Source organism: Nuphar pumila, chromosome 7, assembly GCF_984573655.1.
Source record: "Nuphar pumila chromosome 7, dmNupPumi1.hap1.1, whole genome shotgun sequence".
Taxonomy (NCBI): domain Eukaryota; kingdom Viridiplantae; phylum Streptophyta; class Magnoliopsida; order Nymphaeales; family Nymphaeaceae; genus Nuphar; species Nuphar pumila.
Genome location: NC_143255.1, coordinates 93,308,403 through 93,452,581, shown reverse-complemented (window position 1 = coordinate 93,452,581; position 144,179 = coordinate 93,308,403). Strand labels below are relative to the sequence as shown.

The following is a 144,179-nucleotide window of genomic DNA, read 5'->3' as shown; positions in this document are numbered from 1 at the left end:
TGCATGGTGATGTTGAGCTAGCAGAAGAGATGGCTAGGAAGCTGGGTGACTTGGGACTTGATCATGGTGGCGTTCATGTTCTTCTCTCTAACATGTATGCTTCTGCTCAGAGGTGGGAGGATGTGGCCAGAGTAAGGAAGGGGATGGAAGAGAAGAAGGTCAGGAAGACACCAGGATGCAGTTTGATTGAAGTGGATGGTGAAGTTATTGAGTTTGTTGCAGGGGATAAATCCCATGCATTCATGAAGGAGATAGAATCACTGTTGCATGGAATGGACAAGCAGTTGAAGTCACTAGGATACGTTGTGGACATGAACCAATTCATTGTTGATGTAGAATTTTTTATAGGAAGATGAGGAAAGTTGTAATTTATATTCTTGCAATGAGAGAGAGAGAGAGAGAGAGCATATGCTGTGTCACGAATAGCTCTAATATTTCAACAATATTGGAATATTTTCACTGATATTTTTCAAGATAAAATATCTCGATGTTGTTGCTTCGTTTAGTTTATCTTGTTTTTGTGGCGATGGTATCTTGAGATTATTGTAAAATTCTAAATTTGACATTTTCTTGGTTGCCCATATTTCATCTTTTTTTCTTCATAATTTTTTGTGGGATGTTTTTTCTGTTTCTAGAGAAACCCAAACCTTCTAAACATCTTCCAATATATTTGCTTCAGCGACTAGTATCATATGGCATTTTCTTAATCATCCAACTGAATCTATACTGGCCGTCCACATTCTCACTTATTACCCTATATGATTAGGGAGGATCAGATGTAATGTGATTGCACACTTTTAGTGTGCTGCTGCATCACCTTTCATCTTTGGGATACAGGGGTCCAAGAGCAGATGGTGGTGTAAAAATCTCTATAAAAAGAGATTTTGTGTATAAACACAATGCTAGAAGCACGAAGTGTGCACAAAGGTGAACTCTCACAAGTGCACAAAGGCACGGATACACATGCACAAAGGCATAAAAAATATCAACTTCAATATATTGAGTTTCAAAAGGGGCTTTACAAAAGCATAAAAAACACTAAAGGGGATCACCCCTATTTATAAGCATTGGAGACATGGAAGGGGGGGGGGGGGCTCCAATACATATGTTGGAGTCCCTCCAACGGTTAGAAATCTAACCGTTGGAGGGGGGTCCAACATGTGTATTGAGGGCCCCCTCATGTCACATCAAACAAAAAGCAAAAAAAGAAAAAAAGAAAAAAAGAAAGAAAATGAAAAAGAAAAAGTACAATCATATTCTCAAGTGAGAATATGCATAAAATATGTGAATTTACATAAATACTCTTATCAGGTTTGATATATATATATATATATATATATATATATATATATATATATATATATATATATATATATATATATATAAAGAGACTACATTTTAACACCCCCTCTCAAACTTAAGGTGTCACAACCAAAAGTTTGCCAATAAGGAAGTTAAATCTTGGAGAGCACCGCGCCTTGATGAAGAAGTCTGTCAGTTGGTATTATAATGTAACATAAGGAAGATCAATGGTTCTTCTTAAATATTCTTCACAAATATTGTAGCAGTCCATCTCGATATGCTTTGTAAGTTCATGAAATGTGTGATTTTTGACAATGTAGATTGCACTTTTATTATCACAACATAATTTTGTGGGCCCTAGAACTTGAATATTCATGTCTTTCAACAAGTTGCGAATCCAAACAATCTTCATAGTGGTAGATGTCATGACTCTATACTCAGCTTCGGTGGATGAAAGAGATACTTTTTGTTGCTTCTTGCATCTCCAAAAAATTAACGATTCCTCTAAAAAAATACAAAAACTAGTGGTGGAGTTACGATTATTTTGGTCATCTCCTCAATCAGAGTCAGTATAAGCAATTAAATTTAATTCAGAAGAAGAATATAGAAATACTCTCTCGTTTATTGTACCCTTTATGTATCTGATGATGCGAAGAATGACACTCAAATGAACTGTAGTATGTATATTTTGAAATTGACTGGCAACATGAACTACATGAGAAATATCAGGCCTAGAAATGCTGAGATACGTTAGAGATCCAACCAATTGCCTGTAAGGTGTAAGATCTTTTAGAATAATCTCATCATCAATCTTCATCTTCAAACCCATTATTTCAAGAGTTTCACAAACCTTGTCATCTGTGATTTCTAATCTGTCAAGAATCTCACAAGCAAGTTTAGTTTGAAACAAAAAATAGCCTTTGTGAGAATGGGCAACCTCAATTCCCAAAAAATATGTCAGAAAGCCTAAGTCTGATATTTCAAATTTTGAAGTCAAGATAGATTTAATGTTCTTGATTTCTTTGGTATCCTCACATGTCATTAACATATCATCAACATATAACAGTAATATAACAATCCCTGTATCAGATTTCTTAACAAATAATGCAGTGTCAGTATAGCATGAAGAGAAACCATGTTCAGTCATTACATTGTTAAACCTATCGTGCCAAGCTTTGGGAGCTTATTTTAAGTCATAAAGAGCTTTACAAAGATGAAGAACTTTATTTTTAGGAATTTTCATACCAGATGGAGCATCCATGTAGACTTCTTCATTAAGATCGTCATTTAAAAAGACATTTTTTGACATTCATTTGGTAAATATTCTATTTTTTAATGGAAGCAATGGTGATTAGACATCTAACAGTAACCATACGAGCTACTGGAGCAAATGTCTCTTCATAGTCAATCCCGTATTTTTTACTATACCCTTTAGCTACTAGACGAGCTTTATACCTCTCAAGAGATCTATCACTCTTAGTTTTGACTTTGAACACTTGCCGACATCCTATAGTTTTCTTTCCACTAGAAAGCATTTGTAATTCCCAAGTGTTGGTTTTCCTAAGCGCTTTGAATTCACTCTCCATGGTTTCTCTCTATTCAATACATTGTTTGGCATCTTCAAATTTTGTTGGTTCAAAATATGAGTGAATGGCACATAAGCAAGCCTAATATTTAGGAGAGAAAGAATCAAAGGAAACAAATCTAGAGGGAGTTCTTCTAGTTCTTTTGGTTCTTCTAGGGTTTGAATCATGTGAGGAGATAGATTAACTAGGTTCACTATATTGATCAATAACACTTCTAAAGGTGTGTCTATCTCTATGAGTATAGGTGATAGGGTCTCTAGTTATATTTTCTTCTTGAGAAGTAGTAGGGTTAGAATTATTGTTGATTTCAACCACTTCATTGTCACTATTATATGTTGATTCATCATCACTAGAGATATCATCATCTTTAGATAATAGATCAAAAAGAAAGGAATAGTCGACATTTTCTAAATGAGATTCATTCTTTTCAAAACCACTATCATTTTCCAAAAATGTTACATTCCTTGAGACATATAACTTATCATTCTTAGTATCATAACATCGAAACCCTTTTTTAGTTTCAGAATAGCCAAGAAAAGCACAAGTGTTAAGACAAAGAAGTTGTACATGATAATTCAAGTACAAGATTTTGATGATGAACAACTGAATTTCAGCTAAGACAATGAAGAAAGATGAAAAGAATTGAAGAAAGAGGAAAAGAATTGAAGAATTCGTTGAAGAATCTATAAAGACAAGTGTGCAAATGTCAATATCTTAAAAGCCTTAGATTTTTGTAAGAAGCTTACTTTGATTGCATATCTTACTTGCATTTCACCTAAAAATACTTAAGAAAAACTTTTCTAAAAGAACCCTTGGCGAAAATCATTTTAGAAAGCTCTTTACCCACATTTTCAGGTTTATCAATCGACCAATAGACTCATTAGTCGATTGATTTTTTATGCCAGTTTTTCAAAGCAAAATGTCAACTTTCTGATTAGTCGACTAATCGACTCTTAGTCGACCTGCCAAAATGTTCGATTTCTGAAAAATTTAGCAGGAGTCGACTGAAAGTTTTTTTAGTCTACTGATGATTTTCATCAGCCGACTAACTTTTCTTTAGTCGACTAAGTTTCAAAAACCAAAATTTAAATCTGTTTGGCTAGACACAGTAGTCGACTGACTTTAGCTTTCAGTCTGCTAATATTTGATTTCAGTCGACTAATAACTATTCTAGTTGACTAATATAGTCATTTTCTAAAACTTTTAAAAGGTACATTTTTTCAGTTTTTCAAATGATTTGACCATTTAAAACTGACTATTTTGACACCCTTTCGTACCACCAATGTATAAAACTTCTCAGCTATAAATAAGAGTGTGATCTACACTCAAAATGATCAAATTAAATCGAGTTACATTGATTTGAAAGATTGAATTCTTTATTTTTTCGCTCCTATTCATTCAAGTATTCATTTTCTCACTAAGTATTTTCACTTTAGTTTTTCACTACAATTCTTTTTGTGAGTTAGTGAAATTGTGAGTTGAGTATTTCAGCAACCTTAGAAGTCTATTTCACTCCATTTGTATTCATAAGAAAGGCTCGTAGGTTGATTGTAAGTTGGTTATTTCAATTTTATTGTAAAAGGACAGAGTCTTCTTGGTTTAAAGAAAAAGTTTGCTTTCAGTAGGGTTGTTGCTGAAAGTGGAACCAGTTTTGGTTTGTTTGATCTTGTGGTGACACAAGTGTGATAGTGAAAATCTCAAACGGGTTTTGCTTAGAGACTAGATATAGGTCTGGAAGACCGAACCAAGATAAAAATTTTGTATTCTTTGTGTGTGATTGCTTTGCAGTATTCAAATTCCTTCAAATTTTAAAGACGAAGATTAAAAGCACTATTCACCCCCCTCTAGTGCTCGTTGCATCGATTCTACAACACTCTTATTTGGTATCTGAGCAAGGTTTGCTATCTTTTGATCTTACCATCATTTAGCATGACAACAACATCGTCTTCTCAGCACAAAGAAGGATGCTCCTTAGTTCGTCCTCCCCTCTTTGATGAAACAAACTATGGTTATTGGAAGGTAAGAATGACGATATTCCTACAATCCATGGATCTTAAAATTTGGAGAGTCATTTCGGAAAAGTATCAAGCACCATCAACTGATTTCAGTCTATGGACCGATGAAGCAAAGACGATTGCTTCACTAAATGCCAAAGCTATGAATTCACTATATTGTGTTGTTGACAAAGTAGATTTCAATCATATCTCTCAATGTTTTACTGCAAATAAAATTTGGCATACTCTTCTTGTGACTCATGAAGGTACGTCAAGGTAAATAAATCTAAAATTGCCTCTTTAGTTTATAAATTTGAGTTATTTAAAATGAAGAAAAATGAGTCAATTTCTGACATGATAACTAGAATGACTGATATTGCTAATACTTTCAAATCCTCTGGGAAAGAATATTTGCAAGTGGATTTAGTTAGAAAAGTTCTAAGGTGTTTAACTCATGAATGAGAGAGAAAGACCATAACAATAGAGGAAGCCAATGATTTAAATACCCTTTCTCTTGAAGATTTAGTTGGTAATTTGATGGCATATGAAGTTCAACTTCAAGATAGACAAAAAAAAGAATCAAAGAATAAATCTTTTGCATTCAAAGTCACTTCAAACTCTGAAGATTCAAATGAAGATGAAGATATTTCCCTTATCACTTGGCATTTCAAAAGATTTATTAAAAATGAGAGATTCCAAAGAAAAATAAAGAAAATTGAACCATTAAATCTTGATGAAGTCAAGTGTTTGAACTGCAAAAATGCTAGACATATCAAAAGAGATTGTCATCTTCTCAAAATCAATCCTAAGGACCAATTCAAGAAGAAAAAAGGCATTTTAAGTAAGTTGGGATGAAAGTGACTCTTCTTCCGATGAAGAATCAAATAAAGAAGTTGCCAACATGTGCTTTGTAGCACAAGAAGTTTCGGTAAGTCAATTTGATTATGATGACTTATTAGAAGCTTTTAATGATTTATATGCTAAATTTAAGAGTCTAAGTTCTAAAAACAAAGAGTTGAAAACAGAAAATTTGACTTTTAACTCTAAGAACAATTTATTACTTCAAGAGATGAAAGATCTCAAGGAAAACTTTTCTCAAGCATCTAAGATAAAAGAAATTGGTATTAGAACCAATGTCTTACAAGAAGAGATATCTAGTTTGAAAGAAAAATCTAATGATCTTCTCTCTATAGTGACTAAGTTCACTAAAGGTTAAGAAAATCTAGAAAAACTTCTTGGTTCTTAAAGATGTTCGGTTAACAAAACTAGATTGGGATATAGTTTCTTTGATACTCAAAATAGACCAAACTATGTGGTAAAGAATCAAAGTCAAAATTCTCAATGATTGGTTCAAAGAACTCAGTTTTATAGACATGTATATCATGGTAGAAACATATCACATCATGGTACTTTCAATGCATATAAGCCTAGACATGATTATTCATCTTATCATTCTAAAAATGCTAAATCATTTTATGATAGAAAGAGTAATTATTCTCAAAGAAAACCAAAATTCAAATGGATTTGGGTTCCTAAGACTAACTCTCATGAACCCGAATATAAAAAGAGGTCAAATGCTTTGTCTTCCAATTTTGTTGTAGGTACACAAAATAAGAAACAAGTAGATCTTGGGACAACGACTGTTTCAAACATATAACTGGAAGACTGGAGTTATTTTCCACCCTTCAAAGTAAGGATGGAGGAACTGTCACCTTTGGTGATAATAGTAAGAAAAAAATAATCGATATTGGTAATATTGGTAATTCAAAATTTCCCTTGATAGAAAATGTTCTTTCAGTAGATGGATTAATGCATAATTTATTATCTATTAGTCAATTATGTGACAAAGGTTTTCTCATTTTTTTTGAACTTGATTTATGCTTAATTTCTTATTCTTGTTCTAAAAAGATCATCTTTAAAGGAAAAAGAAGGAACAATGTATATGAACTTTATCTTGATGAGTTACTCACCTTCAATGAAAAATATCTTATTGCTTCAAATGAAATTCAATGGTTATGGCACAAGAGACTTGGACATGTTAACTTCAAATTAATTTTTAAGTTATCCAAAAATGATCTTGTTAGAGGCCTACCTAAAATATCATATAAAAAAAATCATTTATGTAATGTTTGCCAAATGGGTAAACAAATCAAGAGTTCTTTCAAAGCAAAAGATATCATTTCAACAAATCGTCCTCTCAAACTTGTACATTTAGATCTATTTGGACCATCTAGAATTCAAAGTTTGAATGATAGTATATATGCTTTTGTTATAGTAGATGATTATTCTCATTTTACTTGGGTGATTTTTCTGAAAAGCAAAAATGATGTTTTTTCTGAATTTTCTAAACTCTGTAGAAGAATTACAAATGAAAAATCTACCTCTATTATTACTATTCGTAGTGATCATGGAGGAAAATTTGAAAATGAATCTTTTCTAAAGTTTTGTGATTTACATGGAATATCTCAAAACTTTTATTTTTCTGGAGCAGCTTCCCAAAATGGAGTTGTTGAAAGAAAGAATAGAATATTGCAAGAATGTACTAGAACCATACTTCAAGACAAAAATTTACCAAAATACTTTTGGGTTGAAGCAATAAATATAACATGTTATGTTTTAAACCACATTCTTATTTGACTATTTTTACATAAAACATGTTTTGAATTGTATTATGATCGTATACCAAAGATCTCATATTTTAAATTTTTTGGTAGTAAATGCTTCTTGTTAAATACCAAAAATAATCTTGATAAGTTTGATTCAAAATCAGACAAAGCAATATTTCTTGGATATTCTTCTAAAAGCAAAGCTTATCGTGTTTTTAATAAAAGAACTTATTGCATTGAAGAGTTTTTACATATTGTATTTGATGAGAATTGTGAGCAGGTTATACCTCTAAGCGAAGGAGAAGAAGTCATACTTAAAGGATAACCTTTGATAGAAAGCACTTCATAAGAAAACATTCCTCAATATCTTCCACCGGTTTGGAAAGAACTTCGTAATCATCCACATAAGCAGATTATTGAAGAAATAAAGAGTGGTGTCCAAACTAGAAGGCAATTGGAAGAATATATTGTAAAATTTTCTTTCATATAAAAAACAGAACCAAAGAATATCAATAAAGCTTATGATGATGAATTTTGGCTTTTGGCCATATCTAAAGAACTTAACCAAGTCACTCGGAATGATGTATGGGATCTAGTTGATAGACCAAAGTATCATCCGGTAATTGGAACGAGATGGGTCTTCTGGAATAAGCTGGACGAGAATGATAAAGTCATTTGAAACAAAGCAAGGCTAGTAGCACAAGGCTATAACCAAGAAGAAGGCATAGATTTTGATGAAACCTTTGCATCAGTGGCTCGATTGGAGTCAATTTGAATGATGCTTGCTTTTGCTAGCTACATGAATTTTAAGTTATACCAAATTGATGTTAAAAGTGTATTTTTGAATGGATACATCAATGAAGAAGTTTATGTAGAACAACCTCCAAGCTTTGAAGATGAGAAATATTCAGAAAGAGTCTATAAATTAAAAAAAACTTTGTACAGATTCAAATAAACACCAAGAGCATGATTTTGCTAAAGCTATGCAGAAAGAATTTGAAATGATCTTAATGGGTGAATTAAACTACTTCCTTGGACTTCAAATAAAGTAAACTAAAGACGGAATCTTCATCAACCAAGCCAAGTATACAAATAAACTTCTTAAAAGATTTGGCATGGACTCATCTAAATCAATAAAAAATCCTATGAGCACAACTATCTCTCTTGACAAAGACAAAAATGGTAAAACTGTAGATACTAAGCTCTACAGAGGTATGATTGGATCTCTATTATACTTAGCTGCTAGTCGACCTGATATAATGTTTAGTGTATGTATGTGTGATAGATTTCAATCTAATCCAAAGAAATCTCACTTAATTGCTATAAAACAAATTCTTCGATACTTAAAAGATACTTCAAACTTTGGATTGTTTTACCCGAAGTCATCTTTCTTCGATTTAGTTTCATATAGTGATGCAGATTTTGCTTAAAGCAAATCTGATTGCAAGAGTACTAATGGAACTTGTCACTTCTTAGGACATTCCTTAGTCTGTTGGTTTAGTAAAAAGCAAAATTCGGTATCACTATCAACTAATGAAGCAGAATATATAGTGGCTAGTTTAGCATGCTCACAAGTACTATGAATGAAGCAAACCTTAAGAGATTTTGGTTTGAATTACTTCAACAACGTATATTTCATGAAGATGTTACTCAACAACTTTCATCTATTCAGTCTGATATAGCTGAAATCAAGGAAATGATCAAGCAACACTTCTCTTAAACTTTGTTTACTGATATTTCTTTGATAAGATTTTTTTTTGGGTTGTAATATTTTGAACTTGTATATGTATTTTTTTTATACTCTGACTTCACCTACTCCTTTTGATCATGACAAAGGAGGAAAAGAAAAATAATATACATGAAAAAAAAATAATATGTTTTGACAATATTGATATTATGCTAACTTCTTATGTTTTGACAGTATATTGATAGGGAGAGTAAGTTTTCTATTTGTTTATCAATGCTCTATTTGTGACTAGTTTGTCATCATCAAAAAGAAGGAGAGTGTTCAGATAAGAAAGCTATACGCGATAATTCAAGTACAAGATTTTGATGATGAACAACTAACAGCTAAGGCAATAAATAAAGATGAAAAGAATTGAAGAATATGTGAAGACAAGTGTGCAAATGTAAATCTCTTTAAAAGTCTTAGATTTTTGTAAGAGCCTTACTTTGATTGCATATCTTACTTGCATTTCACTTAAAAATACTTAAGAAAAACTTTTCTAAAAGAACCCTTGGCGAAAATCATTTTAGAAAGTTCTTTACCCACATTTTCAAATTTATCAGTCGACCAATAGACTCATCAGTCGACTGATTTTTTGTGCTAGTTTTTCAAAGCAAAACGTCAACTTTCTGATTAGTCGACTAATCAGCTCTTAGTCGACCAGCCAGAATGTTCGATTTTTGAAAAATTTAGCAGGAGTGTCAAAACAGTCCATTTTGAACGATCAAAACGTTTGAAAAATGAAAAGACACGCCTTTTTGAAGTTTCAGGAAAAACGACAAAATTAGTCGACTGAAACAGTAGTTAGTCGACTAATAGTTAGTTATTAGTAGACTGACAGTTATCGTCGGTCGACTGATCTGTTTATCGAGTCGTTTGAAAATCTGAACTTTTGAAACTTAGTCGACTAGAGATAAAATTAGTCGACTGATAATATCATCAGTAGACTGAAAAACCTTTCAGTCGATTGCTGCTAAAATCTTCTGAAAAACATACATTTTGTCTAATCGACTGATAAAAGCATTAGTCGACTGCTGCTAAATTTCCAGAAAACACATGTTCTGTTCAGTCGACTGATAAAGTCATTAGTCGACTGCTGCTAAATTTTCCAGAAAACAGACATTCTGTCCAGTCGACTGATAAAACCTTCGGTCGACTAATTTGACAAAAATGACTTTAGAAAATATGGCACGAAAGGATTAGTCGACTGATGAGTCTATTAGTCGACTAATAAACACAAAAATTTAAGAAAATAGTTTTCTAAAAATATTTTCATGAAGGGTTCTTTTAGAAAAGTTTTTCTAAAGACTTTTTAGGCAAAATGCAACCTAAATATGCATTCTAAGTAAGGCTCTTACAAGAATCTAAGACTCTTAATGAATTTAACATTCGCACACTAGTCTTCAAAGATTCTTCATTGAATTTTTCAATTTCTTCATTGCCTTAGTTGAAATGCAGTTGATTTCACTTGCTCATAATCAAAACCTTGTACTTGAAGTATCATGTACGACTTCATTGTCGTAACAATCTCCCCCTTTTTGATGATGACAAACTTAATCAAAGATGAAACATTTAGATGCATAGATGGAGATTTTACTCCCCCTATCAATATGCTGCAAAACATTAAAAGTTAGTCCATTCAAAGCACATATATCACATGTTGATTGGTTTGCATTTCCATCATTACCTCATGCATTTTTAAATCTTTTTCATAAATGAAATTTTCAGTGCTTTCACATGATGTAATTTCCATGTCATAATGCAATGTGCAATTTCTATCTTTTTCTCTTAATTTCGCATTTCTCATGCAAAATGCTATCTTTTTCTACCCCTTTGTCATAATAAAAAAGAGTAATGGCAGAAATAGCATAAGCAAAATGTAAATACAAGTTTAAAATATTACAACCCATAAAATATTAAAGTTCAGTAAAGACAGAAAATAAAGATCAGAAAAGTGAGTTAAGCAAGTCCTTGATTGCAGTAACATCTTTCTGAATCGAAGAAAGTTGTTGAGTCACATCTTCACGAAAAGTGCGTTGATGCAGCTCCAAAGCTTCCAGTCGCTGCAAAACTTCATCATTGTCTTGACTTGTAGAAAATTTCTTTCTTTTTGCTTGAGATGAAGGTGTCGCAGAAGATGGTGAGGGTTCAGAAATTGATGGTTCAGTAGGATCAGATGGTTCAGTTTGATCAACATTTAAAGGCGGCAGATATTTGATTTTCATCCTTTTAAAAATAGTTTGATCAAAGAACTCCTTTTGCTCAATATATTTTTCATTAGTTAAGGGAACTTTGAAATGTCTCAAAATACGAGTTAGAAGACATCCATAAGAAAGAAATTGTTTTTGTTTCCATAAATTTGTAAAATACACATTGGCCCAATTTACAGAAATATTTCCAAATAAAACATAAAGAGCCGTAGATAGATCTGTGGAATAGTAATCAAAAGAATCAGTTTTAGGTAGAACATTGTGGGCAAGGATTCGTCCAGCAATGCGTGCATGAGTTTGAAGATTAATATTTTTGAAAGGCGGGCAATGAGGTGCACTGGGAAGAAGAATTTGTTCAAAAATTCTTTCATCATTTAGTTCAACAATATTGAAAAGAGTGTCTGAAGGTGGAATTTCTAGGATTTCTCCAAGTAGTTTAGAATCAAACTCAATTTCAACATCACGAACAAGAGAGGAAAGAACTCCAGTTTCATGATCAAAATGTAAATTCGTATAAAACAAGTGAATCAGAAAAGGATAGTGAAGGGTGTCTGCACAGGCACCAAAAAGATGTGAAATTCCTGAAAATAATTCTCTTATTTTGTAACGAGAAAACAGATAAAACAGTACATTTCGGCCTGGTAAAATAGGTAGTGCAGAAATCAATCCAAAAGTATCATATAAAAGAGGATTTTAGAGTAATCTGAGAGAAAATTCATGTCTTAAAGAAGGTGTAGGAGGAGGAGAATCTAAACCTTTTGTAGATGCAGTCTTCGAACGAGGCATGGTTAAAAAAAAAATAGATTCACCTCAAAAAATAGTTGCAGAGAATGATGTTGACTTCCAAATGGCGTTCAGCGGGAGGAAGATGTTGTCGTGCGTCGTGCAACAGAAATAGAGGAGGATACGGTGGCTGACGGCGGGTGAGAAGGCTGCCACAAGGGGATTCCAGCGAGGACTGAAGATACACCGTCACGGCAAGAGGATTCCGGCGAGATCTAAAGATGCGCCGGTTACTGCAAGAGGATTCCGGCGTTTCCCTGTCACGGTCAGAAAATTCCGACGATGATAGGTTCGAACGACACTCCGAGGGTTTTTCGGAAGAGAGAGAGGAAAGAGAGAAAAAAAGGGTTTTCGTTTTTCAAAGGGTTTCGTTTTTAATAAAAACGAAAAGGTGTGAAAATGAAATGAAACGATGCGTTAAAAATCAAGGGGTATCGGGTCCTTTTAAAAAAAATTTAAAAATATCAGTCGACTAGAATTTTATCAATCGACTAATAAGGTGCGATTCCTTCTGTAAAATTTTTAAAGCATCAGTCGACTAGAAATTTATCGGTCGACTAATATGGTGCGATTTTGAGATTTTGTTAAAAAAAAACATTCTATAAATCAAAAAACGAGCAAATGCCTAGTTCTCTCCTATTTTAGATATGAAAGCAATATTTACAATATATTGCAATTGCCTTCTAGTTTGGACACCACTCTTTATTTCTCCAATAACTTGTTCATGTGGATGATTGGGAACTTCTTTCCAAACCGGTTGAAGAGGAACATTTTCTTGAGAAGTACTCTCTATCAAGGGTTCTTCTTGAAGTACTTCTCCTTCGCTTAGAGGTATAACTTGCTCACAATTCTCATCAAATGCAACATGTAAAGATTCTTCAATGCAAGATGTTCTTTTATTAAAAATACGATAAGCTTTACTTCTAGAAGAATATCCAAGAAATATTGATTCATCTGATTTTGAATCAAACTTATCAAGATTATCTTTGGTATTTAACAAGAAGCATTTACTACCAAAAATTTTGAAATATGAGATCTTTGGTATACGATCATAATACAATTCAAAACATATTTTATGTAAAATTGGTCGAATAAGAACACAGTTTAAAACATAACATGCTTTAATTATTGCTTCAGCCCAAAAGTATTTTGGTAAATTTTTATCTTGAAGCATGGTTCTAGCACATTCTTGCAAAGTTCTATTCTTTCTTTCAACAACTCCATTTTGTGGAGCCGCTCTAGGAAAAGCAAAGTTGTGAGATATACCATGTAAATCACAATATATTAGAAAAGATTCATTTTCAAATTCACCACCATGATCACTACGAATTTTAATTATAAATGTAGATTTTTCATTTGTAATTCTTCTACAAAGTTTGAAAAATTCTGAAAAAGCATCATTTTTGCTTTTTAGAAAAATCACCCATGTAAATCGAGAATAATCATCTACTATAACAAAAGCATACTTGCTACCATTCAAACTTTGAATTCTAGATGGTCCAAATAGATCTAAATGTAAAAGTTCAAGAGGATGTTTTGTTGAAACTATATCTTTTACTTTAAAAGAACTCTTGATTTGTTTACCCCTTTGGCAAGCATCACATAAGTGATCTTTCTTATATGGTATTTTAGGTAGGCCTCTAACAAGATCATTCTTGGATAACTTGGAAATAATTTTAAAGTTAACATGTTCAAGTCTCTTGTGCCATAACCATTGAATTTCATTTGAAACAATAAGACATTTTTCATTGAAAGTGGGTAACTCATCTAGATAGAGTTCATACACATTGTTCCTTCTTTTACCTTTAAAAATGATCTTTTTAGATTGAAAATCAGAAATTAAGCATAAATCATTTTCAAAAGAAACATGAAAACCTTTATTACATAATTGACTAATAGATAATAAATTATGCCTTAAATCATCTACTAAAAGAACATTTTCTATCAAGGGAAATTTTGGATTACCAATATTACCAATACCTATTATTTTTCCCTTGTTATTGTCACCAAAGGTGGCGGTTCCTCCATTCTTACTTTGGAGGGTGGAAAATAACTCCGGCCTTCCAGTCATATGTTTGGAACAACCGTTGTCCAATATTCATTTGCTCCTTATTTTGTGTACCTACAACAAATTTAGAAGACAAAACATTTGACCCCTTTCTATTTTCGGGTCCATGAGAGTTAGTCTTAGGAACCCATATCCATTTGGATTTTGGTTTCCTTTGATAATAAATATTCTTTCTATAAAAAGATTTAGCATCTCTAGAATAATCATGTCTAGGCTTATAAGCATTATAAGTTTCATGATTAGATGCATTTCTATTAGAACTGAAAAATTTAGTTCTATGAATAAATGGTTGGGAATATTGTTTTTGATTCTTCACCACATAGTTTGGTCTATTTTGAGTATCAAAGAAGCTATATCCCAATCCGGTTTTATTAACCGAGCATCTTTGAGAACCAAGAAGTCTTTCTAGATTCTCTTGACCATTTGTGAATTTGGTCACTATAGAAAGAAGATCATTTGATTTTTATTTTAGACTAGTTATTCTTTTTGTAAGAGATTGGTTCTTGTTTCAATTTCTTTTATCTCAAATGCTTGACAGGAGTTTTCTTTCTTGAGATCTTCTATCTCTTAAAGTAACACTTTGTTTTGAGAGTCAAGAGTTAAATTTTCAGTTTTTAACTCTTTGTTTTTAGAACTTAGACTCTTAAATTTAGCATATAAATCATTGAATGCTTCTAATAAATCATCATAGTCAAATTGACTTACTGAATCTTCTTGTGCTACAAAACACATGTTGGCGACTTCTTCATTTGATTCTGCATCGGAAGAGGAGTCACTATCATCCCAACATCCTTGAAATGCCTTTTTCTTCTTGAATTGGTCCTTGGGCTTGATTTTGAGAAGAGGACAATCTTTCTTGATATGTCCTGCCTTTTTGCAGTTAAAGCACTTGACTTCATTGAGATTGGAAAAATCTGCTTTCTTTACCTTTCTTTGAAATCTTCCTTTTTTGATGAATCTTCTGAATTGCCTTGTAATGAGGGATATATTTTCATCTTCATCTTCTTCTGAATTTTCAGAGTCAGAAGTAGCCTTAAAAGCAAGAGATTTCTTCTTGGGTTTTTCTTGTTGTCTGTCTTTAAGTTGGACTTCATATGCCATTAGGTTACCAACCAAATCTTCAAGAGTGAGAGTGTTTAGATCATTTGCATCTTCAATAGTTGTGGTTTTTATCTCCTATTCAGGAGTTAAACACCTTAGGATCTTTCTGACTAAATTCACTTGTGAATATTCTTTTCCAAGGGATTTCAGAGTGTTAGTTATATTGGTCATTCTTGTTACCATGTCTGATATAGATTAATTTTGCTTCATTTTAAACAATTCAAATTTATGAACCAAAGAGGCGATTTTAAATTCATTTACCTTTGACGTACCTTCGTGAGTCACGAGAAGAGTATGCCAGATTTCATTTGCTGTAGAGCATTGAGAGATGTGATTGAACTCTACCTTGTCAACGGCATAATATAATGCATTCATTGCCTTGGCATTAAGTGAAGCAGTCTTCTTTTATTCATCGGTCCATCGACTGAAAACAGTTGATGAAGTTTGGTATTTATCTTAAACAACTCTCCAAATATCGAGATCCATGGATTACAAGAATATTGTCATTCTCACTTTTCAGTATTCATAGTTTGTTTCGTCAAAGATAGGAGGACGAACAGAGGAGCATCCTTCTTTGTGCTGAGATGTTGTAGTTGCCATACTAGATGATGATCAAATCAAAATAATAGCAAACCTGCTTTGATACCAAATGAAAGTGTAGTAGGATCGAGGCAACGAGCACTAGAGGGGGGGGTGAATAGTCTTTTAAAAATTGTCTGCGGAATATTGACGGATTCTGCAATTTGAAAATCAAACACACAAAGAACACAGAATTTATCTTGGTTCGGTCTTTCCCGACCTACATCCAATCCCCAAGCAAAACCCGCTTGAGATTTCCACTATCAACCTTGTGTAACTACAAGATCATATAGACCAAATCCGGTCCCACTTTCAATAACACACCTACTGAAAGCAAACAACTCCTTTAAACCAAGGAGTCTTTCCTTTTACAGAAAATAAGTAACAACTTACAATACAACCTATGAGCCCTTCCTTTGAATGCAAATGAGATGCAATAGGTTTTTGAGGTTGTTGAAATACTCTACTCACAAATTCACTATCTCTCAAAGGAATTTGAGTGAAAAACTGAAGTGAAAAATATCACGTGAGTGAGAAAATAAATATGAGTGAAAAGTAAAGAGTAATTGATTCAAATTGATTGAATTAAAGTTCTTTTGAGTGTAAAATGCACTTATATTTATAGTTGAAAGTTTCCATACGTTGAGGGTATGGAAGGGTATCAAAACAGTCCATTTTGAACGATCAAAACGTTTGAAAAATGAAAAGACACTCCTTTTTGATGTTTCAGGAAAAACGACAAAATTAGTCGACTAAAACAGTAGTTAGTCGACTAATAGTTAGTTATTAGTAGACTGACAGTTATCGTCGGTCGACTGATCTGTTTATCGAGCTGTTTGAAAATCTAAACTTTTAAAACTCAGTCGACTAGAGATAAAATTAGTCGACTGATAATATCATCAGTAGACTGAAAAACCTTTCAGTCGACTGCTGCTAAAATCTTCTGAAAAACATACATTCTGTCCGGTCGACTGATAAAAGCATTAGTCGACTGCTGCTAAATTTCTAGAAAACAATGTTCTGTTCAGTTGACTGATAAAGTCATTAGTCGACTGCTGCTAAATTTTCCAGAAAACAGACATTCTGTCCAGTCGACTGATAAACCTTTGGTCGACTCATTTGACAAAAATGACTTTTTAGAAAATATGGCGCGAAAGGATTAGTCGACTGGTGAGTCTATTAGTCGACTAATAAACACGAAAATTTAAGAAAATAGTTTTCTAAAAAGATTTTTATGAAGGGTTCTTTTAGAAAAGTTTTTCTAAAGACTTTTTAGGTAAAATGCAACCTAAATATGCACTCTAAGTAAGGCTCTTACAAGAATCTAAGACTTTTAATGAATTTAACATTTTCACACTAGTCTTCAAAGATTCTTCATCGAATTCTTCAATTTCTTCATTGCCTTAGCTGAAATGCAGTTGATTTCACTTGCTCATCATCAAAACCTTGTACTTGAAGTATCATGTACGGCTTCATTGTCGTAACATTTCATACCACCAACTTATGAAATTCTTCAGCTATAAATAAGAGTGTGATCTACACTCAAAATGATCGAATTACATTGATTTGAAAGATCGAATTCTTTGTTTTTCACTCATATTCATTTAAGTGTTTGTTTTCTTACTCACTGAGTATTTTCACTCTAGTTTTTCTCTCCAATTCTTTTTATGAGTTAGTGAAATTATGAGTTGAGTATTTCAGCAACCTTAGAAGTCTATTACACCCCATTTGCATTCATAAGAAAGGCTCATAAGTTGATTGTAAGTTGGTTATTTCAATTTTTCTATAAAAGGACAGTCTTTTTGGTTTAAAGAAAAAGTTTGCTTTCTGCAGGGTTGTTGCTGAAAGTGGAACCGGTTTTGGTCTGTTTGATCTTGTGGTGACAGATGTGTGATAGTGAAAATCTCAAGCAGGTTTTGCTTGGGGACTGGATGCAGTTCTAGAAGACCGAACCAAGATAAAATTCTTGTATTCTTTGTGTGTGATTGCTTTGCAGTATTCAAATTCCTTCAAATTTCAAAGACGATGATTAAAATCACTATTCACCCATCCTCTAGTGCTCGTTGCATCGATCCTACAACACTTTCAACAAGAAATGGCTTTGGGAGAGAGTTTATCATTTTTGTCTATAAGGACAAAGCACTTACAAAAAAAAACTCTCAATCTACTATAATTGGTTTTTTTTTTCATATAGAGCCTCAAAAGGAGAGATTTTATCTACATTTTTTAACGGAAGATGATTAATAAGATAAACGAAAGCAAGAGCCACCTCAGCCCAATTTTTTTTTTGAATACTTTGAGAAATAAGAAGGGTTCTAGTGGTTTCAATGATATGTGCATGCTTCCTTTCGTTCAAACCATTTTGTTGTGGGGTCTTAGGACACGATCTTTGATGGACAATACCATAGTCTTCAAGATATTTTTTAAATTCATTAAAGGGATATTCACCTCTGAAATCGGTCCTAAATATCTTTAAATTACTATTAAATTGATTTTTTATCATCATATGATATAATTTAAAATGTGAAAAAACTTCACGCTTATGTTTGAGAAAATATATCCAACAATATCATGAAAAATCATCTACAAAAATCACATAATAAGCAAAATCTTTCTTTGATATGACAGGTGTCGGTCTTCAAACATCCGAATGAATAATTTTAAAAGGTTTAGTGGTAAACATCGATCTTTGTTCAAAATGCATACTTATCATTTTTCTAAGAATGTAATCATTACAAGAGAAAGTATTTTTGCAAAGATTTTTAACAAAGTCTAAATAGGACAATTTGGTGATGTTGGGATGACCAAGTCTTTTGTGTCAAACATTTATATCTTTATGTTAGGCCACATTATAAAATGGGGTTTTAAGATTTTGAAGAGAGTCCACATAGTATAAGTCTATCTTCCTAGAGCCTTTCCGGATCGATGATCTTGTATTAAGCATTTATTAGTTGAGAATTTAATGTCACACCCAAGGTCCGAGAGTTAAGAGACGAAAAGTAAGTTTAAATTCAATTTTAGAATAAATCTAATTTTAGAAATAAAGAAAATATGGGTTTTAAAATTTCTAATTCCCTTGATTTTAAGAGAAGTGCCATCCGTGGTTGAAACAAAAGATTGTGACGAACTTTCAAGATATTCAGAAAGAGAGAAAATGTTTGGAGACATATGAAATGAAGCACCCGAATCTAAAAGCCAAGAGGTTTTACCTAGAGGAGAAGTAGACACAGCGGCAACGAAAATAACTCCCTTGAGAAGAGGTTGAAGAAATTCCATAATTTGATTGAGAGAGAGAGCTCCATTTTTAGATTCCTCTTTTTTGTGGTTGAGATGTGGTGGCCATTGCTAGTAATTTCTTCCATTTAGGACAAACCAGTTTGATATGATCCGGCTCTTTGCAAAAGTGACACACAATTTTGCCATAGTCCCTTCTTCCGCCTTGACCACCATTAGTTCCTTGATTTTGGCTTTTAAAATGAGGAGGTTTATATGACCTCAAGTTGTTCTCGGGCCTAGAAACAACATTTGCTCCATCACAATCTTCTTGATTTGTGGGTATTGTAAGAACACTTGGATTTTGCTTGCAAATGCCTATACGAGTTTTCTCTCCACTTAATTTATGTAATGATGTCTTCAAAAGAGGGAGAGGTGAAAAAGGATAGGGGAGAGGATCTAATTTGCTCAAACTCGGGTCTTATCCCATTACAACAACAAACAACAACAACTACGCCTTCATCCCAAAACAATTGGGGTCGGCGATATGAACCAAAAAAGAAAATCATTCTGGGTCTTTCACATGAATCCTTCTCCTCCAATCATTTCTATCCAATGCCATGTCCTTGGTGAGGTTCAAAGCATTCATATCCTTTCCTATCACCTCCATCCATGTCTTCCTAGGCCTACCCCGACCACTTTTAACTAATATATTTTCCCATTTCTCCATCCTTCTAACTGGAGCATCATTAGGCCTTCGCCGAATATGTCCAAACCACCGTAAACGATTCTCTCTCATCTTATTTTCAATGGGTGCAACGCCTACCTTCTTACATATCTCCTCGTTCCGAATCTTATCTTTTATTGTATTTCCACACATCCATCTCAGCATACGCATCTCAGCTACACTCATTTTTTGAATATGATGTCTTTTGGCAGCCCAACATTCCGTACCATATAGTAAAGCGGGCCTAATAGTCGTCCTATAAAACTTTCCCTTTAACTGCAATGGCATTCTACGATCGCACAACACTCCAGTTGCACTCTTTCATTTCATCCACCCAACCTTTATCCTATGATTTACATCTCCATCAATTTCTCCATACTTTTGAATGATAGATCCCAAATATTTGAAACAATCATCCACTGGTATTTCTTGCTCACCAAGCTTCACTACACTCCCATCACTACTTCGTTGCTTACTAAACCGACATTCCATGTATACTGTCTTACTCTTACTCAACTTAAAACCTCTTGCTTCTAATGTCTGCCTCCATAATTCTAACTTAGCATTAACCCCAGCTCTAGACTCATCAATCAAAACAATATCATCAGCAAACAACATACACCACGACACATTTTCTTAAATTGTTCTCGTAAGCTCATCCATCACTATAGCAAATAGGAAAGGGCTTAAAGCAGATCCTTGATGTAACCTAACCGTTATAGGAAAATTGGTTGTCACCCCTCCACAAGTGCGGACATTGGTTACTACTCCTTCATACATATCTTTAATTATACTAATGTACTTGAGAGAAACACCTTTCTTCATCATTGTCCACCAGAGAACGTCCCTAGGTACTCTATCGTATGCCTTCTCCAAATCAATAAAAACCATATGCAAATCTTTGTTTCTCTCTCTATTTCTCTCAATAAGTTGTCTAAGAAGATGTATAGTTTTCATAGTTGATCTTCCAAGCATAAAACCAAATTGATTCTCTGATATCATGACAACCTTCCTCAACCTATACTCAATCACCCTCTCCCAAAGTTTCATAGTATGACTCATGAGTTTTATACCAGGATAGTTTGTGCAATCTTGTATATCACCCTTATTCTTATATAGAGGCACCAAAGTACTCTTCCTCCACTCATTAGGCATCTTATTTGTCCGCCAAATCTTGTTAAAAAGATTTGTCAACCATTCTAAACCTTTCTCTCCCAAGCATTTTCAAGCCTCGATAGGTATACCATCTGGGCCAACTGCCCTTAATGATTTGATTTTTTTCAAAGCCTCTGCAATTTCTTTCTTTTGAATCTTGTGCATGAAGTCACGATTCATCTCATGAAAAGGAATGGAGAAGTCTCCAAGATCCTGAGCATGACTTTCATTAAATAGCTTATCAAAATCAGTTTTCCATCTCTTCTTAATCTCCTCATCTTTGACTAAAACCCTTTGTGTTTCATCTTTGATACATCTAACCATACCCAGATCCCTCGATTTCCTATCTCTCATCTTTGCAAGCCTATAAATATCCTTCTCGCCCTCTTTGTTATCCAACTTATCATAAACCTCCTTATATACCTTATCTCTCGCGTTCCGAACTACTTTTTTAGCTTCCTTCTTTGCTATCATATACTTCTCCAAATTCTCATTATCACGACTCTTACTTATATTTCTATAACACTCTCTTTTAACCTTAATAGCTAATTTGACATCCTCGTTCTACCACGATGTATCCTTACTTAGCGGTGCACCGCCTTTAGACTCACTCAATACCTCTTTAGCCACCTTTCTCATGCCACCCGCTATCTTATTCCACATTGATTCTGAATCCTCCTCGAGACACCAATCAACTTCCTTAACTACCTGCTCTACAAACATTCCTTGTTTAGCTTCTTTCAGTGCCCACCACTTAATTCTAGGATCTATCTTATGTCTATCCCTTTTGCAGCATTGTCTAATTCTAAGATCTAAAATTAAGACTCTATGTTGTGTAGCTACACTTTCTCCCAGTATAACCTTACAATCGATGCAACAACCCCTATCTCTCTTTCTAAGTAGGAAAAAATCTATCTGACTCGTATTAACCCCACTTTTAAATGTTACTAGGTGAGACTCCCTCTTCCTAAACCAAGTGTTTGCTAAGAAAGAGAGACTTTCGTTTCTTTCTCCTATACTATAGCCTCCATGGATACTCTCAAATCCATCCCTACTAATGCCCACATGCCCATTAAGGTTACCGCCGATGAAAAGCCTTTCTCTATAAGATATCCCTTGTACTACTCCATCTAAATCTTCCTAAAATTGACGCTTAATGGAATCATCTAAACCTACTTGAGGTGCATAAACACTAATAATATTAATAATATTCGTACCTAAAACTAATTTGATAAATAAAATCCTATCACCCTTCCTATGGACCTCAACTACATTATCTATAAACTCACGACTCATAGCAATCCCTACTCCATTCCTATTCATATTTATTCCTGTATACCAAATCTTATATCCCCAAGGTTCTATCACTTTTGCTTTCTCACCTACCCATTTGGTCTCTTGTAGACATAAAAAATCAATCTTTCTCCTACACATAACATCTACTAACTCTACCAACTTACCAGTTAAAGACCCTATGTTCCAAGTGACTAACCTAATTTTATGGTCTTAGACTAACTTTTTTACACCCACCCGTCCAACAAAGTGAGAGAACCCTTGCCTATTTGACACCACACCCGGGCGCCGGTGTGACGCGTCGCTTCCGGGCGACAACCTAGCAACCCTTGCCCATTTATCACTCCCTCTGGGCCTATAGAGTACAGCGCATCGCTCAGTAGGGAACGCCCCAACGAAATTCTCATATTGGTTCGTATTCATAGGGTATGACTAAGTTTTTATGCTGGCTGTCACAGGCCTACCGCAACCCTCCTTTTTTATTCGGGCTTGGGACTGGCAGTGTATAACTAAATAGTTATCCGGTCTTAGCCCATTTAAAAAGTTAAAAAATTGATCTTCTTCTAGTTGTTTATGATGAAGCTCTATGGCTTCTCCACTCCACTTGGGTTCGATCATAGCAAGTTCATCTCAAATGGAAGAGAGTTCGGCAAAATACTCTCCTATAGTCATCTCCCCTTGAAGAAGCGTAAGCGCCCTCTTTTAGAAGTAATACTTATGAGACAAATTCCTAGAAGTGTGCATCTTCTCAAGGTACACCCACACTTGAGAAGCCTTTTTAAACTTTATAATATTGGAGTTGATTTTTGTCTCAATGAAAAAAAAATCATGACAAGATCTTGAAGTTCTTCATTTTCCACTCCTCGTGTTTTCTATTATACTCTTCACGAGCCTTAGTTCTTTCATCTCCCTCAAGAATTTTGATTTTACCTTCTTTAATCAACGTAGTTTTAGGTTCTGATTCTGGAATCGAGTCTTGAACGTAACCCCAAAGCCCTTTTCCTTTAATGTGGGCTTCCATATTTCTAGCCCATACGTGATAATTGGCGTCATTTAGCTTGAAACCAAGAGAAAAATTGGAGTTTTTTTCACCCATTAGAGCGGTAAGATGAGAGAAAAGGAGACGTACCACAATAAGATTTTAAATCTTGTTGTAGTAACTTTCTAAAATATTGGATGAAGAGGAGTCTTTACGCTAATCACTGATCATGCATAATATTTGCATTTTATTAATCGTTATTTATGCATGATCCATGTTAAAATCGCTTCAAAAACCCATTTTTATCGTTAGTTTTGAGAAACCGCATTGAATTGAATTTTATCAGAAAATCGAGTTTTTTAAAGCTTTTCCTACAGTTTTAGTATTTTTATTAGATTTAGATTTTCTTAATTACAGTTCAATTAGTTTAGGCTTGTATTAGCTAAATTTTAGTTAGTTTAGTAAGTTTGGATTTTTAGAAAAACATGTTTTTCATAAGAGACCTTGTTTTGAAAATTAGCGAAAATCTTTGGACTCTTTTTGAAAAAACTTGTTTTAACCTAATTAGGGATTATAAATAAGGTTAATAGGGCTGGAGAAGATGTTTTTCCAGCAGCTCTCACAACCCCTCCATCTTGCCTCTCTCTTTTCTCTCTCCCTTGCTCTCTCTCCCTCTATTGCCGATTTCTCCTCCTCTCTTCTTCTCCCCTTCTTCTTTTTCCCCCTCCGTTGCATCAAGCCTCGAACCCCTTCTTCATCGGCAGCCTCTTCCTCTTCATCGGGATCGTGTGCACGCAGCTGGAATCACCACCCTCTTCTTCCCAATCCCTCCATCGGAAGCAAATCACGGTTTGCCTCTTTGTCCTTTCTCTTTTCTTTTTATATATATTGCATTGCAGCTTAGTGGTTCATGATTTTATTATTGTTTTATTTGCATCTTGCATGTAGATTTGCATAGCATAACATTCTCTTATGTGAAGACAAAAATAAAAAATAGAAAATTAAAAGAAACAAAAATATGTGTCGTTTTTATAGATGAATCAATCTCTTGATTTCTGATCAGCGTTTTCTTGAAGAGTCAATTAATAAGTGTTTTGCTGTTTTAAAATAACCATAGTTTTGATAGCTGAATGCTAGTTCTGGATACAACTATGTAGTCTAGATTCACGTTATTTGGTTGCAGTTCAGATTTTTTTTTCCTTTGATTTTTGTTTTACATTATCGTTAATTAGTGCATAGGAGTCGATTGTTTGTATTGTTTCTTGGTAAACCGTTTACATTTGGTATGCAGCCGTGTTCAGCCATAAGTGTAAATCAGTTGGCATCCCTAATAGTTAGTAGTTGTTTTAACGTTATTGTGTTTCACGTTTTTGAATGTTGCTTGTTTGATTTCTTTCTAGTCAGTTTATTAAATAGGTTAGGTTATTTGATTTTTACATAGGTTAGTTATTTGATTTTTACATAGGCTAGTGTGTTCAATTTTTATATAGGTTAGCGAATAATGGTTTAAGTTATGTTAGCATCAACATTTTTCTTTTAGTAACAGTCATTGTTTGTTTTGTTTTGTTTAGGTTTTTCATTAGGTTATCTTATTTCATTAGCATTCAGTCATTACCCATTAGTTAAACTTATTTTATTGTTATCTGTGATTAGAATTAACGGTTTCAGCAGATTAGTTGATTAATTTTTTTTTTTCACTTAGTTGTTTTGTTTACACGTTCTTTCATCAACAAGTTAGTGTGTTTTATGTTATGTGTTCTTACAGTAGTTCAGTCCATTAACATTTTATATGAATATTTTATAGTATACAATGTTGTAGCTCAATAGCTAGGTATTTTATTAGTTATTCATTGTTCTTTCTTTTAATGTTAAGTTTCATTAATCGTATGTTTTTATAGTCAATTCCAGTTTTCATTTAGTAGTTGGATTTAGATTTAAATATTTACGTTAATTTAGTTAGTTCTTGAAGTGGTTTATAATTTGTTAGTTTGTTTGGATATTCTGTCTTTTAGCATAGTTTAGATTTTTTTTTTTCTGATTTTTAATTCGTTAACTAGCATATTTAGTTTAGATAGCTTTGTACTGCTGCGTTTGTGTTTTTGTGTTTCGCAGGGAGGCATTGGAACGTGCGGTGGAGCCTTTTCGTGCCTAAAAGTACCATCTCAGGTCCCCTCAAGCCCTCAAAAGTGCCCTCAGAAAAGCAAAAGTTCAAGAAAATATACATTACCTCAAAAAGGGACAAGAAGACTCGAAGCACTAAAGCCTTTTCTTTTCTTTTTAGATTAGGATTTTATTTTATTTTATTAATTGGGTTTGTAATAAAACCATTTATTTATTTTGTTTAAGCCCTCTGCGTAGGGCCGTACTCTCTTAGTTAGTTAGTTATTTAATTAATTTTATTTTGGCAATAAAGAGTAGTTTAGCTTGTGTGTTTGAATACAAGGTATTTTCCGTTCCCTGAGATCGACCCGGACTCCACCACTAGTGCGAGCCGGTTTTATATTTTTGGTGTCTGGCTTTCACTGAATTTTAATTAAAAATATTATTTGAAAAGGGTTTCATAAAACTCACACCAAATTTTGGCGCCGTTGCCGGGGAACGGCGTAATATTAGTATTCACTTTATTGCCTAGTGTTTGTGTTGCATTTAGGTTTAGAACCACGTATGTACATATCTTAGAGACGAGCTTACTTTTCTGCACAGCCCACCTATTAGGATTCCCTTAGAGGTGACTGTGTACGATTGGTACCGTACACATAGATTTCATATTTCTTATGCATAATCTCTGTTATGTGTAACTGCGTGGTTTTTGTTTAGTTTTTGTTGTTTTTAGTTTACTCGCTTTGTGGTTTACGTGGTTTGGCCGCTTAGTGCGTTAGTTAGGTAGAAAACCCAAAGTTAGGACGTGTGCTACACCGGTCTACTCTAAGGTGTAAGCAATGGCTGACGATCATCAATTGATCCGTCCTTTGAGGGAGTACTTCATGCCAAATACGTATACTCCCGCCTCCTGCATCACGAGACCTGATGTAGGAGCGAGCCATTTTGAGATTAAGGCCAGTGTGATTCAAATGTTACCTTCGTTTTATGGCCTTAGCAATGAGGACCCATATAGTCATCTCGACGAATTCCTTGAGATTTGCTCGACTGTGCGAATCAATAACTTTGGAGATGATGTTATGCGGTTGACTTTGTTTCCGTTCTCTCTCAAAGATAAAGCCAAGCACTGGCTAAAATCTCTTGAGACGGTTCGTATTACTACTTGGGAAGGAATGCAAAAAGAATTTTTAAAAAAATATTTCCCAATTGGTAAGACGAATCAGTTTCGTAAAGCTATAACCAGTTTTTCTCAAATTGAGGGAGAACAATTTCACGAGTCTTGGGAGAGATTGAAAGATCTTCTCCGCAAGTGTCCCCATCACCAGGTGCCTCATTGGCAGTTGGTGCAGTATTTTTATGACGGGCTTACTGAGAAGCATCGTCAAATGGTTGATTCGTCTTGTGGGGGCACTTTTATGCTCAAGAGTGAGGACGAGGCATGGTCTCTATTCGAGACCTTGAGTGAAAACACGATGCATCATACCTTGTCTTCACGGCTCGATAGGACTACACCTGTGTCTAGTGGTCCTAGGAAAGTTGGGATTTCCGAAGTTAGGTCCGAGTTAGAATTGCGTACCAGGGTTGACCAGTTGACTAGGAAGTTAGATCAATTCCTAGCCAATTCTTTGAGAAATCCAGTAGAAAGAGTGTGCGAGCTATGTGCTAGCCCTGCACACTGTGTTTCAGATTGTCCGGCAGCGCCATTATATCCTGAATTCGTTCAGGAGCATGTGAATGCTGACCAAGGTTTCGCTAGACCCATGCATGATTTATTTACACCATCATATAACCCAGGTTGGCGAAACCAGTCCATTTCTCCATCCCATCAGCCCTCCCAGACACAGTATAGACACAGTAACCCTTCACAAGGCTACTCGCAGCCCATTTTTCCACAGGTTCATCCCCAGTCTAGTCTACCTTCTCTTCAGGAGCCCATTTCAAGTTCATCATTCCAGGAGAAGATGTTAGAGGCCTTTTCTGATATCAAGGCCACTCTTTGCTCCCATACGCAGTCAATAGCCAAGCTAGAGACTCAAATGGGACAGTTAGCTCAGACATTGAGTAGGCAAAGCGAAGGGAACCCATCTAGTAGGCCTGTTGTCTCAAAAGAAGAGGATTCCATGTCATTCGACTTGCAACCCACTACTTCACATCATGAGCAAGTCAAATCTGTTACATCCCTTCAGAGCGGGAAGGTATGTCCCCCCACTCGGGAATCGACTCATGAGCCTCATATCATTTCTACTGACGAGTCGATTTCCATCATACCTCAACAGAATGGGCCAGGCACACAACATGCATTATCATCACATATTCATAAAGCCCCATTCTCTCAGCCTTTAGGATCACTGATTGCTTTTAGTAAGCAAGAAGTGCAGATGCATAAGGTGCTTGACCAAGTCAAGCCTGATCATATTCACCACTTGTTTGAAGTTGCATTCATTGATACTCGGTCAGTCCTAAACTCTCATTTCTTGACCAGTCTCTCAGATGAGACTAATCTCTGTTCTTCATGTCGAGAGAGTTATGATCCTACAGTTAGAGGTAGACGGGATGGAAACACAGTGCGTAGTGTCACAGATGACACTCTTTTCTTCATTGAGCCCGATTGAGCGAGACTTCATGTCCATTGATCTCATGGACGATGAAGGTTTTTTCCAGAGATCCGCCTGGCTGGGGACGTAAAACTTAGCGCTTTATGGGAGGCAACCCATATTTTTGATGTACCATTAGTAGCTTTAATAGTTTTTGTTTTTAGGTAGTTTTTCTTCATAAGCGTCAAGCCTAGATCATGTATGCATTGCATTCTTTTGCATATCTCTATGAGTTGTAAACTGTGAGACAGGTGGAACCTATGCAGAGCCATTCGCATGTCGTATCTGGTAAGGTTTCACAATAAGATCAGGTGACTTCTACTCCTTTTTCTCTCAGTTTTTTTTTGGTTTCATATGCATTCCCTTAGTTTCATACAAGCATGGGGGAGTGCCACTGAGGACAGTTTCATTCAAGCATGGGGGAGGGTGTAGTTTGCACACCCAATTTTTTTTCATGTCTTTGTACTTGCATTTTTATGTCAACTCATAAAGATTAGGCTTTTAGGGAATGCGTTTGAACTTATATGACTGCTTTGCAACATCTAACGTTTTTAGAGAATTTTTAGGCCCCACAAAAAACTTTTTCTAACACGAATCTAGAAAACCATGGTTGTTTATGTGGATTTCAAAGAAATGATTATGGATGCATGTTAGAGTTTATTTTGAATCACAAGTATGAATATGCACAGTTTTATTTTTGAAAACTAAGCAAATGAACAACGTTGCAAAAGAGCTCAAAAAGTGAAACGAGCATACGTTTAGTTGTTTGATATCTTCGTACTCCCTAGTAGCTGGGCTTAGACACAAGTTGAAGTGTTTGAGTCCATGTTGAAAAGGATAACGAAGGAAGTCAATTATTTGTCTACGTTGATATCTGTGGCCTATTTTGTTCGAGCAAGTAGAGCCTGAGGGGTGTTTACACCTGGTGCCCTAAAGCCATCTGGTTTGGGAGCCATCGGCCCGAAAGCTCGTTACATGGACTTTATAGAGAGCCTAATAGATATTGACATTGCACATGACAGAGAAGTAGACTATACGTAAACTATAGAAAATTAAAGGTCTAGTGACTCGAGCAATTAAGTCTGAGAGATACTTTGTATCTGGTGCCCTAAGGTCGTCTGGCCTGGGAGTCACTGACCCAAAGCTCGTTACACGGGTCACGAAACTAGAAATTGGGTATAGTGCTCAGAAAAAATTGAAAAATGAGAAAAATTGAAAATCAAGAAAAAGAAAAGAGCGTAAAAGAGAAAAGTTCATTGCTTAAAAGCAAATATTGAGAAAACCTGTGTAGAACACATATGAGTGAGGAGAAGTAAATAATAATATGTATGTATTTGAATTTCTGAGGATGAAACATAAATGATTATGCTATTTAGAAAAGTGAAAGAAAATATTTTATTCTGTGGTGGTAGGTAGAAGACTCTAATCATGTTTTGATAATGCAATGGCATGAAATATTTGTGAAAACAAACTCCTTAATTGCCTAATGCCTTGTGTTTTTATGCATACTTGATAGAGATGTTTGTGGGTAGCATCACTGTAAACCCTCACGAGACCTTACTCGTCCACTGGGGTAACCCAGGGGTTGAAAGGGCTTGTGGCATATGCTAAATGCAACCGTGATTCCTACGAAAGTGAGTTAGGTTTTTATTTTGTCTAGTTTAGTATTTTTGTTTTTGCTTCAGTTTGCTCGAGGACTAGCAAACGATAAGCATGGGGGTATTTGATCATGCATAATATTTGCATTTTATTAATCGTTATTTATGCATGATCCATGTTAAAATCGCTTCAAAAACCCATTTTTATCGTTAGTTTTGAGAAACCGCATTGAATTGAATTTTATCAGAAAATCGAGTTTTTTAAAGCTTTTCCTACAGTTTTAGTATTTTTATTAGATTTAGATTTTCTTAATTATAGTTCAATTAGTTTAGGCTTGTATTAGCTAAATTTTAGTTAGTTTAGTAAGTTTGGATTTTTAGAAAAACATGTTTTTCATAAGAGACCTTGTTTTGGAAATTAGCGAAAATCTTTGGACTCTTTTTGAAAAAACTTGTTTTAACCTAATTAGGGATTATAAATAAGGTTAATAGGGCTGGAGAAGATGTTTTTCCAGCAGCTCTCACAACCCCTCCATCTTGCCTCTCTCTTTTCTCTCTCCCTTGCTCTCTCTCCCTCTATTGCCGATTTCTCCTCCTCTCTTCTTCCCCCCTTCTTCTTTTTCCCCCTCCGTTGCATCAAGCCTCGAACCCCTTCTTCATCGGCAGCCTCTTCCTCTTCATCGGGATCGTGTGCACGCAGCTGGAATCACCACCCTCTTCTTCCCAATCCCTCCATCGGAAGCAAATCACGGTTTGCCTCTTTGTCCTTTCTTTTTTCTTTTTATATATATTGCATTGCAGCTTAGTGGTTCATGATTTTATTATTGTTTTATTTGCATCTTGCATGTAGATTTGCATAGCATAACATTCTCTTATGTGAAGACAAAAATAAAAAAAATAGAAAATTAAAATAAACAAAAATATGTGTCATTTTTATAGATGAATCAATCTCTTGATTTCTGATCAGCGTTTTCTTGAAGAGTCAATTAATAAGTGTTTTGCTGTTTTAAAATAACCATAGTTTTGATAGCTGAATGTTAGTTCTGGATACAACTATGTAGTCTAGATTCACGTTATTTGGTTGCAGTTCAGATTTTTTTTTCCTTTGATTTTTGTTTTACATTATCGTTAATTAGTGCATAGGAGTCGATTGTTTGTATTGTTTCTTGGTAAACCGTTTACATTTGGTATGCAGCCGTGTTCAGCCATAAGTGTAAATCAGTTGGCATCCCTAATAGTTAGTAGTTGTTTTAACGTTATTGTGTTTCACGTTTTTGAATGTTGCTTGTTTGATTTCTTTCTAGTCAGTTTATTAAATAGGTTAGGTTATTTGATTTTTACATAGGTTAGTTATTTGATTTTTACATAGGCTAGTGTGTTCAATTTTTATATAGGTTAGCGAATAATGGTTTAAGTTATGTTAGCATCAACATTTTTCTTTTAGTAACAGTCATTGTTTGTTTTGTTTTGTTTAGGTTTTTCATTAGGTTATCTTATTTCATTAGCATTCAGTCATTACCCATTAGTTAAACTTATTTTATTGTTATCTGTGATTAGAATTAACGGTTTCAGCAGATTAGTTGATTAATTTTTTTTTTTCACTTAGTTGTTTTGTTTACACGTTCTTTCATCAACAAGTTAGTGTGTTTTATGTTATGTGTTCTTACAGTAGTTCAGTCCATTAACATTTTATATGAATATTTTATAGTATACAATGTTGTAGCTCAATAGCTAGGTATTTTATTAGTTATTCATTGTTCTTTCTTTTAATGTTAAGTTTCATTAATCGTATGTTTTTATAGTCAATTCCAGTTTTCATTTAGTAGTTGGATTTAGATTTAAATATTTACGTTAATTTAGTTAGTTCTTGAAGTGGTTTATAATTTGTTAGTTTGTTTGGATATTCTGTCTTTTAGCATAGTTTAGATTTTTTTTCTGATTTTTAATTCGTTAACTAGCATATTTAGTTTAGATAGCTTTGTACTGCTGCGTTTGTGTTTTTGTGTTTCGCAGGGAGGCATTGGAACGTGCGGTGGAGCCTTTTCGTGCCTAAAAGTACCCTCTCAGGTCCCCTCAAGCCCTCAAAAGTACCCTCAGAAAAGCAAAAGTTCAAGAAAACATACATTACCTCAAAAAGGGACAAGAAGACTCGAAGCACTAAAGCCTTTTCTTTTCTTTTTAGATTAGGATTTTATTTTATTTTATTAATTGGGTTTGTAATAAAACCATTTATTTATTTTGTTTAAGCCCTCTGCGTAGGGCCGTACTCTCTTAGTTAGTTAGTTATTTAATTAATTTTATTTTGGCAATAAAGAGTAGTTTAGCTTGTGTGTTTGAATACAAGGTATTTTTCGTTCCCTGAGATCGACCCGGACTCCACCACTAGTGCGAGCCGGTTTTATATTTTTGGTGTCTGGCTTTCACTGAATTTTAATTAAAAATATTATTTGAAAAGGGTTTCATAAAACTCACACCAATCACCAAAAAGTTGAAGGCATGCTTCACGAGGCACTTGATATTGTGAAGAATGAAACAAATTCCTTTCTCCAAGCGACCTTGCTCTTATACCATGTAAAAATATTTATAAAAAGAGATTTTATGTATAAACACAATGTTGAAGCACGAAGTGTGCACAAAGGCACAAAGGAGAATTCTCACAAGTGCACAAAGGCATGGATACACATGCACAAGGGCATAAAAAATATCAACTTTAATATATTGGGTACCAAAAATGGCTTTACAAAAGCATAAAAAATACTAAAGGGGACATAGGGGAGCTCCAATACATACGTTGGAGCCTCTCCAACGGTTAGAAATGTAACCGTTGGAGGGAGCTCCAACATGTGTATTGAGGGCCTCCTCATGTCACATCAAACAAAAAGCAAAAAAAAAAATACAAAAAGGAAAAAGAAAAAGAAAAGAAAAAATACAATCATATTCTCAAGTGAGAATATGCATAAAATATGTGAATTTACATAAATACCCTTATCGGGTTTGATATATATATATATATATATATATATATATATATATATATATATATATATATATATATATATATATATATATATATATATATATATATAAAGAGACTATATTTTAAGAGTGGGTGATCAGGTGCAGCAGCACACCAAACGTGTGCAATCATATTGTCCTAGCAGTCCAGGTATGATGTAGCGATTCAGGACAGGCGTTCCTAAAACTTACAGATTTGATACCCGAACGCAGATAGAAGATAAATAATTTAATAATATTTAGCAAAAACTGAAAATTGAACACAAAAGAAAGAAATAACTTGAAATAACAAAGAAATCCAGTTGAACTAAAAATTTCTCATATTCCAACTCTGATCTTGACTATGGCCCTCTCATCCTTATATAGATGAGGGATTACAATCTTGATGATTCAAGTTTCCTATCTTGATAAACATTCAAATAGGGAAGCATCCTAATTCTACCAAACTGCTAAAAGTAGATATGAATCTATTACATAGATCCAATATTTATTAAATAAAATCTAAAACAATCCAAACTGTAAAATGGATCTAAAATGATCCAATAACCCAATATAAAGACCCAAATAACAAAGGACTGTAATAACACTGAATGGATCGAAAATAGACCCAGGTTGCGACCCACTTGTGCTCTGTATCATTCTCCCCAGGTTGAAGACTCGACCTCGAGTCTGGATCATGCACTTTTGCTTCTTCTAATTTCTCTCCACCAACATGAATCATTGATCTAGTGCAAGCATCAATTGTTGATGCAGATATGTCACATGTGGAACTAACAAAGGTAGGATCCATTTCGCAAAAGGATTGATCATGAGGTGTATGTGGATCTTGCTGCCACACAGTCGATGTAGACAGATAGCAAACTGATCTATGAGTAATATCTGTGTCAAGTTGGAGAGATCCACACAAAAATCCACTTGGATCCAGTTATGACTATTTACATCCAAGTTAATCTTGATCGGATCTAAATGGGCTTGGGTTGCAAATGGGTCAAATGGATAGGATATATCTTGAATATAGGTTGATTCACCAGTACTAAGGGTTGAATGAATCAGTTTAGGTGGGTTTGGGTAGTATTTGGCCGTAATTGGGTCAGATTTGGTGATCTCTGGGATGAATCTAAGTTTAATAGGGTTAAGTTTGGGCTATTCGGATTGGGGTTCAGGTCCAATCTGAAGTGCTGAGGGTTACAAGGGGCTGGGAAACAGTTTTGCACATAAAAACGGGTCTCAAATGGGTTAGAAGGTAGAAGAACCGATGAATCGAACCAAAGCCCATTTAGTACTTGCAGTTAGGACCAGAATTGGATATGAGATTATTTCCTGATTTTTTTGTTATTCCAGATATTTCATGTTTTCTCTTTCAATTTCCTGCATTTTCTAGATATTCTTAGATAATTTAGTGTAGCTTCCGCTTCGGGTATCAATCTGTAGGGTTTTAGTGCATTCAGGAAGCCCAGTTCCATCACCTGACATGTTGCCATATGTACAAATCATGAATGCTTTAAGAACTAATAAACAAATTGAAGTAGATGCTGCAAAGAAAACTTCCTAAACTACAAGCAACCAGTATGACTTACTCTTTGAGCACATTACTTCGCTGTTTGAAGAAACATGTTTTTCTTTCTTTGCTGCTGTGTAAAGTGTGATTTTTATTTTCAGGATTTCTCTTTATCCTTCTATTAATTCTGTAGATGCACTTGATATTTTCCCACAAGCAGCACCATAATATTTGTTTCATTTTTAGACTTTAAGCAGCCAACTTAGCTCTACAGATATTACCATGAGCAGTAATACATGGAAAACTTAAAATTCAAATTCTATCATGTCATATTGTAAGTTGTATACACTCTAAGCCATTTTTTTTACTCGGAGAAACCGCTTCAGGCACAGAGATCTAGCCGCGCTGGCTCGGCCTGTCGTACTTACAGTCACTGTCCATGACAGCATAAAACTCTGACGGCTTACCCCTCAACCCCAGGGAATCGCCAAGCTTTGGCTTATGCAAGGGGTGACGCCCATGGGATTTGAATGTAGACTGCCCGTCAAACGGTCTAGGCCCCATCCCACTACGCCAAACCCCTTGGGTCTACTCAAAGGCATTTTTAGCAATTACAATAAAGGTGAGTGGCCCTTTGAAGCAAAATTGTCTCTTATATGAAGGGATGTGAACAGGTGAGATCAGGAACAACTAAATACATGGGGAAGTCGGATCCAAAACAGCCAAAGATTGCAAAACCTCCATCCTGGATCTGACCCATTTGCATCTCTACCTATTTGTTGGAGAAAAACAATGTTCAAGGTAGGGGTGGGCAACGGGCTGACTCTGCCCGATCTGGACCTGTTTATCTTTGGCCGTCAAGTTTCAAGACTGACCAAGCCGAGAAATGACTAGGTCCATTTATTAATGGGTCTGATTTTGACCTGGTTCTTGACGACTCCAAGTTTTCAAAAGCAGCCTATTTTAGCCGACAGGTCAGGTTATGCAGGTTGGAGAGGGCATTAAAAGGACCAGGTGGATCATTTGTAGGGTAATGATCATCTATAAAGGCTAATGTGGAGAGAAAAATTCTGTTATAAGGATGCACCTATATTCTAAGAAAATGTATAAAAACCAAAATATGCATTGTGATTAACCATCAAGAGTAAACATAGCATTTAGAAATTATAAGAATATACCATGACATGTAGAATACTAAAAGATCACCACTGGTGTTGATGGTCACTGGGGTGGAGCTGTGGAGGGTGTTGTGAAAAGAAGGTGAGTTGAAAAAGAAGAAAAGGAAATCCTATGTTGGCAATTTGTTTTGCTTAATTAAGGGCTGAATTTGGGCCATTTCCATTATACCTAAATGTTAATTAATGTTAATTAATCAGTAAAAAAAGTCAATTTTATACCTAAATGCTTCACATTGGTTCGAGGAAGAGTCTTTCCTCTTTCCTCCATCACCATGCAGATTATGCTTGAGCTCTACCAATTGTTTCAAGGTTAAGCATGAAGCCAACTACCATGTACAGAATTGTCTGGTTGTTAAATTTGTGAGAATAAGAACCTTCCATAACATAGTGGCTTGATATGTGGTGGTGAACTGTCAAAAAAATAAAACTAGAGCTGAAGATGAGTTGACTGGTTTGATGTTATGCATCGAATTCAAGCTTTATCAACTATATAACCAAGAAAGGAAAAAAATAAAACTAGTATTTGTGGTGTACTTTACATTTATTCTTCACTGCAGTTCTATTCACATCATTCTGTTGAAGCATTTGAGAGCTGTCTATATGCTGCTGTAGTTCAACCTCAAAGATCTTCTATTAGTGACAGTTATGTTAAAATGGCTAGCTACATCCGTGACTACTGTAGCTACTTGTGTACTGTTTATGTGATTATAATTTATAAGACCATAGTTGATGAGCAGAAGTTTCAAGAACTTCAGAATCCAGAAAAGCAGATGGAAACTACTATTTCTCTTCATACAATGTTGGGTTGGTTGAGAAATTTCCTTGTGACAATGCCATTGTTGCTTTCTTGTAGTTGTATCAGTTTTGCCGCAAGTGGTGACATCTATTACGGTTGATGAAGCCAAACAACTGTTCCTTCAGTCCCAGAGTTATGGCGAAGCTATTGTGACAGTTACTGTGAGGGTAAGCCCCTGTCAGAGCATTATGCCAGACTTATGCTATCTCATTGTTTTTGCACTGCACCTACTGTTGTGATTGGATTTAGACCAATCTCTCTCTCTCTCTCTCTCTCTCTCTCTCTCTCTCTCTCTCTCTCTCTCTCTCTCTCTCTCTCTCTCTCTCTCCAGTAGTTTGCCATGTTTTAGACTGCTAGCAGTAGCATACCTAAGTTCTTTGCTGGAACAGGGACATGCTCTCCGCTATGCCCGCTTGATGACTCGGCGAGGGTTGCATGTGGAAGTCAAGCCAGACATATCCCCCACGGTCAGAGAAGTGATTTTGATCTGATTTTTTGCAGTTACATACCATGTAACCAATTTTGAGTTTTGGGTGCTGAAAGAGAGCTGCTTTGGGGAGCTGAAGCCTATCAACATATATGATGATGGCCGTTGTGAAAATACAGTTCTGTAAATAGGGAAGTAGTTTAAAGAAACTCTGGAATTTGAATTTTTTGCAGGAAGAAAATGCTGTTACAGATTGACTTGCAAATTCTGAGCAAATGCTTTTCTCTTCCAAGTTGTTTTCTTCTTTCTACCTTTTTTCTGGAAAAAATGATCTAACACCTAATTTTCTGGTTCTGAATCATCTTATGTTTCTATAGGTCACGTGTGGAAGTATGAAAAAAGTTTGGGATAATTTTGTACAACATACGAAACAGGGAATCCCACTAGTCAGGTGGGTTGGCATATGTTGCTCCAAATTGATGGTCACGAATTCGATATCCGGGACAGACGTTCCCAATGCACAGGATCAGGGTAAAATGGTGGTTTCCTTAGTTATCTCCAAAAAAAAAATCATTTAATCTTGCTAACTGCCTTAGCATCTCTCACACGAACCTTCATGCATGTGGAGTCCTAAACCTTATAAGATGGGTGATAGTTTTGCAGACACCAAGGAAAAACAATTCTTCAATCAGATGGGAGTTTTAGAAATAAGCCTGGAAAGTTCTAGAAATTTCATTGACCTTTTCTCTTAATGCTAAATATACCCATGATACAAGTAGCAACATAACGTGATGGAACTTGACTTTTGGATTTCCCAAAGTCGCCGTACGAATCAATTTAAAAAGTGGTCCAAAGATACTTGGATCGTACCAATCCGTTAAAAAAATTAATTGGTGCATAAAACTAGTCAAGAACAGTACTTGTTGATAATCAGTCGAGAACTAACAAAAGTTACAGGGCATTTTTCCTATTTTTGTATAGGATACAGAATCTAAAGTTATAACACAATTTAAAGGTCAGCTCTTGTTGGCAACAGTCAAGAACAGTTACAGGATATTTTCCCATCATTGTATCCGATCAATAATCTGGAGTGGTAACAACGATTTGAAGGTCACTTATTCTAGTGGGCATCACAATTTTCATGCATAGCTATGCACGCACTATGAAACCAATAAAAGTTCGACTCGATTATGGGACCACAAAATTTTGAAAAACAAAAAGATCAATTGACCAGGATATGCTTTTTCTCTGGGACCAGAAAAAACTCAAAAAAAAAAAACAGTTGATTCATTGACCAAGACATGCATGTTCTTCGACTTCCTCCTATGAGGTCGCCATTGAGTACTTGCACTAGGCAGAGATGGTTGTGGCGTCTTGAGGACTCTCATCTTGTCCGCCTTGAACATCATTATTAGTGAGTTCTGGAGAAGCCTCAACTTCAGCTTCTTCTCCTTCCTCCTCAGCCTCCATCACCTCCTGAGCCATTTCCAAGTCAGATCCTTGCCTCTGACTTTCATCAGGCGTTGGGGCCCCACTTTGTGTTGCAGTTCCGGCAGCATCAGCATCAGCATCCATTGCTGCAGAAGGATCTTCAAGCTCCGCCCCGTTTCCACCACCATCAAGTTCGGCTGTGGCACTGGTATTCTGTTTTTTATCAAAAGCAGTAGTCATATACATGTGTAGTTCTCAAGTAAAAGAAAAATTGCAAAGATTTTGAAACTCAAAAAAGTTGCAAGAACTTTGGTACTCTCATCAGGTATAAGAACTTACTGAGAGTTAAGCGATAAACAAACTTTTGAACAGGTAATAGAATTCTATGAATCTTCTCACTATCCAAAGTTCAACAAGACCACCATCATTCACCAAAAATTAACATATATTTTGACACCTAAATCTCATGGCTACAGAATATCATGATTCTATGAATTTATTGGGTAATAAAACATTTCATTAACCAAAAAAGACAAATATGCAGTAAATTGAAATTTTCAGAAAAAAAATCACAATAATATTGTGATGTTATGATATTGTACTTAAGTTTTCCTTTTCTCTTAGTTTTGGTTTCAAAACACACCTGCGACTTTTCAGAGAAAAACTACTTATTTTTATATTCTCACCAGAAAAGCCCTTTGCTACACCACAGGGAGACTTACGCTAAATGTACAAATGTGTATTTCTGTAATCTCTTTTCCAAGATAATAGTAATAAAAAGTTCTTCAATATACCTGGTTGTCTTCAGCATGATTTGCAGTGCCTTTTGTTTCTTCTTCCCTTTTGGCTCGTTTAGATCTCTCACCAGATTTTGTGTGAAACTTGGAGCGCATCTCAGGTGGCAGCAATTCTGGGGGAACCACACTTTCTATACCATGATCTGTAAACTGCAACACCAATCAAAGTAATTTATTTTCTGAGTGATGAGAAAGAATAGCACTACAGCACTTAATCTTTGAATTAAGAACTTTACCCTTGAAAAACCCTCTAGATCATGCCGAGCAGAAAACCGTAGACCTTTCCAGCAATAGACCTGGAGAACAGGAGAAAATAAGGCCTAAAAAGAAGATAATATTAAGACATTGTCAATCAAGCTGACCTATGCATGTTAAACTTATGCAGAATGGCTGTGATAAGCGCGAAACCAGGAGGCGGAATTAGCAGTGCCAGTTTACTTTGGCACTCTCAGGCTAAACAGTTGCAACCAAGTAGAAAATGAAGTAAATGGGCAGTGGAAAACATTGCCTCATTGTATCAATACTGTTGTCAACCTTCCTCAATGTCTCATTGATCTGGGTCTCAACCCATTCTAGGGTGTTTTTAGTCTCTTTAATTTGTTTCTTTCAGGATTCTTTTCAACTTTTGGAGAAATTCTGCATTTCTCGGAGGATTTGTTGAAGTTGCAATCTTCAGACTAAGTGAAAACCTTTTGGTCTTGTTATTGTATGATTCTGAATTTCTCATTCATAAAATTATTGCAAGTAGTTGGTGACGCAAGGCAGGGGCATAAGACTTCTTCCTGCAAACATCTTGAAGGAATGCATGTAGAAAGATAGAATATAACTGATTACGCGAGACCGCAAATAAGTCTACAACAGTATGCTACAATGAAGGAATGCTAAGGTAACATTAACTCACCCGATTGTTCTTGTGATGATATTCAGCTTCTATTCCAGCAGAAGCGTCCATCTGCATTTCACCAGGAAAATCCAGTTAAAAAACGTTCAAGCTAGTATAAAAAGAGATGTGGTAACTAGTTTTATGAAATGGAAAGAGTTAGCATGATAAAAAGGTCAGAAATGAAAATTATTCTGGCAATAGGGCATGAATCATTTCAAGGTTCAGAAAAAGTTATAACTGATGTGCTTACATCTTCAGCAAGGGGTTTCCAGTACTCCGTGACAGAAGGCATCCGAACACGCTGGGCATCAGTTAACGCATTCTGGAGTTTCACAGAAGAACAAGGAGAAAATTTTTACTACACAATTCAAGTCTAAAAAGTCATTGCAAAAAACCAGTAATTACAAAATTGTGATTGGAAAAGAAAGCCAGGAAAATTGATGTATAAAAAGATTCAAAGCTACAAAGCTGCACAGTCATGTTCACAACAACCTATGCAACACGGTCTTCCAAAGGACCCAATGTACCCATGACAATGTCGGCACTTCTGGGTGCTGGTGCTGGCTGCTTCTGGGTACTCTACCATCCATAGATATATTACATACTATATAGGATACACTATATACTTCTATGCACAGTTATATTTGTGTGCTCTCTATATATTCATCAACTCTCTCTTGCTCATCATAGAGAAGAAGTCTGTGTTTGTCCAGAGCCTCAACTTTCATTCACAAAAATTGTGGAAGGGAATTTGAGGTTCCTTGATAAAGATGAAAAGAGCACCGACACTCTTGACTTTAAAAGAAGACACAAAATGGCTCCAATGCAAAAATCTTAGCATGGACTGTGAGTACTGTAGATGCTTCCATTCTTGACAGTGTAGCCCAATCCAAAGTGGCTAAGGAAGCATGGGAGTTCTTAAGAGACGAGTATACTATGAAATGTAGACTATGAAGGACATGGCTCATTGGTGGAACCTTCACAAAAGCATGATGTCTTTGAAGCAAGGTGACAAAACCATCTGAGACTACTACAACAACACGACCCTTCTATGGAGAGAATTTGTCGTCATGGAGCTTAAGTGGGAAACCACCAGGGATCTTCACCTTAGACAATAACAATTCAAAAGAGAACAATTTTTTATGTTCCTTAATGGTCTAAGGCCTGTGTTTGAAGGGGTGAGAATGATGCTACTCTATAAACCCAAAATTCCTTCTCTCCATGAGACTCTTACCGAGTTGAGTACGAAGGAAGAAAAATTGGAGGACAAGGAAGACAAAGTAAGTGACGTCGTTCTTGCCACCTCCAAACCTGATGTCACTACCAAAACATGTAGACCTCCACATTTTGGAAAACAAAGGACCTAGAAAAATTATTTGTCACTTTTGCAATGATCCGGAACACAAAGTCAGCTTGCCCAAAGTTAAAAAAAGTGGCTTCGGTTGGAGACTCCTTCAAAACAAGCAATGATGTCAACAAAAAAGGAGGTAAACTTAAAGATCTTTCAATTGTACAATTGGCAGAGGCTATACAACAATTTTTTAAGACTCTAGTCCTACTTCGGGTATCGTGGTCTCACCTTATTCTCCTCCAGATATGTCATCTTGGATGCTTGACTTGGGGCCTCTTTTCACATGGCACCTAATGGATCTCTATTATCCAATTGTCGCACCAATAAAAAAAATTCTAGTGTTTCTATCATCAATGGCACTTCTTTAGAAATCACAAGCATTGGAGATTTAAAAAATGTTTCTAAAAATTTATTTGTTCCGGTTTCTCAAATCTCCGATAATGGGTATGAAATCTTCTCCGGTTTCTCAAATCTCCGATAATGGGTATGAAATCTTCTTCTCATCTGAGGGTTGCTTGGTGGAATCACTAATCAAGGAAGCTGATTATGGAAAGCCATAGAAGAGGAATTTATACTGCATGGACTTTTTGTGTATTCCAAGATACTTTTTTTATAACTATGCCCAAGAAAAAAATATTGAAACTTGGCATAGAAGATTAGGTCATCCAAGTGTATTTAAACTCTCTTTTTCCTTTTTTGGAAAAATTTTGCAATTAGAAAGATTTTGTGTGCAAAGATTGTATACTTAGAAAAATGAAAACTTTCCTTTTTTCTTCTTGATCTTATGAAACTAAGAGACCTTTTGAATTTGTGCACTCCGATGTATGGGGACATGTTCCGATCATGTCTAAAGGAGGATTTTGCTATTATGTTGCATTTATTTATGATCATACTAGATATACTTGAATTTATTTCCTTAAGCAAAAATTAGAAACATTTTCTTGTTTTAAGGAATTTCATAATTTATTTCCTTAGACAAAAATAGAAAACATTTTCTTGTTTGAAGGAATTTCATAATTTAATGAAAAATCAATTTCAAATTAACATTCATAATTTTTATTCGGATTCGGGAGGCGAATTTTATCAAATGAATTCAAGTGTTATTTGAAGGAAAATAATATTTTACATCAAAGATCTTCCCCAAGAACCCCACAACAAAATGGCTTCGTTGAAAGAAAAAACAAATACATTATAGAGACTACTAGAATATTACTTATTTCAAAAAATATTCCTCAAAAATTTTGGGTCAAAACCGCTCTTACTGTCGGTCTGTCGCCTATTTAATAAACAAAACGCCATCTTTCGCTTTGAAAAATATCTCTCCCTTACAAAAACTTTTTAATATTGAACCGGGTTTTAAAAAATTAAGAGTTTTTTTTTATGAATGTTTTGTCGTTTGTCAAAGAAATGACAAATTATCTCCTAAGGCTTGGACCCTTTAATAAATTTTTTTTGCCCAATATCGAAAAAACTAGATTCCTATTCGCTTCTCAGTCGAATCCTTGGTCACTTTAGGTTCGCTTATTAGGTCACTTCTGGTTTGCTTCCCTTCTTGCTTCTGAGACGATTCTCGATTCGCTTATAAGTCGTTTTGTGCTTCCCGCTTCCTAAAATTTTAGAAGTGCCTCACTTCCCAAATCGCTTTCTAGTCCCACTCCCACGACTGGCAACTCTGGGATCGACTATGAATAAACCTTTGCACTTATACTTAGAATGACAAGTGTTAGGACTCTCATAGTTATAGCCTCTATTAAAACATAGTTGATTTACCAATTAGATGTTAAGAATGTATTTCTTAATGAGGATCTTAATGAAGAAGTGTACATGGACCCTCCACCCGGACTTGACGTTAAGGAAGGTAAAGTTCTTCGACTAGGCATGGTATGACCATTTTAGCAAAGTTATAATTGATCTTGGTTTTATATATTGTTATACCGTCATTGCTCTTTTTATCAAGAATACAGAAACATGCATCATTATTTTATTGTTATATGTACATGATATGATTATTATTGATAGTGATAGAAAAGGAGTCGAATTTATTAAAAACATTCTTAAAAACAATTTTAATATGTTCAATCTTGGTTTTCTGATGTATTTCCTAAGTATCAAGGTTGCCTACTCTCTTCGAGGGTATGTTTTGTCTCAAATGAAATTGACATATGAGATTGTTGCTAGGTAATGGTTATCCGATGAAAAGTTTGTGGATACTTCTGAAGTCGTCAATGCTAAAATGAGAGTCAACGATGGAACTCCCTTAAAGGATCTCACGTCTTATAGAAAACGGATTGGATCTCTTATATACCGACCTGACATAGCACATGTTGTACATAGCGCTAGCCAGTTTCAACATGCACCCACTTCAATTTACATGAGTGCAGTAATGTGGATCATTCGATATATTAAGTGACTTGAACTAAAGGTTTATTCCACTCATCTTCTTTTTGTTTAAATTTAATTTCTTATACGGATTCAGATTGGGAAGACAACCTTAATGATTGTATTTTTACTATAGGTTATTGCATTTTTCTCCGCAACTCACTTATATCTTGGAAGTGTAAGAAGCAACAAAAGGTGTCGCTCTCTTTCATCGAAGCTGAGTATTGGGCAATGACAACTATCACTTCAGAAAACGTTTGGCTAAGAAGTCTATTGAATGATATAGGTGTTACCATCTCTACTCCATCGAAAATGTATTGTGACAACAAGAGTGTTATCTACATTGCTAGCAATCACACCTTCCACGAGTGTACGATACATGTAGAGATGAATTGTCATTATGTTTGGGAAGAGTTTCTTAGAGACACTATTGAATTTCCCTAATATGACATCCAAATACCAAATTGTGGACTTCTTCACAAAAGCATTGTTGGCGCCTCGTTTTTCCTTAGCAAACTTTCAGTGCCAGTTTGAGGGGGTGTTAAATATATATATATATATATATATATATATATATATATATATATATATATATATTAATTTATATATGTTTTCTTATATATACATATACTTGGTATATATGTATACTTGTATATTGTATTTTAGGAATTTGTGTTTTTGTTTTTTGTTTTTGTTTTTTTGTATTTTATCCCCTTTTTAGGGGCTTGTTGGTCCTTGTGTGCTAGCGGTGGGGACTAGCCCAACGGTTACTCCTCTCTCTTATTTTGTATATATATATATATATATATGGGGTTAAACCCCCTTGTAAAGGTACGCTTCTCCTGAGCAGTTTATGGTTAATAAAATAATATTTTTATATTGTGCTTAAGCCCATTAGTGGCTTGTGTGTGTGCTCTTGAGTTCTTGTTCTTTCCCTTAGTGGTTTATGTGTATGTTCCATAGTGGACTTGTGTTTGTGCACTTCTTCACTATTTTCATTATAGTTAGCAACATAAGATGTATCACTAGCAGCTAATGCATTAATTATGATTGCAATAAGACACAAACATTTACATGGTACTGATTCCAGCAGCAGGTTTTCAGATGCATCATGGTTATGCATGTATGCCAAGACCAGGTGGCAAACAGAATCTTGGACACTCAATAACTAGGTGAGTCATATGATAATACCTACAACGGAAATGTTAAAAAATAAATAAATAAACCAAAGACGAACTGGAAGGCTCAATTCAAGAAAATAATGAAAATAGCTTTTTGAATAAGTAGAAATGTATAAGCATGCCAAGTTGACAATGAAAAAAACATACTGGATTCTGTTCTGCCCATTTCCATAATTGGGAAAGCTCCTTGTTTCCAAGCCTCCATCGTAGTTTACTACAAAAATAACAATGACAAAATGCATCAACGACAGAGAACAAAGTATCAATAATTGGTATAAGACACACAAGTTTACAAGGTCACACAATTGACTCAATTTTTAGTTTACCAGTAAAAAGAAATTGTATGAGATGCATAACCATGCATCACCTACTTTTCTAATCATGACTGTACTCATTAAGGGTCAGAATGTGTGCCGCCAAGAGACATTCTAACGTGCAAAGTAGACTTGCATTTTCTTTTCTCAAAAGAAAGGCAGGTTTTATTCACAAAAACAAACCTCAAAGATAATGGCAAGATTTGACAACCATCAAGTCATAATTAACAAACCACCAAAAATTTACGCATTAACCCTCTGTTTAGGAACCAGACACTGAGGCTGCATTTATGGATTCCACAGATTCTGGTGAAACTATGGATTTATGACTTTCGATTATTCTTGTTTGGAAACATCAGTCATTAACTTGCCATTTCCACTGGAATGCTTGGGTAAGAGGAATCATTACCCAGTGAATGAAAGCACCACTGGAGTGTTGATGGAGCACCATCAGAGTGGATGTTGGCATGATATTTGGTAACTACCACCTCCCAGCAGTGGCAGTCAAATTGTCGAGTTGGACTCAGCAGCTCCTACCACAGCACACTATTCTCCCATTTTTCCATAATCCAAAACATGCTTTGACACTGTGGATCCCACAGTTATGCTCCGGCGTCCTCCAACAGGAGCTTCCCAAGCAGAGCCTGAGTTATATTTGAATCTTCTCCCCTGCCATGTTCGTCTGTCATCCAGCTTGATCAAGATTACGCCCATGCTTTGATTCCAATAGTCAACTTTTTTACATATGGATAGGTGGATCTCTTCCAAAACAGATGGGCTGTCATGGAAGGCTGGTTGTTCTTTTGTGTTGCAGATACACCTGGATGAAGAGGAAACTGAAGATTGTGTAACTGAAGAGAAGATGTCGATAGGAGTCTTCCTCTCTTCCAGAAAGGGTACATTCTGCAAGATGATATCCCTAAAGGCCATCTTCAGTAAGGTTTTCTAAAGGAACCAGTCCACCAAACACCATTACTCTTATGGGAAAATGCACCAAGCTGTTAATGAGGGTAGAAAGAATACATGTAGCATCAAAATTTCGGTTCTGAAAACCACTCAATGCATATCAACTCAGAGAGTACAGTTTTGAAAGATGGAGCCAGCTTATTCATGTGTTTGGTCAGGACCAGGGACGAGCATAAGCATTTTGGTCTGATTAAGCATTTCATCATTGGAAGGGTCTCATTTAAGATGGGGGTTTGAATGAGTATCAGAGCAATCCTGGCAGACAAAGGAGGAAGGTCAATTGGATGTTTTGCTTGATAAGAAGCCGGAGCAACTAAGCTCTCCTCCAATACAATTTTTACCCTTGATGCCAATCTTCATGTTGCAAGTCACATTATGAATTTGCACAAGAACCATGTTTGTCATTCTACACAGCCCTTCCATCATTTGGCGAATGTTACCAAACCTAACAAAGGCCCAAAGACTGCATTGTAGGTGATACCTGTTAAAATGTAGTCTCTCTTTTATATATATTCATATATATATATATATATATAGAGAGAGAGAGAGAAAGATACATATACATATATATATATATATATGTATCTATCTAAGTATATATATAAATATTTATCTCAACCCCGATAAGGGTATTTATGTAAATTCACATATTTTACGCATATTCTCACTTGAGAATATGATTGTACCTTTTTTTCATTTTCTTTTATTGTATTTTTATTTTTTGACTTTTTTTGCTTTTTTTGCTTTGATTGATGTGACATGAGGGGGCCCTCAATGCACATGTTGGAGCCCCCTCCAACGGTTAGATTTCTAACCGTTGGAGGGGCTCCAACGTGTGTGTTGGAGCCCCCCCCCCCCCATGACTCCAAGTTCTTATAAATAGGGGTGATCCCCTTTTGTTTTTTCTATGCTTTTGTAAAGCCCCTTTTGGGACCCAATATACTGAAGTTGATATTTTTTATGCTTTTGTACGTGTATCTGTGCCTTTGTGCACTTGTGAGAGTTCTCCTTTGTGCCTTTGTGCACATTTCGTGTTTTTAGCATTGTGTGTATACACAAAATCTCTTTTTATAGAGATTTTCACATGGTATCAGAGCCAGATTGCTTGGAGAAAGAAAATCTTGCGGTTCTTCACAATATTGAGTGCCTTGAAAAGCATGCCTTCAACTTTCTTGTGAATAACGTGAAGACTTCTTAGATGAATACATATACATATATGAAATATATATATGTATATGTATCTTCTTTTATATATATAAAATATATATAGAAAATACATTGTCTTATAAATTACAATTTAACAGTGAAACCATTTTTAGTCATTACATTGTTAAACCTATCGTGCCAAGCTTTGGGAGCTTGTTTCAAGCCATAAAGAGCTTTACGAAGACAAACTTTATTTTTAGGAATTTTCATATCAAGTGGAGCATCCATGAAAACTTCTTCATTAAGATCACCATTTAGAAAGATATTTTTGACATTCATTTCGTAAATATTTCATTTTCTACTGGAAGCAATGGTGATGAGACATCTGATAGTAACCATACGAGCTACTCGAGCAAATGTCTTTTCATAGTCAATCATGTATTCTTGACAAGCTTTATACCTCTCAAGAGATTCATCACTCTTGGTTTTGACTTTGAACACTCATCGACATCTTATAATTTTCTTTCCACTGGAAAGCGTTTGAATTTTGAAATTCCCAAGTGTTGGTTTTCCTAAGCGCTTTGAGTTCATTCTCCATGGATTCTCTCCATTCAATACAACGTTTGGCATCTTCAAAAAATTTTGGTTCAAAATATGAGTGAATGACACTTAAGCAAGCCCGATATTTAGGAGAGAGAATCAAAGGATACAAATCTAGAGGGAGTTCTTTTAGGGTTTGAATTATGTGTGGAGATAGATTTGCTAGGTTCACTATATTGCTCAATAGTACTTCTAAAGGTGCATCTATCTCTATGAGTATAGGTGATAGGGTCTCTAGTTATACTTTCTTCTTAAGAAGTAGTAGGGTTAAAGTTATTGTTGATTTCAACCACTTCATTGTTATTATTATATGTTGATTCATCATCACAAGAGATATCATCATCTTTAGATAATAGATAAAAAAGAAATAAATAGTTGGCATTTTCTAAATGAGATTCATTCTTTTCAAAATCACTATCATTTTCCAAAAAAGTTACATTCCTTGAGACATATTATTAGACTATTAGACAGTTTTGTATTTACAGTTTGGATCCGGATCCGGATCCAAACTACTTGTATATAGCATAATGGTATACTTGTAAATAACCCCAGCTTATCAGGGTTATTGTAAAGGCTATGTATTAGGGCTTTTGCCTATTTATTAATGAAATAGGTCACGATTTCTGTTGTTGAGAAATCGTGACTCATTGCAGCCTCCACCTTTTCCCTCTCTTAACTTCTCGTTCGCAGGTTCTGGAGAAATCTCACATGGTATCAGAGCAAGTCTGATCCAAGGGCTGGAATTCTTCTACACAGGTACGTCCATACGAGATCTTCCCTTCTCTATTGGAATACGAGCCTCAGCCCCAGCTGCCATCTTCAGATCTCCTTCCTCCAATCTGTTCGTTCTTCTTCTCTACTGGACTACGAGACCCAGCCCCAGGTACTTTTTCTGTTCGTACTTCTCCCTTCTATCTATTCCTCCATCTTCACATCTCTTTACATCCAGTTTGATTGCTGAAACTGTTTTGGGTTTGGGCCAAAATCCATTTTCACGATATCTTTGTTCATCGAATCGGTAGATCTCTCGATTTGGATTTGCTTCTTTGGATTTGTACCAAATCAGCCAATTTCTTTGATTTCACGATATCTATTTGAGTTTTATCGACTGCTGATACATCTGTGCATCAGCGATATTCCTTTTGTTGTGTGCAATTTTTAAAGAAGAAGTCTTAGCTTCCTTTATCAAATCAGATTAGATCTGATAATTCGGGTATCAGTTCTGATTATCAGATTCACGCTGAATTCTCAGCTCTAAAAAAAAAGGTTGTTGCATTTATATACTGATTGCACACTAAGTCATGGATTCTTCTTCTTCTCAAACTTTTCTCTCATCCAACTTTCTTGGCCAACTTATTTCTGAAAAACTTACCAATTCCAATTTCTTGATCTGGAAAAGACAAATTCTTCCATTCATTAAAAGTCAAGGTCTTTCTGGACATTTAAATGGATCAATTTCAGCCCCTCCAGAATTTGTCATACAAGAAACTAAGGATGGAAACGAGGTTGATCCTATACAACGAATACCAAATCCCCAATATGAAAATTGGATGAAGCGTGATCAAGCTGCAGTTGCTTTCCTTATCTCCACTATCTCTCAAGAAGTATTGGTGGGAATTCCAGATGAGTGCTCAGCAAAAGAATTATGGGACCGGCTAGTGAAGACATATTCTCAGATTTCAGAGGCTAGGATTTCCTTTCTTCAGCGTGAATTTCAACTCCTCGCTAAGGGTTCCATGTCTGTCATGGAATACTTGAACAAGGTCAAGAACATAAGCGATCAACTGGCTGTTGTCGGATATGAAGTTACAGACAAAGATAAAGTCAGGCAAGCCTTGAATGGATTAGGATCGGAATTCCATGTTCTTTCGACCTCATTGTTATGTCTACCCAGCTTACCATCGTTTGAAGACTTGCAAGCGAAACTCCTTCAATATGAGATGACCTTAAAGGGGATGTCACATGACATTGGTGGCCAGGTTCTTGCTACTAGTGTTTCCTTTGGCCAGGGACGCGGTGATAGTCATTTTGGTGCAGGCAGAGGACGAGGACGAGGTACCCCAGGGGGGCGTGGGTTACTACCCACTCCGAATGCCTCTCCTTATAATCTGAAAAACGTGCCCACCTGTTACCTCTGTAACAAGCGAGGTCACGTCAAAGCCAACTGTTGGCACAATCCACAGAACAAAGGAAAGTTCCAAAAGGGTGAGAGTTCGTCAGGACGAAAGGAGAACCCTTCAAAGTTTGGTGGCGATGTGAAAGAGCTTCTTTTGGCTGCATTGTCTGTACTTGATCTGAAACGCGATGATAAAAGCGTCTGGTACATTGATTCGGGGGCAGCTACTCATGTCACAGGTAATGCGGGTAAATTCTCTACTTTAACTCCTTATTTTGGAAAAAGTAACATCGTCACTGGAGACGGGTCACACCACCCCATCACCCACATTGGAAATGTTTTTATCCCCTTGCCTAAATCCCCACTTCATCTTTCCAATGTTCTTCATGCCCCAAATATTACAAAAAATATTGTTTCTGTTTCTAAGCTTGTTGATCATACCAATTCTTCTGTTGAATTTACTCCGTCTTTTGTTTATGTCAAGGATCTACAAACGAAGAAGACATTCGCTAAAGGGGAACGCCGGGGAAATATGTATGTCTTCCAGGAGGACCCTTCTACTTGTGTTCGACCTACCTTGAAGTCATCTCCTCAGTCCATGTCGTCCAAGCATATTCATGTGTTCAATTTGCAATCTTCAAATAAATGTAATAAGCCTGATTTTTGGCATTTGCGTCTTGGTCATTGTGGTCGAGTCTTCGTTGAGCGACTCGTATCTGATGGTCTTATTCCTGAGTCTGGCCTGATTCCTAGACCAGATAATAAAATGTGTTCAAGTTGTCAAATGTGTAAGAGTCATGTTCTTCCTTTTCATTCAATAAATGAGAGAGCTTCAAGGCCTTTTGAAATCGTCTGTTCCGATGTATGGGGACCGGCTCCTAATCCTTCTAATTCTGGCAGCAAATATTATGTTATTTTTATTGATAATTTCTCTCGCTTCACTTGGATATATTTCATGAAGAATAAATCGGAAGTTTTCTCTATTTTTCGTTGTTTCCATACATTTGTCAAAACTCAGTTTTCTTTTAATATTCTACATTTCCAATGTGATGGTGGGGGGAATACTCATCCAGGGATTTTATCAATTATCTCCAAGATAATGGGATAAATCGTAGAGTATCTTGCCCGCATACACCCCAACAGAATGGAATTGCAGAACGGAAACACCGTCACATTGTGGAAAGCGCTATGAGCATGATGCACGGAAGTCATACTCCCATAGGACTCTAGACAGAGGCTTTTCACTCTGCTGTTTACATTATTAATCGTCTACCCATGAAGCTTTTAGAAGATAAATCACCTTTTTTTGTCCTATTTAGGAAGCATCCTGATTATGATGAACTAAAAATTTTTGGTTGCACGTGTTATGTTCATATTGACTCTTCTCTGCGAAACAAGTTTCAGGTTAAGGCATCCAAGTGTAGATTTGTCGGATATACAGATCACCACAAAGGGTACAGGTGTTATGATCCTGACAATAGACGAATTAAGATATCTAGGAATGTAGTTTTTGATGAGAATGATTTTGGAGATGGAGAATATGCTTCTGCCCAAACCAATATGAATACTCTATTTTATGATCCATGGCTCAGTGCAGAGCTCTTTCCTGCAACCAATGATGAGTGTCCTTCCTCCTGTGCTCAAAGAACATCCTCTCAAGATGGATACAATGGCATACAGGAACTTGAAATAGAACATCCTCCAGAGATTAACAAGTTTGCTGGGCAAGTTTATAGGAGAAGAGAAAGGGACTCACTCTTGACTGCGGACGATATTGAACAAGAAGATCCTATGCTTGATCCATCCAATGACATTACTTCAATTTCTAATACAGTAGCTATTCCGATCAGACGATCTGAAAGAGCTCGGCATCCTATTGAAAGGTGGGTCAGTTATGAGAATTTCACCATGGATTTTCAGTTATTTTTGTCACAGATTGAGAAAGAGACTGAGCCTAGACATTTTCATCAAGCCATTAATTCCAAAAAATGGATTCAAGCCATGAATGAAGAGATGGAAGCTTTGTACCAGTGTCAAACATGGACTGTCGTTCCTCGACCTCCAGATAGAAATGTTGTTGGCTCACGATGGGTCTACAAGATCAAATACAAACCGAATGGAAGTGTTGAACGATACAAAGCTCGTCTCGTAGCCAAGGGATTCACTCAAGAGTTTGGACAAGACTATGATGAAACATTTAGTCCAGTTGTGAAAATGGGTACAATTCGCATTGTTCTTTCATTAGCTGTCGATTATGGTTGGAAAATAAGTCAGCTAGATGTGAAGAATGCCTTTCTTCATGGCGATTTGAAGGAAGAAGTATACATGGAACAACCGCCAGGCTATACAGAAGTAGATTCAAAGGAATATGTATGCAAATTAAATCGAGCTCTCTATGGACTGAAACAAGCATCTCGATCTTGGTTTGATAGTTTCTCTCTAGAAATTCAAAAACATGGTTTCTATCGATCGCAATTGGATCACTCCCTCTTTATTCTTCGAGGTAAGGAGTTTACTACCTTCTTGTTAATATATGTTGATGATATAATTATTACAGGAAGTAGTGAGAACCATGTTCAAGAAACTAAAGACCTTCTGAGTCAAAGGTTCAAAATGAAGGACCTTGGAAACCTTCGGTACTTTCTTGGAGTAGAAGTGGATAGTCAAGGAAATAAACTTACTTTGACCCAACATAAATACACCCTGGATCTGTTAGAAAAGGGTGGAATGAAAGATTGCAAGCCTCTTGCTACCTAGTGTGCTTAACCAGAAACTAAGTGTGCAAAACGGAGACTTGTATCATGATCCCACCAAATATCGGAGTCTAGTGGGAATGCTTCAATATCTTACTTTTACCAGGCCCGATTTTACATATTCAGTCAATCAAGTTTCTCAATTCATGCATGAGCCAAGGATGGGACACATGGATGCAATAAAGAGGATACTGAGGTACTTGAAGAGTACTGTTGGAGATGGACTTTTGTACACCAAAAGCAGATCCATGAATACTGCTCATGACATAATTGCTTATTCAGATGCAGACTGGGCAGGAGATCCTGATGATCGAAAGTCAGTTTCAGGGTATGGGGTTTTCATTGGTGCCAATCTTGTTTCCTGGAGTAGTAGAAAACAGAAGGCAGTGGCTAGATCTAGCACAGAAGCAGAATACAGGGCGATGGTTGCTGCTACGGCAGAAGTAACATGGACTAGACATTTGTTAACAGAGCTTAAAGAGCCGATTGCTAGTTGCTCTCTCTTTTGTGATAACCAAAGTGCTATTCAAATATCTCTTAATCCCATTCATCACAGCAAGACCAAGCACATTGAGATTGATCAGCATTTTATCAGGCAAAAGATTGAAGAAAAAGAGATTGAGCCCCATTATATTAAAACAGAAGACCAAGTGGCTGATTTGTTTACTAAAGGACTCACAAAGTGCCGTTTTTGGTTTCTAAAGAGCAAGTTGTCCATGATTCAAAATCATGCACAACTTGAGGGAGACTATTAGACTATTAGACAGTTTTGTATTTACAGTTTGGATCCGGATCCGGATCTAAACTACTTGTATATAGCATAATGGTATACTTGTAAATAACCCCAGCTTATCAGGGTTATTGTAAAGGCTATGTATTAGGGCTTTTGCCTATTTATTAATGAAATAGGTCACGATTTCTGTTGTTGAGAAATCGTGACTCATTGCAGCCTCCACCTTTTCCCTCTCTTAACTTCTTGTTCGCAGGTTCTGGAGAAATCTCACACATATAACTTATCATTCTTAGTATTATAACATCAAAACCCTTTTTGGGTTTCAGAATAGCCAAGAAAAGCACAAGGAATGACTTTTGGTGAGAGTTTATCATTTTTATCTGTAAGGACAAAGCACTTACAACAAAAAACTATCAATCTATTATAATCGGGTTTTTTTTTATATAGAATTTCAAAAGGAGAGATTTTATCTAAATTTTTTGATGGAAGACGATTAATAAGATAAACGGAAGCAAGAGCCACTTCAACCCAATATTTTTTTGGAATGCTTTGGGAAATAAGAAGGATTCTAGTGGTTTCAATGATATGTCTATGTTTTCTTTCGGCCAAACTATTTTGTTGTGGGGTCTTAGGATACGATCTTTGATGGACAATACCATAGTCTTCAAGATATTTCTTAAATTCATTAGATAGATATTCACTTCTGGAATTGGTCATAAATATCTTTAAATTATTATTAAATTGATTTTTGATCATCATACCGCCTGTGTATAACTGTTTAGTTATACACTACCGATCCCAAGCCTGGATAAAAGAGGAGGGTTGCGGTAGGCCAGTGACAGCCAACATAAAAACTTAGTCACACCCTATGAATATGAACCAATTTTCGTTGGGGCGTTCCCTACTGAGTGACACGTTGTACTCTATAGGTCCGGAGGCAGTGATAAATGGGCAAGGGTTCCCTCACTTTGTTGGACGGGTGGGGGTAAAGAAGATAGTTCAAGACTATAAAATTAGGTTAACCACTTGGACATAGGGTCTTTAACTGGTAAGTTGGTAGAGTTAGTTGATGTTACGTGTAGGAGAAAGATGGATATTTTATGTCTACAAGAGACCAAATGGGTAGGTGAGAAAGCAAAAGTGATAGAACCTTGGGGATATAAGATTTGATATACAGGAATAAATAGGAATAGGGATGGAGTAGGGATTGTTATTAGTCGTGAGTTTATTGATAATGTAGTTGAGGTCCGTAGGAAGGGTGATAGGATTTTACTTATTAAATTAGTATTAGGTACAAATATTATTAATATTATTAGTGTTTATGCACCTCAAGTAGGTTTAGATGATTTCATTAAACGTTAATTTTGGAAAGATTTAAATGAAGTAGTACAAGGGATATCTTATGGAGAAAAGCTTTTCAGCAATGGTGACCTTAATGGACATGTAGGCATTAGTAGGGATGGATATGAGAGTATCCATGGAGGCTATGGTATAGGAGAAAAAAACGAAAGTGGAGTAAGGATTTTAAATTTTGGTTTGTCCTATGATATGATCTTAGCAAACACTTGGTTTAGGAAGAGGGAGTCTCACCTAGTAACATTTAAAAGTGGGGTTAATACGAGTCAGATAGATTTTTTCCTACTTAGAAAGAGAGATAGGGGTTGTTGCATCAATTATAAGGTTATACTGGGAGAAATTGTAGCTACACAAAATAGAGTCTTAATTTTAGATCTTAGAATTAGAAAATGCTGTAAAAGGGATAGACATAGGATAAATCCTAGAATTAAGTGGAGGGCGCTGAAAGGAGCTAAAACAAGGAATGTTTGTAGAGCAGGTAGTTAAGGAAGTTGATTGGTGTCTCGAGGATGATTCAGAATCAATGTGGAATAAGATAGCGGGTGGCATGAGAAAGGTGGCTAAGGACGTATTGGGTGAGTCTAAAGGCGGTGCATCGCTAGGTAAGGATACATCATGGTGGAACAAGGATGTCAAATTAGGTATTAAGGTTAAAAGAGAGTGTTATAGAAATCTAAGAGTCGTGATAATGAGAATTTTGAGAAGTATATGATAGCAAAGAAAGAAGCTAAAAAAGTAGTTTGAAACGCGAGGGATAAGGTATATAAGGAGGTTTATGACAAGTTGGATACCAAAGAGGGCGAGAAGGATATTTATAGGCTTGCAAAGATGAGAGATAGGAAATCGAGGGATCTGGGTATGGTTAGATGTATCAAACATGAAACACAAAGGGTTTTAGTCAAAGATGAGGAGATTAAGGAGATATGGAAAGATTATTTTGATAAGCTATTTAATGGAAGTCATGCTCAGGATCTTGGAGACTTTTCCATTCCTTTTCATGAGATGAATCGTGACTTCATGCGCAAGATTCAAAAGAAAAAAATTTCAGAGGCTTTGAAGAAAATGAAATCAAGAAGGGCAGTTGGCCCAGATGGTATACCTATCGAGGCTTGGAAATGCTTGGGAGAGAAATGTTTAGAATGGTTGGCAAATCTTTTTAACAAGATTTGGCGGACAAATAAGATGCCTAATGAGCGGAGGAAGAGTACTTTGGTGCCTCTATATAAGAATAAGGGTGATATACAAGATTACACAAACTATCGTGGTATAAAACTCATGAGTCATACTATGAAACTTTGAGAGAGGGTGATTGAGTCTAGGTTGAGGAAGGTTATCATGATATCAGAGAATCAATTTGGTTTTATGCCTGAAAGATCAATTATGGAAGCTATACACCTTTTTAGACAACTTATTGAGAGATATAGAGAGAGGAACAAAGATTTGCATATGGTTTTTATTGATTTGGAGAAGGCATACGATAGAGTACCTAGGGATGTTCTCTGGTGGACAATGATGATGAAAGGTGTTTCTCTCAAGTACATTAGTATAATTAAAGATATGTACGAAGGAGTAGTAACCAATGTCCGCACTTGTGGAAGGGTGACAACCAATTTTCCTATAACGGTTGGGTTACATCAAGGATCTGCATTAAGCCCTTTCTTATTTGCTATAGTGATGGATGGGCTTACATGATCAATTCAAGAAAATGTACCGTGGTGTATGTTGTTTGCTGATGATATTGTTTTGATTGATGAGTCTAGAGCTGGGGTTAATGCTAAGTTAGAATTATGGAGGCAGACATTAGAAGCAAGAGGTTTTAAGTTGAGTAAGAGTAAGACAGTATACATGGAATGTCGGTTTAGTAAGCAACGAAGTAGTGATGGGAGTGTAGTGAAGCTTGGTGAGCAAGAAATACCAGTGGATGATTGTTTCAAATATTTGGGATCTATCATTCAAAAGTATGGAGAAATTGATCGAGATGTAAATCATAGGATAAATGTTGGGTGGATGAAATGGAAAAGTGCAACTGGAGTGTTGTGCGATCGTAGAATGCCATTGCGGTTGAAGGAAAAGTTTTATTGGACGACAATTAGGCCCGCTTTACTATATGGTACCAAATGTTGGGCTGCCAAGAAACATCAAATTCAAAAAATGAGTGTAGCTGAGATGCGTATGCTTAGATGGATGTATAGAAATACAATAAAAGATAAGATTCAAAATGAGGAGATACATAAGAAGGTAGGCATTGCATCCATTGAAAATAAGATGAGAGAGAATCGTTTACGGTGGTTTGGACATATTCGGCGAAGGCCTAATGATGCTCCAGTTAGAAGGATGGAGAAATGGGAAAATATATTAGTTAAAAGTAGGCCTAAGAAGACTTGGATGGAGATGATAGGAAAGGATATGAATGCTTTGAACCTCACCGAGGACATGGCACGGGATAGAAATGATTGGAGAAGGATTCATGTGGAAGACCCAGAATGATTTTCTTTTTTGGTTCATATCGCCGACCCCAATTGTTTTGGGATGAAGACGTAGTTGTTGTATATGATATGATTTAAAACATGTAAAGACTTCATGCTTATTTTTGAGAAAATATATCCAACAAAATCATCCACAAAAATCACATAATAGGCAAAACCTCTCTTGGATATAATGGGTGTCGGTCCCCAAACATCTGAATGAATAATTTCAAAAGGTTTAGTAGTAAACATAGATCTTTGTTCAAAAGGCATACTTCTCATTTTTTCAAGAATGCAATCATTATAAGAGAAAGTATTTTTACAAAGTTTTTTAGCAATGTCCAAATAGGACAACTTGGTGATATTGGGATGATCAAGTCTTTTGTGCCAAACATTTATGTCTTTATGTTGGGCCACATTACAAAAGGGGGTTTTAGAAATTTAAAGAGAGTCCACATAGTATAAGTCTCCCTTCCTAGAGCCTTCCCCAATCAACCTCCTGAACTGGTGATCCTGTATTAAACATTTATTAGATGAGAATTGAATGTCACACCCAAGGTCCGAGAGTTGAGAGACAGAAAGTAAGTTCAAATTCAATTTTGGGATAAAGAAGTTTTGGGTTTTAAAGTTTTCAATTCCCTTAATTTCAAGAGAAGTATCATCCACGGTTGAAACAAAAGACGGTGACAAACTTTTAAAATATTCGGAAAGAGAGAAAATGTTTGGAGACTGATGTAGCGAGGAGGTTCAGTTTTCGCGTTCTTGACTTCGACAGATGAAGGCACGACCCTTACGGTCGTGCAATATGCAGAAAGGAGAAGAAAAGTCACTGAAAAATATCAGTGTTGTTGTGGCCTTTTGTTTTATTTCAATGGAACTTCAATCGAACAAATAAATGAAACAGTTGGTAGAAAAGAAATAACATTGACGATAAAAAAGGGATTCAAAGGAAAGAAAAAAATGACAGACAAAAAAATATCAAAGAAGGCTGTTGAAATCTTCCATCAAGTCTGCCGCACGCAACCCTAAGAGAGGGTTTTTAAAGACTGTTGGTGGATCCGGGTCTCGGGTCCAGTCTGGGACCCGAGCCGTTTTCATGTTGTTGCTGGGTCTATGTCGTCTGTGCATGTGCTCGTCTGGAATAGGTACGCAGGGGTACATCGCCCTTGCGTCTTGGTACCGTGATCTGGATCGGATCCACTACTTGGGTCTGATCCTCGATCCCATCGTGCAGGTCCGGTCTCCTGCCTGGGTCAGGCGGTATGGATCTGGGTCGATCCTGCTCTGCATCATTCTCCCCTCGTTGGGAAGAAGTCATCTCTGACGACTTGTTGTCTCCACAAGAAGCATATAGATCAGATATATTGAAGATAGGCGAAATGTGTCAATCTTCGGGCAGTTCAAGAAGGTAGGCATTCAGAACCAATCGTCGAAGAATCTTGAAAGGACCATACTTCTTAGGACTCAATTTACCATAAGTACCCACTGGAAAATGCTCAGGACGCAGGTAAATCCATACTAACTGGCCAACTTGGAACTGGACATCTCGACGACCTTGGTCTACGAAAGCTTTGTAAGCTTCGTAACTCTCAACAAGTTTGTCTCAGACCTGTCTGTGGATGTCACGCATGTATTCAACGGCATCAAATGCGTGGGAGACTAGACACAGGTGCTAAATCCACTACATGGGTTGGTGACCGCCCATAAACAACTTGAAAAGGAGACTTGCCCGTGGACCGGTTGATGGAACTGTTATATGCGAACTCGGCTTGCGGCAAGACTAGGTCCCATGTTCTGCTCAGGGATAGGCAAAGGAGTATACAAACCATTATTCTGACGTCGACCCTTGGACACTTGACACACTCGACAACTTTGGACAAACTTGACAACATCTCTGCGCATTTTGGGTCAAAAGTATCGTTCATCTAACAGGGCGAACGTCTTATCATGTCCAAAATGCCCAGCTAGTCCCCCTTCATGTAACTTGAAAATCAATTGAAGTCTAAGAGAGAAGGCATGCACACATAACTTATTACCTCGAAAGAGATAACCGTTATGTATACTGAACTGTGGGTCAGTTGTGCTATCAAGGAAGAGGCACCCTTCCCAGACCTGTTGGAAATTAGGGTCCGTTGAGTACAACTTGCACTGCTCGAACCCAATGACCTGCACTGACATAGTCATCAAAAGACTATTCTTCTTGCTAAGTGCGTCAGCTACCTTGTTCAGAGTACCTGATTGATGGCAAATAGTGATGGTGTACTCTTGCAAGAAGCTGACCCACTTGGCATGTCTAGTACTCAACTTCTTTTGACTATTCAAATACTTCAACGCCTCATGATCTGTGTACAAGGCAAACTCCTTATAGATGAGATAATGCCTCCAATAACGAAGGGCTTGTACAACGGCATAGAACTCGACATCATAAGTGGAGTACTGGCACCTGGCTTGAGTCAATTTTTCACTAAAGAAAGCAATGGGCCTGCGGTTCTGACTTAAGACTGCACCAATCCCCACTTTAGAGGCATCACACTCAACCTCAAAGACTGCGCTAAAATCGAGAAGGGCTAAGATGGGGGCACTAGTCATTTTCTCTTTGATGAGCGTGAAGGCCTTTCCCGTGGCAAACGTCCAATGAAAACTAGTCCCCTTTAGGCACTCTGTGATAGGGGCCATAAGGGTGCTGAAGTTTCTCACAAAACGACGGTAGAAAGTGGCTAAACCGTGGAAACTACGGATCTCTCCTATAGTCTTTGGGGTAGGCCATTCTACAATCGCACGGACTTTGGCGGGATCTGCCTTAACTCCATCAGACGATACAATGAAACCCAAGAATACAACACTTGACGTCAAAAACTCACACTTTTTGGCATTGACATACAATTTTTCCCTCCTTAAAATCTCTAAGACCTGATGCAAGTAACTCAAATGATCGGATAAAGACAAGCTATAAATCAAAATATCATCAAAATATACAACGACAAACTTCCCTATACAAGGACGCAATACTTGGGTCATCATGTTCATAAAAGTACTTGGGGCATTTGATAACCCAAATGGCATGACTAACTACTCATACAATCCATCACGTGTCTTGAAGGTCGTTTTTCATTCATCCCCCTCGGATACGGATTTGGTGCTACCTACTTTTTAAATCGTTTTTGGAGAAAATGGAGGCACCGACCAACATATCAAACACATCATCCAACCGAGGAATGGGAGAACGGTACTTGACAGTGATGCGATTGATTACCCTACTGTCGACACACATGCGCATGAACCCATCTTTCTTAGGAGTGAGCAGGGTGGGTACTGCACAAGGGCTCACACTCTCATGAATAAAACCCTTTTGCAGTAACTCCTGAACCTGCTTCAACAACTCGGCATGCTCGGATGGGTTCATGCGATACGCGTGGAGGTTAGGGAGACTCCATCCTGGGACAAAATAAATGGCATGCTGCACCACCTTCATCGAAGGTAGTCCATCAGGAAGGTCGTCTGGCATAATGTCGCGAAACTCCTCAACAAGGGGCGCGACGTCTGCCGGAACGGACAACGACGTACTCATCGACGGCTTAAGCCACCAGGGCATAACAATAACCATCCTCCGGACAATGGCTCAAGAAAGACCAATAAGATAAGCTCGCGAGCCGGGGAACTCGCTCAGGCTTATCCACAGTGGGAAAACCGGTATTCTTGATAGGGAGAAGAACTATTTTATGACCCTTAAAAATAAGCGAGTACGTGTTTCTGCGGCCATCGTGAATGGTCTTGCGATCAAACTGCCAGGGACGTCCCAAAAGAATGTGACATGCACTCATAGGGGCAACATCACACCACACCTCATCATGGTAATGCTCCCCCATAGAGAACCGAACTAGACAACGCTGGGTGATGGGAACCTCGTTTTCTCTCTTAAACCATGTCATTTTGTATGGTTGAGACAGTTTCTCTGTTTTCAAGTTTAGGGTGGACACGACACTCTCGGACACCATATTCTCACACGCCCCAGTATCAATGATAACATCGCATGCATGCCCCTCGCAATTGCACCGGGTTCTAAAAATGTTATTCCGCAACCATTTTGCAGGGGTCGACTCTCGGGGTGCGGTCAAAACATGACGGATAAATAACAAATTTTCGACGTTGCCGTCAAACTCCATGACTTCTCTATCGTCATCCCCTTCAACCAACGACTCACCCTCACTCTCACTATCGGATGCTGACTCAACAATACCCTTGACGAAATGGGCGTTCTTGTTCACGGTGGGACACTTGGACACGATATGTCCTAACTCCTGACACCTAAAGCAACGGATGGTAGACTCACTAGGCTTGGCTTTGGATATAGTATGGTATGCGGGTCCAGACTGGTCGGGTTTGCTAGGGTCTACTCTAGGGGTGGACTTTGAATCTTCCTTCCTAGGGGAGCTCGCTCCCCTGGTTGGGAAACTCGACTTGGGTCGACTGGACTGGTCACTACGGGAGGTCCTATATTCCTGCCTCCTTTTCAATTTTTCCTCCGCATTCATGGCATAACTGCTTGCCTGATCCAATGGCTCGACTGTGACACAACTGAAATCATCATAAATAGCAGGACGGAGACTAGAAATATACCTCGTGACTTGCTGGCGAGCGGTCTGCTCGATCTGCATTAATAGAGATAGACGATGGAACTCATCAGTGTACTCCGCCACTGTACGGGTGCCTTGACGCAGGGTCAGGTATTCCTTGTAGGCTCTCTCAGCGTGGTATGAAGGCACGAACTTGGATTGCATCAACATCTGCATCTCCTCCCATGTCTGTATGCGCTCTAGTCCCTGTCGCTCCCTCGACCTCTGCAGCTCAACCCACCATGTTTGCGCTAGGCCTCTCAATCGAGTGGATGCTAGAGAGACATGACGGTGCTCAGCTACAGTGTGGTAGTCGAAAAAAAACTTTATGTCATAGGCCCAATCGAAAAACTGCTCCGCAACGAATTGTTCTGTAAACTCCAGAAGGTCTAGCTTCACTCCGTAGGTGGAGGGGTGCTTTAGTGCTCTCTGCTGGCGAGTCTCCACCATTCCTGCAGGATATTCTTTCCAGAATTTGTCATCATCCAACCGTATTTCATCACCATCTTCACGGTACTGCTCGTCTGGGGGTTGGTGCTGACAAACTTCCATGATGTGTGGTCGGCGCTCAGGTCGCACCGGTCCCTGCTGAATTTGCCTGGCGGCTGCTGGAAACTGTCTTGGTTTGGCTTGCTCGTGGGTGGGAGCCATTTGTGGCCGGCGTTATGGCACCGGTGTGACAGGGGGTCCTACTAAAGGTGGACGGGTTGGTCGGATCTCAGGCTCTAGGTGGGTAGGAACGAGATAATATGGGTTTGGGTTATGGGTTGGGTTAGGGTAGTGGGTCGGGTATGGTACTGGGTTCTGGATCGGGGATGGGGGGTTGGGTCTGGTACGGGTATTGGGTTTGATTGGTGTAATACTGGGATGATTCACCTGAGTGGATCTGGATCAGGTCAAGTCGTAAACTATTCGTCGGCCCCAGAATGGGATAGGTAGGATCATGGATCAAGTTGTGGTGTGAGAAGGCCTGGTTTGAACTCGGTCCTTGATCCATAACCAGATGGGTCTGGTTTTGACTCGCCTTGAATTCAAGCTGGAGCTCCGTCCGGGTCCGATATGGGTTTGGGTCGGTTGGGGATCTGAATTGAGGTTCAAAAATAATAGGTTGGATCTGGTTCGGGGCGACCCGCGAACCAGAACCCAACTGGGTAGGTCAGGTAATAGGGTTCGAGGCCCGGACCCGCTCCCTGGGACCCAAAGGATGGTCCCCGGGATTCGAGTCTGGGGCACGATGAAAAGAACTCTGATTCGAACCCTCTCTGGTTCGGCCCAAACCAAGGGGGCCCACCTGCTGCCCGCGGGTGTGCTAACACGAGGCCTCCACACACGGGCTCAGGGGAATCCTTCCCGGGTCCGACTGAAAGAACCAGGCCTGCGGCAGGACCCAGTGTGACGCTGGGGTCTTGCAGACCTGACCTGGCCTGTGGCGCTGCCCCCGTGGCTCGAGGCCACGAACTCAGGCCTGCGGCTGGACCCAGTGTGACGCTGGGGTTCTGCAGGCCAGGTCTGGCCTGCGATGCAGCCACAGGCACACCCGAGAGATGGGGGGGGGGGGGGGTCCTGCCGTGATCCCCTGGTTCAACTGGAGGGTACCGGCTGTGTGAGTCACAACCGCTACCGGATCTAGATGGAGAGGGGGTATCAGATGTGAATCATTGGCGCGGACATGCTGAGGATGCATACCACTTTTATGAATCGACTGGCTTGTTTTCGCGAATATGGTATTCGCACGTTCCGTTGTGTCGTCAATCGGATCCGCTCCCGACCTTGGTATTGAAGTTGTGCGTTGTTCCACCAGTGACTCAAGGGTGATGATCTGTCCTTCGATTTCGTCTAGTCGTTTTGACATGCTGGCCACGTCCCTACTAACGCTAAGCATGTTTTCTAGGACCTTGGTCATCATCTCGACCATCCGCATCACCGGATCCTCATTGCCGGTTTCTATTAAATTTTGTATGTATGGTTCAGCTTGCACAGGAAAGTAAAGAGAGAGAGAGGAGATGCACAATCGGCTAGGGCGGCACACTAAAGCTCGACCTCCAAACCCTAGGCTTTATAAAATAAAACAAGTATACAATGAGCCTTGTAATATCAGAGATATTACAAGGATGCCATTAATGAAGCTGTATTGAGCATGTGTTACATTTAACATGCCATGTGTATGGATCTGGATCCAGATCCATACGCAAACTATATTTTAACACCCTCCCTCAAGTTGTACGTGATTTTGGAGCATGTACAACTTGCTCTTCAATAGCTTAACCCCTTGGTAAACAGGTCTGCCACTTGATCTTTTGTTCGAACATGACGTAGTTCTATCTCCTTCATCTCGACTTTCTGCCGTATAAAATGTTGATCAATCTCAATGTGCTTCGTTCTACTATGCTGAATAGGATTACATGCAATGTTTATTGCGCTTTGATTGTCACATAGAAGAAATGATCGAATAATTGTCTCCCCAAGATCACTCAATAAGTGTCTAATCCATGCGGCTTCTGCCGTGCCTGCAACCATCGAACTGTATTCAGCCTTTGTACTCGATTGTGCCACTGCCTTTTGTATTATGTTGCTCCAGGACACTAAATTGTGTCCAATATATACACAATATCCAGAGACAGATCGTCTCTCATCTGGATCCTCTGCCCAATATGCGTCTATATAAGTGATGAGTTCATGTCCTCTATGCAGATTATCGTTCTTGCGATAAACAAGTCTGTCTCCTATAGTTCCTTTTAAATAGCGTAGAATGCGCTTCACAGCTTCTATATGACCCTCCGTTGGAGTATGCATAAACTGGGATACCTGATTGACAGCATAAACTATATCAGGTCTGGTAGTACTGTAACATCCCCACGAGACTTCTATATGTTGTAGGGTTGACACAAAGATGACCATCTTCAGAGCTCAGCCTTTGATGTAATACACTAGGAGTACTGACTGGTTTGCAATTCGTCATCCCGGCTCTTTCCAGAAGGTCAAGAGTGTATTTTTGTTGCATGAGTGTCAATGTGTCTTGTTGTCTGTCAACTTCCACACCAAGAAAGTACCTCAACTCCCCTAAATCTTTCATCTTGAAAGTTTTCATTAAAAACTGCTTCACGTCTTGCACATGATTATCTGAACTCCCAGTGATCACAATGTCATCAACATATATAAGAAGTATAACAATGTCTGCCTTTTGGTAAATAAAAAGTGAGTGATCCAGAGAGCATCTTCTAAAACCATAACTCTGAATTTGCATAGAGAAACTTTCAAACCAGGAACGGGACGCCTGTTTCAACCCATACAGAGATTTCCTTAGTTTGCACACCCAGGCAGTAGGATCCTTCTCGGCATAACCAGGAGGTTGCTCCATATACACTTCTTCCTTTAAAGTTCCATGCAAAAATGCATTTTTAACATCCATCTGGCTAAGGCTCCAACTTCGATCGACTGCTAGGGATATGATGACACAAATAGTACCCATTTTGACTACCGGACTAAAAGTTTCATCGTAGTCTTCACCATATTGTTGTGTGAATCCTCGAGCAACAAGTCGTGCCTTATATCTGTCAATACTTCCTTCAGGCTTATACTTTGTTTTATAAACCCATTTTGAGCCAACTACATTCTTTCCTTCTGGCCGAGGCACTATTTCCCAAGTCTGGCATTCATGAAGAGCTTTCATTTCTTCATTCATAGCTTCAGTCCAATGACGGGATTGAAGAGCTTGATTAAAACAAGTGGGTTCATCCTGTTTTGTGAGCTGAGACATAAACAACTGGAAATCAAGGGAGAAGGTCTCATAACTCACCCATCGTTGAATAGGATGCTTAATGTGTGACGGCCTTTGATCCGGATCATTGGCGATGCTTTCCACATTCCTCGGCTCTGTATTTTTGTCCCGTCTAGTGTATATCTGTCCAGAGAAGCGTTCTACTGGGGGTGGCTAAACTGGAGACTCAACTGGAGATAATTCAACATGCATCTGTGGGTCATTCAACTCCCTACTCAAGCCAAAGGAAGGACAATTTGTCTGACATGTTTCTCCTGTATTAGCAAAAAGATTTGCGCTCATCCATGGATCATATACTTCTAATTCTCGAGATGGCAACGTTGCAGAGTCATTGACCTGAAAATTTCGTTCGTCAAAAACAACGTTTCTGGAGGTCCTAATACGTTTTGTACTAGGGTCATAGCATCGATAACCTTTTTATTCATCTGCATACCCAACAAATCTGCACTTGACAGCCTTGTCCTAAAACTTATTTCGCAGAGATGAATCAATATGTAGATAACATACACAACGAAAAACACGCAGCTCATCGTAAGAGAGATGTTGCCCAAATAAAGTATAATAGGGAGATTTTCGATCCAAAAGTGCCATAGGAAGACGATTTATGATATGAACAGATGTGTGAAAAACTTCTATCCAGAGACTAACGGGCACATTGCTATCATGTAACATGCTCATCGCGCTCTCGACAATATGCCTGTGTTTTCTCTACGCAACCCCATTTTGTTGAGGAGTATGAGGGCAAGAAACCTATCGACTTATTCTTTTATCCCGAAGAAAGGCAATAAACTCGTTCGATGAATACTCTCCTCCACCATCACATTGTAAATACACAATATCACAAGCAAACTTTGTTTTGACCATATAATGGAATTCCCGAAATATTTGAAAAACTTCATGCTTGTGTTTTAAGAAATATATCCAAGTATAACGGGAATAAGAATCAATAAAGATAACATAGTAACAACTACCAGAAAGAGAAGGAATAGGTGCGGGTCCCCAAACATCAGAACAAATAATCTCAAATGGCTTTGAAGCTCTTTTATTTATAATATAAAAAGGAAGAACATGACTTTTACAGAGTTCGCATGAAGAACATTTATTATTATTATCAAAAAATGAACATAGACTAGACTCTGGAAGAAGACCATCAGATACAAGATTTTCAACGAAACCTCGACTACAATGTCCCAAATGACTATGCCAAATATCTGGCTTACTACAATGAGATGAATTAAAAACTTCCAATGAAGGGGAAAACAAAGACTCTGAAGGCGAAGACACTGATGAATGCTTGGACGACTTCAACTGGAGAACTGGGACTAAAGACGAAGACACTGAAGGAATCTCCTTGAAGACGTACATGTTTCCTTGTCGCTCCCCCTTAGCGAACGTCTCCTTCGTTCGTAGATCCTTAACATAAACAGAAGAGAGAGTCAATTCGACGGAAGAATTCATATCGTCAACAAGTTTAGCTACAGAAACAATGTTCTTTTTAATATTAGGAGCAAGAAGGACATTGGAAAAGTGAAGTGAGGACTTTGACATAGGGACATGTGCACTGCCAGTATGACTAATGGAGTGATAAGTTCCATCTCCCGTAACTATACTACCTTTTTCAAAATAAGGCAATAAGTGAGATAACTTACCCGCATTACCCATAACATGTGTGGCGGCACCTGAATCAACATACCATTCGCCTTGTTCATTTTGCTTGATCGTCATCTGTGACAATGCTGATAACAAAAGTTGTTGCACATCTGTGGATGACACTTTTGTGTCCTGAGTAGTAGCTGATTTATTCTCAATTTTGTTTATTTTTCCTCTATTCTGTAGATTAAACCAACAATCAGCTTTCACATGTCCTCTTTTGTTACATAAGAAACAAGTGGGCACTCTCCTCTGATTCCCTGTATTAAAAGCCCCTGAAATATTAGGTGTAGGCAAGAAACCACGTCCTCCCTGCCCAAAACGTCTGCGGCCTCTGCCTCCTTGATGCCCTTCATTCCCTCATCCAAAACCTACAGAAGTGTCCATGGCCAAAACTAAATGAGGACAAGCTGATTCATTTTCTTCTGCCCTTTGTTTCATAATCATCTCATGCTAGAGAAGTTTTGCTTGAAGGTCGTCAAAAGTGGGCAACTACGGAAGGCATGATAAAGCTGTGGTAAACATGTCAAAATCAGAACCCAATCCATTGAGAAGTTGTTGAACTTTATCTTTATCTGCAATAGCACTTCCAATAACCGCCAATTGATCAGTAATACTCTTCAAGCGGCCTATGTATTCCATGACTGTCATGGAGCCTTTTTCAAACTTTGAAATTCATTTTTTAAATACATAACTCGGGCTTCTGATATCTGAGAATATGTCTGAGACAGCTTACTCCACAGATCCGCCGCAGTGCAATCATCTGAAAGAGTAACCAACACTTCTTGAGAGAGTGTTGACGTAATATAAGCAACCAAAGACTTATCCCGCTTCCTCCAAGCTGTATACTCTGGATTCTTAATAGAAATGGTAATTGTGTCACCCTTCTCATCCTTGGTTTCCTGCAAAATAAGTCGTGGTGGTATAGGAACTAAAACATCCAGATGTTCATCGAGATCCTGACTCCGTATAAAAGGAAGGATTTGCCTCTTCCAAGTCAAAAAATTAGAATGAGCAAGTTTTTCTGTAACGAGCTGACTCAAGAAATTTGCAGAGGGACCGGATGACGATGAGTAATCCATATCAATGAGACAATGAATAAGCAAACAAAACGAATGGAAAGAAACAAACAGGTTTGAGATCACTTAATCAATCAGGAGAACTTCTACAAGACATGTACCTGTGCTACCGATATCTGGAAATAACCTTTTTTTTCGAGATTGTAAACTGTTACAATCTGCCTATAGGCGTTGCACAGGGGGACACTAAAATAGCAATAAGGAAAGAAAAAAAATCTAGAATCAAAGAATGAATAAAAACTGACAGACGTTAGAAGTGGAAATCAAAGAGATTGTGGAAAAAAATTTATGGAATCAAAGAATGAATAAAAACTGACAGACGTCGATGGCTGCAGTCGTTGATGAACGAGAATAATAATAAAAAAAAACAGAGGAACCTGTTTATGAGTAGCAACGATGGGATTGATATCACGTTAAGAATCGAGAAAATTGATATCATGTTAAGAATCGAGAACTAGCAGAATAAAAAATGGTGACTACAACCAAAAGAAAAATGAATCAAACAGGCTGCAATCAGAGAGGAGAATAAAAAAGGGGAAAAGACGAGTTGCATAGAAAGATTGGGAGAGGAGAATAAAAAAGGGAAGACGAGCCAAAACCTGTTTCTTCAGATCTCGCTGAACACGGCCTCTAATAGGATTCCGCAACCCCAAGCTTTGATACCATATTAAATTTCGTATACATGGTTTAGCTTGCACAGGAAAGTAAAGAGAGAGAGAGAGAGAGGAGATGCACAATCGGCTGGGGCGGCACACTAAAGCTCGACCTCCAAACCCTAGGCTTTATAAAATAAAACAAGTATACAATGAGCCTTGTAATATCAGAGATATTACAAGGATGCCATTAATGAAGCTGTATTGAGCATGTGTTACATTTAGCATGCCATGCGTATGGATCTGGATCCAGATCCATACGCAAACTATATTTTAACAGTTTCCTCCCGCTCTTTTCCGCTGCTAGGATCGTTCCTCGCCTCCTGAGCCATGCCACTGACGAAGGAGGAAAGCTGGGCTCTGATACCACTTTGATGGAGCGAGGAGGTTCGGTTTTCGCGTTCTTGACTTCGGCAGATGAAGGCACAACCCTTACGGTCGTGCGATGTGCAGAAAGGAGAAGAAAAGTCACCAAAAAATATCGGTGTTGTTGTGGTCTTTTGTTTTATTTCAATGGAACTTCAATCAAACAAATAAATGAAACAGTTGGTAGAAAAGAAATAACACTGACGATAAAAAAGGGATTCAAAGGAAAGAAAAAAACGACACAAAAAAATATCAAAGAAGGCTGCTGAAATCTTCCATCAAGTCTGCCGCACGCAACCCTAGGAGAGGGTTTTTAAAGACTGTTGGTGGATCCGGGTCTCGGGTCCAGTCTGGGACCCGAGCCGTTTTCATGTTGTTGCTGGGTCTATGTCGTCTGGGCATGTGCTCGTCTGGAATAGGTACGCAGGGGTACATCGCCCTTGCGTCTTGGTACTGTGATCTGGATCGGATCCACTACTTGGGTCTGATCCTCGATCCCACCGTGCAGGTCCGGTCTCCTGCCTGGGTCAGGTGGTATGGATCTAGGTCGATCCTGCTTTGCATTAGAGACATATGAAATGAAGCATCAGAATCTAAAAGTCAAGAAGTTTTACCTGGAGGAGAAGGAGTAGACACGGCGACACTGAAAATAGCTCCCTTAAGAAGAGGTTGAAGAGCTTTCACAATTTGATTTAGAGATAGAGCTCCATTTGTAGATTCCTCTTTTTGTAATTGAGATGTGGTAGCCATTGCTAGTAATTTCTTCTTAGGACAAATCGGTTTGATATGACCTGGCTCTTTGTAAAAGTGACACACAATTTTGCTATAGTTCTTTCTTCCGCCTTGACCACCTTGATTTTGACTTTTAAAATGAGGAGGTTTATATGTCCTCAAGTTGTTCCCGGACCTAGAAACGACATTTACTCCATCACACTCCTCTTGATTTGTGGGCATTGCAAGATACTTTGGATTTTGCTTGTTAATGCCCATATGAGTTTCTTCGTCACTTAATTTTATAATAACGTCTTCAGGAGATGGGGAGGTGGAGGATAGGAGAGAAGATCTAATTTGCTCAAACTCGGGCCTTAGCCCATTCAAAAAGTTGAAAAATCGATCTTCTTCTAGTTGTTTATGACGAAGCTTTATGGCTTCTCCACTCCACTTAGGTTCGAGCATAGCAAGCTCATCTCAAATGGAAGAGAGTTCGGCAAAATATTCCCTTATAGTCATCTCCCCTTTGAAGAAGGGTCAGCGCCCTCTTTTGGAGGTAATAGGGCGTTGATTCTGTTAAAATGTAAACTGCAATATATATATATATATATATATATATATATATATATATATATATATATATATATATATATTATTTAATATTATTATATTTTCTTTTATTATTTTATTTTTCTATTTTTTATTTTTCTTTTTTAGCATCTAGTTCAATAGAAACTAGATATTTTGATCCAGTCAAGTTCTTGTTGAAACTTGACTGTGCAAGTAGCTGTTGGACTATAGTCCAACAGCTATAATAAATGTTGTTGGACTATAGTCCAACAGCTATAATAATAAATGTTGTTGGACTGTAGTCCAACAGCTATATTAAGAGACGTTGGAATCCAACGTCTCTTTTTGGAGAGCTCAAAATGAGCTCTCCTCTCTCTCCCATTTTTTTGTATATATAGGGGTGAACCCCTTCAATGTAAATAACCATGCTTCTTAAGCATTTTGTTCATGAATAAAGTATTATTTATTTTTCAAGTGTTCTTCCCTTTATACCCTTTCAAGGGTCATGCTTGTAGTGTCTCCAATAGACACTTGTTTGTGAGTTATTTGTGCATTTGTTGAAGACCACCATTTTATTACAGATTCTAGTCTCAACGGAGGAGAAGATCCACGACAAAATCTTGAAGTTTTTCATTGCCCACTCATGTTTTTTGCTATTCTTCAAGAGCCTTAGTTCTTTCATCTCCCTCAAGAATTTTGATCTCTCCGCTTTCAACCAAATTAACTTTAGGCTCCGGTTCCGAAATCAAGCCTTGAACATAACCCCAAAACCCTTTTCCTTTAATATGGACTTTCATATTTCTAGCCCACACGTGACAATTAGAGCCATTGAGCTTAAAGCCAATGGAGAGAAATAAGTCTTTTACACTCATTAGAGAGATAAGAATAGAGAAAAGAATACACATCACAATGAGATTTTAAATCTTACTTGTTGTAGTAATCTTCTAGGGTATTTTAGTCATTTCTACATTTTACGCATATTCATGTTTTTTAATATGATTGTAATTCCTCCTTTTTATCTTTTTATTTTTGTAATTTTTTTTATTTCTTATTTTTGTTTTTTTATATAATGTTTTTGTACACATTCAGTGGCTGACTGTGTACAGTGTACAACAGTCAGTGTACACAGTTTTAAAAATATAGACGTTGGGCTGATTCCCAACGTCTCTAATAAGAGCTGTTGGGAATAGCCCAACGTCTCTTAAGTTTGCTTATAAATAAGGGCTACGTGAGCCCATTGTATGGATGTATTAGAGTAAGGAGTTGTCTGCTTAAGCTTATAAACGTTGTGCATTTATTGCACTTTCTTTGGTGTAAAGCTTATAAACATTGTGTATTTATTGCACTTCTTTTGTGGTGTAAAGCTTATAAACACTGTGCATTTATTTTGTGTATTGAGTATTTGAAGTATCAAGTTATTTGAAAACCTGATTGTTTGCAAGGATTCTTCACATGGTATCAGAGCAAGGTCGGAGAAAAAAAATGATTGTTTGGATTCTCACTTTTTCAGGTGCCTCGAAAAGCGTGCCCTCAATTTTTTTGGTGATTGAAGTGGATTCACTTGTTCATCCAATATTTTAGAAGACTCTTCTATCAAGAAAGGTCAAAAAATCCTTTGTGGTACGTATTCTTTTTCATCATCTCTCCTCTCTAATGGGTGAAAAAGACTCATTTTCTCTCGGCTTCAAACTCAATGGGTCCAACTATCACGTCTGGGCCGGAAACATGGAGGCTCATATTAAAGGAAAAGGACTTTTGGGTTATGTTCAAGGCTCGATTCCTGAACCGAAGCCAAAGATAACCTTGACGGAGAAAGGAGAAATAAAAATCCTTGAAGGCGAAGAAAGAGCAAAGGCTCTTGAAGACTACACCAAAAATCATGAAGAATGGGAGATGAGGAATTTTAAAATCCTCTCATGGATTTTCTCATCCGTAGAAACAAGAATTAACGCCAATATTATCAAGTTTAAGAAGGCTTCTCAAGCGTGGGAGTACCTTGTGTCAGAAATATCAACCTGCAAGAGTTAAAGATGAGGTAAAGAGAGAAGAGAGAGAAGAGGGAAGTCGGCGGCGATAGGGTTTTCCCTTTTCTCTTGCTATTTATAAGTGTTGTACAGGGTATAACATTACACAAGTAATAAAATTAAATTATAAATATGCCACCGCCCACGCATCCCGAGGTGGATCCTTGGAATGTGGTGTGGGTCGGATCCATGATCCAAACTAACAGCCTCCCTCAAGTTGAGTATGGTCTTTGATCATGCTCAACTTGTCTTTGAGTGCCCAAAACTGATGAGTGGATAATCCTTTGGTAAAGATGTCAGCAACTTGCATATCTGACCGAACATATGCAGGTTCAATTTCTTTTTCTTCCACCTTTTGTCTAACAAAGTGTTGATCGATCTCGATATGCTTCGTGCGACAATGAAGGATGGGATTGAAGGCAATATTAATAGCACTCTGATTATCGCAAAGAAGCATAGAGGACGAGATCGGTTCTTGTAATTCTTGCAGTAGGTGTCTCACCCATGTAACATTGGTTGTTCCTGCTGCCATTGCACGATACTCTGCTTCAGTATTAGATCGCGCCACTGCCTTTTGCTTCTTGCTACTCCATGTTACAATATTATTGCCGATAAGAATGCAATACCCCGAAACTGATTTGCGCTCGTCAGGATCACCAACCCAGTCCGCGTCTGTGTAGGTGAATAGTCGATGCCCTGACGTATAAGCTGTGTCCTTGGTATACATCAAGCCATCTCCAATCGTACCCTTTAAATACCGAAGGATCCTTTTTACTCCTTCCATATGTACATCTTTAGGAGCATGCATAAACTGTGAAGCCTGATTGACAGAGTATGCTATGTCAGGCCTAGTGAATGTTAAGTATTGTAACATCCCTACAACTCGACGATACAAAGTAGGATCATGATAAGTAGTGCCTTCTTTAGCACTTAGCTTATGATTTAGAAGGCAAGGTGTGCTAATTGGTTTACAATTCTCCATCCCTGTAGTAAGTAAAATATCAATAGTGTACTTATGTTGGCTCAATGTAATAGTTTCATGTCGACTATCAACTTCCACACCCAAAAAATATCGCAAGGGACCCAAGTCTTTCATCTTGAATTTAGCCATCAGCATAGACTTAACCCAAGATATGTGATCCTCATCACTCCCGGTAATCAAGATGTCATCAACATATATAAGCACCCAAACAATAGTTGAATCACTTTTGAATATGAACAATGAATGGTCTAGAACACTTTTAGTGAACCCATGATGCTGGATCTCCGTGGAAAAACTTTCAAACCAAGATCGAGAAGCTTGTTTCAAGCCATAAAGAGAGCGTTGAAGTTTACATACCCAATTTGATGAATCATGCATGCTATAACCAGGTGGTTGCTCCATGTAAACTTCTTCCTTTAGTTCACCATGCAGAAAAGCATTTTTAACCTCAAGTTGACTGAGTGACCATCCATGTTGTAACGCCAATGCAATGATAATCCTGACGGTGCCCAATTTTACTACTGGGCTGAACGTTTCATCGTAGTCTTGCCCATACTGCTGTGTGAAGCCTCGTGCAACCAGACGAGCCTTATAGCGCTCAACACTGCCATCCGGTTTGTGCTTGATCTTGTACACCCATTTGGATCCTACAACATTCTTGTTATCTGACCTTGGTACAATTTCCCATGTATTGCATTCATGCAATGCTTCAATTTCCTCATTCATCGCCTCTACCCAGGCATGGGAATGTACAGCCTCATGAAAAGAGGAGGGTTCTGTTTCTTTGGACACTGTAGTTAGAAATGTTTGAAAATCCAAAGAGAAATTGTTATAACTTACCCAGCGATCTATAGGATGTCTAATCCGAGTGGAACATCGTAGAGGAGTCTCATCATTGACTGGATGAACTCTACGAGAATAAACAAGACTAGAAAAACGTGAGGATGTTGTTGTAGGAGGAATGTCTTCCATATGCGGTTCCACATCGAAAGTATAAGGTTCATTGTCTGTCGATAAAGATGAATCCTCATAAGGCAACGAGTCATATAAAAGTGAGTCACTGAGCCAAGGATCATAACTATCATGTGTATCTGTGGAAGATGAACCCAGAGTGTCAAAATTTTTATCATCAAAAACAACATTTCTAGATACCCGAATTTTGCCTGTATGAGGATCATAACACCTGTATCCCTTATAGTCATATGCATACCCAAGAAACTTGCACTGTATAGCTCTGTCTTGAAACTTATTTCTCAATGAATGATCAATATGAACATAACATACACAACCAAAAGGATGTAGTTCTTCATATGATGGATGACAATTATAAAGAACAAAATACGGAGAATTATCTTCAAGGATGGTCATGGGCAACCTGTTAATAACGTAAAGAGTTGTATGGAAAGCCTCTGTCCAAAGAGAGAAAGGAATACCCTCAGTGTGCATCATGCTCAAGGTTGTCTCAACAATATGCTTGTGTTTTCTCTCAGCTACTCCATTTTGTTGAGGGGTACGAGGGCAAGAAATGTTACGTGTAATGCCATGTTCCTTCAAATATTCACTAAAATCATGGGATATGTATTCTCCCCCCATCACACTGGAAATATACAACATTGGTATTGAATTGGTTTTGGACTAGTGCATGAAACTGTTTGAACAACTTGAAAACTTCATGTTTGTTTTTCATGAAGTAAATTCAACTAAATCAAGTGTAAGAGTATATAGTATCGAGATCCAGAAAGAGAGGCAGTGGGCGCAGGACCCCAAACATCAGAGCATATAATCTCAAAAGGCTTTGTTGCTCTTTTATTGATACTATGAAAAGGAAGTACATGACTTTTGCATAAGTGACAACTTGGACATTTTGACTCTAAACTGACTGCGGGTATTAAACCTTTAGCAGACAACTTGTCAAGAAAAACTTGACTACAATGACCCAAACGAAGATGCCATAAGTCTGGCTTATTAAGTTTCAAGACTCTAGATGAAGAACTATGATCTGTAGATCGACTCAAAAATGTTGGAAAGGAAGAAGCTGAAGAAGCCACAGCTACGGAAGACGACGTCTTCAAAGGCACATGAGATTCTTCAAAGACGTACAAGTTCCCGCGCCGTTCACCTTTAGCGAGCGTCTTCTTGGTGTGAAGATCCTTAAGATAAACAGAAGGAGTAAATTCAACGGAAGAATTTGTTTCATCAACTAATTTTGACACAGATAGAATATTCTTTTGAATAGCAGGTGTGAGTAAGACATTTGACAAGGGTAATTGAGATTCAGGCAAAGAAAGGGAGACATTTCCAGTGTGAGAGATGGGGTGGTGAGATCCATCTCCTATGACTATAGTGTCATTTCCAGTGTAAGGAGTCAAGTGAGAAAATTTACCTGCATCAGAAGTAACATGTGCTGCTGCCCCTGAATCAATATACCATATACCTTCATCATTTTGGTGCAAGTTCATCTGATTGAAAGTAGTCATAAGGATATTTTATACGTCCTGTGGAAGAACCTGTCCCTGAGGAGTGCGTGCAAACTGATGAGTTGCCTTCTGCCCTGGCCTACTATCTGGCCTCCCTGTTTTGTTCCGGTTATGAGGATTGTACCAACAATTTGCTTTAACATGTCCCCGCTTGTTGCATAGAAAACAAGTAGGAACAAGTCCCCCTCGTGGTACACTGCCTGAACCAATACCTCCTCCACCTGGTGTAGGTAGTAATCCTCCTTTGTTCATGGGTGTTCCATTGGGACGAGGAGGAGTAAATAAGACTCCTGTTTGAATAGGCGTATGTGCCATCATCACAGGATGAGCATCATCTGACGCGTGTTCCTGATTTAAACTGACCTCATATTGCAAAAGCTTAGATTGAAGATCATCAAAACATAGAAGAACTGAGACAACCTGGAGTGTCGTGCAAAACATGCGATATTCAGGTCCAAGGCTACCTAATACCTGTTGTACCATATCCTTATCTGATACAGGACTTCCAATGGCAGCTAACTGATCTGTAATCACCCTGACATCCCCCATGAACTCTGTAATAGATTTGTTTCCTTTTCGCATGGATTGGAATTGCCACTTGAGTTGCAAAGCCCGAGATTCAAAAACCTGAGAAAAGGAATGAGCTAGTCCATTCCACAACTCGACAGCAGATTGATCATCAGAAATAGTTTGTAAAACACGATCAGAAAGTGTGGAAGTTATGTAAGCAACTAATGTCTGATCCCGTTGTACCCATATGTCATAAGCAGGATTGGTGGTTCGAAGTTGACTCACCTTCCCATCTTCACCTGTTATTTCTTGCATGATATGTGTAGGTGGGGCGGGTGATCGCCCATCTAGATGCCCATAAAGACCATGACTGCGAATAAAAGGCACAATCTGACGCTTCCAAAGTAAGTAGTTATCATGGGATAACTTGTGGGTCATGAGGTGAGTAAGAAAACTAGGGTTCAACTTGGAATCCATGGATTATATGAAGAATGAAATGCCAACTGTACTAACAGTGTATTGAGAGAAAAACAACAATGTTGTGTGCTGAAAATAATATCAGCACACACGTTACACAGAAGAATAGTGACGTGCGAACCAGAAAAATATTGAATGCCGACTGTACTAACAGTGTATTGAGGGAAAAACAGCAATGTTGTGTGCTGAAAATAATATCAGCACACACGTTACACAGAAGAATAGTGACGTGCGAACCAGAAAAATATTGAACAGAAATATTTTGGGGAAAAAAACAAAGATTCGGCAGACTAAAACAGAATATTAAGACGTGCGTACCAGAAAAATATTGAAAATGAAAAGAATCGAAAGAGAAACTAGAATGACGTGAAAGAGGATTAAAGAAAAGAGAAAGAAATAAATCTGATTAAGGAAAAGAGACAGAAATAAATCCTACGTCCTTTAGAAGCACGTGTTGGTCCTTATAGGCCTTCTAGATGATTGATTTCTGCACCTGTGCTCTGATACCATGTCAGAAATATCAACCTGCAAGAGTTAAAGATGAGGTAAAGAGAGAAGAGAGAGAAGAGGGGAGTCGGCGGCAATAGGGTTTTCCCTTTTCTCTTGTTATTTATAAGTGTTGTACAGGGTATAACATTACACAAGTAATAAAATTAAATTACAAATATGCCACCGCCCACGCATCCCGAGGTGAATCCTTGGAATGTGGTGCGGGTCGGATCCATGATCCAAACTAACACCTTGAGAAGATGTACACCTCTAGGGACATGTCTCATAAATATTACCTCCAAAAGAGAGCTCTAACTCTTCGTCAAGGAGAGATGACTATAAGGGAGTATTTTGCTGAACTCTCTTCTATTTGGGATCAGCTTGCTATGTTCGAACCCAAGTGGAGTGGAGAAACCATAGAGCTTCGTTATAAACAATTGGAAGAAGATAGATTTTTTTATTTTTTGAATGGGCTTAGGCCTGAATTCGAACAAATCCGATCTTCTCTTTTATCCGCCTTCACTTCCCCCTCTCTTGAAGATGTAATTACTAAACTAAGTGGGGAAGAGACTCGTATGGGTATAAGCAAGAACAACCCAAGTGTTCTAGCTACACCATCCTATAATGAAGAAAATGAAGGAGTTAATGTCGCCTCAAGACCGGGGAGCAACTTAAGGACCTACAAGCCTCCTCACTTCAAGAATCAAAACTCAAGTGGTCAAGGAGGGAAGAAGGATTATAGCAAGCTTTTATGTCATTTTTGTAAGAAATTGGGGCATATCAAGCCTATTTGCCCAAAGTGGAAAAAGTTACTTGCCATGGTTGCTACATCCCAACCTCAAAAAGAAGAGTGCTCGTCATCTTCAAATGGAGCTCTTTCATTGCAACAAATCGTGGATGCACTTCAACCTCTTTTAAAATTATTTCCGGAGCCGCCATGTCAACCTCTTCTCCTCCCGATAAGACTTCTTGGCTTTTAGATTCAGGTGCTTCTTTTCACATGACCCCAAGTTTTAGTTCTTTTTTCGAATACTCAAAAAATCCCTCTCCATCTTTTGATTCAACTGCGGATGAAAGATCTCTTGAAGTAAAAGGAATAAGAAATTTTGAAAAACAAGGGTTCTTTATTCCAAAAATTAGATTTATACACAAATTAAACTTAAATTTGCTTTCTGTTTCTCAACTCTCAGATCATGGGTGTGATATAAAGTTCTCATCTAACAAATGTGGGATACAGGATCGCCGGTCCGGGAGATTGATTGGGGAAGGCTCTAGGAAGGGTGATCTATACTATGTCGATTCCCTTCAAATTCCAAAGAACCCGTTTTGTAATGTTGTCCAACAAAAGGATATTAATGTGTGTCACAAGAGACTTTGACATCCAAATATTGCAAAAATTTCATATTTACCTTTTGTTAAACGTCCATGTAAAAGTGATTTAACTTTTAATGACTGTATTCTTGAGAAAATGAAAAAATTGCCTTTTTGTGAAAGATCTATGTTTACAACAAGACCTTTTGAAATTATCCATTCGGATATATGGGGACCGGCACCCGTCCTATCAAAAGGAGGCTTTGCATATTATGTCATTTTTGTTTACGACTACACGAGATATTGTTGGATTTATTTTCTTAAACACAAATATGAAGTTTTCTCAATTTTTAAAACCTATTATATGATGATTAAAAATCAATTTAATGAGAATCTAAAAATTTTTAGAACTGACTCTGGTGAAGAATACCTTTCAAGTGAATTCAAAAATTATCTTGAAAGTCATGGTATTCTTCACCAAAGATCTTGTCCCAAAACCCCTCAACAAAATGGATTAGCCGAAAGGAAGCATAGACATATAATAGAGACTATGTCACATGGGTGCGGGGATTCGGCACTTCCAAAAAACCCGGGTGCGGCAGGGGCAAAAATGTATATATATATATATATATCATGTATAATGTATATGTATGAATGTATGGTAGCTGTTAAGGTCCATGTGTAATGCTCGTAAAAAAAATGTGTCAGACTCGTGTCAGACACGTGCCCTTCACTTGTCAGACACGTGTCGGGGGTTTGGTCCGTTGTGTCGGGCCCGGATCCGGGTCCGAACTGGACCCGAGCCTAACCCTAACCCGGGTTCTCGAAGCCTCGAGAACCTGCGTCTTTTAAAAGACGTAGGTGTCTCAGGCGAGGGGCAAAAACCCTCGCCCCTTCTCTCTCCTCGCCCGTTCTCCTCTCGCTCCTCCCTGCGGCCACCGAGCATCGGCGACTCGCCGCCGGCCACCTGTTCGCCTCCTCTCTCAGTCCGGCAGACCCCCCGACGACGCAAGCACCCCCCCTATCCGTCCCCTGTGTCGCAGGACGTCGGCGATCGAAGCCAACGACAGCCTCCAAGCTCCGGTGATCCCCCACCTTCGCCGCATGTGTCCCTCGTAGTTGTCAACCTCCGAGCCTCTTCGCCTCCCCCTCTCTGAGTTCGGCAGACCTCCCGACGGCCACCTGCGACATCACCGGCGACCTCCTGACTGGCGATCGGCTGCGCCATAACCCCGACGCCAGGAAAGTCGGCGCCCCTTCCACTCAGCCTCTCTCCCTGTTACATCGGCGGTCTCGTTTCTTCCGGCCACCTGACGTTTACAGCTGCCGGCGACAGCACTGTCGTTGTCCCCTCGCTGCTATGGTTGTCGTGGTTCCCGATGATCGCCGTTGTCAGCGAGCAACCCCGACGGCCCCGTTGTTGCGGCCTTTCGAGGTGAAAAACCCTCCCCTCCTTTTCTTCTCCTTTGTGAGGAGTTGGTCAACAGGGGGCTGAGCAACCCAAAAAAAAAATTTAATTCTGCAGCCTATTTCATAGGGCAAAAAAAATTTTTTTTAAAAAATGGACAAAAATGACCCTAGGTGCGGTCAACGCACCCAGGGTCAGATTGACCGCACCCGCACCCACGTCGAGTCGCGTCGACGCGGGTGTGGCACCCTGCTAGCCAAATCCCTGTGACATAGAATAGAGACAACTCGAACATTACTTGTTTCTCAAAACATCCCAAAAGGTTTTTGGGCTGAAGCGGCTTTAGCATCTGTCTATCTGATAAATCGGCTACCTTCTAAAAACTTGAACAATATCTCGCCTTTTGAAAAATTGTATACCAAAGAACCCGACTATAGTCGGTTGAGAATTTTTTGTTGTAAATGTTTCATTCTTACTGACAAGAATGACAAGCTTTCGCCAAAAGACATTGTTTGTGCTTTTCTTGGATATTCTGAAACCCAAAAAGGGTTTTGTTGTTATGATATTGAGAATGACAAGCTATATGTTTCCAGAAATGTGAGTTTTCTGGGAAATGTTAATGGTTTTTAAAGGAGTGAACCCTTTGAAGAAAACATGGATTACTCCTTTTTATTTGAAATGTTAGCACATGATGATGATAGTGATGACGATTTCATTCATAATTATGTCAATGATAAAGAAGATGGCTCTTCCCATCCACCTATCTCCCAACATAGAATTGAAGGAGAATGGAGAGATCCTATAACATATACTCATAGAGATAAAAACAGTTTTAGGAGTGCAATTGAAAAATTCAGTGAACCTAGTGGGTCCAATTCAACAAATGATGAAAACCTACGAAGAACTGAGAGAAGTAGAAAGATGCCTTCTAGGTTTATTTCATATGATTCGTTTATTCCTAAACATAGAGCCTGCCTTAGCGCCATTCATTCCTATATAGAACCCAAAAACTTCGAAGAAGCCAAAAAGAATGATGAACGGCTGAAAGCAATGGAATGTGAGCTTTCAGCTCTCAACAGGGTAAAGACTTGGGAGTTCCAAGATCTTCCTAAGGGTAAGAAAGCAATAGGGTGTAGATGGGTATTTAAGGTAAAAACTAAGAGCGATGGATCTCTTGAGAGATATAAGGCTCGATTAGTTGCAAAGGGATATAGTCAAGAATACGGGATTGACTATGAAGAAACTTTTGCCCCTGTAGCCCGAATGGTCATTGTCCGATGTCTCATTACTGTTGCCTCAATCAACAAATGAAACATCTATCAAATGGATGTTAAAAACGCCTTCTTAAATGGTGATCTGAATGAAGATATATATATATGCTCCACCAGGAATTGAGACTCCCAAAAGGAAAGTGCTTAGTCTTCGAAAAGCACTTTATGGTTTAAAACAAGCCCCTAAGGCTTGGTATGATAGATTTAACTCCGTAATGTTAGAAAATGGTTTTTCTTCCTGTTTCACTGACACTGCCTTATTTGTTAGAAAAACCAATGCAGGGATTGTCATTCTGCTCTTATATGTGGATGATATGCTTATAACCGGAAGTGATTTTAAAGGGGTTAAAAGCATAAAATCAATTTTGAATGATAGGTTTGAAATGTCTGATTTGGGATTTCTAACTTATTTTTTGGGTATTGAAGTAGCTTACTCTCATAGAGGGTATTTTTTATCTCAAACTAAGCTTGCCTCTGAGATTATTGACCAGTCAGGTATTACAGATGATAAGGTTTGTAAAACTCCTGTTATAGTAGGAGCCAAAATGAAGATTGATGATGGTATTCCTCTCTCCGATCTCACCCCCTACAGACAGTTTGTGGGATCTTTGATGTATCTGAGTATTACTAGACCAGATATCTCTCATGCAGTTCATACTGCAAGTCAGTTCCAACATGCACCAACATCAGTTCACATGAGTGCCATCTTGCGAATTGTGAGATACATAAAAGGCACACTAAACAAGGGAGTATTCTTATCATCCTCTTCTGAATTAAAATTAATTGCTTATACTGACTTTGACTAGGGAGGTGACCCAAATAACCGTCACTCCACCACTGGTTTTTGTGTGTTTTTAGGAGACTCACTGATTTCATGGAGATGTAAGAATCAGCAAAAAGTGTCTCTATCCTCAACAGAAGTTGAATATCGTGTCATGGCGACTACTACTATGAAAATTGTATGGATTCATCAGCTATTAGAAGACATGGGGATCTCAATAGAAGGGCCCACCAAGCTATGCTGTGATAACAAGAGTGCAATATACATTGCCAAAAATCATATTTTTCATGAGCGGACTAAACACATTGAGATGGACTGTCACTATGTTCGGGAAGCGTATCTGAAAGGAGTTATAAATCTTCTATATGTAATTTCAGAATATCAATTGGCAGATTTCTTCACCAAAGCTTTGTGTGCTCCGCGGTTCAATTTCCTCCTTGGCAAACTTTCGGTCATCTTGCCCTAAGTCTGAGGGGGGTGTTAAATTGTAATTTATAAGACAATGTATTTTCTATATATATTTTATATATATAAAAGAAGATACATATACATATATATATTTCATATATGTATATGTATTCATCTACTTGTATATATAAAATATATATTTCTTTATTGTATTGGCTGTAGGGGTATTTTAGTCATTTCTACATTTTACGCATATTCATGTTTTTGAATATGATTGTAATTCCTCCTTTTTATTTTTTTATTTTTGTAATTTTTTTCATTTCTTATTTTTGTTTTTTTATATAATGTTTTTGTACACAGTCAGTGGCTGACTGTGTACAGTGTACAACAGTCGGTGTACACAGTTTTAAAAATATAGACGTTGGGCTGATTCCCAACGTCTCTAATAAGAGCTGTTGGGAATAGCCCAACGTCTCTTAAGTTTGCTTATAAATAAGGGCTATGTGAGCCCATTGTATGGATGTATTAGAGTAAGGAGTTGTCTCCTTAAGCGTATAAACATTGTGCATTTATTGCACTTTCTTTGGTGTAAAGCTTATAAACACCGTGCATTTATTGCACTTCTTTTGTGGTGTAAAGTTTATAAACACTGTGCATTTATTTTGTGTATTGAGTATTTGAAGTATCAAGTTATTTGAAAACTTGATTGTTTGCAAGGACACTCTATTGTTTGTTAAGAAATTTGATGCAGGGATTGTTATATTACTGTTATATGCTGATGATATATTAATAACATGTGATGATGCCAAAGGAATCAAGAGCATTAAATCTATCTTGACTTCAAAATTAAAATGTCAGACTTAGGATTTCTGACATATTTTTTGGGAATTTAGGTTGCCTATTCTCACAGAGGCTATTTTTTGTCTCAAACTAAACTTGCTTGTGAAATTCTTGACAGATCAGGAATCACAGATGACAAGGTCTGTGAAACTCTTGAAATAGTAGGTTCGAAGATGAAGATTAATGATGGGATTCTCCTAAAAGATTTCACACCTTACCGGCAATTGGTTGGATCTTTAACGTATCTCAGCATTACGAGACCTGATATTTCTCATGCAGTACATGTTGCTAGTCAGTTTCAACATACACCTACTACAATTTATATGAGCATTATTCTCCGCATCATCAGATACATAAAGGGTACAGTAAACAATGGGGTATTTTTATCTTCTTCTTCTGAAATAAATTTAATTGCTTATACTGACTCTGATTGGGGAGGTGACCCAAATAACTGTCGCTCCACCACTGGTTTTTGTATTTTTTTTAAGGGAATCGTTAATTTCTTGAAAATGCAAGAAGTAACTGAAAGTATCGCTTTCATCCACCGAAGCTGAGTATAGAGCCATGGCATCTACCACCATGAAGATTGTTTGGATTTGCAGCTTGTTGAAATATATGAATATTCAAGTTCTAGAGCCCACAAAATTATGTTGTGATAATAAAAGTGCAATCTACATTGCCAAAAATCACACGTTTCATGAGCGCACAAAGCATATCGAGATGGACTGTCATTATATTCGTGAAGAATATTTAAGAAGAACCATTGACCTTATGTTACATCAGAATATCAACTGGCAAACTATTTCACCAGGCGTTGTGCTCTCCAAGATTTAACTTTCTTCTTGGCAAACTTTCGGTTGTGACACCCTAAGTTTGAGGGGGGTGTTAAAATGTAGTCTCTCTTTTATATATATTCATATATATATAGAAAGATATATATATATATACATATATATATATATGTATCTATCTAAGTATATATATATATCAAACCCGATAAGGGTATTTATGTAAATTCACATATTTTACGCATATTCTCACTGGATAATATGATTGTACCTTTTTTATTTTCTTTTAGTGTATTTTTATTTGTTGACTTTTTTGTTTTTTCCTTTTGATTGATGTGACATGAGGGGGCCCTCAATGCACATGTTGGAGCCCCCTCCAACAGTTAGATTTCTAACTGTTGGAGGGATTTCTAACCGTTGGAGGGGCTCCAACGTGTGTATTGGAGCCCCCCCATGACTCTAAGTTCTTATAAATAGGGGTGATCCCCTTTTGTTTTTTCTATGCTTTTGTAAAGCCCCTTTTGGGACCCAATATATTGAAGTTGATATTTTTTATGCTTTTGTGCATGTGTATCTGTGCCTTTGTGCACTTGTGAGAGTTCTTCTTTGTGCCTTTGTGCACACTTCGTGTTTTTAGCATTGTGTGTATACACAAAATCTCTTTTTATAGAGATTTTCACAATACCCCCTCCCAACTCTCAGAGATCTTTTTCCCTTTTGGAAGATACAAGAGTGAAACAATCAATCTATTGATATTGGCAGACCAAAAAGATTCTTCCAATGTATCATTTCTAGGTCCAATGGAATTCAAGGATATAGGACAAAGCCCCCAAGGTTTATCAGCCCAACCAAGACTGACAAAGCCACTAGTAGCACTTGGTTGGAAGGAAGCAGAATAATTTTGATATTGTTATTGATCATGCATTTATTTTAGCATTTAAGTCATTTAATTCATGCATGATCCAATAAGAAATTGCATTAAAATCCCACGTTTATCGTTAGTTTTGAGAAAACGCACACAAAAAAAGATAAAATTCGGAAAAAGCATAAATTGCAAGTTAATTTTGTGAATTAGGTTCTTTAGAAATTAGTTAGACGTATTTTTTCTTAGGATTTAGATTTTTAATTAAATTAGATTAAAAAAATAAAGGTGCATTATTTTGTTTAGAAAGTTTAAATAGTTAGGTAAAAAATGTAGATTTTTAGAGTTTTTTAGAAAACGTTTTGTTTTTAAGCCCTTTTTGGAATTTCGTAAAAAATAAAGGAGTTAGGGTTAGAACTAACAAACCCCCCTTCTCTCTTTAAAAACTCAACTTAGAGAAAAGAGGGTTTGTCCTCCCTTTGGAAGAGACGGCTCCCCTCTTCTCTCTCAACCCTTCTTGCCCACTGGTTCTTCTTCTCTCCTCCTCCCTTCCTCCTCTTCTTCTCTTCTCAACCCCTCTTTCTCGCCGATGGGGTGCTTCTACAACGGGAACGTCAATGCCGAGGAGAGACCAGTCTTTCTCTCAACCCTTCCAGCCACAATCTGGTAAGTTCTCCTCTTCTTCCTCTTCTTTCCCTTCTCTACCTTTTGTTTTAACGTATTTGTGAATAGCTTATAGAAAATGCTAAAGAAAAAACATATTGTGTTTCGCTTTCAATCTGTGTTTTATTGTTTGCATTTGCGATTTTGATTTTCTCACATTTCTGTGTGTTTTTGCATTTATGTGCAATCTACCGTCTCTTTAGTTATTTCTTTATCAGTTATTCATCAGTTAGCTTTTGTCTTCAGCGTTGTATTTTTAATTTTTTTTTGTTACATTGTTTCCCCTTTTTTAGCTTCAATGGCTTTTGTTAATTAGGTTCAGTGTGTTTCTTTTCATTATTTAGGTCAACGTTTTGTTTATACAAGTGTTTTTTTTTGTTTAATATTAGCTTCAGCGTTTTCCTGTGACCACAGTAGGAATCAACGTCTTTTCTTTTCGTGGTCGTTGTGTTTTAACCTGTGTTTAGATGGTAGCATATTAGATATAGCATTTTAAATTTTTTATCAGCCGGTTACCTAATGCATTGTCTTTGGTTTCAGTTTTGTGTAATAGTTTTCAATTAGGTTACTTGCTGTTAATTGACATTATAGGTTAATTTGTTCAATTTACATGCTATAGGTTAGTTAACATTAGTTTCTTTTTATATAGGAAGGTTATGTGATTTTTAGTGGAGGCTAGTCAATTGAAGTATTTAGTTTTCTTTAACGTTTCCTGTAGTGTAGTAAGTAATTGAGTTTATATACATGTTAGGTTACCGGTTCTCTTTTACATAGGTTAGTCAAGCAATGTTTCTTTTGTTGTTTTCAATTATCATAGTTTATTTTGGTTCAGCTGTTGCTTAGTTTTTCATTTTAGGTTATGCGTAAGTTGTTAAACACCAATGTCGAACTCAGTAACCGTGATTGAATCTGCAACACATTAGGTTATAGAATTCTTTTTGTTTAACTTGTGTTCTTGCTCTTGGTTATTTCGCTTCTTAGTTAAATCTAATAAATCTGCAATCAGATCTTTGGTATTTAGTGTCAGTAGGTAAGTTGAATTCAGCAAGTTCGATTCGATTGTTTTGAACAGGTTAGTAGAATAATACTGATTAAGCAATTTATGTATCGACATAGTGGTTAACATAAGATTACGTAGTATAGTTCCATACGAGTTCTTGTTTTTGACTCACTAGTTTATTTAGGCAAATAGGACCAGCATTAGTTTATTGCTTCATGTCGTCTTCTTGAATTTCAATTAGATTAGAATCCCTTTCATGTCGTGTTTAGTTAATTTCAATGCTTTTGAGTTAGTCTTTATTAAATAGTTAGGTTAGCATGCTGTATTCTTCTTGCATTAGACATCAATAATATTAATCATTACTTGGTTAAGTTAGTCTTTATTAAATAGTTAGTCATTATTTCCAGCATTTAATTAAGTGGCTTAGATCTAGTTGTTCAGTTAGTTTCAATTCAAATTTGGTAATTAAATTAGTTAGTCGTTTTAATCTTGCATGTGTCTAATAATGCATTTTGCTTAACTCAGATTAGCCGATTAGTATAGATTTGAGTTAATTAATTAGGTAGCTATATTCAGCTGAGTGCTTTCTTGTTCTTTCGAGTTAGTAATTTCTTGCTTTCTTGAATTATTTCTTGAATTCTTATTAGATAGTCTATTTTACTAATTTTTCATTTAGTGTAGTAGTTACAATTAGCATTATAGTTAGTTCATGTTGTTCATTCATGTTTTTGTGATTTTTTATTAGATTTTTGTTTGATTTCTATCGTAGATTTCTCGTTCCTGCTGCGTGTTTTGCTTTTGTATCTTGCAGGGAAGCGTGGAGTGAAGACAAGCGAACAAGCAATACATGGTAGCACGCCTCGAGACGGGACAAGAAGACGCAAGCGTTGAAGATGTTTTTCTTTTCTTTTAGATTAGAAAGTTTAATTTCACTCAATTTTGGGGTTGTAATAAAACCATTTTAAACCCTCTGCGTAAGGTAAAATTGGATGTAATAGCTAAGTAGTTTTATTTTCTCGTACTTTTTCATTTTGGGCAATAAAGTGTAGTTTAGTTGCGTGTTTGAATACAAGTATCCCTGTTTCCTAAGATCGACCCAGACTCCACCACTCGTGAGAGCCGGTTTTTATTTTTGGTGTCTGGCTTTCACGTTTGCTTTCAAAATAAAATATCATTTCTAAAATCATTTCACAAAACTGACATCAGTTATTATATCATGTGAAGACAAAGCAAATGAAGCGATCTTCTATGACTTCTTTTGTATGGAAGGTTTGCCTGTTTCTAGCTTCTTCGCCATTTTCTTCGCAGTGGAGAGAATTTGCAGAGTTCACCATGGTATGAAGAAAAGATCACTGTATACGAGACATTGGAGTAATTTTCCTCTGGTATTTGAGTCTCCCACTATGGTGGTCTATGCTCAATCTTTGCCATCATGATGGTATATGCAGCAATTGAGGCCCAACGGATAATTTGCCTCTCTAGTGAACGTTAAGGCCAAACCAGGTCCCTTCTTCTGCTTGACCTACACTAAGCAAAGACAAGCTTTTTTAAGGGATCTTCTGTGAAGACCCACAAGAACAATGGATGAATATCAGTATCCAGTACCTTACACCTGATCAAGTATTGTGTAAATGGCATGAGCTAAGCATCAAAATACCTTCACAGAATCTTCTCCACGTCTACTGTTTAACTCAGACCCTGTAAAGCCCATAAGTCCATCCAATCTGATTTACATAAAGTTCTTCAGAACTATTCTGGACTCTTTACATATTAGTTTGCACAAGACCTGGGCGGTACTGCTTGAGTTTGTTCATGATCATTGATAGGTTGAGTTTTCAACCATATGCATATTTATTGTAAAACGGTTCTGCATTACAAACCTAGTAAATACCCTGGAACTACATACCTGAATTTTGCTGAACTACGATTTTGCTTCCTTAAACATGTATGCCTGACCAAATGAGCAAAAAATCCTGAGTTTATGCCAGGGAAAGGAATGTTAAAAAACATCCTGTACCTGGGACCTGAGCTTCCCTCACACCTATAGATGAAGAAGCTCCTATATGACTTCTTCCTGATTTCTTTCCCATCCCCGAATGTTTGGATTACATTAGAATTTTTTTCTTTAGAATTACCATCCATTTTTCAAACTTTACTCCAGTTATTCTTTCTGTTATTTCTGCATCCACTGTGTGGTCTGCTTCTTAACAGCCATATCCCTTAACCTTAGAAAGCTCCTCACCTAGTTTTCCCCTAGATTTTCCCAGCTATACTGACAGATCACAAAATCAGGTATCCTGGTAGTTCTCTCTGACTTCTGCTCTGATAAGATACCTCTTACAAAGTAAAAGATGCAGTTGCGTGTTTTAATTTGAAGGTAGTTCTATGACTTCTGCTCTGATAAGATACCTCTTAGAAAGTAAAAGATAGCAGTCAAGTATTTTAATTCGAAGGTAGGAGGGGCTACCAGAGTCCGACCATGCATGCAGGTAGGGCATATAGGCGTTCTAGCCCAGCCTTGTTTCTGAATGAAGATTCTAGAAACTTGATCTGTCCAAGGGGTGAGTTTTAGCACAAGTTGGTCACCATCTCCATAAACATGAGTTCCCTTTTTTGGCTAAGCTCAGCATAGAGACAAGGTTTTTTCACTCAATGCCATATACTGTGTGGGTTTTGGCTTAAAAACTATGTCACAGGGATTCGGCTAGCAGGGTGTCGCACCCGCGTCGACGTGACTCGACGCGGGTGCGGCACCGGGTGCGGTCAACGCACCCAGGATCATTTTGGTCCAATTCTCGGACTTAAAAAAAAATTGCCAAGAAAATTTTTTTCGCCCTATATGTCACAGGGATTCTCCAACTAGGTGTCGCACCCGCACCCGATGCAGTCAACCTGACCCTGTGTGCAGTCAACGTACCCAGGGTCATTTATGTCCAACTTTTGGACTTTATATATATATATATATATATATATATATATATAATTTTTTATATTTTTGCCGCACCCCCGCACCCAGGTTTTTTGAAAGTACCGCACCCGCACCCATGTGACAGGTTAAAAACATGGACCATATTATGCACATTATATTTATAGGACATTCTTTTCATGAGCCACTAAAATAAGGTGTTATCTTCGATGAACAGTTCCCTCATTGACCAATTTTCAATCCCTAAAGTGGGAGAGATAATGGTGCATATTGACTCCAATATAAGAAGGATAGGCATACATAGGTACAGAAGATATGAGTTGCACATACAGGCAGGCTGACATGAGTTTAAGGGGATTCATATAAAAAAAAGAAAAATGATAGCTTACTAGCTGGACAAGAAACAAGTCAACTGGGTCATATTTAGAGACCAAAGTCCATTACCCCCCCCCCCCCTCCCGCCCCCCACCGCCCTGTTAAAATGTATCTCTCTTTATGTAAATATTTACATATATATATATATATAAAGAGAGATACATATACATATATACATCACGTATATATGTATATGTATCTATCTATATATATATATATATATATATATATATATATATACGTAAATATATATGTTTCTTTTTTCTTGTAAAACCCGAAAGGGTATTTTAGTCATTTCTCCCCATTTTGCGCATATTCATAACTGTAATTCTTTTTGCCTTTTTTACTTTTCTTCTTTTCTTCTTTTCTTTTTTTCTTTTCCTTTTTTTGTCTTTTTTCTTTATTGACTCAAAGTCAACCTTGGAGGGCTCAACACTAGCTGTTGAGCCTCTCCAACGGTTAGAATTCTAACCGTTGGAGGGGCTCCAACAGCTAGTGGAGCCCCTCCAAGGCTCCTTTTCCCTCTTATAAATAGGGGAGTTCCCCCTTTGTAAACTTCACTTCTTGGAGCTTTTGTTCTCCATTCTTCTCAATAAAATTCTTTATATTTTGTATGCCTTTGTGCATTTGAGTTTCTTTATTGTACCTTTGTGTACATTTGTTCTAAGTGTTCTTGTGCATTTGTGCACATTGGTGGTGTTGTGCTTATCGCACACTTTATCTCATTTTTGAGATAGTTTCACATGGTATCAGAGCTAGGCTTAAAGGAAAAGAAGATTGTGCTTTTTTTTTCTCTTCGTTGGAGTACCTCGTAAAGCGTGCCATTAAGTTGTGGTGGTTGGAGTGAAGATTCGGCTCTTCATCCTATATTTTAGAAGCTTCCTACATCAAGAAGGGTCTCATTTCGCATTGTGGTACGCATTTATTTCTCTTTGTATCATCTCTAATGGGCGAAAAGGATTCTCACTTCTCTCTTGGCTTCAAATTGAATGGAACGAATTATCATGTATGGGCCGGGAATATGGAGGCCCATATAAAAGGAAAGGGTCTTTGGGGATATGTTCAAGGAACTATTCCCGAACCCGAACCAAAAATTACTACCCTTGAGAGAGGGGAGATCAAGGTTCTTGAGGGAGAAGAAAGAGAAAAGGCTTTTGAAGATTACAATAAGAAGCATGAAGAATGGGAAATGAAAAATTACAAAATACTCTCATGGATCTTCTCTTCGGTTGAGACCAAAATTAATGCCAACATTCTAAAGTTCAAAAAGGCATATCAAGTATGGGAATATCTTGAAAGAATGTATATTTTAAGAGATTTGTCCCATAAATACTATCTCCAAAAGAAGGCTTTAACCCTTCAACAAGGAGAAATGTCCGTTAGAGAGTATTTCGCCGAGTTATCCACTATTTGGGATGAACTTGCCCTCCAAGAACCTAAATGGAGTGGTGAGGCAATTGAATTGAGAGCCAAACAATTAGAAGAGGATCATTTCTTTAACTTTTTAAATGGGCTTAGACCCGAGTTTGAACAAACTAGATCATCTCTCTTGTCTTCTTTCTCTTCTCCTCCATTGGAAGATGTGCTTACCAAATTAAGTGGAGAAGAAACTAGATTGGGAATGAATAAAATCAATCTAAGTGTGTTGGCCGTTCCCTCTAAAGATGAGGATGAGGGTGCTTATGCCGTCTCAAGACCGGGGAATAATGTTAAAACCTATAAACCCCCTCATTTTAACAAAAATCAAGGAGGAAGAGAAAATGGTGGGCATTATGGAAGAAGAGATTATAGTAAGATCATATGCCATTTTTGCAAAGAACCGGGTCACATTAAACCGGTATGCCCTAAATGGAAGAAGATGGTGGCTATGTCTACTACCTTTCAATCTACCAAGGAGGAAGGTCCATCAACTTCCAACCATGCTACTTTGGCTCTCAATCAAATCATGGAAGCTCTTCAACCACTCCTCAAAGGATCCGTTTCCGGAGCCGCCATGACCACCTTCTCTCCTCCCGGTAAGACTCTTTGGCTCTTAGACTCGGGTGCATCCTTTCATATGACTCCAAATGTTTTTGCACTTTCTAAATACTCAAAAAATTTGTCACCTTCTTTTGTCTCTACCGCGGATGGGGCTTCTCTTGAAATAAAAGGAATTGGTGATTTTGAAAGACAAGGTTTTTCTATTCCTAAAGTTAGATTTATACCAAAACTAAATTTAAATTTGCTTTCCGTCTCTCAACTATCGGATCATGGGTGTGATATCAAATTCTCATCAAATAAATGTTGGATACAGGATCGCCGGTCCGGGAAGTTGATTGGGGAAGGCTCTAGGAAGGGAGATCTTTATCTCATGGAATTTCTTCAAATTCCAAAAACCTATTTTTGTAATGTTGCCCAACATAAGGATATAAATATTTGGCATAAACGCCTTGGGCATCCAAATATTGTCAAGCTTTCGTATTTACATTTTGCTAAAACCTTATGTAAAGACAATTTCAATTGTAATGATTGTATTCTTGGTAAAATGAGAAGCTTACCTTTTGGACAAAGAACTATGTTTTCAACTAAGCCTTTCGAAATTGTGCATTCGGATGTTTGGGGACCGGCACCCGTTGTGTCTAAGGGAGGATTTTCGTATTATGTTATTTATGTGGATGATTTCTCAAGGTATAGTTGGATATACTTCCTCAAACATAAACATGAGGTTTTCTCTACTTTTAAGGTTTTTCACAAGTTAATACAAAATCAATTCAATAGTAAATTACAAATTCTTAGACCCGATTCCGGGGGAGAATATCTCTCAAATGATTTCAAAAGTTATATTGAAAATAATGAGATTGTTCATCAAAGGTCTTGTCCCAAAACTCCCCAACAAAATGGGTTGGCAGAACGAAAACATAGACACATAATTGAAACTACAAGAACTTTGCTAATTTCTCAAAAAATTCCAAAAAGATTTTGGGCCGAAGCGGCTCTTGCATCGGTTTATCTCATCAACCGACTTCCATCCAAAAACTTGAATCAAATATCTCCATATGAAATCTTGTATAAAAAAGAACCCGATTACAATAGGTTAAGAATTTTTTGTTGTAAATGTTTTGTTCTCACCGATAAGAATGATAAATTATCTCCCAAAGCTATTCCTTGTGTGTTTTTAGGATATTCGGAAACCCAAAAAGGCTTTAGGTGTTATGATATTAAGAATGATAAACTATATGTTTCAAGAAATGTAACCTTTTTAGAAAACATAAGTGGTTTTGAAGAACACAAAACCCATGAAGATAATGCCGATTATTCCTTTTTGTTTGAACTATTATCTAGAAATGAAGATTTTTTAAGCGATGATGAATTAAATGAGAATGAGGATATAAGTGAAAGTATTCCTCAAACCATTCATGATGAAGAAGAAATGATAAATGAACCAATTACCTATACTCATAGAGATAAAAACACTTTTAGAAGTGCAATAGAGAAATATAGTGATCTTAGTGAATCTTCCAACAACTCTCGAAGAACTGAAAGATCTAGGAAAAATCATTCTAGATTTATATCCTATGAGTCTTTTTCTCCAAAGCATAGATCATGTCTTAGTGTCATTCACTCATATCAAGAACCTAGAAATTTTAAAGAAGCTAAGGAAATGATAGAATGGAGGGATGCCATGGACAACGAACTTAGAGCCCTCAACAAAGCCAAAACGTGGGTTTTTCAATGTCTTCCAGAAGGAAAGAAAACAATAGGATGTAGATGGGTTTTTAAAGTCAAAACCAAGAGTGATGGCACTCTCGAAAGATATAAAGCTTGTCTTGTCGCAAAAGGATATAGTCAAGAATACGGCATCGATTACGAAGAAACCTTTGCTCCTGTTGCACGAATGGTTACTGTAAGGTGTTTGATCACCATTGCATCTATTAAAAAATGAAATATTTACCAAATGGATGTTAAAAATGCATTTCTAAATGGGGACCTTAATGAAGAAGTTTACATGGATGCTCCTCCTGGTATGAACGTACCAAAGGGGAAAGTCCTTCGTTTGCAAAAAGTGCTTTATGGTTTAAAACAAGCCCCTAAGGCTTGGTATGATCGATTTAATGATGTGATGGTTCAAAATGGTTTTTCCTCATGCTACACTGACACTGCTCTATTCGTCAAAAAGTCTGATGCAGGAATTGTGATTTTACTGTTGTATGTTGATGATATGTTGATAACAGGTAGTGACATAAAGGGCATCAGAAACATTAAAACCACTTTAAAAGAAATGTTTGAAATGTCAGACCTGGGGTATCTGACTTACTTTCTTGGTATCGAGGTAGCCTACTCTCATAGAGGCTATTTTTTGTCTCAAACTAAACTTGCCTGTGAGATTCTTGACAGATCAGGTATTACTGATGATAAAATCTGTGAGACCCCAGAAATTGTGGGATCAAAAATGAAGATCGATGATGGGAAACCTTTGGAGGATCCTACCCCTACCGGCAACTTGTGGGATCTCTAATGTATCTTAGCATCACAAGACCAGACATCTTTCATGCCGTGCATACTGCAAGCCAATTTCAGCATGCTCCTACATCCGTTCATATGAGTGTCGTTCTCCGAGTTGTCAGATACATAAAGGGAACTTTAAACAAGGGAGTTTTCCTTTCCTCATCTTCTGAGTTAAATTTGATTGCATATACTGACTCTGATTGGGGAGGTGACCCAAATAATCGTCACTCCACTACAGGCTTTTGCATTTTTTTAGGTGAATCCCTGATCTCATGGAGATGTAAGAAACAACAAAAGGTGTCTCTATCATCCACCGAAGCAGAATATCGAGCCATGGCGTCTACAACTATAGAGATTGTCTGGATTCATCAGTTGCTGCAAGACATGGGGATTCCAATTCAAGAACCCACAAAGTTATGTTGTGATAATAAGAGTGCAATCTATATTGCCAAGAACCACACGTTTCATGAGCGGACAAAGCAGATTGAGATGGACTGTCATTATGTCCGTGAGGCATATCTACAAAAAGTCATCGATCTTCCTTATGTGACGTCAGAATATCAGTTGGCAGATTTCTTCACCAAGGCGCTTTGCTCTCCAAGATTCAACTTTCTCCTTAGCAAACTTTCGGTCATTGTGCCCTAAGTTTGAGGGAGGGTGTTAAAATGTAACTCTCTTTATGTAAATATTTACATATATATATAAAGAGAGATACATATACATATATACATCACGTATATATGTATATGTATCTATCTATATATATATATATATACGTAAATATATATGTTTCTTTTTTCTTGTAAAACCCAAAAGGGTATTTTAGTCATTTCTCCCCATTTTGCGCATATTCATAATTATGAATATGCTGTAATTCTTTTTGCCTTTTTTACTTTTCTTCTTTTCTTTTTTTCTTTTCCTGTTTTGTCTTTTTTCTTTATTTCTTTGTTGACTCAAAGTCAACCTTGGAGGGCTCAACACTAGCTGTTGAGCCTCTCCAACGGTTAGAATTCTAACCGTTGGAGGGGCTCCAACAGCTAGTGGAGCCCCTCCAAGGCTCCTTTTCCCTCTTATAAATAGGGGAGTTCCCCCTTTGTAAACTTCACTTCTTGGAGCTTTTGTTCTCCATTCTTCTCAATAAAATTCTTTATATTTTGTATGCCTTTGTGCATTTGAGTTTCTTTATTGTACCTTTGTGTACATTTGTTCTAAGTGTTCTTGTGCATTTGTGCACATTGGTGGTGTTGTGCTTATCGCACACTTTATCTCATTTTTGAGATATTTTCAAACGCCCCTCTTCTATGACTTCAATCAAGAACCGACAATAATGGAATTGACCCAGATATGATGACGGGCTCCAATAAACCAATCTGCAATTGTTGAAATGATTGAACCCAATATATTGAGATGGCATCTACTGTTAAGTAGTATATATATATATATATATATATATATATATATATATATACCCATTAGAGGTATTTTGGTCATTTCAGTCCTTGTAATAGGCTGTGCCCATTAGGAACACATTAGTACTTTTACTTTATTTTGTTTTTTTTTGTCCTTTTCTGTTTTTATCGGGACTATTTGGTCTTTGACAAATAAAGTTGTTGAGTTCCTTTTGGACTAGTCAACATAGAGTTGACTAGTCAATAGAGTTGTTTGAACAGTCCAACGGCTCTATTTGAGACTACTGCTTGTGTATAAATAGGAGTGAACCCCCTATTGTTCTTTAATGCTTCTCTTAAGTATTCATGCTCAATAAAATATATATTTTTTATGTTCTTGTTTTCGTCTTTTAAATTCTTTGTTATCTTGAATGCACTTAGTGCTTGTATAGTGTCTTTGTGTTCTTTGTGTTCTTGTATTGTCTCTTAGTTGGACTTGTATATGTGCATGTGCACTTTGTGTTTATGATATTGTAAGCTCTTAGAAGCCCTTATTTTGTGTTTGAAAAGTTATTGGTTATTTTTGTTAAAAACTAAAATCTTTAAATATTTTTCAAAATTATTGTTAGATTTATTCTTATTAAATGTTTTATAAGGTTTATAAAATTTGTTTAATCTGGTGAAATGATATGTGTGTATGCTTTTATGAGATCTAGTTTGAATCTTAGATTTTTGAACTTGTTTTATATGTATGTATATGATCTAGTAATCTTAAGCATATCTTGTTGGCATTTAAATGCTTTATTCGAACAATTCATGGTTATAAATGTCAAATCATGTTCGTACTTATTGTTATATTGAAATTTGTTTGTTTTTAAAAAAATGTTAAATACTTTAAAATAATTTAAAATATTTATTTTAAAATGGTTTGGTGTATCATTCACAAATATGTTTTATGAGATTTTTCTTTGATGTATTATTATGTGAAACATAAAATATTTTATGAAATATCAAAAAAATGTGGTTAGGATCTTATTGATCATGGATACTTTGTTATTTTTGAAATTTAAATAAATGTTTTTTATATTTATATATGATCCTTCTGCATAAGGTATTGAGCATGGACTCTTCTTATGGGAGTTATTCACTTTTGTGAATGTTTTTAAAGTTAGTAAAAATAGTTATGTTATTGTTGGTCCTTCTTTTGTGTCCCTTGTGGATAATTATGCCATATATCATATGTTATTTTTCATATATATCTTCCATTTGAGTAATCTATTACTTGCATATATGCTTAAATGTGTTCTTATACCTATCTTATGTGACTCTTCATAGCTTTTGTATAGGATATGTGACTTTAAGTTATTAAGATTATTGCATATACATGAATTTTGATCTCTTTATGAGTATCTATAATTAGTTCCACTTGTGTATGCTCTTGGTTTCCTATATGGTTCTTTGAGAATCTCTATATATGTTTTGACCCTCTTTAATGTTGCATGTCCTTGTTGTCTCATAGAAGACTTGCTTGTATTGACCATGCATATGATTGCAACAATTGACATCTTGTTGTGCATATTATCGCACTATATTCATTATAAGTTTTCATCGACCGTTGTTGGATTTGATTTGAAGCTTGATTTTTTTCAAATCACTTCTTATATATGAACTCATTTATTTGAAAATTAATTTTCATAAGTATTTATTGTCTTCTTATGGCATTTGTTTTGTTCATCACAGAATTTTTATATGATGCATCATTTCTTTTTGGCCTTGTTGTTGGGTCAGAATTAGCCGTTGAGGTGAGTTATGTGTGCACCTCAAGTCATCTTATCAATTTGCAATTAACAAAGTTTATGAATGTCGTGTTGACACATGTCTTAGATCTAATTGATAGTTGATTAGCCTCTAGATCTGTGTTGTTTTTATTGAACCATAAATGTTTGTTGGGGTGAGTTGTGTGTCAGTTTAGATTGTCGACTTATAGTTTGACTCTAACTGACTCTTGTTTGATCTTTGGTTTTGTGAGTGTATTGTATCACTTATTTGTGTAGTTGGTCATTGTTATTATGGATGCTAATAATTATATTTTTCTGTGATGGCTATCGATTTTTGAAACCATTGTGTTTCGAAAGATTGTTAAAATTGATATCCTTATTCTTCTTAGTGACATTAATTTGTTTTTATTACAAGCTCTCTTACCTCGTGTGTTCTCTCATATTATGCCTCTTAGTCAAGTGTCATTTTATATAGACAAGATATGTTATTTTGTGGTGAGATATGTGCACCCATTGGTTATTCATATTTTTTGTGTGTTTGTATTATGCTCTTGCTTTAGCAGCTGGTACAGTTGAATTTTGTCTCTTATTTAAGTGTCATTTTATGTAGACAAGAGATGTTTTGTTAATGTGCTGAGTTATGTACACCCATTAGTTATTCACACATTTTTTGTGTTTGTTAAGCTCATAAGTGGCATTGTGATTGTGCACTTGTTCTTGTAGCTAATACATTTGAATTTTGAGGTTTGGAGGTCTAGTGAGGTGATTGTTTGTGGTGGTCGAACTATTGTTGAGATTTGCAAAATATCATTTCTTGATATTTGTGGGATTTTTAAAATTTCTTCATGAAATTTCTAAACTTTTACTAGTTTTTTCCTTGTATGAAAAAATGTTTATTGATAAAATTCCATGCATTTCATTGATAACATATATATATATATATATATATATGTTTTAAAGATTATTATTTGGTTCCATGAAATTTAACCCATTCTTGGTTGTTTAAGAGAATTTTAATGGGTTGTGATTTATGAGATTGCTCTTATTCATTATTATGTGTATTAAAAATATTGCACATATAAACCCATTCTAGTCCATGCAATATTGCCTTTGTTGTTACTATAGCACAATCAAAGCCATGCAAGACCGCCTAATCGCACCAAATGGTCCCAACATGTTGAGCCTCTGGTCCTACAATACTGATAATGCAGAAGGTGCAGCACAGAAAAGATAAAATAGCAGCTCAGCTAAAACTGGTTGAATTGATGCTTGTTCACCCTTTCCACACTGAACCCAAAAATGAAACTGAAGCAAGTTTGTTTCATAACAAGCCAGATCCAATAAAGAGTTTGGTTTTAGGCAACTCAATTTGCAATAACCTTTAGGCATTAGGGGAAAAAATAAAAGAACAAGCAAAAACACTTACCGTTTTTTTGTTGCATCATGCCCTATATTTTTCTCTGCATCTTGTCTCTCAAACGGTTGGCATCCATCACGCTTCCACCAAACCTTCAAAATTGGTCACAATATGAATCCCAAAATCAAATTATAGTAATTATGTGCTCAAAACTGGAAGAAAATAGCAGTTGCACAAGGACCAGAACTAACCCAATTTTTTTCTCGTTCTAGTATATGTTCAATGCTATGCAGGAACTCCTTCCCTTTTGGTGGAATCATTTCCAAAAGTTTCTTTATACGTTCTTCATATGATCTGATTTCCTCTTTCTGAAAACATTTGCATATAAATGCTACCATAAATCAGAGCACTAACACAGGATTGTGCCATCATTCACCATCAGTCAGGTGTTAATAAGTACGTGCATGAACATTTTCAACATTATATTAACAACTGCACATAGAAATAACTCAAAGTTTAAGCCATGAAAAATCAATAAACTAACCATGTTCTCCGAAGGCCCTTCCTTATCACTTTTTCCAGGTGCCTACAGAAACCAACAAAGCAGACTCTATCATCTGCATTATGAAGACAAAACCTACTATAAATGGATAGTGGCACAATGTTGAAAAATCTACCACAAAATATAAAAGGCAAAACAGGGGGCACCCCTTTCTGCATATAAAACGGTTATCAAAGAGTGGGAAACTATGTCACTTGGGTACGGGTACGGGCATGGGTACGACATGACAATTCAAAAAAATGTGGGTACGGGGACACCGCTATATATATATATATATATATATCACATAAATTCAAAATAAACTGAATATAATCTAAATATATATGCTATATCTAAAATATATATTATATACTGAAAATCTAAAGTTATAAACTGAAAATATAATTATAAATTATTAATTGAATACAAACTTGTATGCATGGAGGGTAAAATGGTGTGTCCAGGTGTTGCCGTGTGTCGACACGGTTACGGAGGGCAAAATGGAGTGTCCGTGTGACATAGGTGGGAAGGCTCAGAAAATATATTTGCTAATAATTAACATTATAAAGGGCAGAAACTAGTGAGGGTTTATATTATGGGCTTCATACTGGATACTGATCATCTGCTGCTGCTGCAAACAGTAAGTCCAAATCCATGCAGTGCATAGGGCAGAAATTGACATCATGCAGCATTCTGTATCCATCTAAATTCTAATCTAAACAACATTTTCTTGCAGTTGATTTACCCAACCGTTGAACCTAGAAAAATAATCATTTCTATGCACCATTTTCTACATTTGAAAATCCACCATGGTGTCCACTTACCATATGTTCAGAAGATTGATGACCAAATAGTGACACTGGATGAAACCTTCTACTTGGTGTGCAAACCAAGGTTGCCAGGAAGGGAAACAGAAACAAGAAATGTGCTGGCAAACGGAAACAAAAAACAAGACCTTCTAAAGCTCATGTGAAATGGGACCGTGGTACATATATAGATTAAGCTACCATTAAACCAATTAGGTTTAACATTAGATGGATTCAACCTTATGAAAATGACTAAATCACACTAAAAAAATGGCATTTTTTAAAATGCAAGGTTACTTTTTTAGGTCAAAGGGGTAACTTTGATAGCTTCATAAAGTTACTTTTTTGGAAAAGGTGTTTGACTTTTCAATTCCCTCCCATGTCACACGGACACTCCATTTTGCCCTCTGTATTCGTGTCGACACGCGTGTCCCCATGTTGATACGCGTCGACACTTGGACGCATCATTTTACCCTCCGTACATACAAGTTTGTATTCAATTTATAATTTATAATTATATTTTCAGTTTATAACTTTATATTTTCAGTATATAATATATATTTTAGATACAGTATATATATTTTAGATATAGCATATATATTTAAAGTATATTCAGTTTATTTGGTAGTTATGTGATATATATATATAGTCGTGTCTTTGGAATTACCGTGTCGTACCAGTACCCAAGTGACATAAATTTCCTCCAAGTTCAAAAGACCAGTAATGCCCAAAAAAGTAAACTTGAATTTTAAAAAATGCCATTAATTTAAGGGTCTTCTAATCATTTTTATAAGGTTGAATTCATCTAATGTTGAACTTAACTGGTTTAATGGTAGATTGACCTATATATATATTGTATGTGCAACAAAAGTGCAAATGTCAACAATATGCATGAAAAATATTATAAGTTTATGTAAACTTTACTTTTTTACTAGTATTATAATATATAGTAAGAATTAATATAATTACAGCTAAAATAAGTAATTAAAACTTCGAATAGCACATATTTCAACTTTTCATTGAAAAAATAAATTTCTTATTTAAGGAAAACTTGTAAGAAATTTACAAAAACATGTTTATCAATTAAGTGAAACAAGTTCCCCATATAAAATAAGTAGGATTCCCATGTGACGTGATGTGATGTGAAATGGGATTCTCACTCAATGGGAAAGGAATTTCCCATGCATTTTTACAAGTTTCCCACAAGTTTAGAAACACAAGGTTTCCGGTTTCAAAAACAATTTCCTAGGAAACGAGTTTCGCACATGTAAGTGGAGTTTCCGGTAACCCTGGTGCAAACTGAAGATATAAATGTGACAAATAAAACTGATAAAATAAAATAGTTCCAACTAAGGTTGCCAGAATCTTGTACATATCCTCTTGAAAGCTCGCTTCCCCAGGAATTGAAGCTCATTTCCATGATATGGGAAAACACTTATAGAGATAGGACTTTACGTGGGAATTATAGTATCACTGAAAATTAACACAGTTACATCATTAAGGAATTGTGATTTCAACAGAAAGGAAACCACAATTGCTCTATTTTAATTGAGTTCAGGGTTAAATTATAGATGGCAAACCACTTCCTATAATTTATTTAAAACACAAAAAGATGTATATGTTTCTTAAGTAAACCCAAAGTCTTTTAGGTGATTCATTTAAATGAACAAGTCAAGGGAAAAGTGCTGAAAATTTGCTTCGCATCATAACATGTAACTATCATGTATTCTTACCAACGGGCTCTGTTTGTCTGGTAGGATCAGCTAGTGCACCTCACCTTGTGTTGGGATGTTGCAAGTTCAAATCCCAATGGTATCTTTGTATAACTGGTAGGGGTCTGCCTAACCCCAGATTGCCTTTCCAAAAAAAACTATCATGTATTCTTTCCGTAAGTTCTATAGATTTTTATGCTAAAAATCAGTATGGTATTTGCAATTTAGTACATTCCAATGGCATTACTGAATACTGATTTTCGTCTAACATTCATGCTAACCTTCATCTTATAATTTAATACAGGTTGAATGGACTGACTCTATAATCATACAAGAAAATAAGAAATTTAATTTAGATTTTGTGAACCTTCTAAGCAAATTTTATTTAGTTAATTTTGGATGTTAGCAGCAATATTATATAGTATGACAATCTTCACTCTCTCTTTTTAATTTGGAAAAATGCCTAAATAACATCTTGAATGTTTTTTATTCACTCATGGCTTCTCGCTTCACATGGACCTTAAAACCCCTTCTTGCTTCTGCTTCCTTCTTCGGCAACCTCAGATCTTATTTGCATTATAGAATTGCCAATTTCACATAAATTTCATGTTCCACACTATTATTTTGGTACAAAATTAAGGAGAACAATTTGCTTGCCATGTATGAGATCAACAATAAACAAAGGATAGATTAGTTATGGAATAAAACCATACCTTTAGATAATCAAACAAGATAAGACACTGAACAAGGATATGGCGGCGAAAACTTGGATCTTTTAACTGTAGAACAAAACGGAAGAAAACAAAAGAGATGCCATAAAGATTATAGTTACCAGCAAGATCAGTTTGCCATATAAGCATAAAACAAATCCATATGAGGATACTACCTCCAATCCCATTAATTTACTGCTGGTCAAGTATTTTATGCTTAAAGAGACTGCCTCTTCTTCATCAAGGTTATTTGCATTTCCATCATCCTCATTCAAAGGTTGAGCATCAAAAGTGTCCAAGACAACCTGAAGTGTTAGAAAACTTTAAGACTAAAAGCAAAAGAAGCATCGCCTACATGCAAAGAGTCAAAAGGTTTCACACAAAAAATAAGATCCAATTAGGTTGTAGAATGAAGAAGATAGATAAAAAGTAAGAGGTCATCCAAGCAACAAAAATAAATTATAATACTAGAAGATAAGAGAAATACCCCTAAACTTGATGCAAAGCTTTGCCACTTAGAAGGAGAGAGAGTGGAGGAAGCAGGGCTACAGAAGTGTTCCTGTAATCCCACGACAAAAGAAAAGAATAATCAAGTTATGAAAACTTGGATCTATGATGTAAGCATAATAGATCTTACATTTAAGCATGATGTAAGCATAGTCGATCTTAGTGTCGCGAAAGGCACGGGCGTGTATGTCGGTGTTTGCTTTAGGGTTTAATCCTAAAGTATTTTCTTTTTGCACCCTAACGACTTGAGGCCAACCACTGTCTATGAGTATGGTAGTCACATTGACTTGAAAAAACTTAAGTTTGAGTTGGTTGTAATAACTACTGGTATAGTCACATTTAAACTTAAGTCTGAGTTGGCTGCTCAACTATTGGGCATAGTCACATTGACTTGAAAAAACTTAAGTCTGAGTTGGCCTGCTCAATTATTGGATACAATCCATTGTTTTCCTCAGTTATTTGGAGTTAATCAAAGTTAAAAAGTTTAGGTGAGAACCACAACATTTTTCTAGTATCACTTGGTTATATTTTTAAATGAATCAGTCAATGTTGTAAAAAATGCACAACTTATCCTATATGATAAATGCCAAATCTGGCACTTCCGCATAGCGGAAAAAAAAAACTCAAGTTCCTGGAAGTGAATTCTCAAAAATGAAATTTTGTCACATGGATACTTTAACTTACATTTGTGTCATGTCTCCTTAGATACTATTCTAAATGAGAAACTGCACAAAAAATGGTGGCTCATGTGCTTATGAACATGTCCACGTGACATAGATGAAATTAGGATAAATAAAAATATATAAGCAAATAATTGCATTATATGAATGAAGAAAAATAAATGCTATTGCAATTTTTTACCTTAGATTTTATAGACTTCAGATGATTGATAATTAGATATTGCAAATAATAAGTGAAAGTACATTTTATTAATAATCATACCGATTAGTCATCTTTCTTTCAAGATAACTACAAATTACAAACTAAACGTGGTGGTGACAATAAAAAACTCCCTTCTCATCCTCATTTATACTAACAGCAAAACATGATATGGAAATAAAGAGCCAAAGTTATTTCATCCTTATGAGACAAAGAATATCTTCTTAGACCTGTAAACTCCAAAAGGTTTTGTAAAAATTGAAATCAACATGTACACCTGGGAAAGAAAAAAAGAGACAAATCATCCTTGAAATGGTTAGAAACTGAAAATTGCATAAGAAAATACCACTTGGATTAAATAATTGACAAAAGTGTGGTACATACCATCAGGAGCATCTTTTTCATACTTTGTTTCATTGGTTGTGTTGAAGACTCCCTTTATGTTCACAGCTGAAGGTAAAATACATTTAAGAAACAAACAAGTAGGAGTAGCGTATTAGTGCAATAAAAGAAAAAAATTGAACACAAACATTACCTGAGCGCTCCGATAATGGGAAAAAATGGGCTAGAAACATGAGAATGCGTCCACAGAAAACGACATCATTCGCCTGAATGCGCAGTCGAACAATTAAATGCACAATATACAAATCTATATAGTAGAATGCACCTTATACACAGTTGAAAGAATTTAATTCAAGGCCTTTATAGAGACAGCTATATGAAATTTTGAAATGTAAGGGTACCTATATGACATTTTGCTAATCCATAGAACTCTTCTTTTCGTGAAGTTGCCAATCCACTTTTTAGAGCAAAAAGGGTAAACCCCTTTGATTCTACCATCAGAACGACTTATTTTTGTGAAAATAATTCTTCAAAGGTTCTCCCCACCCACCACCCTCAGGGTGTTGGAGTAGGTCAAAGCAAGGCCCATGTGCTGGCCACCAGTATGTAAGGGAGGATCTGTGCCTTTCTCCTTCCCCTAATACTAGTTACGAGCTACCTTTTTTGGGAAATTTTGTGGTAGGATTGGAAGAATATGTGGAGAAGCATAAAACTTTAAGGTTTCAGAGGTGGGAGATAAGTAGGGTAGGGCTCGACCATGAAAATACAAACATGGGATATCACCACATATTAAGTCAATTAGTCAAGCAAATCCAACGAGAGTTTTGCACAAGAAATTGAACACATGCAATGCAACTTGAATGCAGTGAAGAAGATTGTAGGCTGCCAAAAAATGATATTGTAGCAACAGTTTGTTGTTTATACATTTGGCTTTCTCGGCAAAGTTGCAAACAGTATAAAAAGCTTTGTAAAAAACATCTTAAATAACTTCATTCACATTTATCTCAACATATTTGTTGAATGTAAATAGCCACAAATATGATCAATTCGAGCCAGTCAACATTTTTCCAACAGTTTCTCCCTCATAATCAATATCAGACTTCTGGAGAAACTGAGGGAGTCTCCCTCATTGTCAAGATCAAACTTCTGGAGAAACTCAGCTACTGTTCAGGGTTTATATGACACTAAGGTCTGATAAGCACAAGTAATAATTTCACATCATCAACAACTATAAGCACATTTGATGGCTAGAAGGGGCTCAAAGTTCCAAGGTATCTATATGGTAACACATGTATACTATCATGGCCTCCTACCAATTGCAGAACTCTTCAACTCTCAGAAGCAGTATTGTGAAAAGCGTTGAGGCGTAGCGAGACGCTCCACCAAAAACCGAGGCGAGGCGTAAAGCGTAAGCCTCAAATAATTTTTTTGAGAACTTTAAAAAAATTATAAAAAAATATCTAAAAATATAAAGAAATAAAGAAATGCTCTATTGATGAAATAACAACCAATAAGAAATAGAAAATCTCAAATAAGTACTAAAAAATATGAGATTAACATATAAAAGTAACTAAAAAGTAAAAACTGATTACATAACTGAAAAATATATGAGATTAACCAAAAAAAGATAAAATATACTAAGAAACTGATTACATAACTGAAATAACTGAAAAATATATGAGATTAACCTACAAATGTTAAAATATATGAGATTATTCTAAAAAATATGAGATTAACATATAAAAGTAACTAAAAAAATAATTACATAACTGGAAAATATATGAGATTAACCAACAAAAGATAAAATACACTAAGAAACCAATTACATAACTGGAAAATATATGAGATTAACCAACAAAAGTTAAAATATATGAGATTATTCTAAAAAATATGAGATTAACATATAAAAGTAACTAAAAAACTGATTACATAACTGGAAATATGAGATTAACCAACAAAAGTTAAAATATACTAAGAAACTGATTACATAACTGAAAAATATATGGGATTAACCTACAAAAGTTAAAATATATGAGATTATTCTAAAAAATATGAGATTAACATATAAAAGTAACTAAAAAAATGATTACATAACTGGAAAATATATGAGATTAATCAACAAAAGATAAAATATACTAAGAAACTGATTACATAACTGGAAAATATATGAGATTAACCAGCAAAAGTTAAAATATATGAGATTATTCTAAAAAATATGAGATTAACATATAAAAATAACTAAAAAACTGATTACATAACTGGAAAATATATGAGATTAACCAACAAAAGTTTAAATAAACTAAGATAAAGAAACTGATTACATAACTGAAATAACTGGAAAATATATGAGATTAACCTACAAAAGATAAAATATATGAGATTATTCTAAAAAATATGAGATTAACATATAAAAGTAACTAAAAAACTGATTACATAACTGGAAAATATATGAGATTAACCAACAAAAGTTAAAATATATTAAGAAACTAATTACATAACTGAAATAACTGAAAAATATACGAGATTAACCAACAAAAGTTAAAATATAGTAATATACTAAGAAACTGATTACGTAACTGAAATAAATGGAAAATATATGAGATTAACCTACAAAAATCTTGTTGATCATGTCTCAAAAATCTTGTTGTAAAAAAAAATATAATTGTGCCTTAGGCTTGAGGCACAGAGGGCCACGCCTCGAGGCAAGGCACACCTTTTGCACCTCAAGGCGCGTTTTTGATAACACTGCTCAGAAGGATTGCAACTTCTGAAAGGTGTATCAAAATGTCAGTAAAATAAAAGTAGGCAAGTCATACACATGCAACAAAAGAGAGAAAATATGTGAGGCTCAAATGAAGGTAATCCGGTGATTCAAGCTGAAAAATCAATGCAAGTATTTTGAAAGTCAAGAATTGAATAAGTTTACTACTCAGACATATGAAATAAACTGAGATGAACAGCTAACAAATGAAAAAAAGAGCATCATCAAAATAACTAACACATAAAGATGCAATACAGCATCTGAATTTGGAAATATACAGGATCTTGTGAAGCAGAGAAGGGAGGAAAAAGTCAGCTCATTAACGATGCTTATATATGCACTGGTGTGAGATATATAGATCATAAATCAAATACATAACCATTATTAACTTACAACATCTCAAAGGCACTTGAAAATCTCTACTCTGGATAAAAAATTTATCTTCACATACCACTCCAATCATTTCAAAATCTAGAAAATCAGACTGGCAATTACTTACCAGCCAAATATATAAAATACTAATACAAACAACTTTGAATACATAAGCTGAAAGTACAAACAAGGAGGACATTGAGGCTTCAATAATATTAATCTTTGTAAGTGTTACATAGGAAGAGTATCGGCATCACACAAGTTTAAGCATCCACACCTTTGAAAGTCGACGAAGAAGCTGATTACATGTCCTCAGCATCACAAGCTTTCCTCTACCAAAAAGTTCTTGCTGCATATCAGTAAGTTTTGTGAAGTAAGTACATAGGTAATTTGCTAATAAAGTTCAATAAGGCTAATAAACCACAGGATCATGGAACTATCAATCAAATTCCCAAATAATACTCTTACATACCTTCCCTAAAACATCTTGCTTTCTCTCAATGTAAGCAAAAATTTCCTTGCAATCTCTCATGGTAGACATTTCAGTTAAATCTTCCAATAGCTGAAATATCATACCACCCTCCACATGACCCTTTTCACAAAGATATAACACAATATCTGCACAATCCAAGAAGAGATATATATGTAGAATGAATTGTAAAACAGAACCATGTGTTACTTCTGTTCAGCAGTCAGATAATTTTGAACAAATAAATCAATGGAACATAAAAGTAGATGTGTTGTACTAAGCTATAATGAGAAAAGATGACAAACCTAGAAGTCGTGGTATTAGACCAGGGATGCTTTCTCCATCATCAATGGACTGCCCATGCAGCATAACCCGTTCTCCTGTTTCAACTGCAGATGACTACATGTGCATTTAATAAGAAAATCAAATTCCTGATGGTAACAAATAAGCAGAAGGCAGAGGAAGAGCTCCTGGAAAATAATGTAGACACGTTGAGAGACTAAAAATGTAACTTACCACTAGTTCTTGAAGCAATGTTCGCAAAGCATTTTCCAACAATTGATTCTCTTCTTGGATCAGAATTGTTTGTCTCTATCAAAGTAAGATGTATATGAGCATGTAAAGTTTACATAAACCCAGAGAAAGGATTGTTACCCAAATAAAACGATTGTTATATCATAGGACAATCATGAACCTCATTACATTTCAAACTAAAGTGCACCATCAGCATTTGGATTAAAGAGAACTGCTGCTGATACAAATCAATTAAAGTGTGACAATATATGAAAAAAAATCACACTATACAATAGGACCACAGTGGGGAACTATAATCACCTGAGGCTTTATGGCTTCCTGTACTGTCTGAAGAGCAAAACTTTCTGGTGGCCCATCACGCAATATAGTGCTTCTAAATACTTCCTATAAGAAGATAAGACAAGCTCTTAATACCACAGTTACATATTAGTTGAATAAATAATAATTTTAACAGATGGATTGTTTTGGAAACAAGTCATGCATCGCATACAAAATTCAAGGACAGGGTCATGCATTACAACATTTAAATGCAAGAACTCCAAGTTATAAAAAGGAAAAGAAAAAAGATGAGAAAAAAGTTTCCTTCCATGCATGTTTCAGTAGTTTGGACAGTAGGAGATGACCACTGGAAATATGTGGTCTTTCAGGTCATCAAGATGTTTGTATATTATAACACAACTGCAGAGTTGTTCTTCATTAAGTTGTGATGTTTGCAGGTGATGATAAAAAAATATTAACATGTAAGACAAAATATCTAATCATGGGCTTTTGCGCTATCTGTTCCTGCATATATGCATAGAAACTTCATACATGAGGATAGCATTCCTGATCCTCTCAAGACGTCCAATCATAGTACAAGAGACAAAATTCCAGACTTGCTTGGCACACCCAAAAGTCACATGGGGAACGGTCCTAAGTTTCTTGTTTGGAGAGATGTCTGAGGATGGAGATCACCCAAGTTGCAGCAACCACTCAATCGTTCTCATAACCCTCTTTGAGACAACGGATTGCCTTTGGTACTATGAACAGCCTAGCCTATTTCACTCGTGATACTAAGAAAATCACTTCTAGTTGACCATATTTAGACCTTGGAATAGTTGGCCAGGTTATACACATATAAAGACAACTCGCTAGGACCGCTTTGTGATCACAATTGAATTAAAGATGTCTTTCTTCCTCAAGCCAAGATCCCTGTCCCCAAACAATCCACAGACCCGCAAACACTACTAATGCAAGAATCGCACAACATTCGTTAGTTTCTCAACCGATTCGCTCGTGTTACCACAAACGATTGATTTGTTCTACCATTCGGCATCCTAAAAATACCCACCAGACGGAAAGCCGGAATTACCTTGAAAAGCTAATCACTGCTAAAAGAAAACCAGCAGGCTGAAACTGAGATATCCATCAAACAGAAGGCAACTCCATGATCGTATCCACCCGACAAGAATTTCCTCATTTTACTCTCCATGGTATCGAGCGCCCCTATTGAAGCAAAGAAGATCCCGGACTAGAACGTCTGTGTGCTCATTAATTTTGTCATAATCAGAATTAATCCTTTCGACATGCCACAATCAGACACCCAGAATTACTCCTTTCAACATGCAATGCGTCTGATATGCTCCTTAATGTTTGCCATGATCAGGGGTAAGCCTCTCAACATGCAACAACTATTCCTTATCTGTAAGCATGCTGAAGCTCAATTTCTTATGAAATCACACACCCAATAATTCTTTTCCAGGCGTTCTGATTCCCCCACTTATCCAGAAAACCGTAATATAAGTTCGAAAATCGCATCATGTAGCACACCAAGATTTCCCAACTTATTCCACTTTTTCAGCAATAGCGGGTTCATTCAAACGTTATAATTGACAACCTATTCCACTCCAGAACACAAATTCCTAGGGTTTTAAGAACAGAAACGAGAGACAGAGACAGAGGGGGGGGCGCATAGTATTACCAAGACCCTGTCCCGTTCGGCGTGGCTGGAGATGAGAACGGGGGCTCGCTCCTTCGGCGGCTGGTTCAGCAGTATGCGCAGCTGCGGCACCGGCCCCTCCGCCATCTGACGACAGTCCCACGAGCCCCGGCCGGACTGGGAGGAGAGAGCGTACCATAATGACATCGCCCGCACTTAAAAAGGGTGTTAAGTATGGGTATCAACGAGCCTGATTTACCCGGATCCGACCCGAATCAAACCCTATAGGATCCAAGTATGCTGATAAATAAGAATAACCGGGTTTAGACCCGAGGTCCGATTAATACATGGATTCGGGTATAGTTTGTAAAAAATTATACCAGATCCGGACCCGAGGTCCGATTAAGACCTGTAATTTTTTAATGTAAAAATAATAAAAAAATATGGTTCGGGTTTGGTTTATGTAGTTCTTAGAAGGTTCGGGTGTGATTTTTTATAGTGGACCCAATTAAACCTGGGTACTAAACCGATACCATACCCAAAAATCTGGTCCAAGTATGGTTTCACCTGAGTCTGAACCAAACCCGACCCGTTGACACCCTTAGTGTCAAGGGTTAGTTATGACCCGATTTAGACTAGTACTGAATTCAGTAGGGTCTGGTAATAAAAAGGAACGAGTGCGATTAACTATTCGGGCTGAACCCGTAAAGTCTGATTATTATATGACTTGTATGGTTTATGAAATTTTATACCAAACCCAGGTCTGACTCAAGTTATACGCAATTGTTTGATTAAAAATTTTTAAAAATATTATTTCACTGGGTATGAGCCGAGTCTGATTTATGCAATTCTTATCAGATCCATTATGGTTTCTCTTGTGAAAAATTCGATCAAACCTGGATTCAGACTTCATACCAATAGGATTAAGGTATGAAGTCACTTATCTCAGTGGGAGTGAATGAAATGGTACTGTGAATGAAATGTTAGAATCCGAAATAATTCAGCCTACTCCTCTATAGTATTATTAGGATATGATAGATGAGAGTTTTGTGTGGGTTATGAAGCGCTCAACATGATCGCGGTAAAGGATAAACATTCAATACCGGTTATCGATGAGCTTTTGGATGAGCTATATAGATCATGCTGGTTTTCAAAATTGGATAAAAGGGCAAATTCAAATGGCTCCTAACAACTTTTAAGACTCAAGATGAGCAATATGAGTTTGTAGTGATGTCATTAGGATTGACAAATGCACTAGAATGACATTTTCTGACCACTCTTGACCAAATATGTATTAGTATTCTTTGTTGACATTTTAGTGCACAACAAGGATGAGAAGAACACGTAGAACATGTAAGGTCAATCCTTAAAAAAGTGATTGCAAATATAGTTCTGGGGAAGCCATGTACCTTGACCATATAATAACCGGGCAAAGGGTGCAAGTGGACCCGAACAAGGTCTAATGCATGGTGGAATGGCCTAGACTCCAAAACATAAGAGGATTTTAGAGATTTATTGGCCTAATAGGTTATTACCCCCTTCATTACTCAAGAAGGATGGCTTCAAATGAAGCTATAAAGCATAAGAGGCTTTTGAGAAGTTGAAGAAAGCCATGAGTTAAGCTTTAATGTTGACACTACGGACTTCACTCAACCCTTCATAATTGAGACCGATGCATGTAATACAGGAGTGGGTGCGACATTGCATCCAATTGCCCACATGAGCAAGGCTCTACCTAATAGGGATAAAGGACTCTCCATCTATGATAAAGAGATACTGGCTATAGGCTTAGCCAGAAAAAGTGGAGACCTTACATTCTTGGGGAGCATGGTTGATTGATACAGCCTCATTAGACCCACGAACGACTAGGGTGTGCTTGGTTTGTCCAAACCTTGAGCCCCTATATAGTATGGCTTTTTTGTTGTCTTGCATTTGCATTTCATGTAAATTTTCATGAATTTCATTTAAATAAAGGTGTAATGGGTTGTTCGATGTTGGATCATTTTTCAGATCACACAGTTTCACAATCGTCATCATGATATAAAGCACGATATAAATCAGGAAATACACCAGTGTAAATAACATGATTAACAAACGACAGAAACAATAGCAGGGTGCAGGCATGTCGGTTTCCGCAAACAACCAAAATCCAGACGACAGCATAAGATCAAACAGATGCACATAACATAAAGAAAATAACAGGAACATGTTTAGTTTATGTAATAGGCTAAGGCGTACGAAAGTACTCCCCTTAGAGAAGATTCGCCTCCACATACTGTGCAGATCAGGGTCCGGCGTCCTTCCCCAGGATACAATAGCCACGACGAACCGAACGGTGCACTCCGACGGATCGTCCTTCGAAAACAGCCTCTTCGAACCACCGTTGCAGAATAACCCCTTTCGGGATAACTCACAGGAAAGAGAGAGAGAGAGAGTAAAAAGGGAGATGGGAAATCGCAGAACTCTTCTTCAGAAAGTCTGTCTCAGCTTCTCCGTAACCCCACCCCTGACCACGCTTTTATAACCCACGAACGGTTATGAAACGAAGAAGGAGCCCGTTACGGAATCCGAGGGGACTAACGGACTTCGAAAGATCGAAATCCGTTACGGAATCCGAAGTGCCATAACGGGCACGGAATCCGAGGAGTCGTGACCCGTTATCCATTCCCATAACCCGTTATCAAATCCAAATCCAAAGAAACTTTGGGTAAAAAGGTACTTTGTCTTGATTGGATATGGCCCTAAAGAACCCGAACCCGAGCCCGGCCCGGCTCGGCTCGGCACGACACAACACGACACGGTAGGCGGGCGCGCGCGCGCGCGTGTGTGCGTGTGGTGGTCATCCCACTCCCTTGTTCTCAGGAACAAGTGTATGAGTTCTCAAGTAGCTTATAAAGCCCACAGAAAACTCAAGCACAAGCAATGTGGGACTATTCCACCTCATCAAGACCACCTCTTTCAAAACAGCCTAGTTTCTCCTTTGAATTTTCTCTCCCTTCCTTCTTACACCTAACATTCCCCCACAAATTCAAAGAATGAATCGGGAGGAAACCAAGATGCAAGATGAGACAATCTGCAACAGGACATATCATGCTTTCAGCAATGGTACCTTCCGGTTTGAACCACTACCTTAGTTGACTAACTTTACCCCCACAGGAACGAAGTGAACTGAAGTCTTGAACTTGAACCTTTGGTGTAGGAGTGTCCATTAGCAACAACACGATAAAGGTTCTGGTTGTAATCTTTAGGGGCGACGCGTTAAAGGCCATGCGCCCGAATCCTGTTTCATGAGTGACTTTAGGAATAACCCAATTCCTTAAACTGCGGCCACACAGTCACACTCACATAGGTGGGCTTCTCCAAAGATGCACTGCTAACATCTCGCCTTGAAGACTTTGAACCCAATCAGAGTTTTAACTCTTCCTTAACTTGCAGCTACAGCATCTTTCCAGAGTAAACAGGAGAACAAACACAGATACATAGTATTATATAAAATAAGGTGCTATCCAGTTCACCCTACAGCTTGTTATTACCACATTGAACATACTTTGTGGGATCTCTACTCAGATAGGTTGGGTTGCTACTGCAGATGAACTACTGATGGGTTTCAGTCTCATCCCCTCTCTGGATTTTAGGACTAAAGACTTATCTAGTCCTTTCGTTAATGGATTAGCTGTGTTCTCTTTGGATCCAACATAGTCCACAGCAACCACTAACTGAGACACCAGTTCCCTTACAGATTTTATTCTGACTTGGATATGTCTCCTCTGCTTTTGGTTATATTTTGTGCTTTTAATCTTTGCAATTGTGGCCATATTGTCACAATGCACAGATATCGCAGGAATTGGCTTGCACATTAAAGGAAGTTCCTCAAGAAGTCCCTTTAACCATTCAGCTTCCAATCCTGTGACATCTAAAGCACAGAGTTCAGCCTCAAAAGTAGACCGAGACAAGATGGTCTGCTTTACTGATCTCCAGGCGACTGCGCCGCCACCCAAGGTAAATATATTCTCTGTCACGCCATAACTGTCAGAGTTCATGGCTATCCAGCTCACATCACTATATCCCTCAAGAACTGCAGGGAATCTCTTGTAATGCAAACTCAAGGAAATGGTTCCTTTCAGGTATCTAAGTACCATGTTCAATGCCTTCCAATGAGTGTGATTTGGACAACTTGTGTATCTACTTAATTTTGTCACTGAGAACGAAATATTCGGTCTCGTGCAATTTGCAAGATACATCAAACTTCCAATAATCTGGGAATACCTCAATTGAGACACAGGAACACCAGTCGTATTCTTATGAAGAGGGATAGAAGGGTCATATGGAGTTGCTACATATCTCCCTTGGTTATAGCCAAATTTCACAAGTACTTCTTCAACAAAGTGAGATTGTGAAATGGTTAACCCTTCAGCTGAACGAGTCAGCTTTAAGCCTAAGATCACATTTGCAACACCCATATCCTTCATATCAAACTTACTACTAAGAAATGACTTTGTCTCATTAACAATTCCCATATTGGAACCAAACAAAAGAATGTCATCAACATACAGGCATAAAATAATACAACCATCACTTTTAACTTTACAATAGACACACTTATCAGATTCATTGACAACAAAGCCAAATGATAAAATAATATTATCAAACTTTTCATGCCATTGTTTAGGGGCTTGTTTAAGTCCATATAACGACTTAACAAGTCTACAAACTTTATCTTCATTACCAGGAGTCACATAACCCTCAGGTTGATCCATATAGATATCTTCTTCAAGATCGCCATGCAAGAAAGCGATCTTCACGTCCATTTGATGGACCGAGAGATCATAAATAGAAGCCAGTGCAATAAGCACCTTAATAGTGGTCATTCGGGTAACCGGAGAATATGTATCAAAATAGTCTATTCTCTCCTTTTGTTTGAACCCCTTGGCAACCAGTCTCGCCTTGTACTTGTCAATGGATCCATCTGGTTTCAACTTCTTCTTAAAGATCCATTTGCACCCAATTGTGGAACTACCACGAGGGAGGTCAACCAGTTCTCAAGTACCATTAGAGATAATGGAGTCCATTTCACTCTTGATGGCATCTTTCCAATGCTTTGCTTCAGATGAAGCCATTGCATCTCGAAAAGTGGAAGGATCATCTTCTATAAGGTAAGTGATAAAGTCACTTCCCAAATCCTTGGTAATCCTTGGTCTCTTGCTCCTTCTAAGTTCAACCACTTCCTCAGACTCACCGGGTCTAGGATGGGAACAAGATGGTTCTACCCCCACATCTCTCATCATTTCCACATGTTCGGGAATGGAACCAGAAGTTGAAGGTATATCTAAAAAAGACAGATTCTGAGGTACACCAACTTTCATGGGAAATACATCCTCAAAGAATGTAGCTTCTCGAAACTCTACAATAGAGTTAACATCTATGCCAGATATCTCAGACTTAATTACTAAGAACTTGTAGGCATAACTGTTCTCTACATAACCCAAAAAGACAGCATCTACTGTTTTAGGACCTAGCTTCTTTCTATTGTGTTCTGGGACAAGTACCTTAGCAAGGCACCCCCACACTTTAAGGTATTTTAAGCTAGCTTTCCTATTTCTCCAGAGTTCGAAAGGGCTACTATCCTTATGCTTATGAGGTACTCTATTCAGAATATGGCAAGCCGTATTCAGAGCATCCCCCCACATATAGGTAGGTAATCCAGAACTCCCAAGTAGAGTATTTATCATGTCAGTTAGGGTTCTATTATTTCTTTTTGCAATCCCATTGGATTGAGGAGAATATGGAGCAGTAAACTCATGAACTATTCCAACAGATTTGCAATATTCATCGAGTTTATTAGAGGTATATTCTCCTCCTCTATCAAACCTCAATCTTTTAAGTTTTCTACCAGTTTGTGTTTCTGCTTCATTCTTAAAATTAAGAAACTTATCAAAAGCTTCATCTTTTGATTTTAGCAGATACACATAACAGTATTTAGTGCTATCATCTATAAAAGTGATAAAATACTTTTTATGATTTCTAGTTAACACTCCATTAAACTCACAGATATCTGTATGCACCAGATCCAATATTTTAGAATCTCTAACAATCGTATGGAAAGGTTTCCTACATTGTTTTGCTTGCACACAAATTTCACATTTTTTAGTTTTATCAATGGAATGCTCAGGAATCATTTTCAAGTTCATCATGCGTTTCATAGAATTGAAATTCACATGACCTAATCTATTATGCCATAAGTCAGATGATTCTATGTTATATGCAACATTAGACAATGGATCAAGTGAAACATCATTTTCTAATTTATCACTGCAAACATGTTCAACACGAAGTTTAAATAAACCATCATCTAAATATCCCTTGCCAATAAAAGTTTCAGAATGTAAAATAACAACTTTATTACATTTAAAGTTAAATTCATAACCCTCTCTAACAAGACATGAACCACTTAGAATGTTCCTCCTAACTACCGGCACATGGTGCACTCTGTGTAAAGATAGAACTCGTCCTAAAGGAAACTTCAGATCCACGCGTCCAATCCCTAACACCTTTGCATCCGTTGAATTGGTCATAGTCACGGATCTGCCTGCAGCAGCCTGGTATGAGACAAAGACAGACTTATAAGCACAAACGTGCACATTAGCCCCAGTGCCAACCAACCACTCAGTTGGCTCATAAACGTGATAGATTTGTGGGTTAACAGAAACATACCCAGCAACCCGAACCCGGCCCTAAAGGGCCAATTACCCGAACCCGAACCCAGACCGGCTCAGCACGACACGACACAGCACGGCGGGCGGGCGCGCGCGCGCGCGCGTGTGTGTGTGGTGGTCATCCCACTCCCTTGTTCTCAGGAACAAGTGTATGAGTTCTCAAGTAGCTTATAAAGCCCACAGAAAACTCAAGCACAAGCAATTTGGGACTATTCCACCTCATCAAGACCACCTCTTTCAAAACAGCCTAGTTTCTCCTTTGAATTTTCTCTCCCTTCCTTCTTACACCTAACATTCGGGTCCTAGGATCATGCACAAAATAGATCTCAACCCCTTGATCCAACTCATGGGCTTAAAAACCTCCTTTGGCGCCAATTTTAGAATATGCATGTAAATGAAATGAATTAAATTTTCTTTATTGCCCTCTCTTCTCCTCTAGTCACTACTTCTTCTTCTTCTTGTCTTCTTCAATTTCTCAATTAGATATGTTGAAATTATATCTAAATTAGAGTAGAGCTCTAATGTGCTCCTCACTCTATCGAGTTGAGCTCTATAGATTGCTCCTCACCCTACCGTTGGTCAATCCTTCCAATTGACGATTTCTATGGAGAATTCTGGCAATCAGACCCTAAATTTCGGTGGATCTAGAACCTTCATCACGTTTGAAGCCTAATTCATAGATCCGGAGTTTCATTTCCACGAAATCCAAGATCAGCAAGGTCGGTTGTTGAAGATTAAGCATAGTATAGGTCGATCTTAGCTTTTGGCGGTTGGATCAAGGTAGATCTGGTGAATTTGATATTGTTGAACTTGTTTTTCCATTGAATTCATTGTAGATTTGTACTTAGTCAATGAATCTAGCTATGATCTATGAGAAACAAGAGATTTTCCTAGTAATTATCCTACAACTAAGCTAGATCAAGTGATTAGTCATTCTCTAATCGGCTAGTCGTTCAGGTTGAGATCTGAACAATTCGGCCAAGATCCGACAGATCCGTTGGTGAATTCGTGTTCCTAGAGGTCTGTAGACCTTGTCTGAGCATTTGCACAGATTGAGCCATAGTGAGTAGCCCAAAATTTACAAATTCTTGCGATTCCTGGTCGGATTTATGCTATTTTGTTCTATCTTGTCATAGCAGAAAATCTGGTGACGTGCACGCAATTCCCGAAGACTTTGACCACTTTTCTTGGCGTTTTAGGTAGAGAGAATTGCAGTGTTATTGTGCACAGTGAGTAGCATAAACTTTTTATGCAAATTCTGGCCAATCCATGCTTGCTCAGGGACTGATTTTCGGTCCTCAGACACTTAGGAGTGTGTAGAAGGGAATAAACAAGTGTGCTATGGTGGAATTTGCAGAGATTGGGCGCAATTGGCCATTTTCGGCAAACCGCAGGTTGTGACGAAATTCTACAGTGGTGCACATTCTTGATTTCGGGCCAATTTTTTCATTTGAAGATATCAAGATTTTCTAGTGCATTTTGGCCAATTTTTTGTGTTTGTTTACTATTATACAGTGAGTCTCTATACCAAATTGGGCCATGAAATTGTTTGTGGTTTGGGAGATATGGCTCTAAAAGTTGTGTGTAGAAACAATACACGCTCTGTGTATTGTGTTTGTATTTTGTGTTTTGTAAGTTTTCAATCTTTGTTCTTTGAGGGCATTTCCAGTTGTACCCTGCCAATTGTGGCCAAGGGAGATTAGCGGGTCTGTAATTGAGGCAATTGTTAGTGTTTAGTGTTTAAGAGCACTAAGGTGAACTGGAATCCAGCAAAGAACCGGGAGCTTGGGCTAGAGGGCACCTACCTATCGTCTAAGGGGTACTTGGCTTATACTTTGGCTTTAAAGTTAAGGATCCTAATAGGGTTGTAGCACTTAGCGCCCAATTTTGGAGCAGCGGGAGCATTGGACAAGGGGATCATATATCCCCTTAATTATTTTTGCTCCTTGTAGAAAGATTATCGCTTAATTTGCAAATGGCTACTAGGGATAAGCGAATCCAATCATGATCAAAGGATTTAAGTGGGATCATTCTATAGTTGTGAATAACGCTTCAAATTGCTTTGAAGAGGTGCTGGAGTCGAGAGTGAAGAAAGATAAGACTATATTCATTCCTTTTAATCTATCAGACTAAAGCTGCACTTCCATTCAAGCTATGACGGTGGATGCCCACCGCTCTTTCAATGACGTACTTAGGTCTCCCCCTATTCCAAGGAAAAAAATGAATTAAAGCAATGTGTGAAAAGCCTGTTCAGAAGTTTAGATCAAAATTGGAATGATGGAATCACTTGTTGGACATAACGGATAACCCATTCAGGTGACCCAATTTGAGTTAGTGGGCCACATAATGGGGAGATAGTGGTTTCCCATTATATAAAAAGGTAGACTGCCATAAAAATGATAAGAGTTTTGTTGTAAGCCTACTCAAATTCCATATGCAGATTACGTGGTATAGCTCCTGCTCCCCGTCGACCTAAGGCCTGGGCTCATCGTGGGAGTCGATCGGATGAGGAGAATGTTGAACACCCGCACACACACTCTATGGCGTCTTCAGGTATGCTTTATGTGTATGTTGATGCTGGAAATGCCAACATTGGGTTATGGGCCCACTTTCACGCATACTGTTGCACATGGGTGTGTGCAGGTCTGCTGGCGTTTGCAGCGACTGTCGCCGTGGGGCGAGGTAAGCCGCAGGTTGATAGCGTCTGTCGCTGTGGGGTGATTGTAACAGATTGAGCCTGTCGTCGTGAGGCAACATGGCTCATCTGTATTCAGTAATACGGTCGCCTGAACTCTGGCAACTGTCGACGTGGGCGATAGCGTTTTTCGGCAGACTGTTGCCATGGGACAACAACCTTCACCAGTGACAGTGCCATCCTGAGGTGATCGCCCATTACCGTGGGGCAACGTTGGTCAGCGATCGACGGTGACAGTTGTTGTGGGGCGACTACCTTTTCCCGACAGTCGTACGCCAGTGGCGGTTCCAGCCCCGACGACCCTCATTAAAAAAAAATAGATCGAGGGTTTTACCTGTGGCCGTCGAGCTGTAGGGGGTTTTGTCGGTGCCAGGGTTGCCTCAGGATGTCGTCAAAAGGGGGGAGAGCTTTCGCCGTCTGACGACATGCGACATTTGAAATTCCCCTTTTCCTCCATTATATGAGTTCCCTTTAGTCGTCGGACTGTGTTAGGGTGGTGGACCGTTGCCGGAGATCCGGGAGACCGAATGCAGGTCTTCATCGTCGGCATTTTTTTGGTCGGAAGGAGCCTGCAACTACGGGCGACGTGAGTTCCGTCAAGCCATGCTGATGTTCTCGCCATCGGGATCTGAAAGGGGTTTTTTGTCGGCGCTTGGGGATCATTGTCAGGGTTCGCCGATTCACTGGTGATCTCACCGGTGGCGTCCGCAGCATGGAGGCGGCACTGAATCTCTGTTTGAGTTTCTGAAATTTCCTGATTCGGTGCAGTGCAGACTCGTCGGTGTGCGTCGTCGGGGGTACGTCGTCGGCTTGGCACCGGTGTCTGTCAACGTGGGTGATGTGGGAAAGATCGGCGACATGGGTCATCGCGAAGCTCTATGAGGTTGCTCACCTTCTTCCCCATTATAAGAGCGAGGCTTTCGATTTCTATTTTCTCATAAACCGAAACTGATCTTTAAAAGATTTTAACCTTACCGGGGCCTATGTGGACCGGGTCAGACCCTGGTCCATTTCTGAACAAATGACTCAGGTCAGACCGGGTATTCCGATCCGATCCAAACTTGGATCTTGAATGGATCGGGTCTACCAGGATCCATTGGATAATGAGCCTCAGGATCGAACCCGGACCCATTTAGTATCTGGGTCTGGTCCATTTTGGGGCTGAATCTATATATAGGATTCAGATCCATTTGGGCCTGGGTCTAGATCCGGACCCATTAGGAATTCATGTCTGGATCTAATCTGGATGACCCATATCCTATTTGGATCGGGTTAGACCCAGATCCTATTTTGGATCGGGTCAGACCCGGATCTTATCAGGTTCGGGTCAGTGATCGAATCCGACGTGGTTGGATCGGAGCCAGACCCAATTGGTTTAAGGTCTGGTCTGATCCAGTTTAACTGGGTCAAGATCCAAAACTTTTTGGATCGGGTTGTGATCCACACCCATCAGGTATTCGGGTCTGGGTCTGATTCAGAAGACTCAGATCCATCTTTGGATCGAGTTATGGTTCAGACCCATAAGGTATTTGAGTCTGGATCTTATCCGGACAACTCGGATCTGACTCGGTTGGATCGAATCCAGACCTATTTGGTTTCAGGTCTGACCCGGATCCGGTTTGTATCTGGTCAGACCCGAATTTAGTTTGTACCCAGTCAGACTTGGATCCAGTAAAGATCGGGTTAGACCCAGATCCAGATTATACAAAGTCAGACTCGGATATAATATGAACTGGATCAAGATCCTTGCACTGTTTGAAACTGAACCGGATATGTGACTTATTCAACCCTTTTTTGAGACCAGTTCAGAGCCATTTTTGACTGATTCCTTCCAGTTTTTCATCGGTTTCGAGAAGCTAAGACTCTGTTTTCATAAATATGTGAAGATACAGAGATTTTGGCATACAATTATAGGGTTTTATGAACTTTTGTTCATATTTGGCACTGGTTTATAAGGTTCAAAACCGATTCAAACCCTTGGATGAACGGTTCAGGGTTATTTCAGACTGATTCATGGTATTTTCAGACTGGTTCTTGGTCGTATAAGACCGATTCTTGCTTGAGGGCTTCGGGTTTTACCCACATGAGCTTGTTTTTGTTATTTTTTATGTTTTATAAAGTATTTATTGTATAGAAAGCATGACTTATGCATATTAATTTGTGTTTCATGTTGGTTAAGTTATGCATGATGGTTTTAAGCATTAAGCATGAATTATGACTAAATTCATGATATTTTATCATCAAAATTAGTTTATGCATATAAGTGAAAGCATAAACTTATATTTTTTGATGATATAAAGTATATCTTGTCCTGAATATGCAAGCATTAAAATGTGTGCATGGGCATGCTCTATAATACGAATATATTTTCGGTAAAAGATCTTGATTAACCGATTCATATTATCACCAAAGTGATCTGAGTCATGTTGATTAAGGATTCTTTGGACCATATTAAGATTTGTTATTATGATTGTGTGTGAGTTTATGAAACAACAATTCTACCCAAAAGTAGATTGTGTTCCAAATTCACACAAGGTGTTATAGTAGATGTGTTTTCCAGCCTATGAAGCATGTTCATACTCAAAGGTAAAGTGTTGAATTGTCTTTGGTTACATGATCAACTAGTTTCACCAACTGAAGTCAATTTCTTGTGAATTGAAGAGACAAAGCAACTATGATTATTGTTGTTTCCACCAAAGTGGAACGATAATGACTCAACTATGCTTATCTAAAAAAAGGTGAATAATAAGGGGTCTCATATTTACCTTTTCAATATAAATCTTGTATAGAGCAATTTATTTTTCACTCATACGGAGAATAGAACAGTCGTTTTGAAGGTTGTCTATGAGAAGTTGGAGCTCTTAAAAGGATGTCCATGAGAAGTGGGAGTATTTGAATAATCTTAGCTTATTGCTTTTGCAATTTTGAGTTACTTAAAATATTTGAGGTGTCATCTCTCATTGTAGGACAATGAAGAAATTTCTGAAATCCAATGGGACAAAATTTTTATATGAGATTTTATCTCAAGCCATTTGGATAAGAAGTTTCATTATAGGTCTTGGGTTCTATTGAGAAACCACTAAATATCTTTTGTGATAATAAAGCAGTCATGTCCTTTTCAAATAACAACAAAAGCCCAATCTTGCGTCGACACATAGAGTTAAAATACTTTGTTGTTAAAGGAAAGACTGAGAATCATCTGGTATGTATTGATACAATTGGGATGAAGAAAATGACTTTGGATCCCCTTACTAAAGAGCTAGCACCAAGATTGTATTCCCAACATATAAAGGGGATGGGTCTTTTTTATTCCTTCTTATGTATGGCAATACATTATGTGATCACATTTGTGTATATAAATTTGATTATCTATGATTTTGTAAATTGTTGATTTTGCATAAAGGATCTTTCATATGAGTTACAGAGAATAGTAGAATAACAATATTAAAAGACCAATAGAATAAGTAAAAGACCAACCTATTCATAAAGGTAATTTCAACATGCTTAAGCATTGAAGGTGAATTATAGTGTAGTACATGAGAATATGACATTTCATAAAGTAGTGTTCATCTCCATGACTCATATGATTCATCCTTGTGATAAAGGGTGGCATGTGAACCCACATGAAGAATTAAATCAATATAATGGTTTAAACCTCAATTTAGTGTACTTTTGGTGTCAATGGGTCAAGTGAAAGAATGTTGAACATAACAGATCTGAGTCCAACCCATTCAAGTGACCCGGTTTGACATCATTAATGGGCCATATTAGTGGGTCACATAATAGGGAGATAGTGGGTGAGAGTTATGTACGTAACTGCCTCTTTCCCATTATACAAAAGGGTAGATTGCCATTAAAATGATGATAGTTTCGTTGTAAGCCTACCCAAATTCCACATGCAGATTACGTGGTATAGAGTCTTGCTCACCGCCGACCTAAGACTTGGGCTCATCGTGGGTGTCGACCGGATGAGGAGAACGCCGAGCACCTGCACGCACAATTTATGGCGTCAGCAGATACACTTGCAAGTATGCTTTCTTTGTATGTTGATACAGAAAATGCCAACATCACTTGCTCCTCAGTATTGCAGGTCGGGTGTGTGGCGCCCCAAACTCCCACCTTGGAAAAATCCTTTGTTTTTTTGAGAAAAAAATATTATTATTTTTTTAAAATGGTTTTACGACAAACAGCAAAAATCAAAGAAAAAGAGGTAAGCAAAAGTAACAAGGCCGCAAGTCTGAGCGAGCCATAGGTAAGTGATACATACAAGTCTCAAGTCCAAAATATACAACCCAAAGTGTTTAAGTACAAAATGAGACAAAATACATCAATTCTCACAAAACAAAAGGGAAAAATCTCCTCAAAACCAAAAAGAGCCAGAATCTACAGCTAAGTGTGGGTCCCCAAGCCTCCAGACTGTGCGCCGTCGCATCGTCGTTGTACCTACTCATCACCTGCATCCCCATAAAATGGGGTCAGTACTCTTGCGAGGTGGTTAAGAAACAACAACATCATATATCCCTTTCTCAAGGAAAAAGCATGAATATAGCATGGAACATGTGACAATACATATGTATATGTGCAAGTGTCTAGTAAGAGTACGCGCTGCAAGTCTAAATAACAATAGATGAACAAGTACAACAGGTTGTAGCAGTAAAATAAGGGACTACGTAACTACTGTAGACAAATAGCTAAGAACAGTAGGGAAAACAGTACGAGAACATCAACAAGTAAGCAAGTAAAGGAAACTACAAAAGTAAGTTAGTTGTGATTGGTTAGTATTAATGTTCTTCTGATTATTCCTTCGGGTACGCGAAAGAACCTCGCATTCTGTGAGCCATGCACCCAGCGTTTGTTATTCAAGTTTTAATGTGGTGACCGGGAATGCTACAGACCGAGTAAATCTCATGCGAGCAGCACACAGCTGAGAGAAACTCTCGCATAGGTAAGGATTGCAATCCATACTACTGCAACAGTGAGGTACCTTAAAAGGTCACCTCGACCTCCCTAACTCTGAGTGACTGGTGGTCAGAGAATGCTTCAACTCTTATAAAAATATGTGTCGTAGTAACGACTAGTCACTCAGGGTTGTACCATTCACTCTCTCTAAGGTGAACCGTTTTGTGAATGGGGCATGACAGTTTATCTTTCTTAGATTCATTTATCAAGCCATACCTCCTTTTGAGATATTTTTGCCTCGTGGTTCCCGTGGGGTACGCAAACAAGGACTTAGCTTGCCCATTCACGTGCTCAGCCTCACATGGCCAACAAAGAGCACACTGCCTGTGAAGGCGATCAAAACACCATTTTATCTTTTTTATTTTTAGGATATAGACATACGTGAGCTCACTCACGAACATGGGGCCATCGCCCAAAGACTCCAGCTGAGTCAAAAACCACAACAAGTGTATTGTTCATGCCCTATGGTGTTCAAATTTTCTGTCATTCTTTATATCGTATGTGTAATGTGCACTTCATGCACTCATCTATGCCTCAAGCACGGGACCAAAGTGTACCTTTCGAGGTACGTACTAGATAGTACATGTGTTAAGATGTGCTATGTGCACGTGCGATGCTAAATATCATATTTTCTTAAGTTAATCGCACAATTATGAAACAGAGGCAAAGATACATATACATATATAGGAAAAAACACATTTCAATTACATGATAATGTGCAAGTGAGTGTACTATTCTACGTTTTTAAGAGATGCAATTCAAAGAGCATAAATTTAATCATAATTGCATGTACAATAAGCTGAAACAAATATTGCATGTTTATAATTACAATTTCAAGCAGTTCGACTTTAAATGTCATAAATTGGCGAATCTCGCATTGCGATGTCACTTTCATAAGAGAGATTCATGATTTTGACACACTCACGTGTTGAGATTCAATACTTAAATAATCCCATACTTATGGGAATTACATTAGCATTACCACGGTTGGTCGCCGCACTTGCGGAACCCAATGATGCTAAAACGATGTTTTTAGGTGTAATTGTCGGAAGCTTAAGACGGAAAAAATCTTTATGTACATGTGGGCAGCGTACCGCTCACCCAATAACTCACTATGAAGCTGCCAATAATGGGGCAGTGAAGGACCCACAGAAGCTACTCTGGGCTCACCTCACATTCGGCCACCCGAATGTGCCAAGTGCAAGGCACAAGGTGTCGACTAGACCAAAAACACCAAAAGTGGCTCTGAAGGCCACCAGACACTGCATAATCTGTGCTAAGTGTCTGAAACGGGTCTGCTGGATAGCAATCAGGGTACACCTAATTCTTTTAGTTCTATGCACCTAAAATTTTCCTTCTTTAAAACATTAACTCATTTTCTTCTTCTTTTTTGTTCGCTCTGCGAGCTAGCGACAATGAGGGGATGGCTACATCCCTTTAGCGAAGCAACTAAGGGCTCAACTCAGTCTAGCCCAGATAGGACCAGACTCAGCTAGCCTCACCCTTGCCTAGATCTGACCAAGGGGGTGTTGTAAGGGTGGGCGGACTGGAACACCCCGGACTGGTGCAGTCTGGGTGTTCCAACCAAGAACAAGACCCGACCCCAGAGTCTGGCCCTTCGGACCAGTCCCGATGGGTCATAAGAGGCCCTGGACTGAACCTAAGGGTTCAGTCTAGGCACTGCACTCGGTGTGCAGTCCGGATCAAGCCCCAACAGGGTCGGCTTGACCACCCGGGTGCACTAGCACCCGGCGTGGTCGCACCCTAACAAGGGCTAAGGGGACAATCGTGGGGTTTGGTCCTCTGGACCAGACCGTAGTCTAGAACCTGCTCTGGTCTGAACCTGGAGGTTCAGACCTGGGCTGCCAAGTAGCAACAGGCCCGGGGCAAAGGGCCCAGGCCCGCAAGCTACCCGGGTGCACTAGCATCCAACGACCACTATGTGCCAAGGTCCATACGAAGGGGGTTGGGGCCACGGGTCTGGTCCCCTGGACCAGACCACAAGGTCTGACAAGGCCCTTGGTCTGAACCCACAGTTCAGACCAGGCACTGCCATAAGGCAGTGGGTCTAAAACTAGGCTCCCAAACAAAGTTACCCAGGTGTGGTTAGCACCCAGTGGCCTGCTTGGACCAGGGTGCACCCGATTGGGTCTGTCCCAATAAGGGACTGACCAATCAAGAACAAGAAAAGAAAAACAAGAAAAAATAGCACTATGGTGCTAGAACAAACCCATTGAAGGTGGTGGCCATGGCGGGACTGGGCTACAACCAATGCCCAGTCCGGTGCTTTAACCACCAAAAGAGGGGTTTCAAGACCCCAGCCAATCTTATGATAGCATGAGGGGCTGGGGACAGGAGCTCACTCAACGGAAATGGGCAGCTCACAAAAGCCAAAAAAAGGAAAATGTACCAAACAAACTGAAATCTACCATTCGGTTAGAGCCCAAGAGAAAAAAAAAGGCGCATATATATTTTTGTACACTAGCAAACATGAAACAAGGAAACACAAAAACAAAAAACACAGTGGGCGAATGGAAGTTTTAAGGAAAAAGCATGAATACCAACGCATTTTAATAACATTCATATACCATAAAATGCAAAGAGATGAGACAAGAAGGAAACAAAAGCATTTGAACATGGGTGGCTTAAAGCATCCTCTTCTTTCATGGATTGAAATAGAGGTATGCTCGAACCTCAAAAATGTATATCTAATCCTCCCAAACGCCATGCATAACACTGATGCAATAGGCATTCGTGGCTTCATGCTCATGATACATACGTTGCTTCAAGAAGAAATGGAAGTACCAAGTTGAAGAAACTTCACCTTGCGTCCGGATGGAAGATGGAGAAGGAGATTTCAAAGGAAGTGCTTAGAAGCTTCACGAATAAGGTGTGCTAAACTCCTAAGCACCCACTCGATTTTGGGGAAGAAGGAGGAGAGAATGAGAGGGAGAGAGAAAGAGGAGAGCCCAAAACTCGTCACTTTTGGCTCCATCTTCTTTTTAAAAAGGCTATATTTGACTGCATATGAAATGAAGGGTCATGATCGCTTTGAGAGATCCAACGGCTGGTGTCATACACGCCCCCCCTCCCCCCCATAGCCGCCCAACCTCCCCCACTCGCCCCTTAGAATTCAAATAGATCTAAGAAATTTACAAGGGTGCCATGGGGCTGCCGCCCCATGCACCCAATGAAGGCTTCTTTCTTCATTGATGCTCTCTTTTGAAAAGAGCAAAAAGGGATTTCAGAAATCCCATGGGGCGCAGCCCCATGCTAATGCTCTGGAGGGGCACCCCACCCTCATGATGATGTCTCATGTATCACCATGAGGTCACACATATGGGTAGGGCCAATCGTGGCCCTCCCTTTTGAAACATTGCATTCTTTTACAAGAATGCCACCGTCCCAGCTGGTCAACTTGACCAACTGGTCTTCGTGGTTAGGGTCATCCAAAGCCAAAAGAAAAAGGGTCGACTAAGGGCTTGGGTCAACCCTTTAGTCGGACCTTAGGCTAAAACGAGATAACGGTTCATAACTAAAATTTTATTTAAGTCATCAATTATAATTAAAATATCATGACATATTTTTACTCTAAATTCCTAATTACAATTAAATTCTCAAAGCTCATCTCAAAAAAATTTCATCTTTTGTGAAATTTGCTCTCGTTATGACTCACGTTCTATCGATATACGTTTCCAATAATTCACATAAAATAACAAGGTTTTTTCCTCGTTTAGATCCCAAATTCGGGGATAAACTAAATATATATATTATGAATTTGATCTAAGATTCTCGGGATTAAATATGTCACGGATTGCCTTCAATTGCTGTGTACATCTCACTTACGCGATTTAAGGCCTCCTATATCCATATATAATTAAGAATTTTTTTTGTAATTATACAAGACATTCCATTCACTGAAGCACATCATATATTATATTATCTCAGAAATATCATGGGCCTTACAGGGTGATCCTCATAAGGTCAATTATTTCTTCAATCCCTAGATGTCAAGTTTCAAAATTCCTTTGTCCATTATCGAGCTATAAAGTATAATTCAAATTTTTTGATGGGATGAAAAGGGTTCACGTCATTAACTGGGAGAATGTGTGCAAACCTAAATCAGAAATTTGGAATCCCAGGAAAATGGATGAGTAAGTGGATCCCAACTCAAACTTTTTCGTTCGAAAGAGCATGGAATTCTCTGTGGAAAAAAAGGTAATGGAGATATCATCTGAAAAAGACTGGTGTATGGGAAACTTTCCTAGAGCAACATTAACAACCCATTTTTTCTATTTATAAGAAGTTGCTGACCCAAGAAAGGCTTAAAAGGATGGGTTTTAGTATGGCTAGTCAATGTGTATTCTGCAGGAACCATGAGGGAACGAACACTCATTTATTCCTTCAATGCCCTTTAGGGCACATTTTTGTGTCACAAAAAGCAAAGCAGGTTATTTGTTCTCTCTCAGAACACGCAGGTGCATGTTCTCGGGTCTGAATGAGCGCCACGTATGTAAGCACGTGGGGCTCATTTCCTTGTGTGTGTCTGCATCACTTAGCATTGAAATTTAGTGTGTTTGCAAAGACTTAAGTACCCTTTCCTGTCATTAGCGCCATGAAATGACATTTTGAGTAAAGGACAAAAATGTCCTCCCACCAGAGTTTGCAAATACTTAAGTACCCTTTCTCGCCATTGGTGCCATAAAATGATGTTTCGAGTAAAGGACAAAAATGTCCTCCTACCAAAAATGGTTAAAATCATCATTATTTTTTCCCTAAGGAGTAAACTCCTCTGCTTTAATAGGAGCTCCTCGCAATATATCACCCTAAATGTTCCAGATCATTCTTTGATGATGCACCATCTACTGTAACAGGAGCTTTTTTTAACGATGCAGCCTTTGCCATCGTCTGCTGCTGCCAAAGCACCCTTTGTCGTCGTCTGTTGCCGTCGAAGCATAGTCGGAGCACCGTTGCCACCATCTGCTGCATCTACCTTCTAGGTGTTTCTTCTCCACTGTCGGATTAGCAAAACTTGTGTCCTAAAAGGTGAGTTTTGTGTAAGTTTTTGTTATCTAAACAAATCGATTTGTAAATTTGAATGCTAAATCTTACAAGTGGTTGTACTATACATGCTAAATAACACCTATTTTCATACTGAAACAAGAGTCATGAAAGACAATGATTTGTACTTATGAAGGCTAAATTTTTACAATGAGTTATAAGTTTGAAATTAACAAAGAGTTATACATTTAATACAATAGTGATTTGTTCGATGCAACAACGATTTATATGTTTAAAGAAATAGCAATTTATGATTTATGATTCATGATTTATACATTTAAAGCAGCAACAATTTATACATTTAATGTAGTAGCGATTTATGATTTACAACGATATGTACTTATGAAGGGTTTGATTTTTACAATGATTTGTACGTTTGAAGGAGCACTTTGTATGTTCGACGCAACAACAATTTATACGTTTAAAGCAATAGTCATGTGTATTTATGATTTATGAAGTTACCATGATTTGTACTTAAGTTTGCTAAATCGTAGTACGATGTTTACTTAGGAAGCCAAAATGTAACAATGATATGTACTTATGAAGGTTGCGATTTGTACAACAATTTATATGTTTGAAGTAGCAACGATTTATACGTTTGACGCAGTAGCGATGTGTAATTATGAAGTTACCTCGATTTGTACTTAATTTTGCTAAATCGTACTACGATGTTTATTTATGAAGCCAAATATTACGATGGCTTGTAATGTTGGTGATTGTTTAACGAATGTGATAATTTGTAATAATATATACTTGGGAAAGCGGTTGTAACATATAATGATGTGGTTAAATTTATGTGTTGTGCAAGTTAGCAATGACTACAATTCGTAAGACAAGAAAGCCTTCACCGTTTGAGGGGATGACTCTTGGAGAAATCATCCGCCAATCCAATATATGTGAGGGTTATGTAAAAAACATTGAGAATGAAAAAGACAAGAACAAACTGTTGAATATTTATTATGCGGAGCCTGATCCTTCAGATATTGAAGATGAGAAAGATGAGGAAGAACTAAAGATGAAGAAGAGAAAGAAGGATGACGAAGAGAAGAAAAAGCAAATGAAGAAGGAAGAGGAGAATGAAAACTACACGCACTTATGAGGCAAAAGGATTTCTTCCTGCCGACCATGCAAAATTAAATCTATATGCACATCATTCTTTGTGTTATCTGTCATGATCATCCATTGCATCACACTATACTATGCATTGAGTTGTTATTTATCGTGCAAATAAAAGAAACAACTTATCGTATATGTGTGTTGACAATAGCGATTCAAGCGACAACGATTTAATGACATCTACGATGCTGCTAAGCGATTTCAATTTTAATCACTAAATAAACAGCGATTTGAATACGCACATCACCATCGCAATCGTGCAACAATGTAAATAGTATGTTAAATACAAATATCATACAAATTGACACTAGTAAACACATAGTATGTTACAGATTGATATACATACCACATAATATATTATAAATCGATACGAAAATTTAATATAATAACTTACAAATCGATATTAACAAACAAAACAATATCTCGCAAATCGATAGTATGTTACTACAACTACGATTTGCGTTATACTATTCCAATATTTTCTATACAAATGCAAATCGTTGTTGCTTACATAGACGTCATTGATTAAATCACAAACATCACAATCAGAATCCAGGTCTCACAAGGCATATCGATTTTTGACAATGAACCGGGTGTGAAGCGACGTTTCTTTTACAAATGATTGACACATATTTTCGTAATAAAGGCAAATCGTTGTGGCGATTTATGATTTACACATTTAAAGCAACAACGATTTATACATTTAATATAGTAGAGATTTATGATTTATAAAGTTACCAAGATTTGTAATCAAGTTTGCTAAATCGTACAACGATGTTTAATGTTGAAGTCCAAATGTTACAACTATATGTACTTATAAACGTTGTGATATCTACATTGATTTGTACGTTTGAAGCAGCGATTTGTACATTTAAAGTAGGAACCCTAAAACCCTTAATGCCTAAAACCTAAACCCTAAAACCCAAAACCCTAACCCTAAACCCTTAACCCTAAACCCTTAACCTAAACCCTAAACCCTAAACCCTAACCCTAAACCCTTAATATCTTACTAAACCTTAACCCTAAACTCTAACCCTAAACTCTTAATATCTTACTAAACTGTAATGCTAAACGATAAACCCTTAATATATTACTAAACCCTAAACCCTTAATATCTTACTAAACCCTAACCTTAAACCCTTAATATCTTACTAAACCATAATGCTAAACCATAAACCCTTAATATATTACTAAACCCTAAACCTTACACCCTAAACCCTAACCCTAAACCCTTAACCTAAACCCTTAATATCTTACTAAACCATAACCCTAGACCCTAAACCCTAAGCCCTTAACCTAAACCCTAAACCCTAAACCCTAAACCCTAAACCCTAAACCCTTAATATCTTACTAAACCCTAACCCTAAACCCTTAACCTAAATTCTAAACCCTTAATATCTTATTAAACCCTAACCCTAAACCCTAACCCTTAACCTAAATCCTAAACCCTTAATAAATTGCTAAACCCTAACCCTAAACCCTAAACCCTAACTCTAAACCCTTAATATCTTACTAAACTGCAATGCTAAACCATAAACCCTTAATATATTTGTAAACTTTAAACCCTAAACCCTAACCCTAAAACCTATAAACTAAACCCTATAACTAAACCCTATAACTAAACCCTAGATTATGAAGATGATTCGGTATATCGATTTATAAGCTATAAACAAGATTTTTCATATCGAGTTGTATGATATTTGATCATCGATTTACATTATACTATGACAATATTTTTATAACAAAGGAAAATCGACTAAACATTACAACTATTTTTAAGATATCAACAGGATTTGCCATATCGATTTAAGAAAATATTTTGATTCTTAATATCGATTTAAGATATTGTTTTGATTCTAAATATCGATTTTTAAGATATCAAAATGAATTTATAAATCGATTTAAGATTTTGTTCTGAATCTTAATATTGATTTTTGTGCGGATTCTTGATATCAATTTAAGTTATTGTTTTGATTCTTAATATCGATTTATATGTTATTGTTATGATTCTAAATATCGAGTTATATGTTGATTCTGTATATCGATTTATAAGCTATCACTAGGAATTTCCATATCGATTTGTATGATGCTATGACAATATTTTAGTAACAAAGGCAAATGAACTAAACTGTTGTCACTGAACAAATCATTGTAATGATCGGCGTTCGTAAATAAAAATCAAACAATCATTTAATGTTGTGTACAGTGAAAATGCCACTGATTTGCTTTTACGAGCTGTTCCTATCCCGATTTATACAATTGACTTAATAAACGTATGAAACAGTGAATTATGAAATGTAAAAGCAATCTACTAGTAATGAATCGATTTGCATAAATTTTGATAAATTGCTGAAATGATTTGCACAAACGTGCTTTGTACTCATGCATCATGATTTTTATCCAGATGTGGCCGACATAGACATCATTGTGTAAATTGTTGTACCATTGCAATTTACACAATGACGTCTGTCTTTTAGACAATTAGCTTTGTCTAAGTTAATGACACGTACCATCACGATTTACACAATGATGTATGAAGGTCACGTGCTATCGCGATTTGCTTTTACAAACACATATCGTTCTCGCCGTAATTTCGTAACTACAAATCCACATGATTTAAAACCACATTTATATACAAAAAATATTAGAATTTAGATACAATACATCATGACCAATGGTTTGGCTTAGATACAATACATGACCATCATCAAGAAAGAAAACATATATCATCACAAGTATGAAACCCAAGTCCAAATTAGTGATGAGCTTCTAATGCAATCCAGGTGCGGGAATGTGGAAAGCTATTTATGGGAAGACATTTTTGTCAAACACATATCTATCTTTATGAGATTCTCATTTTTACAGAAGCAATCACCAAAACATCTGTATCGTTCATCGTCGAGTTCATTTCATGATGCAAAGCGATTTTATTTGCAGTTGCGGATACATCCTCTTCAAGAAAATGAACTCATTAGTAATGGCATGCTACTATACCATTTTTCTCGGACTGAGGCTGATAGAGACTCGAGCAATGGTGCACTTTGAGAATATGCTTCACAAACTTCAGCTCAAGCACGGGTCGGGTCAGGTAGGGCAGGGTTTTATATATATCTATACTAGTGTTCCAAATCAATTTAAGATATTGTTCTGAATCTTAATATCGATTTTTGTGCTGATTCTTGATATCAGTTTAAGTTATTGTTTTGATTCTTAATATCGATTTATATGTTATTGTTATGATTCTAAATATCGAGTTATATGCTGATTCTATATATCAATTTATAAGCTATCAACAGGACTTTCCATATCGATTTGTATGATGCTATCAACAAGACTTTCAAAATTGTAGCTCTGTAGGCTAGATGAGACAACGATTTATACATGTGAATGATACCAATTGTAATGATTTGTACATGTGAATGATACATTATTAAACAGAATTCACGTTTTTTTGAATGAAGTCATTTTCATGAATCGTGATGCAAAAAATATTAACAATTCTATTTTTGTGGCTCACGATTCATGAAAATGAATTCATCCCAAAAGTCTTTCTTTGTGAACGAAATCGATACGGAAGTTTAGCCTAATAGCTTACAAATCAACACTACAAAACACATAAAATCTTACAAATTGATGTACATATGGCAAAATATATTACGAATTGTGTCATATCTTACTAAACCGTAACACTAAACCCTAAACCTAAACATTATACCTAAATTCTAAATCCTAAACGATGTATAAATTTGAAGGCTAGATGAGACAACGATTTGTTCGTGCAATTGTATCGCGATTTGTACTCCTACAAATTGTGATTTGCATCCAGTTGTGGCCAACATAGACGTCATTGTGTAGATCGCGATAGGACAATACATGGTATAACATCTTACAAATCGATACTAGAAAATACCTAATATCTTACACATCAATATACATATCGCATAATATATTAATCATCGATACGACAATTAAACATAATATTTTTAATATCGATTTAAGATATTGTTTTGATTCGTAATATCGATTTCTATCATGATTATGTATATTAATTTATAAGCTATCAACAAAAATTTTTGTATCGCTTTGTGGCCGACAAAGACATCATTGCGTAAACTACCTAAAACGTGAATCACTAAAAGGTATATGTTATTTTATTATAAAAATTTTGGCGGGTCCCATAAGCATTAAACTCCTCTGCTATAAAAGAAGATCCTCTCAATATTACCCCATAAATGATCCATAAAAAATCTAATGCTTTATCTTCTTCACTGAAGCTCTCTTTGTCGTCTCAGTGAGTTTTTGTGTTGTGCAGGTTACCAATGGCTTATATTCGTAAGAGAAGAAACACTTCATCATTCCAGGGAAAATTTGCAACCAAAATCGTCAAACAATATGCTTTGTATGAGCAATTAAAAGTGTACTACAAAATATTAATGATTGCGAATGACAAAGAAAGAGAGTAATTGTAGCTAAAGTGTAGAGCGTAGCCTAATCCATCAGATATTGAAGATGATGATCAAATGAAGAATGCTGAGAAAGAAGTACAGATAAAAAAGAAGAAGAATGATGATGAAGAAAAACAAAAGAAAAGGAAGGAGGAGGATAAAGCAAAAAAGCAAAGAAAATCGAGGCGAAAGAAGGAGGTGGACGATAGGGAAAAGCAAAGGAAAAATAATAAGGAGGAAGAAAAGCAAAGCCAAAAGTAGGAGGAGGAGAGAAAAAGACAAAGGAAGAATAAAGAGAAGGAGGAAGAGAAGTGAAGGCAGAAGAAGGAGGAAGAGAAGTGAAGGCAGAAGAAGGAGGAGGAGGAGAGGGAAAAGCAACGGAAGAATAAGGAGGAGGAAGAAAAGCGAAGGCAGAAGAAGGAAGAGGAGGAGAGGGAAAAACAAAGGAAGAATAAGGAGGAGGAAGAAAAGTGAAGAAATTTGAAGAAGAGGAAGAAGGAGGAAGATAAGCAAAGACATTTTAAAAAGAAAGAGGTAGAAGAAGAGAAACAAAGACAATTGAAGAAGAAGGAAGCTGAAAGGCAAAGGAAGCAGATTCAGGATGATGAAGAAAAAAAAAGGCAAAGTAAGGAGAAGGAGGACGAGGAAGAGGAAGAAAAGGAAAGACAAAGGAAAGAGAAGAAGGACGAGGAAGAGAAGAGAAGGCAAAGGAAGAAGAAGGAGAACGAGGAAGAGAAGGAAAGACGAAAGAAGGAGATGGATGATGAAGAAGAGAAAGAAAGAGAAAGAAAAAAGAAGGAGGACGAGGAAGAGAAGGAAAGACAAAGGAAGGATAAGGAGGATGAGGAAGAGATGAAAAGAGAAAGGAAGAAGCAGGAGGAGGAAGAGAGGGAAAGGGAAAGGGAAAGGGAAAGGGAAAGGGAAAGGGAAAGGGAAATGGAAATAAAAAAAAAGAGGATGAACGCAAAAGAGCGAAGGAAGGAAGAAGTACAAAAGCTATGGAAGGGAGGGGATGAAGAGAAAACAACTATGACCAACATATGTTAATCACTACTGGATGTAGCGATATACTGTTGTAGGTATTATTATGTATAGTGATGACTCTGTATAGTGATTACTATGAATAACGATTACTTTGTATAGTGATTACTGTTATAGTGATTACTATGTATAGCGATTACTGTGATAATGATTACTATGTATAGCGAGATGTAGCGATATACTGTTGTAGGTATTATTATGTATAGCGATGACTCTGTATAGTGATTACTATGAATAACGATTACTTTGTATAGTGATTACTGTTATAGTGATTACTATGTATAGCGATTACTGTGATAATGATTACTATGTATAGCAATTAATTATGATTTGATATTTTGTGTTACAGGTTGGCTAAAAGAGAAATAGAGCAACAAGTGAAAAACTGAAAGGGCGGTGTCAGTGACCTGTAGTTCTGTCATGGTACAGAAAGCTGAGTTAATATCAGAAAGACTGATTACGAATGATGCACTTCAATGGCCTTCTGAACCAACATTATTTTGAAAATTGCTGGAACACCATGACCCACCTTGTCAATAAGTGGAACCATAAGACGAACATGTTCTAGTTTGGGGGTTTTGAGATGACCATGACCCTAAAAGATATGGCACGGATTACAGGTCTCAAGTGTCGTGGAAGTGTTATCCTAATAAAGGATTCAAACTACAACCCAAGGAACAATTGCATGGCCCTTCTAGGAACGTCGATGGAGGAATGACGTGAGTGTATTTCTGGTGGAGGCAATTCCTCAACGATGAAAGTTTATTTTTTCTGTAATAAATGGGAAGGCCGGTCCACTGCATGTGCATCTGAAGCAACTGACCAAGAGTTGCACGACTTTCTTCTTTATTTTTTGGACTTACTTTATTTTCTGATTGTTCTGTTTCGAGAATAAGTTACTTGTGGTTGTAGTTCCTGAAGACTTAAATGAAGTCGACAACTGGGCATGGGGTGCTGCTATGCTCACACACTTATACAATCAACTTTATCGTGCGAGAAATAGTACGAAAATCGTCGGCGGGTTTTGGCCATTTATTCATGTATTTATTTATTAAATATTTAGTACTTGTGGACTAAGCTTGTTGAATGTTATAGTCTTACTAATATATTGATTTTGTAGGCCTAGACGTTGGAGCATATTATCGCCTTGCATCCTCTGTTTGGCCCTGCAGTTTGTGGTTTTCCCAGGATCGACCAGTGGGCTTCAATAAATGTCAAGGAAGAAAATGCTCAGTTCATTTTAGATAGACAACAATTAAATGAGGTAAACGGTTTAAAATCTTTATAATGTTTAGCATTCTTAATTAGTACAAATCGTTATCTCCTTAGCATCTAACTTTTATCAGCGTAAATCATCATAATGTTTAGCATTCTTAAGTAATAATCGCTTTTGGATTTTGTCTTCCTTTGTACAAATTGTTATCTTCTTAGCATCTAACTTTTCATCAACGTAAATTGTTATATTGTTTAGTATTCTTAAGTAATAATCACCTTAGGATTTTGTCTTCCTTAGTACGAATCGTTATATCCTTAACATCTAACTTTCATTAGCGTAAATTGTTATAATGTTTAGTATTCTTTAGTAATAATCACTTTAGGATTTTGTCTTCCTTAGTACAAATCATTATCTCCTTAGCATCTAACTTTCATCAGCGTAAATCATTATAATGTTTAGTATTCTTAAGTAATAATCACCTTAGGATTTTGTCTTCCTTAGTACAAATTGTTATATCAATAATATCTAACTTTCATTAGCGTAAATCGTTATAATGTTTAATATTCTTTAGTAATAATCACTTTAGGATTTTGTCTTCCTTAGTACAAATCGTTATCGCATTCAACATTTTGCATGAATAATTATGTCTATATCTAAACCACAATCTCGAATGCACAGGTTGTTTGGAGACCCTATGTAGATGTGAAGGAAGAGGACAAAAAGGTTGTTGTTGTAGCTGCGAGACTGTCTGTCTGCGATATTTGGCTCTTTAGCAAATGTGAAGTCGAGTTACAATATGGCAGTCAAATACTCCTACAAGCTGGCTTGGGACAGTCGGTACCAAAAGAGCCTATGCTATTTAGAAGGAAAATGAATAGTGGTGGGGGCAGGAACATGAATTGACACAAACACTTTAGGAAACAATTAGATAACTCGAACAAAGGAGGTGTTAGTGCCATACCATATGATTATAAAGAACGATAATATGACCCCAATTATTTCAAACAATATTGGCAACCCATGCGTCCAAATCGACAGATTGAGAAGCAGCAACCTGAAAGTAAGGACACTCTTGTCCCTGATCATGTCATCTTTCAGCATAGACGTAACGCCCCTCGTGTCCCTTTGGCACTTCCTGCGATTCCATCTATTGCAGTACACGATACAGAGCAAACACTGCTCTGAAAGGAGAATGTATTGTCTGACAGAAGGTTCACGATGTTGGAGAGGGAGAATAAGGAGTTACAGAAGGACATACAAAATTTAGGGAGAAAAATTGGGTCGCTAGTTGAGATGATTACTAGTGGGTTTAATGAAATCAAGGGAACAAAGAGACCACCGAATAAAGAGACTCCACCAAGGGAAAGAAAGAGACGATTTGTAGGTCCATCTGAGTCGTCAAGTGCCAGTGAATAAACATATTATGTTATTTGTGTATCTCAATAATTCTATGTTGTAATTCATTCATTCTTTATTGCAATTATATAATTTTTTCCTTAATCAGTGTGACACAGATAGCGATTAATAAGTGTAATTATTTAATTCTTTCTTTACATTTGCTATGATAGCGATTACTCTGTAATGATTCCTGTGATAGCGATTACTATGTATAGCAATTACGAAGTTACCATGATTTGTACTTACGTTTGGTCAATCGTATAACGATTACTAGTTTTGAGTTTATTATGTATAATAAATCTTGTAATAGCGATTACTCAGTATAGCGAATTATGAAGTTAGCGATTACTACTTACAAGTAGCTAATTAGTATAGTGATTACTGGTTTAGGATTTATTATTTATAGCGATTTTTGTCATAGCGATAAGTCAGTATAGCGATTCTGAAGTTGGCATGATTTGTACTTACGTTTGCTATATCATATAGCGATTACTGGTTTACGGTTTATTATTTATAGCGTTTCCTGTGATAGCGATTACTTAGTATAGAGATTATGAAGTTACCACGAATTGTACTTACGTTTGCTAATTCGTATAGCGGTTATTACTTTTGAGTTTATTATGTATATTGATTCCTGTAATAGCGATTACTAGGTAGAGCGATTATGAAGTTACCACGATTTGTATGTAGGTTTGCTCAACCATTAAGCGATTTTTGGTTTAGGGTTTATTATTTATAGTGTTTCTTTTAAGTGCAAGGAACGTCGCAAAAGATTAGTTTTGGGTTTAGGGTCTAGAGTTTAGGTAAACGTCATCTGACACAGTACTGATGTTAAGCAACGTGTCATTCATTTACACGTATTAACGTCATTGCGATGATACAAGCAAATGAAATGACATCTTTTATTTAATGCACAATTTAATTAATTTATTTAATATAATCATTGGAGGTAGTATTTTTGAAAATGGGTGGGACGTGAAACAATGTGAAATGATTAACTTTGGTAGTGTGTTCTACAAGGAACACACGATATTTCCTTTAAGAGCAAGGAACATGCGATGTTTCATTTTCCTGCTTCGTGAACAACGAACAGAAAACCCGATGTATCAGTTAACCACCATTGTCACAAAAACTGTATCGATGTCAAAGAAGGAAGTTGTGATTCAGTCGACCATCCACAAAAAATGGTACCTTTGATTGCTTTATCCTGCTTCATCTTTTTTATATAGTTTACATTTCGCTCACTGAATACAATGCAACAGTTCCTTTACTAAATATTCAGCTAATTTCAGTGCAACATCCACAAAACAAAGTGCTCGAAAACTCAACAAAATGCTCGAAGAGAACATTGATCGGATGCGAGATGAATTTGCAGAAGGACACACTATCAGTAATTTTGTACGTATAAAAGCACTATCTGTTATATATTTACATATGTCGTGGTCATGTATATTAACAAGTGCATATTTGTTGTAAACAAACTATACACAATTTCGTCATGTATATTCAAAGCAAAGGATTATCCATGTTGGTACGCATCGTCACCCTTATTTTATAGTATATTGGTTATCTTATATGTTTATTTTCTTTTTTGATTTACTAATGTATCTGCGTGTTTTAAACTTACTATTATTACTGTTTTGTTCAACAAATTATCGTCCGTCGAATGCCATATGCGGCTGGATTTCTAGATGGACTACAATACTAGGATGACGATGACCAAATGACAAACTTCTCATCAAGTGAAAAGATTTATGACCATATCGATTTGCAGGATGTTAAATCGATTTAAGATATTGTTTTAATTCATAATATTGATTTCTATGTTGATTCTTAATATCTATTTTAAGCTATCAATAGGAATTTACATATCCATTTAATATATTGTTCTGATTCTTAATATTGATTTATATATTGGATCCTAATATCAATTTAAGATATTGTATTAATTCATAATATCAATTTCTATGTTGATTCTTAATATCTATTTTAAGCTATCAATAGGAATTTACATATTCATTTAAGATATTGTTCTGATTCTTAATATCGATTTATATGTTGGATCCTAATATTGATTTAAGATATTGTTTTGATTATTAATATCGATTTATATGTTGATTCTTAATATCTATTTTAAGCTATCAATAGGAATTTACATATCGATTTAAGATGTTGTTCTGATTCTTAATATCGATTTATATGTTGAATCCTAATATCGATTTAAGATATTGTTTTGATTATTAATATTGATTTATATGTTGATTCTTAATATCTATTTTAAGCTATCAATAGGAATTTACATATCGATTTAAGATGTTTTGATTCTTAATATCGATTTATATGTTGAATCCTAATATTGATTTAAGATATTGTTTTGATTTTTAATATCGATTTCTATGTTGATTCTTAACATCGATTTTCAGATATTGATTCCTACATTATGGCAATCAGAAAAGTATTGGGTCTTATACGTGTTGGATGTACGAAAATAACAAATATGGTCATACAACTCCTTGGACTATAACATTGGTGTAGACAGTGACATTGTGCATTTGGTAAATTTCTATCTATAAGATTACTGTATCTTTTACCGTGGCCCAAAATTTATTTGCTTTTGTATAAACCCCAGGTTGGATTTTTCAGAGACATGTTGGTGTCGACATTGGTTCGTGGAAGATTCACGTCATCAAGGATGCTCCTTTACAAAATAATGGTGTCGATTGTGGCATCTTTGTAATGAAGTATATTGAAGCAATATACTATAAACGAGTACCAAAATTCACCGTTGTATGTTGTACACTTAAACATGTTTTATTATCCTATATTATTGCTGACTACAGTTCTATATTGGTTTGACTATCAGTTTTTATTTTTTCAGGATGATATTTATGGATTCCGTACAGAACTATGCGAAAAACAGATGAATTTTCTAATTGTGATGAATACAAAACCCCAAACTGCAGGAATACCTAGAAAGCAATGAAGGACGCGAGGCCCTCAGGAGTAAGAAGAAGCCATTTTAAATGGCTACTTGTTCTCAAGGATAACGTGAAGAGGGTTACGTTCTACTGCTGAGAGAGAGAGATAGCAATTTTTGGTTCAACATTCAATTTCCTAAACATAAGAATTTTTTTGTGTATAAACATTTGTAACAAATTTTGTAGACTGTGTATACAAATTTTGTAAGACTGTTCAAAATTCACATGGATCCATAAATCAATATTACACACTGGCACATGTGTGTTGAATACACAAATTGCCACTTCAAGCACGCAAATCACAATAATGTCAATTATGCAGGCACATGTTTCAAAATCATAATACAAATATCTTAAAATTTGAAACATCTTACAAAATTAAGCAACTAGCACTTGTTAATATCGATTAGTAAGCTATTATGCTGATATAGTGTCGATTTGTAAGATATTGTTTTGTTTATTAATATTGATTAGTAAGCTCTTATGGTGAATTATCGTATATCGATTTGTAAGATATGTGTTTTCTAGTGTCGATTTGTGAGATATTGTTCTGTTTGTTAATATCGATTTGTAAGCTATTATGCTGAATTGCAGTATATCGATTTGTAAGATATTATGTGTTTTCGAATATCGATTTGTAAGATATCAAGCCAAAGAGAATTACGAGTTTTCTTGGAAATAGTCACTTTTAGGTCATTAATTGATAAAATAGGAAAAGGTTCATCAACGGGTTCAATCTTTGGCTTCTTAATGTTAGTCTGATTATTGTTTTTGTCAACATGCCCTCTCTTCTCTCGAGGAAATTAATGAGGCAAAACCGCATCCGCAACATGCCTTTTTTAGAATGAAGCTTCTCGATATAGTGTCAATTTGTTGATATTGTTCTGTTTGTTAATATCGATTTGTAATATTATGCTGAATTGTCATATATCGATTTATAACATGTTATGTGTTTTCTAGTGTCGATTTGTGAGATATTGTTTTGTTTGTTAATGTCGATTAGTAGGCTACTATAGTGAATTGTCGTATATCGATTTGTAAGCTATTATGTGTTTTCTAGTGTCGATTTGTGAGATATTATTCTGTTTGTTAATATCGATTTGGAAGCCATTATGATGAATTGCGGTATATCGATTTGTAAGATATTATGTGTTTTTGAATGTTGATTTGGTGATATTATGTTGAATTGTCGTAAATCGATTTGTAAGATATCAAGCCAAAGAGAATTACGAGCTTTCTTAAAAATGGCCACTTTTAGGTCTTTAATTGATGAAATAGGGAAATGTTCATCAGCGGGTTCAATCTTTGGCTTCTTAATGTCAGTCTGATTATTGTTTTTGTTAGCATACCCTCTCTTCTCTCGAGAAAATTAATGAGGCAAAATCGCATCCGCAACATGCCTTTTTTAGAATGAAGCTTCCCAATATAGTGTCGATTTGTTGATATTGTTCTGTTTGTTAATATCGATTTGTAATATTATGTTGAATTGTCGTATATCGATTTGTAAGATGTTATGTGTTTTCTAGTGTAGATTTGTGAGATATTATTTTGTTTGTTAATGTTGATTAGTAGGCTATTATGGTGAATTTCCGTATATTGATTTGTAAGCTATTATGTGTTTTCTAGTGTCGATGTGTGCGATATTATTTTGTCTGTTAATATTAATTTGTAAGCTATTACGTTGAATTGTGGTATATCAATTTGTAAGATATTATGTGTTTTCGAATGTTGATTTGGTGATATTGTTTTATTTATGAATATCGATTTGTAATATATTATGCTAATTTGCCGTATATCGATTTGGAAGATATTATGCTGAATTAACGTAAATCGATTGCAAGATATCAAGCCAAAGAGAATTATGAGCTTTCTTAGACATGGTCACTTTAGGTCATCAATTGATGAAATAGGGAAAGGTTCATCAGCGGGTTGTGAACACCCCAAATTTTCTAAAAAATCCAAAAAATTCTTTTTTGCCCCTGAACTC

At 37.0% G+C, this 144,179-nt stretch overlaps 1 protein-coding gene and 1 pseudogene across 2 annotated transcripts in view; one reads left to right on the top strand and one right to left on the bottom strand.

Moving 5' to 3' along the window:
* The window catches only part of LOC149832490 (pentatricopeptide repeat-containing protein At5g66520 pseudogene), a 1,765-nt pseudogene extending 1,285 nt beyond the window's left edge, over window positions 1-480 (top strand). Inside the window, exon 1 of the transcript XR_016433108.1 lies at window positions 1-480. This exon is cut by the window's left edge and continues 1,285 nt beyond it. The product of XR_016433108.1 is annotated as a pentatricopeptide repeat-containing protein At5g66520 pseudogene (transcript).
* A 36,952-nt stretch (window positions 481-37,432) lies between these two features.
* On the bottom strand, window positions 37,433-110,758 carry THO1 (nuclear matrix protein-like protein). Its single transcript, XM_090012480.1, has 21 exons — window positions 110,613-110,758; window positions 108,953-109,036; window positions 108,635-108,709; window positions 108,424-108,517; window positions 108,122-108,267; window positions 107,927-107,998; window positions 104,710-104,782; window positions 104,559-104,624; window positions 104,405-104,451; window positions 103,276-103,347; window positions 102,965-103,093; window positions 102,792-102,857; window positions 99,564-99,605; window positions 99,271-99,387; window positions 99,089-99,171; window positions 44,698-44,764; window positions 39,890-39,961; window positions 39,658-39,708; window positions 38,993-39,052; window positions 38,754-38,906; window positions 37,433-38,172 (listed from the first exon to the last, which is right to left on the bottom strand). The coding sequence occupies exons 1-21, from the start codon at window positions 110,715-110,717 to the stop codon at window positions 37,879-37,881; spliced, it is 1,968 nt and encodes a 655-aa protein (XP_089868606.1). The 5' UTR covers window positions 110,718-110,758; the 3' UTR covers window positions 37,433-37,878.
* Window positions 110,759-144,179: the final 33,421 nt, after the last annotated feature.

Excerpts from the sequence above, each read along its gene's own strand:
- THO1 (XM_090012480.1), bottom strand. The coding sequence starts at position 110,717 with ATGGCGGAGGGGCCGGTGCCGCAGCTGCGCATACTGCTGAACCAGCCG. Across the intron at positions 109,037-110,612 it reads CCGAACGGGACAGGGTCTTG|GAAGTATTTAGAAGCACTAT; the intron begins GTAATACTATGC and ends ATCTTCTTATAG. Across the intron at positions 104,783-107,926 it reads TTCTTCGTCGACTTTCAAAG|GCGAATGATGTCGTTTTCTG; the intron begins GTGTGGATGCTT and ends CTGCGCATTCAG.